Source organism: Myotis myotis, unplaced genomic scaffold (assembly GCF_014108235.1).
Source record: "Myotis myotis isolate mMyoMyo1 unplaced genomic scaffold, mMyoMyo1.p scaffold_m19_p_4, whole genome shotgun sequence".
Taxonomy (NCBI): Eukaryota; Metazoa; Chordata; class Mammalia; order Chiroptera; family Vespertilionidae; genus Myotis; species Myotis myotis.
This window is the reverse complement of record NW_023416346.1, coordinates 39,737,395-39,881,573: the sequence shown is the minus strand read 5'-3', so window position 1 is coordinate 39,881,573 and position 144,179 is coordinate 39,737,395.

Here is a 144,179-nt window from a genome sequence, read left to right as displayed (position 1 = left end):
GAATAAGCTTGGTTGACATACATAAGCCATTCTGGCTCTGCTCCATAATCCAAGTCTTAAGCTTCTGCTCCAAGTTTGCCCATTTTGCTGGTATTCCTCTTAAGGCCTTCTTTTATTGGCATCTTAAGGATTTGTTCTTCCTGTTTTCTCCACTGTCTGATCATACACTCAGTGGGAGGAGGTCCGAATTGTCTCTCTACAGCTCTATTTCCATGCTCTTTTGCATAGCAGATTACATTCAGTTTGAATTTTGCAGAGTAAGACAATCGCTTACCGGTATTTATCTTTTTATTTTTGACATCTTTATGGGCTCAGAACACTCTGGTCCCTGTTGCATCTGCGCAGTCTCCACCTCCACCTCCAATTAAGGCATCAGCTGAAGTCAATAACAATAAGGGTCATGATTGTAGGAAGCCTGTTTGACAAGGTATGGGAAGCTATGCACCTGCATGGCTCCCTCCTTGGCTGACTTCCGTGTATAAGATGCCCCTCAATTTTCAGTCTAAGCATTTTAGAAAAAAATAGCATCTTATACATGGAAAGATATGGTAATACAATAATAAATAATAATACAAGAATAAACTCTGTGTTTTTTATATTCACAACTGTAAACTTACTTTTATCCCAGCCTGTAGGTCACTATGAAACAATGCGTAGTTATCCATTTAACCAAAATGATCATAGAAGATGTTAAAAACAAATACAGAAGGTTACATAGTTGTCAGCAAAGCTTAGCTCTTTTAATATTGATAAGATTGTTTTCTTAGGTAATTGAAAGTCCCAATAAAGTGAATATAGGAAATTATTTTGCTTAAATACAGAATTTTTGTTTCCTGGAGAAATTATTCAAAAGGCAAAGAAAATCTTTTTATGATCTTATCAAGATTAAACTAATAGTTCAAGAAAACTTTATCCTTTTAGCAATGAAAAAATTCTAATTTTTCACCAGCTTACTTTCGATATTAACACTCATGTACTTAATTAAATTTATTCTGATTATTAACCATTCTTTACTACACATAAAATTCCTTTCCAAAGATTTATTTTCCAAAAACCTTTCACAACATTTTTTCCCCTCAACAAAAATGCATCTCCATCTCTCATACCTTCTTTTTCATATGGAGACATTTTCCTTATTATTTATAGTAGTTTCAGTCACATATATTAGAATTGTTAACTCTCAAAAACTTTAATCTATATAATAAAAGCCTAAGCAACTATTACAGTGGAACAACCAGAACGACCAGTCACTATGATGCATACTGACCATCAGGGGGCAGACTTTCAATGCAGTAGCTGCCACAGGGGGAGCACTGCTCAGCCAGAAGCTGGGCTCACAGCTGGTGAGCTCAGCGGTGGTGGTGGAAGCCTCTCCCACCTCTGCGGCAGTGCTAAGGAGCAACGAACCAAGTGGTAAGGAGCAGTGAGCAGGTGGTGGTAAGGAGCGAGGGCTCCCGAACTGGGAGAGGGCACAGGCCAGGCTGAGGGACCCCTCCCCCACCCCCAGTGCATGAATTTTGTGCACTGGGCCTCTAGTTTTATAATAAAAATTAAGTAGTAAACAATTGTGAACAATTGTAAGCAATTGTTACACCAGCATTCTTTAGATCGGCAAACTTATTAATACATTTGAGCCAAAATGATGACAATTACTGGGAAGCAAAATCTCAACAGGTTGAGAAAATGTTCCAGAAAATGGCAATTTTGCACCCTGCATTATACATTACAATCAAAAGAGGAGGTATAAGTGGGTTACCTGAAAGCCATTGGTGATAAGCTAGGGAGGAGGGAGAAAACAAAGCAGCAGGTGGTGGGGGCAGAGGGATCTCTGGTATTGGATAAAAAGTAAAACAATAGACACATACGTCTTTTACATATGTGAGTACAGGATAGTTGATAGTCAACAATTAACATGATAACAATAACAATGAGGGGATTTGTGGTGTCCCCTCTATTGGTGCAGTGCCTGTATGTTTTTGTAGATGCAAAAAGACAATATACAGGCTCAATTAAGAAAAGATTGACTTTTGTCAGGGAATATTCTAGCCTGGGACATGACTACCCACCATAAACTGCTTTTAATTAAAATGTTTTAATTTCAGACCATTCTTTGTGGTAACTTTAGGTCTTTGGTTGCCATGCAGGCCTCCCCTGAGCTGGTCTGGTTTAGTATGTGACCCCTTTTTGTCCATAGACTAAAACAACAGACTCAAGTAAATGGAGACAGTGGATTGGAACTGGGGAAAGGGACTGCCAAACAGTGGGCAATTCTGGATGAAATCCTCTGCTAGCTCCAAGTTGATGCACTAAGTCCTTTGCAGGAAAGCCAGTTATGTTGGAAGCTCCATGCAAAGTGGAACTCAAACCAAGAACTCAGGAATGGCCCTCGGAAATAAAAAGAAAAACAGAGAATTCAAAGGGTTTGAGGACACCATACCTGTGTTCCTCATTGTCCCTGGATGCTGACAATAATTGGCTTCAGATATCATAATTGCCACCAATCTGTTAAAGAATAGTAATTCAGCCAAGTAAATCCAAATATCCAATAGGCTTTATTGAGCAACTTATGTTGTGTTCAGCATCCCATCTAGCAAGTAGACAAGTACTCTTGAGAGGTTTTTATAGGCAGGGAAGGGTGGGTAAAGGGAGTTACCAGCCAAAGAAAAGAAAGGGTTGCTTCAAGCCATTACATCATCTTTTTGGGGGGAATGACAGAGTGTCCTATCATGCAGATTACTAGCGCTCGTCAGGAAATTTCAGATTGACTTTTTAATGGTCACATTCTTGGGAGAGGTTGAAATTGCAGTTAAACCTCTGTTTTGTTTTTGTTAATCAGTTTATTTGGTTCATTAGATTCCATATATGAGTGAGATCATATGAACACAATAGATCCAGAGACAGAGAAGCATGGAACAGACTGCGGAATCTCAGAGGGAAGGCATGGGAGGGTGGGTGGGTGGGAAGAGATCAACCAAAGAACTTGTATACATATATACATAACTCATGGACATAGCCAATAGGGTGGTAAAGGCCTCGGGTGGGGGACTAGGGTGGGCTGGAAAGGATCAATGAGAGGAAAAAGGGGACATATGTAATATTTTTAACAATAAACCTTTAAAAAAAGGTAAAAATAGAAAAAAAAAGTCTCAGTTTCATTATCCCCCTGACAAATGACTCCATTTTGAGTCTGTTATATCTTTTTCAACATAGATTATTTGAAAAGTATGCCTTTGTGCTTTAGTCAAGAAATAGAAAATTCTCTATTTGTAGCCTGAGTTTAGTAATATATTAGTTCTGTAATTGTTGTATGCATAAAATCTCATCTCCCTTACAATATTAGGAGTACCTTATTGTTAAAGGTAATATCTTCTTTTGATTCCCCATGTGTATAACCCAGTGATAGATATATAAGTAGGAGCTCAGTAAACATGTATTCAATAAAAGTAACTGAAATTAAAAGGAAACCTATTTTATATTGATACCATTGTAATAACCTGGTTATTATTTAACAGGAAAGGAGTAAAGGGGAGACCAAATAATATAGGCATACCATTTATACAGCTTTGTCAAAAAGCTGCATTTAAAACTCTCCAAGTCTGTTCCCCATTGGTTGATGGGGGAAGAGACTAGACAAAGGCAGTTTAGACACATGCCCAGCAATGTCTGAGTGACGTAGGAAGGTGCTTGCCTGTCAAGTGTGCAAAACCTGAATATTTAAACTTTAAACAAAGGAGCAGGCTGACCAAGAATAGTTCCCAAAATCCTAATAATAACAATATTATATTTAGTCTATAAATATTAGCTGGAAGAAATAAGGCATTACTCATCAATAACATCCATTGTCATATTAGCAGTCAAATTTTCATCAAGCAAGGTGAATTGTAGTCATATGGAGTAATTCCCAGAGGAAATATTACATAAGACAAAGATATTTTGATATAAAAGAGAGTTATAGAGATGGATTGTTTTCTAGGGTATTTAGTCTCAAACTAGCCACTTCTGTTAAGATGAGATGAGGGGTGAAGGGGAGTATGCTCGGAATGCCAGGTCCAAAGATGACAAAAGGAAATGTGAGCCCGCCCTGTCAAAGACTTATTTTTCCTCCTATACAATCTTCCCTTTATGAATTCTTGAGGAAGCATGACAAATCATCCGTGTAATGGATTTTGCCAAACTCTTTATAGATTTCAGAGCTAGCTTTTAGTCAAAAGATTGTTATCAAAATATACACATATTGATATACACTGAATGAATATTTTGAAGTTATTTTCTTAAGATGGGAGACATTTAGAACTGTAAGGATCCTTAAGAAGTATCAAGGACTCTGTGGCTTTCAAATTATGCACCCTGAAACCTTGTGATTCTGAAAAAACATGTCTTGGATTCACTATAGGGGCAAAGAAAAGGCATAATAGGGATAGCTCTAGATTCCCTTCTCATGGATTATATAGAACAGGTATATTTCAATCTATTTTCTCTGTTATATTTTTAATAAGTTTTTATTTTAAAAAGCTATTCCATTGATTAAAAAAAACGGTTTAAAACCCACAAATTTATTCTAATTCCTATGTGTTACAGATGGAGAGTTTGAGTTAGAGACAAATATTCCTACTTCAGAATCTTGGGGAAAGGCCAGCCTATCTCAAAGTGGAATTTTAAAATACTGTTTAACTTTAAAATATTTCACATGTTATAGGTTTATATAAACTGGTGCTTATAAGCAGAATGAGGTAATTTAATGGGAAAATTAAAATTCACACTAATGATCCTATATAATAAAAGGCTAATATGCAAATTGACCAAACGGCAGAATAACCAGTCACTATGATGTGCACTGACTACCAGGGGGCAGTTGCTCAACGCAAGAGCTGCCCCCTGGTGGTCAGTGTGCTCCCACAGGGGGAGTGCTGCTCAAGAAGTCAGGCTCAAGGCTGGCAAGCACAGTGGAAGTGACAGAAGCCTCTCCTGCTTCTGCGGCAGCACTAAGGATGTCCGACTGAGGGCAAGAGGGAACAGGCCAGGCTGAGGGACTCCCCCCAAGTGTACGGATTTCATGCACCAGGCCTCTAGTTAATCAAAGAATAAGCAACTGTAAATAAAAAAAATCCCATTAGTGTGCAGTAATTAATTATAGGACCCAGTTGAAAGTATGCGGAAGGTATTCTTAATTTATTGAGTTTTGCTTTATGACAGATACTGATTTTAGACTTGAATCATTCTTTTAAAAGATACCTTGAAAATTTATAAAATAAAGCATTATTTGCAAAGTTGTACCCAGTTAGGATTTTAATATGATATTTGAATTATTAAATTTTTTCTAACACTGGCCATAATCATATTTTCACTGTGCCTCGTGAATGCCCTGTGATTTTTCTCATGGCTTCTTTCCCTCTTAAACTTCCATTACACTCCTCTTTATTTCTCTAATATCATTTATTAATATCCCATTGGTTTCATCTTGTTTAGGAAGTCTTCTCTGACCATACCAGCCCTCACTCTTGCCTTCCCTTCAACAACTAACTAAAGCACTTCCTCTCTATGTCTCCCATTTGAAATGTAGTACACGCTAGCTTATTTTCTTATTTTTTCACTTGGTATGTGTTTGTCTGGGTCACCTGTAAGTGTCCTAACCCCATGTTGTACTTCTTAAAGTAGAAGCCATCTTAAATCTATTTTGACCCCATCTCCCTCAGAAGATACCTTGTTTATAAAATATGATCAGTAAATATTTGTTGGTTGACTGTCAACATCAGTGTAAGAAACAATGACAGAAAACTTCCCCTACCTGGTGAAAAAAATGGCATACAAGTCCAATGTATATTAGCTTAATCAATGGACACAGACACTGGTGCGGTGGAGGCTTGCCTGGGGTGGGAATGGTTGGGGGGGTCAATTGGGGAAAAAGGAGACATATGTAAAACTTTAGAATATATATATATATATATATATATCACATGGATAAAAGAAAAAAAATAGATATACAAGTCCAGAGGCAGAGTCCCAAACAAGATGAACCCAAAGGGGCCCATAGCAAGATACACCGTAATTAAAATTACAAAGTTAAAGACAAAGAGAGAATTTTAAAAGCAGCAACAGAAATTACAAGGGAGCTCCCACAAGACTTGTCAGCTGATTTCTCAACAGAACTTTACAGGCCAAAAGGGATTGGCACAAAGTATTCAAAGTAATAAAAGCACGGACCTACAACCAACATTAGTGTTTCCAGAAAAGCTCCCGTTTCAAAGGACAGATAAAGGGATTCTCAGAAAAAAACAAAAGCAAAAAACAAACAACAACAAAAAATGCTAAGTGTTCACCGAGAGACCGGCATTACAACAAATATTAAAGGGTTTTCTTTAAGAAGAAGAAAAAGAAAAAAAGGTAAAAATATTAATAATAAAATGGCAATAACTACATATCTACCAATATTCACTTTAAATGCTAATGGATAAAATGCTCCAATCAAGAGACGTAGGGTAGCTAAATAGATAAGAAAACAAGACCTATATATATTCTGCTTACAAGAGATTTACTTCAGATTGAAGGCACACACAGACCAAAAGTAAAGGGCTGGAAAAGGTATTTCATGAAAATGGCAATGAAAATAAAAAGCTGAGGTGGAAATGCTTATATTAGACAAAATAGACTTTAAAACAAATGCTATAACAAGAGACAAATAAGGACCCAGCAATTCTGGGTATTCAACTGAAAAAAAACAACAACAAAAAACCCAATACACTAAATTAAAAAGTAATACTCACTCATATGTTCATTGCAGAATTATTTACAGTAGCCAAGATATGAAAGCAACCTAAGTGTTCATAAATAGAAGAATGGATTAAGAAGAGGTGGTACTTATATACAATGGAATATGAATCACTCAAAAGAGAGTGAAATCTTACTATTTGTAACAACATGGACCTAGAAAGTATTGTGCTGAATGAAATAAATCAGACAGAGAAAGACAAATGCCAGATGATTTCAATTACATTTAGACTATAAAAAATTGAAAAACAAATGTTCCTCTTTGTTCCCCCCATAGCTCCCCTCCACCTGGTTCCCATCCCACCCCATGCTCTTATCCCCGCCACTGTCCTCATCCATAGGTGTAAGATTTTTGTCCAATCTCTTCCCACACCCCACTCCCCCTTCCCCCCGAGAATTGTCAGTCCACTCCCTTTCTATGCCCCTGCTTCTATTATATTCACCAGTTTATTCTGACTTAATTTTTAGATTCACTTGTTGATAGATATTTATTTGTTGTCACTTTGTTGTTCATAATTTTTATCTTTACCTTTTTCTTCTTCTTCCTCTTATTAAAGAATATCCTTCACCATATCATATAATCCTGGTTTGGTGGTGATAAACTCCTTTAGCTTTTTCTTGTCTGTGAAGATCTTTATCTGACCTTCAATTTTACATGATGGCTTTGCTGGGTAAAGTAATCTTGGTTGTAGGTTCTTGCTATTCATCACTTTGAATATTTCTTGCCACTCCCTTCTGGCCTGCATGGTTTCTGTTGAGAAATCAGCTGACAGTCATATGGGTACTCCCTTGTAGGTAACTAACTGTTTTTCTCTTGCTGCTTTTAAGATTCTCTCTTTGTCTTTAGCCCTTGGCATTTTAATTATGATGTGTCTTGGTGTGGTCCTCTTTGGATTCCTCTTATTTGGGGTTCCCTTAGCTTCCTGGACTTGTAGGTCTATTTCTTTCATCAGGTAGGGGAAGTTTTCTGTCATGATTTCTTCTAATAGGCTTTCAGAGGAACATCTGTAATAATCTGAACAAGAAAGATTTACTTTTTAAAAAAGTAATTATGTTTGGTCTAAAATTCTACTTTATAAAAAAATCAAATAATGAATAAAAAAACCCTGAAAAACAAAATAAATGAACAAGCAGAACAGAAACAGTCATAGATACAGAGAACATTTTTATGGTTGTCTGATCAGAGTAGGTTTAGTGGGATGAGTGAAAATGATGAAGGGATTAAGAAGTAGAAATTGGTAGTTACAGAATAGTTACAGGTGTATAAAGTACAGCATAAGCAATATAGTCAATAAAATTATAATAACTATATACTGATGGTGTCAGATGAGTACTAGACTTATTGGAGGTGATCACTTTGTAAGTTAGATAAATGTCTATTCACTGGATTGTACACCTGAAACCAATATAATATTGTACATCAACTGTAATTGAAAAATAAAAACATTTTATCCTATAGATAATTAAAAATTTCAAAGAAAAACATGTACTTTTATAAAGGAGAAATTTGGAGCTTAGTATCTCAATCAAATGATCAAACTTCCTATCACTAATAGTTGAATAACTAGAAAATTTGTGCCTTAGTTCTTTGATGTAGGCAAAATGGATTATATGAAATCACCTCTGGAATACTCTTAACAAAAAATGTTTAATATTAATCTAATTGAACCTCTAGATCTTAATGTTATAAGGAATATAGGTAAAGTTAAATAATATCACAATTAAACAATCAGACAAATCCAGAATGTGGCATATTCCATAGGACAGTTGGCCTAAACTCTTGAAAACGTCAGTGTCTTAAAAATGATGGAAGAACTAGTTAAAAGATACAAGAGACATAAAAACCAAATGCAGTATTTGAATATTTATTGGATGCAAGCTATTCATAATCACCGTTATAATATATACTTGGGGACAGTTGGATAGCTTAGCTGGTTCCACCATCTCTGAATGAACCCTTAAAGGAATTTTCTGGTCTCAATTTTTATTGACCTTCTCTGATATGTGAAATGCATAGTATACAGCTTTGATTCATAATTGCTAATACCTAGACAATGGAAGAAACCAAATCCACATTTTTCATCTTTTATTGTTATTTTATCAAAAGAGACTTTTGTAGTTTCCAGTATATCCAAAGATATTAAAAGAAGAGCAACTGCCCTGGCTGGCATTGCTCAGTGGACAGAGCCTCAACCTGCACACCGCATGGGAGGGGCATGGATTCAATTCCTGGTCAAGGGCATGTATCTCGATTGCAGGCTGATTGCAGGCTCAATCCCTGGGCCCTAGGTGTATGCAGGAGGCAACCAATCAATGTGTCTCTCTCATATCGATGTTCCTCTCTGTCTCTATCCCTCCCTTCCACGCTCTCTAAAAATCAATCAAAATATATTCTTGGGTAAAGAATAACAAAAAAAGAAGAGCAACAAAGCAGAGTTTTTAAAATCTTATTTTTGCTCCTATTTATCATGTTTCCTGTTTATCACTATTAATGACAATGTTATTTATCATATAGCTACTATGTGCTGAGTGAGCACTGTTTTTCTGCTTGGATAGAGCAGTGAACAAAACATACAAATCACTTTCCTTCTAGAACTCAAATTTTAGAAGGAAAATAAATAAATAATATTGTTGATGGTGAGAAATGTCATGTAGAAGATTAAAACAGAGAAGTGGAATCAGGAGTCTCAGAGAATATGGTTTGCATTTTAATTGAAATGGTTGGATGGGTCTTTGCCAAGAAAATGAATTTGAGCAAAGATCTTTAGTTATCTGGGAGAAGAGTTTTCCTGGCAGAGGTAACATCACTCAGCATGGAGACAGTGTGACTGGAACAGAATAAGCAAGACAAAAGCATAGTAGGAAATGAAGTCAGAGATGTAGTGGAAACTGAGTATGTAGGGTTTTATGAGCCCTTTAAAGATTTTGATTCTTACACTGAATGAGATGGAGACTGCTGGAGACTATTGGGCAAAGAAATGATATAATATAATTTTAGTTTTTATAATATAATTTTAGTTTTTACAAGAGTATTCTAGCTGTTGTAATGAGAATAGACTAATATTGGCAAGGTTGGAAGCAGTGAGATCTGTTAGGAGGCTATTATAATAATTCAGGTGAGAAATAATGGTGACTTGTCTTTAATAATGAGAGATTGGCATTTCATTTCCTGATAGAGCATCCATTTTGTTAATATGAACCTTGTTGAGCAGGGATAAAGGAGAGCAGGATGGGGTGAGAAAATGTGCTTCAGTGAATCAGTTTACACTCTCCTGAGTTGGTGTGGCAGGGATGCATGAATTTTCCAGGGGTGAGTTGTTCACTGCAGAAAGTACTTGATCTGTCTTGCTGATACACATTCAAGAGGGCTACTCTTTAACAGCAACATAAGTTGCTCTACAAGAGGGTAAGATTGGTGGAAGATACTGAACAGGAGGCAGATTTCTCACATTAGGGAGCTGTACAGTACAGGGTCTTTTGTACCAGGTCCCCAAAATCTTATGTATCCAATTTGATGCCTGATAGAGTATCCATGGTGAGTCAGCATTAGCCAGAAAAACAGTAACAATGAGCAAAGAGGAGATTGCAATTGTGGGCAGTTAGGAATGGCATTTGTCTTTCCTTTACTATTTTCCTTCTAGTACCCCAACACTAGGGAAGTTAGTCATTGAATAGAGGGAGGAGAAATCCTATAACTAGACTAGCAATTCCTCCACCCCATAGCACTGGCAAGGAAGGGGAAGTGTAAGTGAAGCCCACTCCTTATTTTCACTTCTCACTTTAGGTTTTGGGAGCAAAAGCCTGGCCAGCTTGGCAGGGCAGGGCGGTGAAGGCAAGTGGTAGGGGCAGTGAAAGGAATGTAATTAAATTGAATGTGATATTAGAATTTTAAATTGGATTGACTTCTAATAGTTGAAAGTGACTAAGTATTTTTGAAATTTGCCTAGGAAGCAGAAAGTGCCTAGTAAATCAATTACACATAGATAACTTATTATATAATGCCCTTTATACGTGAATATCACATTTAATCATCATTGGCAACCTGATTCCACAGAGAGAGAGGGAGGGAGAGAGAGAAGGAAAGAGAGAGAGAGAGAGAGAGAGAGAGAGAGAGAGAGAGAGAGAGAGAGACCTCAAACATGCTCAAAGACTTAGATAATTTAATAACATGTTCTATCTCACATGGGTATCAAATGGCAAAGTAGGGATTCAAACCCATGAGGGATGAATTTAGTACCCAAGCTCTTAATAGTCACATTCAGTAGAGCAGAGGAAAGGGAATTAATGATTCCACTGCCAATAAGCCATGCCATCCTAGTCACTTAACTTGTTTTGTTTCTTAGTTTCCCTGTCTTTGGAATATGGAGACTAAATTTTTCCTTACTCTGTTGGATGCATGTGGTAATAAAAAAGAGATGATAAACGCAAAATAATTTGCAAAATAAGGCATTATCATATTATCATGTATGTATTTGTAGTATCCTGAATAAGACAATGTAGAACAGGTGTTTCCAGAAATGGGAAGATTTAATATCCTTCTTCTCTTAACTTTTCTTCAAACCCCTCAACTCCTACTCTTGGAAGTTCTGAAAGAAGTCCTTTCCTTTTCTTGAGGGTTTAAGCCAGCCAATTAAAGATATTAAATGACATAGAATAGGGAGTGCTGGGATGCTTCATGAACCTAACAATATTCCTATTCCCTTTGAGATTTCCTTAAGAATGGCTATCTCCAAGCTCTCAATTTTGAATAGGTCCCTAGCTTCTCATTCTCCTTGTATGCAGCTAATTGGGTCATACATTGTTCGAACTTATTAACAACTAGTGACCTGGTGCATGGATTTGTGCACATTGAAAGGAAATTAACTAGAAGGTGGCCAGCGGGGTGGGACTGGGTGAGATGGGCCAGACATGCCCTGGAGCCAACCTCCCGCAGTCCCTCCCCAGCCGCCGCACCCTGGGGCAGTACCATGGCTCAAAGCATGTCTGTGGAGTGAGTGGGGTCCTTCAGCAGGTGGTGTCCCATGGCCTGGTGGAATTGCATGGCCCCATGAGGAATCGGGCTCCCTCCTCTCTGGTTCCAGGGTGCATCACCTGAGAACTGCTGCTGCCAAGTCACTTCAGCTCAGCAGCTCCTGCATTGAGCATCTGCCCCCTGGTGGTCAGTGTGCATCATATCTACCAGCCAGTCAGATGGTCCAATGGTTGCTTAACCTTTTATATATATAGACTAGAGGCCCGGTGCACGGATTTGTGCACATTGGAAGTAAATTAACTGTGAGGTGGCCGGCGGGGTGAGACTAGGAGAGACAGGCCTGACATGTCCTGTAGCCAACCTCCCGTGGTCCCAGCCAGCCACACCTGGGGCAGTGCTAGGACTCAAAGGGTGTCTAAAGAGTGAGTGGGGTCCCTTTGGCAGGTGGGGTCCCTCAGCCTGGCCTGTGAGGATCAGGCTGAAATTGGCAGGCCAACATTCCCCGAGGTGTCCCAGAGTAGGAGAGGGCACTCTGCAAAGTTGGTGTTGCTTGGAAGCTCTTGCATTAAGCGTCTTCCCCCTGGTGGTCAGTGTGTGTCATAACTACTGGTCAGCCAGTTGCTTAGCTATATATATATATATATATATATATATATATATATATATATATGTATATATGTATATATTTGTAATCTGTTCTCTACCAATACTGAACTCCTTGGCATTTGCAAGTGATTGTATTATTGAGCCAATTCATCAGCTAAGGATAACGAGATATTCCTTGTATGTGCTTGCTTATCTTTCCCCATCTTTGATGTGCCCCAGGTCCTCTCCATTAGCAGTCTGGCATAGAATACACTCTCTGTGATAAAAGTAATCTGAAACCATAGAGGAGCTGGTGAAATTTCACCCAACTGAACCAATTTTTTTCAGCAAATTCTCAGTTTTTCTTTGTTGCTCAGATTGACAATGCAGCCCTCATTAACACTACTTATATTCCTTATAAATATTCCTTGGATCACTTGTTACCAGGGGCTACTAAATAAAAGGATATATCTAGCTATCTCAGTGCAAACTCATCCTTCCCTGTGAAATAACTCATAGAGCATGTTCTAGTATTGTTAGACCAGGATGTCATTATTGTCTATAGAAGAGCAGCACATTCTGACAAAATTCTCAGTATGGGAGGGGTGAACAATTCTTAATAAGTTGGAGTGAATAAACCATTTATTTTATAATGTCATACCCTAATTTTTATATTATTTATTTCCTCCTCTTTGTAATTAGTTTTCTCCTTTAGTTTAAATCAAACTAAATTCTAGTTTTCTATAGTATTTACTTTGAACAAGTGTTTATATTTGCTATAAATCCATGGTTGCCATATAATCACCATTACATTTTGCCTCCATTCTAGAATCATTGTATTTTTCATAGATTATGTTCTCTCAAATTTTCACTAGTAAATATTTGTTGGTCATGAATTCCCTCACTTTTGTTTGTCTGAAAATCTTTAACTTGCCTGCATGAAGACCCATTTCTGGATATACAATGCTAAGCTAACAATGATTTCATCTCCGCACTTTTAAGATATTATTACACTATTTCCAGATTTTATTATTACTCTTGCAAAGTTATCTATCCATCTACATTTTATTTTTTTGCTTGCACATTCTGTCTTTTCTCTCTGGCAGCTTTTAGGTTTTAACTATTGAATTTGCTATTCTGCAGTTTTACTGTGACAAGTTGTGATATAGACTTCTTTTTCTTGCTTGAAATTTATTGTGCTTAATGTATTTGAGAGTTTATGTAACAATCTGGAATGTTTAGAGCTATAGTTTCTAAATATTATTTCTTCTTCATTCTTTCTCTTGTTTCTTTCTTTAATACAGTAGATGTATATTAGGTGTCTCTACTCAATCTTCATTGTTTCTTCAGCTTTCATATTTTCCAACTTTTGTTTCTGCTACATTTTATGCTATTTTAAACCTATTTTCTAGTTCATAAATTTTATTTTCAGCTATACTTATTCTGTTTGTATACTATTGATTGATTTTTATAATTTTTATTATGTATTGTTATTTCTAGAAGTTCTGTTTAATTCTTTCTGGTCATTTAAAAAGTTTCTTTTAAATTATGAGGGAAAGCAGAGTTTGTACCCCAAAGTAAGCATTTTGAGATAGTAATTATTATTATTTTTGAATAAAAAAGGTTTTATGTTTTTTATTTTTTAAATTAAAGTTTATATCTAATATTACTTTATATTAGTTTCATGTGAACAGTAGTGGACAGTCATACACTCCACAAAGTGCTCCTCCCAAAATTTCCATTGTGTGTCCTATGGTATCAGAAAAGCCTGACATGGACAATAGTTCAGTGAAGGCCTGGGTAGGGGCAGGTGCCAGGTGGAGGGGGCTAGTAGAGGGGGAGGGGACATCTGTAATACTTTCAATAATAAACATAAATTTAAAAAGAAAAGAGAGGGATTCAAGATGGTGGCCGACGGGACATCAGGCTGCAAGATAGTGTGTGAGAGGGTGAAAGGAGAGTGCATGGATGTGCGGGGAGTGTCTGTATTTGTGAGTGAGGGACAGATATATTCCACAGGATTGTTAGGGAATGGCAGACCAGGCTCCCCTGGCCGGGCAGCCTCTACTATTACTGAAATCTCTCCCGGAGTGGCTGGCTTTGCTGCAGAGGCCATGCCATCTTGAAAGGAGAGTGGCTGTGATTGGAAGCCCAGCCTTACCTTCACCCAGGGAGACCTCGGATACCTCCCAGGACCCTACAACTACAACGCCTGGGGACCAGTTGCCTCAGCTGTGAACCCACAAACACTGAGACTCCAGCCTCCCTGGCCGTGGGTGCCTAAAAAGTCTGTCCAGGGGGAGACAAAGTGGCGCCAAATATGCAGATGGGTCCTCCACCTTCTCACAGAGCAGATAGAAGGAACAGCTGAATCAAAGAACATCCACCTGGAATTGGCAAATTAAACACAGCTGATGAGGCATTCTGTGGATGGAAAGTTCAGAAATCACCTAGAGCAGTGGTCGGCAAACTCATTAGTAAACAGAGCCAAATATCAACAGTACAACGATTGAAATTTCTTTTGAGAGCCAAATTTTTTAAACTTAAACTATATAGGTAGGTACATTGTTATTAACTTAATTAGGGTTCTTCTAAGCTGGCCTTTGCTAAAAACGTCCTCAATCTGATTGAGGTACGTTCGCTGAGGTTGACCCCTTCCAACTCTCCCATCCACACTCGTCTTGTATACTTGTTTTGTCTATCTCCTTTCGTTCATCCTCTCTATATGTCCACCCCCCACTTCTTCTAATGCCACTTCTTCAAAATAGACTCGCCCAGGCCGAAAACCGACTTCTGCGCATGGGCCACAACGTTTCAATCGCACTGTACGTGCGCGCGCCTGCACGTGGTATTTTGTGGAAGAGCCACACTCAAGGGGCCAAAGAGCCGCATGTGGCTCGTGAGCCACGGTTTGCCGACCACTCACCTAGAGCAGTGGTTCTCAACCTTGGCTGCACATTAGAATCACCTGGGAATCTTTTTAAAATCCTGATTTCTGGGCCTCATCCTCCGGAAATTCTGTTTCTTTGTTACTAATGTTGTGGCCCCACCCCATAACAAAGAAACAGAATTTTTGGAGGATGAGGCCCAGAAATCAGGATTTTAAAAAGATTCCCAGGTGATTCTAATGTGCAGCCAAGGTTCAGCCACTGGCTAGAGCAGCCATGGGCAAACTATGGCCCGCGAGCCAGATCTGGCCCGTTTGAAATGAACAAAACTAAAAAAAAAAAAAGACCGCACCTTTTTGTGTAATGATGTTTACTTTGAATTTATATTAGTTCACATAAACACTCCATCCATGCTTTTGTTCCGGCCCTCTGGTTCAGTTTAAGAACCCATTGTGGCCCTCGAGTCAAAAAGTTTGCCCACCCCTGGGCTAGAGAGAGCTGAGATCTGGATTCAGGTTGGAGGGAGAAATGTGTGCTGTAAGGACTAGAGTCTCAGAGGGAGACTGCATTCCACCAAACCCGTGGCCTGTGGGGTCAGTGTAGCCCTCAAAAGTTGAAGGAGGTCCACAGGGCTGCTGGCTGAGGGGAACTCAGCCATGGTAGTCTATGCCAGAAAGGCAGCCTGAAGCTCTATATCAGCCATGCACTGCCAGGTGAAAAAGACATGAGTTGGCATGGTTCTTTGTCTTTTTTTTTTTTAACTTCCTTGCTTTTGCTTGCTAAGTCTAGTACATAAGACCTTCCCATTAAAATCACTCACCAAGACTGCAGGGGAAAGTTTTTTTTGTAGAAACTGGGGACCAGAATAAGGAGAGATGAGCAGGAAACCAGCTCTGGGTCAGCCCATCCCACCAATCCAGTATTAAGTGTGGCAGGGAAAGAAGAATCTAAACACTGGGTAGAGGGACTGAAGGCAGGCAGAGAAACAAAGTGAGCGGAGAGATCCCGCCTGCTTGAAAACAAGGTTGTGGCTTATGACACAGAGGAGCAGTGGATTGCAGGGAACTTCACCACTGTGCTGACTTCCTGACAGGAAACAGACATGCCAAGCAGATCAGTAGAGGAAATGAATGACCTTAACTACCTCACTTATTTTTCATCTTTTACTTAAGAACCTAAATTTTTTTCTCACTGGATTTTACCTTTTTATTATTATACTAGAGGCCCAGTGCACAAACATTTGTGCACTTGGGGGATAGGGGGAGTCCCTCAGCCCAGCCTGTGCCCTCTGGCAGTCTGGGACCCCTCGGGAGATAACGACCTGCTGGCTTAGGCCTGCTCCCGGGTGGCAGAGGGCAGGCCCAATCCCTAGGTGCAGCCCCTGGTTGGGCTCAGAGCAGGGCCGATTGGGGTGTTGGGGTGCCACCCCTGTCACGCACAGAGCAGGGCGGATCGGGAGGTTGCGATGCCACCCTCAGTCACGCTCAGGGTAGGGCTGATTGGGGGGTTGGGGCAACGCCCCCTGTCACACTCAAGGCAGGGTCGATGGGGAGGTTGCGGTGCCACCCCCTGTCACTCACAGAGCAGGGCCGATCAGGGGGGTTGGGGCTCCTTACCCTGTCACGCACAGAGCAGGGTCGATTAGGGGGTTGGGGAGCTCCCCCCTGTCACTCACAGAGTAGGGTCGATAGGGGAGTTGGGGCACCGCCCCCTGTCACACACAGAGCAGGGCGGATCAGGGGGTTGGGAGCTGTACCCTGTCACACTCAGGGCAGGGCCGATGGGGAGGTTATGGCTCTACCCCGTCAAACACAGAGCAGGGCCCATGGGGGGCAGTTGGGGCGTCGCCCTCTATCACCCACAGAGCAGGGCCGATCATGGGGTTGGGGCGCTGCCACTGTCACACTCAGGGCAGGGCCAATGGGGAGGTTATGGCTCTACCCCGTCACACACAGAGCAGGGCCTGTGGGGATGGGGGTTGGGGCGCCGCACCCTGTCACACACAGAGCAGGGCCGATCAGGGGTTTGGGGAACCGCACCCTGTCACACACAGAGCCTCAGGGCGATCAGGGGGTTGGGGAGCTGCCCCCTATCAGGCACAGAGCAGGGCTGATCAGGGGGTTGGGGTGCCTTCCCCTGTCACAAACAGAGCAGGGCGGATAGGGAGGTTCCAGCCCCACCCCCTGGCACACACAGAGCCGCAGGGCGATCAGGGGGTTTGCACGCTGCCCCCTGTCATGCTGATCCTGGTACCAGGAGGCCTCATGGCTCCGCTGATCCCGGTGCTGGGAGGCATATTACCCTTTTACTATATAGGATAGAGGCCTGGTGCACGTATGGGGGCCGGCTGGTTTGTCCTGAAGGGTGTCCTGGATCAGGGTGGGGGTTCCCACTGGGGTGCCTGGCCAGCCTGGGTGAGGGGATGATGGCTGTTTGCAGCTGGTCACACCCCCTTCAGGGTGGGGGTCCCCACTGGGGTGCCTGGCCAGTCTGGGTGAGGGGCTGAGGGCTGTTTTCAGGCTGGCGGGTGACTGAAGCTCCCAACGGCTCCTTTTTTTCTTTTTTTTTTATTCTGGGCCAGCTTTAGCTCTGAGGCTCCAGCTCTTAGGCCTCCACTGCTGAAATCAGGTATCTTGTTTGTTTGGGTTCTATAATCGAAACAATGTATAACTCCAGCTCTGAGATCCCGGCTCGCTGAAAGCAGGTTTCTGTGGTTTTGTTTAGCTTCTATATTTTTTACAATGTTTCAAACTGCAGGCTCAGAGGCCGGCAAGGCAGGCGGGGAACGTTGGTTTCCTCCGTCACTGAAGCAAGCAAGCCTCATGTTAGTTTCAAGCTGCCTGGCTGCCGGCCGCCATCTTGGCTTGCAGTTAATTTGCATATCACCCTGATTATCCAATGGGAAGGGTAGCAGTCATACACTAATTACCATGTTTCTCTTTTATTAGGTAGGATTTTTATATTTAATTATTATTATTATTACTATTATTTTATCCTTTTTTTAAGTTTTATTTTATTTTACTTTTTCTTTATTTTATTTTATTTTTGGATTACTGTCCAAGATTCTATTTTTATTTTTATTTTAGCATTATTTTACTCTATCTCAATTTTTCCTTTATGCCAACACTCTCTTCCTTACTTTTCCCCTTTTTCATCCTGTTCTTTTACCCTGCAACTGCTGTAGTTTCTCCTCTATCCTTTCTTTTTATTCCCTGTTAAAAATTCTTCTTACTTATATATCTAATTTCCTCTCCTTTGCTCCAAGTTCATGTACGCTTCCCTCTTCTCTTTCTTCACTAGCCAATTTTTTACTTCCTTTTTTCCCTTTTTCTTTATTTCTGTCTTGTTGTTGATTCTTTATTAGCTCTTTTTTTCTTTTTTTGCTTCTGTTTTTCCTCTCACTTGTTATCTTCTTCTACTAATAGCTTAATTAATTCCAATCACCAAGTCAGGACTATCTACTCTCAATTCTCCTTTTCCAATAGTAGATGAATACATAGATAGATAGATTAGAGAAAGGAGAAATTATATATAATAAATATATATTTGTTCTTTTTCTTCTTTTCTATGTTTTTATTTTTTTGTATTTTGTTTTTTACTTTTCTCCTTATACACTTATTCTCTTTCTATCTCCTCTATACTGAATTGTGACTATTTTCCCATTCATTCAGTTCCTTGACCTTATCTTCTAGAAATAAGCTCTGCCTCCTCTGATTCATCTGGGTGTTTGTTGTTTGCATTTGTTAGATTAGTTATTGTTTGTTGTTTTCATTCATCTCTGGGTGTTTGTTGTTTGCCTTTCTTTAGGTTAATTATTGTTTTTTTTTGGAGTTTTCTCCCCATATGCATATATTTCCCCCCTTCTTTTTTCTTTTCCTTTTTTTCTCTTACATTTTTTCCTTAATATCATTTTTGCACTCTTTTCTCTCCCCTAATTCTCTGTTCTATGGTGGTCACCTTTATTTGGGGTTATTTGTATCGTGGATACATTTGTGTTTGGTGCCCTGTGCATTCTGTCTTGTCGTGTTGTATTTTGTGCCTTTAAGTCAACGCAGGAGAGAGAGAGCTACATAACCAGACACCCTGAGGGGAGCGACCATGGGGAGACAAAGAACAGCCCACATAGTACAGAAAGGAGGAATCAGCACAAAATAAAGTAAATGAAATAGAGGCAAGCAATATGTCAGAGAAAGAAATCAGAGCAATTGTCATAAAGATGCTGAAAAGGATGGAAGACAAATTCAACAATATGTGTAATAACCAAGAGAAAATGAAGAAGAACCAAGAACAAATGAAAAAACAACATCGCTGCAATAAAGAACTCAATGGAAAGCTTCAACAGTAGCTTAGAAGTGGAGGACCACATCAGTGAGCTAGTAGACAAGGTAAGAAAAAATATCCAAGCATAGCAGCAACTAGAAAAAAAACACACACACATACAAAACAGGAAGAGAGCCTAAGGGAACTTCGGGACAACACAAAACGAAAGAACATACACATAACAGGGGTACCAGAAGGAGAGAAAACTGAGCAAGGAATAGAAAACCTGTGAAGAAATCTATATATATATATATATATAAAGCCAGTGACCCGAATGCTGTAATGACCGGAATGACAGGTCGCTATGATGCCCACTGCAGCCATCAACCTGCCTGATTGGGGAGGGGCTAGGGGGTGAGGCTGGCCAGCCAACTCCCCCATGTTCCTTCCCCCAGCCAGCCCAGCCCCCATTCATCCAGCCCCATCACGATCAGCCCACAGACCCTCCCCCCAGCTGGCCCCACCCCTGATTGCCCCCCTACCCCAATAGGGGTGGGGCTGGCTGGCCAACCTCCTGCAGCCCCTCCCCCACCCCACCCCACCCTAGATTGACCCCCCACCTCGATCAGTGACAGGGACGACCAAACTCCTGTGGGCCCTCTCCCTGGCTGGCCCTACTCCTGATGGGCCCCCACCATCCTGATCAGCCCATGGCCCCTCTCCCCAGCCAGCTCCACCCTCGATTGGCCCCCCTACTCTGATCAGTGGCTGGGCCTGTTGGCCAGTCACCTATGGCCCCTCCCCCAAGCTGCTGGCACCCAATCGGCCTCCCCACCCCATTCAAGGTTTGTAATGGCTGGCCCTCTATCCATAGCTCCTCCCCACATCAGGCCCCACCCCTCATCAACCACCACCACCCCAATTGGCCCATGGCCCTTCCCCCCAGCCAGCTCCACTCCCTATTGCTCCCCCACACACCAATCAGAGGTGGGGCTGGCTGGCCAACTTCCCATGGCCCCTTCCCCAGCTGCTGACCCCAAATCAGCCCCCCACCCCATTCGGGGGCAAGGCTGCCCATCCTACCACCCACAGCCCATCCCCACATCCAGCCCTGATCCCAATTGGCCCCCCCAATAGGGGTAGGGCCTGCTGGCCAATTGCCTGCAGCTCCTCCCCCTATCCAAACTGGCCTTCATTGGGCCACGATCTGGATGGGCCAGCCAGCCAACCTCCCACCATCTCCTCCTCCAGACAGGCCCGTCCACAATCTGCCCTGATAGGGGCCAGGCTGGACGGTCCCCACCCATGCACAAATTCATGCACTGGGCCTCTAGTAATGACAGAAAACTTCCCTGATTTTGGGAAGAAGAAAAAATTCACACAAGTCCAAGAAGCTTTTAGAGTCCCAAACAAGATGAACCCAAAAAGACTGACACCAAGACACAGAAAGAATATTAAAGGCTGCCAGAGAGAGACAGAAAGTTACCTACAAGGGATCTCCCATCAGAATATCAACTGATTTCTCAACAGAAAAAAAACATTAGGCCAGAAGGGAATGTAATGTAATATATAAAGTCATGCAAAGCAAGGGTCTGAATTCAAGAATACTGTACCCAGCAAGGCTATCAATCAAAGTTGAGGGTGAAATCAGGACAAAAAAGGACTAAGGGAGTTTATTACCACCAAACCAGCAATGCCAGAAATGCTAAAGGGTCTGCTGTAAAAAGAAGAAATAGGAAGGGAAGAAGGAACACAGGTATGAAGAATAAAAATGGTGACAGACAAGTACCTATAAATAATAACTTTAAATGTAAATGAATTAAATGCCCCAATCAAAAGACATAGGGTAGCTGAGTGGATAAGAAAACATGACGCATATATCTGCTGTCTACAGAAGACCCACCTCAGAACAAAGGACTCACACAGACTGATAGTGAAGGGATGGATAAAAGGTTTTTCAGGTGAATGGAAACGAAAAAAAAAAAAAAAAAACTAGGGTAGCAATACTTATATCTGACAAATTAGACCTTAAAGTGAAGGCCATAACAAGAGCTAGGAAAGACCACTTCGTAATACTAAAGGGAGCAATTCAACAAAAAGATATAACTCTGGTAAACATATATGCGCCCAATACAGGAGCACACAAATACATAAAAATATCTTCTGGAGGATATGAAGGGAGAGATTGACAGAATTACAGTCATAGTAGGGGACTTTAATACCCTACTAACACCACTTAACAAATCCTCTAAACAAAAAACCAGCACAGAAACATCAATCCTAAATAACTCACTAGATCATATGAAATTAATTGACATCTTCAGAACATTTCACCCCAAAGCTACAGAATATACATTCTTCTCAAGTGCACATGGATCATTTTCAAAGAACGAACCTGGAGGTATCATGCTACCTGACTTCAAATTATACTACAGAGCTATAATAGTCAAAACAGCATGATATTGGCAGAGAAATAGACACACAGGTCAATGGAATGAAATTGAGAGGCCAGCTGTAAAACCACATGTATATGGACAGATAATTTTCAACAAAGCCAGAAACACACAATGGAATAAGATAGTCTCTTCAATAAATGGTGCTAGGAAAACTGGAAAACCATATGCAAATGAATGAAACTGAATTGCATTTTGTCCTCATGTACAAAAAGTTATTCAAAACGGATCAAAGACCTAAATATAAGACCCTAAACAATAAATTACCTAGAAAAAATTTAAGTACCACATTTATGGACTTATTTTAGAGAACATTTTATGATCTTGACTCCAAAGGCAAGGTAAGTAAAAGCAAAAATAAATGAATGGGACTATATCAAACTAAAACCTGCACAGCAAAAGAAACTGACAACAAAAGAGGCAGCCAACCATATGGGAGATGATACAGTGGAACCTCGGTTCTCAAACTTAATTCTTTCCAGAAGGCTATTTGAGAAGTGATTTGTTCAAAACCAAATCATTTTTCCCCATTAGAAATAAGTAAATTGAATTAATTCATTTCAGACCCCCAAGTGATTCCCTGTTTTAACCTTTCTTATAGACATTACATGTCTAATGTAATGTTTAATCTATAAATAAAAACTTATTTTCTTAAATTTATCAAACCATCCCCTACTAGCCTTAAAAGAAACACTCAGCACTTGTTCCAGAAGTGTCTTTCAGGTCAACATGCAGCATCTTTGCTTATATCACTGTTCCAAAGTGCTGTCACTGGCTAACTGCTTTACCTTTATCCAAATCAGCAACATTTTTTGTACCTCCTCAATTGTATATGAGCATTGTTTCTTTCACACCCTTAGCAACATTAGCACTCTTGATGCTTTAAAATTGTCCCAATAGTTTATTTCCATAGCAACAAAAGCATTTTCTCCTTTGTTGCCTGAGAGATATTTTTGGTCATGCTGAGGTATCATCTTGAAAGGGTTGTCAGTTACTTCCACAACCAAGACATTTTTTCTGTGAACAACTTGGTAAGAACTGAATTGTTAGAGATGAGAGCCATGGAGTAATTAGGTTTGATTGTATTTGCAAATAGTAACTTCAACAAAGGGTTAATCTCCAAAATATATAAAGAACTCATAAAACTCCACACTAAACAAACAAACCAATCAAAATGTGGGCAGAGGACATGAAAATACACCTCTCCCAAGAAGACATATGGACAGCCAATAGATGTATGAAAAGATGTTCAACCTCACTAGCAGTTAGAAAAATGCAAATCAAAGCTACAATGAAATACACCTCACACCTGTTAGAGTGGCCATTATCAACAAGACAAGCAATAACAAGTGTTGGAGAGGATGTGGAAAAAGGGAACCCTCATTCACTGCTGGTGGGAATGTATACTGATACATTCAACATGGGAAACAGTCTGGCTATTCTTGTAGCATAGAAACCCACACCTGAAGTCTATATGTTAATGTTGACCAATGTCACCCCAATAAATTTAATACATAAATATTAAAATAAAATAAAATAAATTTATTTCAGTTATTAACTAAGGTAGAACACCTTTCCCTCTTGAGACCATCCGTAGCTTTTCTTTCCAAGGGGCTTAGTTTTAAGATTAGTGTGCTACTGGGGATGAAAATCAGCTAATTCTTCCTAATTAAACTTGCATGATAATTCAAATTTTAAGAAAACACAGAAGGAAATGGCTGTTTTAAGTTAAATTTAGTATTATGGTGATAGTTTACTAGTACTTATTTAGTTTTGAGTACCATGTAAGTACCAGGAAATGTTTCTATGAAAGTGCTGAGTAATCATAAGCAGTTTATTGCTTTATAAATTCACAACTGATGGAAATTATTTCTTTAAAAACAAGAAAATCAGAGGATATATAATGGGTTATAAAAAGAGGCTAATAAGAGCTAGGGTACAATTTATTCTTCACAACTGATGGTAATAGTTTTAATTGTAAGAAAATGGCTGACAGGTGGGGCTGATTAAAGCACATTACTTTAAGCAAAGATTTTGCAGAAAAATATCACTTTAATGAGTGACAGTGTACTATGGTGTTAATTTCACATGGAATAGCAAATGGCAGTAAGCTTCCACATGCAGTGCAGTGTTTGGGTTTGAATATCAGGGTCTTAACTGGCTGCTGTTCTTCTATCTGATTCTGTTCACAAGGAGACCTGTGTTCAATACTGGTATCAATCGATTATTCCATGTCATTTAGGCCTTGTGTTCTTAGCCTGTTCTATATTTACCCGTATTGCTTTTACATGTTTAACTTTCTGTAAAATTTCTCTTCATCAAATCTGAAAACTCCTTAAGGGTCAGGAACACATACACTCAGCTTAACTATAGTAATGTTTTGTTATGCTTTCCAAAGTACCTAATACAAAGCTTTCTTAACAGGTAATATTGATGCCAAACAAATGAAAGAATGAGCAGTAAGTTGTAAACTTAGATTTTTTTTGCAGCTTACCAATAACTAAATAGAGATACATATTGGTGAATATGTTAAGGAGTTACTGTTGCAGAATGGAAAAAAAAATATTTTAAAGCTGGTGATTTTAGTTCATCCAGTCACTGTTATCTGATAGCTTTATATCTGAAGCATATGTAATCAACTAGAAGCCCGGTGCATGAAATTCATACATGGGGTGGAGGGGGTCCCCTCAGCCCAGCCTGCACACTCTCCAATCCAGGACCCCTCTGGGGATGTCCAACTGCCAGTTTAGGCCCGATCCTAGGGATTGGGCCTAAACTGGCAGTCAAACATCCCTTTCACAATCCGGGACTGTTGGCTCCTAACTGCCACCCTTGTCAGCCAGGTTGCCCCCAAGTGCCCCCCGTGCTGGCCTGGTTGCCCCCAACTGCCCCCCCACTGGCCTGGTCACCCCTAACTGCCCCCCCCACTGGCCTGGTCACCCCTTACTGCCCCCGGTGCTAGCCTGGTTGCCCTCCCCCACCAGCCTGGTTGCCCCTAACTGACCCCCCCGCCAGCCTTGTCACCCCTTATTTCCCCCCTCTACCCGCCTGGTTACCCCTAACTGCCCCCCTGCCTGCCTGGTTCCCCCCAACTGCCCCTCTGCTGGCCTGATACCCCTTACTGCCCCCCCTGCTGGCCTGGTTACCTCCAACTGCCCCCTCTGCTGGCCTGGTTGCCCCCAACTGCCCCGTCTGCTGGCCTGGTTGCCCCTAACTGCCCCCCCCCCCCGCCAGCCTTGTCACCCCTTACTTCCCCCCTCTACCCGCCTGGTTACCCCTAACTGCCCCCCCCTGCCAGCCTGGTTACCCCCAACTGCCCCTCTGCTGGCCTGATCATCCCTTACTGCCCCCCCCCTGCTGGCCTGGTTACCCCCAACTGCCCCCTCTGCTGACCTGGTTGCCCCCAACTGCCCCGTCTGCTGGCCTGGTTGCCCCTAACTGCCCCCCCTGACAGCCTGGGTCATCTCTGACTGCCCCCCCCCCACTGGCCTGGTCACCCCTTACTGCCCCCACTGCTGGCCTGGTTGCCCTTCCCCACCAGCCTGGTTGCCCCTAACCGCCCCCCCTGCTGGCCTGGTTGCCCCCAACTGACACCCCTGCCAGCCTGGTCGCTCCTCACTGCCACCCCCCCGCTGGTCTTGTTGCCCCTTATTGCCTTCCCTGCCAGCCTGGTCACTCCCAATGCCCCCCCCCCCGCTGGCCTGGTCACCCCTAACTGCACCCCTGCCAGCCTGGTTGCCCCCAACTGCCCCCCTGCTGGATTGGTTGCCCCCAACTGCCCCCCTCTGCCAGCCTGGTCACCCCTAACTACCCCTCCCAACTGGCCTGGTCACCCCCAACCGTCCCTCCTGCCAGCCTGGTCACCCCACACAGCCTGCTGTTCAGTCGTTTGGTTGTCCCTCACACCCCTGTTGGCTTTGTCGCCCCACACAGCCTACTGTTTGGTCATTACTGTTACTGTGACATTGCCCAGGCAATTTGCATATTTCTCTATTATTAATATAGATTACGGTTGATTTAGGTTCAGTGAAAGAAACCAATTTCAAAATGGTTTAGGTAAAAAGAGAATTTTTGCTTTATGTATATGAGAAATCCAACAGTAGAATAGGCTTCAGCATAGTCTGATCTAGAAGTTCAAATGAGGAAATCCAGATTGCCTTCCTGGTTCTCCCTATACTTTCCAAGCTGTCATCCCAATCTAGTGACTGTACCCCTTTCAAATTGCTTCATTATTTAGCTGACATTCTCCATGAGGTTGCTTGTTCTAGCCCTCTAGGCTTATAACCTCAGAGTTATTAGTTACATTGGAAGAGAATTCTCATTGCCAAAAATTCCATAAAATTTCCTGGAATTGAGTCTCATTGGGCCAAATGCACAATTCTGAACCAATATTCTCTAAGACTAGGTGGATGGAATATACCAATTATCTAGGTATGGCATCAAATTAAAAAAGAACCATTGTCAAGAACAATGTAAAAGAATTTATCCCCTATGTTTTCTAGGAGTCTTATGATTTCAGGTCTTATGTTCAAGTCTTGATCCATTTTTATGTTATTTTGTGTATGGTGTAAGAAGGTCCAATTTCATTCTTTTGCAAGTGAATATCCACTTTGCCCAGCAACATTTATTGAAGAGACTATCTTTTCCCCATTGAGCATTTTTGGTGACTTTGTCAAAAATTAATTGGCCATACATGTGTGGATTTATTTCTAGGCTTTTTATTTTGTTGCATTGCTCTATATAGCTGTTTATATGCTAGTACTATTTGTCATTCTAGTGGAGCATGGATATAAGGACTAAAGGAAAAAACATAAAGCCTGGTCTTGGCTCTGAGTAGGTTCTGTTGACTCATCACCATATCTACCAACCTACCAGAATCTGTACTCCTATTATCTGCCTTTCTGCAAGTTAGAATAGTTGAACTCCCAGTGCTATTAATAATACCAATCTTTCCAGTTTCCCACTAGATCCTAAACCTTTTTACCTTGTCAAGAATATCAACAATTCTCTCCTCTGTCTTCCACATTATAATTTTTTCTTTGTACTTGCTCATTCCTCTCAGCATGCAACTATTCTTTTTCTCCCATCTTAAAAGAAACCCTTCTCTTGAATGCACTCCCCTGTTCTCTATCACCTTCCAAACAATTTTTCTGTTCTTCTTTGATGCAAAACTACTTAAAGATATCTACATTTGGTCTCTAAATCATCTTATCCTATATACTTTGAACCCACTCCAGTCAGACCTTTTCCTCCATGACTCCACAGATATACTTTTTGTAAAGGCCACCATGAACTTCATCTTCACAAACATAGGAGTGAATTCTCAATCCTTGTGATACTTGTTTCAGTAGGAGCAGTGTATCCTTCTCTTAAAAAAGGCACAAAATTTTTCTTTTTTAATTTAAATCCTTTACTGTTAAAAGTATTACATATGTCTTCTTTTTCTTCCATTGACTTCTCCCAGCTGATCTCGCCGCCCCCAACACATGTCCCTACACCCCTACTGACTATGTCCTTTGGTTATGCTTATATGCATGCATACAAGTTCTTTGGTTGATCTCTTACCTCACCCCCCATGTTCTCCTGTCTTCCCTCCTAGGCCCAATGGTCTGTTCCATGCTTCTATGCCTCTGGATATATTTTAGTGTATCCTTATTGATATACTTTTGATCACTTGGCTTCCAGGAAATCACACTCTTTTTGCTCCCTTTCCCCACTACCTCATAAATCATCCATCTCTGTATCCCTTGCTTATCTTATCCATCATCTTCTTCATGACATATTCTTGATCTAGGAGTTCCCTGGGTCCTCTTTTTTATTTACACCCCTGGTGATCTAATTTAGCCTCACAGCTTCAACTACCATTTATGGTCCAAGGATACCAACATTTCCTTATTTAGTATAGATCTCTGTTCCAAACTGCAGACTTGTATATTTAACTGCTCACCAAACACTTCTACTTTGATATCTAATAGGCATCTCAAATTTAACCTGTCCAAAACTGATACTTCCCATGTCTTTGCCCTCCCAGATGGCATCTCCATCTATTCAATTATTTGGGTGAATAACTTATAAACATTCCCCACTGTCTCCTTCTTCTTCTTCTTCTTCTTCTTCTTCTTCTTCTTCTTCTTCTTCTTCTTCTTCTTCTTCTTCTTCTTCTTCTTCTTCTTCTTCTTTTTTTTTTAACAGACCACACATTCAATCCTTCAGGAAATCCTTTTGGACTTACCTTAAACATAACTATAATTTAACAACTTATTGCCATCTCCACTACTATCATTTGTTGCCTGAGTCAACATAATTTCTCACCTGGATTATTTCAATAATCTTCCTTCTGGTCTTTCTGCTTCCATTTTTGCCACTCATTAATCTATTATAAATACAGCAGTCAGAGTATCCTTTTAAAATGTAAGTCAGATGGTTTCACTCTTATATTTAAAACCCTCAAATATATTGTCTTCTCCCAGTATAAAAACTAAAGTGTTTACAATGGACCTATAAGGCCCTACTTGTTATGCTCCCATCCAGCTTTCTGAATTAATCTAGCACTCTCCCCTCAGCACTAATTTTTTTTCCATGTACATCAACTGCCCTGCTTTGCCATGAACACTCCAGTCATACTAACTTTTGTATTTGCTGTTTATTTTTCCTGGAATATTCTTTCCCAATATTTCAATGAGGCCTCCCTATCCTGTCCACCTTATTTTATGATTGTAACTCACCCTCTCCCCACACTATTAATTCCCTTTATCTGCATTTTATTTTTTGATGTTACTTTTATCACTTTCTAACACACTGTATAATTTACCTGTATTATGTTTTGTATTGTCTATCGCTCTTGCCTAGAATGTAAGTTCCTATTGGCATGAAATTTTGTTTGTTTTGTTCCATGGTATAACCCCAGCACCTAGAATAGTTCCGCAGCACTCAATAAATATTATATGAATGAATGGGTATGGAAAGGCAAATAAAAATAAACTAAAGTGTTTGAAAGGGTTTTGTAAGTTGTAGGCATACAACAACATATAGTAGTTTGCTTTCCTTTAAAAGCATGCTAGTCAGCATCTCTATAAATAAGCATCAATCCACATAACAATGTGTTGAGAGTAAGTGGAATTAACATAGAGTGCTTGTAGGAAGGTGAGACTTCTTAGAGCAGGTTACAAAAAGCTCAGGGTTCTTGTTCTGAATCTTTTATATCATGTTGACTGGACTTGTTCTATGATCTTTTCCTCCTGTTAATGTTTCAGTTTCCTGATATTTCTTTGGGGTACGGTTAATCCTAGAGGCAAGAGTCTTTGGAGATAGTCCTGCTTTGTGCCTCTTACTAACAGAGCTATGAGCCAAAAATAGAACTGGAAAAGATAAAAGTGTGCTTTTCATCCCCTCATTTTCATCTTAGTGGCTTCTTCACCCCTTTGTTAGTAGTGGGGGCAGGGAAGTGAACCCACAACTTCATTTACATTCCTAATTTCTGTCCATGAATAACAAGGATATTAAAAACTCTCTGATAAATAATAGGGCATAAATTTGGCATTGGGTTATTCTTGGTCAAAGAACCTCCAATTCTAAAAGGACTGTTCTAAAATAATATTCTTTCTCTTGAGATAAAATAGGAGGATTTTTTTTTTAAGTTTCTGGAGGGTCTCTGTGGTTCTGAGCCAAATGAAATCCTCAGCACTGTCAAAATGCCAAGGTTAGCCCTAAAAATATCCCACTGTCATGAGAGTGCTTAGTCTGTGAGTTCAAAGGGATAGCAGGGACTATCAAGTTCACCTCACAAGGACATTTTAAAAGTAATGTCATGGGTGGGTTTTTTTTGCTTTAATTCCTTAATGTGTTACAAAAATGCAAATCAAGGTAGGCCCAAAGTTTTAGTAGTAATTTACTCATATATTTTCCACATATAAAGTAATGGAAGTATTAGGGTGAGTAAGCATCACATCAGATGCTCTTCATTGTGTAGTGTCTAACCTGATGCCCAACTGAGGCAGGAGGGAGAACTACTCCTATGGAATAATGTTGTGCAATGCACTATAGTGAAATTTCCATTCTGTCTTAAAGCCACAACATGGACCATCATACCTAGTAGGATAGATATGTAGAAGGCTTATGGATGGACATAGGGCCCATAACTGCTATACTCCTGTATCACAAAATTCTGCTGTAACAATTGTGTAATGGCAAGTAATATTGGCACTAGATCTCGTGACAATTGGATTTTTTTTTTGCTGTGTTCTGTTTATTGAGATATAAATTAAAGATGTACTTGCTTTGATATCATAGCAAATTGCATTGCTTGCTCTGCTAATTAATCACCTCAGGAAATCCAGTCTTTTTATTTGAATTAAAACATGCAATCCCCCTGGAAGAGCTGGGCAAAAAAAAATGCTGCTGATTTCCCCAGGAAGAATGTAATTTTGTTTATTTTCCGAACTTGAGAACTAGAGTCCATTTTTTTTTTCCAGCTGACTTCATTCCAGGTACCAAGTACATTTATGCTCTGGATGAGCCATGGTTACTTTTCAAATGGAAGTTTTCTAATCCTGTTAAGGATTATGAAACAGATAATTAGGATAAATTTTCTATGTTGTGAACAGTTAAGATAATTTGGGTGGAAAGGAAAATATATACCTATATGTATACAAATGAAAATATATTCCATTATATATAAAAATATATTTTCTTCTTTTATTACTTTATTTTTTGTTGTTGACACTATTACAGATGTCCCCATATCCCCCTTGCCCACCTCCATCTTGCCCCTGCTTCCCCTTCCTGCTGGCCATCACCACACTATTGTCTGTGTCCATGGGCTATGCATATATATTCTTTGGCTAATTTCTTCACCTTCTTTTATCCAGTCCTTCCCCAAACCCCCTCCTCTCTGACATCTGTCAGTCTGTTCCATGTATCTGTGCTTCTGATTTTTTTTAGTCAGTTTATTTTGCTCATTAAATTCTACATATAAGTAAGAGCATATAGTATTTGTCTTTCTCTGACTGGCTTATTTCATTTAGCATAATAATCTCTAGGTCCTTCTATGCTGTTGCAAAAGGTAAGAGTTCCTTCTTTTTTACAGCAACGTGGTATTCCATTGTGTAAACATACCATAACATTTCCATCCACTCATCTACTGATAAGCACTTATGCTATTTCTAGAGCTTGGCTATCATAAATAATACTTCTATGAACATAGGGATGCACATAATATTTCTGATTGGTGTTTTAGGATTCTTAGGATATATTCCAAGAAGTGGGGTTTCTAGGTCAGAAGGCAGTTTTATTTTAATTTTTTGAGGAAACTCCATACTGTTTTCCAAAGTGGCAGCACCAGTCTGCATTCCCACCAGCAACATACTAGGGTTGCCTTTTCTCCACATCCTCACCACCACTTGCTGTTTGTTGACTTATTGATGATAGCCATTGTGGTAGATAGAGGTACTATCTCATTATACTTTAAATTTACATCTCTTTGATGATTATGACAGTAAGCAGTTTTTAAATTTGATCCTTACCTGAGGATATGTGTTTTTATTGATTTTAGAGATAGAGAAAGGGAGAAAGAAAGAGAAATATCAATGTGACAGAGAAACATCAATGGGTTGCTTCCTGAACTCTCCTTGACCACAACCTAGGTATGTGCCCTGATCAGAAATCGAACCTGCAACCTTTTGGTGCACTCCCACCAACTGAGCCACCAGGCCACGGCTGCCCATTTTTTAATTGGATTGTTTGTCTTCCTGGTGTTGAGTTGTATAAGTTTGTTATATATTTTGGAAATCAACCCCATATCAGATGTATCATTGGAAAATATGTTCTCCCATACAGTGTGTTCCCTTTTCATTTTGTTGATGGTTTCTTTTGCTGTGCAGCATCTTTTTCGTTTTATGTAATCCCATTTGTTTATTTTTCCTTTGTTTCCCTTGCCCTAGGGAATATTTCAGTAAACATATTGCTAGGAGAGATGACTGAGATTTTGATGCCTATGGTTTCTGCTAAGATTTTTATGGTTTTACGTCTTACATTTAAGTCTTTTATCCATTTTGAGTTTATTCTTGTGTATGGTTATAAGTATGTGGTCTAGTTTCAGTTTTTTTGCATGTACCTATACAATTTTCCCAACACCATTTATTGAAGAAACTGTTTTTATTCCATTACTAGTGGCCTGGTGCACAGATTCATGCACATTGAGAGGAAAATAATTAAAATAAACATGTTACTATTGCTATTTGCCCTTTCTCTGTAATGGAAGTGTCAGAGCGGCTACTGGTCACAGTCTGTGGGGCAATCCGTGGGGTGATCAGACCCCACCTGGCTCCCTCAACATCTGGGAGTCAGGCTTTGATCCTGTTCCCTGCTGCCACCGCTAGTCTCCATCTGCAGGGTGGTCAGAAGGGCAAATGGGTCCCCACTCGCACCCGTCTTGTCTGGGCACTGCCCACTCACCTGCTCCACCATTGTGCCGCGATCCTGCTCTTGTCGGGGCCCATGGGGCCAGCAGCGCTTTCACTGCCACCTGCTGCCGGTGCTGTGTTGCTGATGCCCAGCATGTTCTGCCCCACCCCCTAGTGGTCAGCACACATCATAGTGAGTGGTCAAACTCTCGGTCGAACTCCAAGTTGAGTTCAACTCCTATTAGTTGCATAATAAGTTTTTATAATATAGGATGTGCACTTGACTTGTCATATATTAATATACAGTAAAGGCTTGGGTTTATTTCTGGTCTCTCTGTTCTGTTCTGTTTATCTGTATACCTGTTCTTATGCCAGTACCAGACTGTATCAATTACAATGAATTTGTAGTATAGCTTGATATTCAGTATTGTGATATGTCGATCTTTGTTCTTCTTTCTGCAGATATAATATTCTCTTCTGTAATGAGTTTGTATTTATTTTGTGATTGCCAGTCATGGTGATAGATTTTTCCAAGTGTGATGAGTATTCTCCAAGGCCTCATGCTGCTTTACTTGGTACTAGGTACCCTGGAGTTATGGAATCTATAAAATATCCAAAGTTTTTTCCTCCTCTAATAGATTTTAGGAGTAATATGTCAGGAAATTATTTTCAGTGAAAGGCATGATAAGGATTATAGAAACAATACAACAACAATAAGGCAATAATTAGTATAGTAGTTGATAAAAGAGAAGCCTTCAATAAGTGATTATTTAATAAATGAATGATGAAGTAATATGATTAAATCGAGCATCTACTGTGTTCCTAGTAGTGATTGTGTTGAGACTTTATTTGCCAGACAGAAACTATACATTGAGGGGTTTTTCCTTGGATTGGGAAAACAAGCATATAGCACAGCTTAAAAATAATTATAAAACAAACGGGGAATAGAACAAATTGTACCATATGGCTAATTCAAGGCCCATATAAGTCAAGCCAAATATTTGGGATCATTCACAAAATGTATCTAGATATCTGTTGGATTTGGATGCTTAGTAGCCCAATATCTTGGCATAATATTTTTATAATATAATTTGTTGAATCTCTCTTCTTAGATCTGACATAGGAAAGAGAATAATGATATTGTAGTTTCCATTCCTAACAACATTGCCCCATAATTATTTTCCTCAATCCCAACACATGTCATTTTATTAGTCATTTTGCCATAGGCCATAGTTATGTAAATTGTTCCTCAACTCTCAGTACTATATTTGAATGCATTTTAGTATTATTTTGTGCTGAAGTGATGGCAGAATGCTTATAGCCTGCCATGATGCATGTTCTGTTCACATCAAATATATTTAGTTATGTTTGACTGGAAATTCCAGTGATGTGAAAATCTATTGATACATGTAGATCCCTACTGGTGGACATTTTATTTAAAAATTTTCTGTTTTATTTTTTTTGTTTTTTTAATCTACTATGCAGCTGTAAAAAAGAAGGATCTCTTACCTTTAGAGACAGCAGGAAGGGACCTGGAGATTATTATGCTAAGCAAAATAAGCCAGTCAGAGAAAGACAAGTATCACATAATCTCACCTATATGTGGAAACTAATGAATAAAATAAATGGATGAACAAAATAGGTCCAGAGACATGGAAACATGGAAGAGACTGATGAATCTCAGAGGGAAGGAAGGCGAGGTCAGGAAGAAATTAACCAAAGAACTTATATGCTTATATGCATATATGCATACTAGGGGCCCAACACACAAATTCGTGCACCTTGAAAGGAACTGTGGGTCTCAAGGCTGAGGTGGGCACAGGGGGGGTCTTGGTCCACCCTCTGTGCCCCTGCCCAGTACCTCCCACCATGGCCCCTGGTCCCCTGTCTGCTGGAAGCCCCACTCCTACTGCCACCGCTGTCACCCGCAGCTGGTGCTGGCCCCGCTTGCACATGCTGACTGCATGGAGCAATTGGGGCCGGCGCCAGCAGTGGGTGCGAGCGGGGCCAGCACCGTCAGTGGGTGTGAGCAGCAGCTGCTGCCCTGATAGCCCCTCAGGAGCAGGGGCAGGTGAAGAAGCCCTCAGGAGGAATCAACACTGGTGCCAGGTGATGGAAGCGGGTGCAAGTACTGGGCAGGACCACAGCATGCAGGAGCAACGAATTTTCAGTAACCAACAGAGGCTCACCCCGATGACAGTGACCAGCACCCCATCTTGGTCTGGTGCCCCTGCTCACCTGCTCCACCATCCTGCTATGGCCAGTGCCCACCATGTTCTGCACTCTGCCCCCTGCTGCCGACACCCGCCATGTTCCAAGCATGACTCTGGTGTTCAGCACACATCATAGTGACCAGTTTTTCGGTTGTTTGGTTGTTCTGCTGTTTGGTCTACTTGCATATTAGGGTTGTATGTATATACTAGAGGCCCAGTGCACAAAAATTTGTGCACTTGGGGGGTCAGCCCGGCCTGTACTCTCTAGCAGTCTGGCACCCCTTGGGGGATGACCACCTGCTGGCTTATGCACGCTCCCTGGGGGATTGGGGCTAAGCTGGAAGTCAGACATCTCTCTGGAAGCCCGGGAGCCCTCGGGGGGTGTCCACTTGCCAGCGGGGAGCAGGCCTAAGCTGCAGTTGGACATCCTTAGCGCTGATGAGGAGGCGGGAGAGGCTCCCACCACCATTACTGTACTGGCAGCCGTCAGACTAGCTTGTGGCTGAGCAGAGCTCCCCCTGTGGGAGCGCACTGACCACCAGGGGGCAGCGCCTGCAATGACATTTTCCCCCTGGTGGTCAGTGTGTGTCATAGTGACCAGTCATTCCCAGTTGTTATGCTGTTAGGGTCAATTTGCATATTACCCTTTTATTATATAGGAGTGCCTGGCCAGCCTGCATGAGGGGCTGATGGCTGTTTGCAGGCTGGCCACAGCCCCTTCAAGGTGAGGGTCCCCCCTGGGGTGCCTGGCCAGCCTGGGTGAGGGGCTGATAGCTGTTTGCAGGCTGGATAGAGTCCCTTCATGGTGGGGGTCCTGCTGGGGTGCCTGGCCAGTCTGGATGAGGGGCTGAGGGCCGTTTTCAGGCTGGCTAAGCCCCCCAGTGGGGACAGTCACCCCATGAGGGTGTGGCAATCCTGCATGAGGGGCTGATGGCTGTTTGCAGGCTGGCTACAGCCCCCAGCCACCGAAGCTCCCAGTGGAGGCTGGCTGGAAGCAGGTACCTGGGATTTATTTGTCTTCTATTATTGAAACTTTGTTGCCATGAGTGGAGGCCACAGCCTGCTCAGGGCAGGCAGGAAGCTTGGCTTCCTCCATCACCTGGTAACTAATCCTCCTGTTTGCTCCAGCTCTGTGGCTGCCAGCCACCATCTTGGTTGGGTTAATTTGCATATAGTCACTCTGATTGGCTGGTGGGCGTGGCTTGGGGTGTAGCAAAGAGTCGGTCAATTAGCATCTTTTTCTTTTGTTAGTGTAGATAGATATGCATAGCCTGTGGGCACAGACAACAGTGTCATGAAGGCCTGGGGGTCACAGGTGTGGGATGGTGGAGGTCAACGAGGAAGAAAAGGGGACAGCTGTAATATTTTCAACAATAAAGATAAATTTAAAAAAATCTACAATGAGCATTTGTATACATGTGCACAAATGAGAGAGTTTCACTATGGCATATACATAGCAATGCAATCGCTGGGTCCTAGTGTATGCATATGTTAAATTTTACTGGTTATTTCTCTATATATGCTATATACATTATATATATATGCTAAATTTTATATGTATTATATGTATGCTGATATCTATCAGCATATATCCTATCTAATAAAAGAGAAACATGGTAATTAGCCGTACCTCCGCTACCCTTCCCATTGGCTAATCAGGGTGATATGCAAATTAACTGTCAGCCAAGATGGCAGCTGGCAGCCAGGCAGCTTGAAGTGAACATGAGGCTTGCTTGCTTCAGTGACGGAGGACTCCAATGTTCCCCGCCAGCCGCTGCCGGCCTCTGAGCTTGCAGTTTGAAACATTGTTACAAATATAGAAGCTAAACAAAACCCCAGAAACCTGTTTTCAGCCAGCCAGGATCTCAGAGCTGGAGTTGAAACAATGTTTTGATTATAGAACCCAAACAAACCAGATACCTGCTTTCAGCAGCGGAGGCCTAAGAGCTGGAGCCAAGCCTTAGAGCTAAAGCTGGCCCAGAATAAAAAAAAAAAAAAAAAAAAAGGGAGTGGATGGGAGCTTCAGTCACCCGCCAGCCTGAAAACAGCCCTCAGCCCCTCACCCAGACTGGCCAGGCACCCCAGTGGGGACCCCCACCCTGAAGGGTGTGTGAAAAGCTGCAAACAGCCATCATCCCCTCATCCAGGCTGGCCAGGCACCCCAGTGGGGACCCCCACCCTGATCCGGGACACCCTTCAGGGCATCCAGCTGGCCCCACCCGTGCACCAGGCCTCTATCCTATATAGTAAAAGGGTAATATGCCTCCCAGCACCGGGATCAGTGGAGCCATGAGGCCTCCTGGCACCAGGATCAGCATGACAGGGGGCAGCACCCAAACCCCCTGATCGCCCTGCGGCTCTGTGTGTGACAGGGGGCGGGGCCACAACCTCCCTATCCACCCTGCTCTGTTCGTGACAGGGGAAGGCACCCCAACCCCCTGATCAGCCCTGCTCTGTGCCTGATAGGGGGGAGCTCCCCAAACCCCTGATCACCCTGCGGCTCTGTGTGTGACAGGGTGCGGTGCCCCAATCCCCCCCACACAGGCCCTGCTCTGTGTGTGACGGGTAGAGCCGTAACCTCCCCATCGGCCCTTCCCTGAGTGTGACAGTGGTGGCGCCCCAACTCACTGATCAGCCCTGCTCTGTGGGTGATAGAGGGCAGCACCCCAACCGCCCCCCATGGGCCCTGCTCTGTGTGTGATTGGGTAGAGCCATAATCTCCCCATCGGCCTTGCCCTGAGTGTGACAGGGTGCAGCGCCCCAACCCCCTGATCCGCCCTGCTCTGTGTGTGACAGGGGGCGGTGCCCCAACTCCCCTATCGGCCCTACTCTGTGCATGATAGGGGTAGCTCCTCAACCCCCTGATCGGCCCTGCTCTGTGCGTGATGGGGGAGCTCCCCAACCCCCTGATGGGCCCTGCTCTGTGTGTGACAGGGTATGGAGCCCCAACCCCCCTGATGGGCCCTGCTCTGCACGTGACGGGGGGCAGCACCCCAACCCCCTGATTGGCCCTGCTCTGTGCGTGACAGTGGGGAGCTCCCCAACCCCCTGATTGATCCTGCTGTGTGCGTGACAGGGGGTGGCGCCGCAACCTCCCCATCGACCCTGCCTTGAGTGTGACAGGGAGCGGTGCCCCAACCCCCCCAGTCAGCCCTACCCTGAGCGTGACTGAGGGTGGCATCGCAACCTCCCGATCTGCCCTGCTCTGTGCATGACAGGGGCAGCGCCCCATCTCCCCAGGCAGCCCTGCTCTGAGCCCGACCAGGGGCTGCACCTAGGGATTGGGCCTGCCCTCTGCCACTCGGGAGCAGGCCTAAGCCAGCATGTCGTTATCTCCCAAGGGGTCCCAGACTGCCAGAGGGCACAGGCTGGGCTGAGGGACCCCCCCCCCCGTACCCCCCGAGTGCACAAATTTTTGTGCACCGGGCCTCTAGTATATATATAAATGCCTAAGTGACCAGTCGACTGGTAGCTATGACATGCACTGACCAGCAGGAGGAAGACCCTCAATGCAGGAACTGACCCCTGGTGGTCAGTGTGTTTCCACAGCAGTAGCGCTGCTCAGCTAACCAATGGGCTGACCAACAGGCACCAGATCCAGGTACATGGCTGGCCAGTGCAGCTAGGGCAATATAAGCCTCTCCTGTGGACACTCCCTCTGCATGCCCCTCCCCCATGAGGACTGGGACAGAGATCAGGGTGGTTGTTTCTCTGGTGCAGTGTGAGCAGCAAGGCTGCAATGAAGAGCAGTGGCTGCGTGGTCATGGGTGCGCTCCAGTATTGCCCTAGGACGGGTGTGTGGAGACTACAGCAAGTGGCAGTGAGCCTACTGATCAGTAGGGACAGGCACAGTGGGGCCAGGATGAGTTGGAATGGCACAGCACCTGGCCTGGATTCGGGCCCTTCCTGGCCTCTTACTACTTCATGCACTACTTCATGATGTGCAGGATTGAGGCGGATAGCAGGCTGGAGCCCAAGGAGCTAGCAGGTAAGGTCGAGCTGCGATGGCATGGAGGTCCACTGATCCCTGCAGTCCAGGCTGAGGGACCCCACTGGTGCATGCATCCGTGCACCTCTAGTAAACATATATGTGCCTCTCTCTCTCTCTCTCTCTCTCTCTCTCTCTCTCTCTCTCTATATATATATATATATATATATATATATATATATATATCAGTTTATTCCAACCTGTAAGCATTTACATTTTCACATCCTTAACAATACGTGCTTTATCTTTTTCTGTGTTATTGAATATAAATTTTTGTTTTTCTTACTCAATAAATCTTTACCTGCCACAATGATATATTTATATCTTATAATTATGTGTTCATGGTTTATGCTAAGGGTCACATTTTACATTTCTATAGGCATAACCAATAGTCTTACTTCAATTTAATATAGCCCATCTTCTTTCAACTAATTTGTAATGCTTACTCTGTTATAAACTATATTCCCATATTTACTTTAATCTACTTCTGATCTCTTTATTTTGTCCCATTAATTTATGAAGCATTTGTAATAAATTATGATATATCATAAATCTAAGTATATGCTTTATGTTTTTCAAAATTTTCTTGGCTATTTCTCACAAATTATAAAGTCAGCTTCTCCAGTTACAGGTGAAATTCTATTAATGATTTAAGTTGGGATAGTATTGATTTTACAGATTAATTTGGGAAGAAGATATAACTTCATGGTATTTAATATTTTTATCAATGAATATAGTATAGCTTTTAATTTATTAAATATTAAAACAACATACTCTCCTCCAAAACAATTCAAGGAGCTCATAACAGTTTAACCCCAATCAATTCCTCCTATTTCCTATATAATAGTTTTTTAGTTTCATTTATTTTTACTATAATTGGTCATTATTGTGTTTATTGCTTGGTTGTAGCTAATTTTATTAAAAACTTCTTTTTCATCAATGTCTTTGTTCATTAATGCTCTTTGTATTCTACTCCTTCCTTTGGGTCATATTTTCTTTTTTATTGAATTGCATTCTGTAGTAAATTTTCCAGGGAATGTCTATGAGTGCCAAAATTAAGGATTCTTTATTTATAAATACCTTTAATATCTAGGTGTGGCTTTATTTTTGTTTCTGATGCTCAGTAATCTTTGTAGAAGTCAAATATGATTTTCTTCAATTTTGGAAAATTCACTAACATAATCTGTTAAATATTGCCTCTTGTTTTGTTTCAAATACCTCTTTCTGTGACTCAGATCAGACTCATATTAACCCCATATTATACCTTGCTTTATCCTTCAAATTTCTTAAACCCTTTTCAAATTATCCATCTTCTCATTTATATGGGTTGTATTTTGGATAATTTTTTTAGGTATAGCTTTCAGTCTACAAATTCTTTATTTGCCTATGTCTGTCTCACTTATTATTCAGTGTGTTCATGGAGTTTTATTTGCAGAATTCTATTTGGTTATTTTTCAAACTAAACCGGTTTGAAAAATAATGTCCTGGTTATCCCTTGTAGTTTCCATCCCTTATTTTATTTCTTAAATAATTAAAAAATACTTAATTTATTATTTATCCCAAGTTGTTTCTTCACAAATTCTTAGATGTACTAATCTTTCTGTGTGATTTTACTGATGTATTTCTCCTGAGATTGTTTTTCCATATCTACTTTGTGATTATTTTATTAAGAGCTAGTTTTGCTTTTACTTAGGTTGAAATCATTGAGGTTTCATATGTCCCTGGTTGTAGGTATTATATTATATTAGATTTATATTAGCTTCTGCCCAATGTCCCAGGAGTTTCTCCATTTTTAAACATTCTTAATGGTAATTTTGTACTTCAGGGATACCCATACTATGTATATATTTTAAATTCAGATTTGACACTGGAGTGGAACATATATGGGGTCTTTGATTTAAGGGTACATTTCACCACCCTGAACCCCAGTTAATTAATATTTCAGTTATCCTCCCTATAGCTGATGAGAGGAGCTTTTCTAGTCCACATTGTTACTCTGCTCTCATCTTCATGCCATGGGCCTAAGGTAATTTCTTAGTAGGCATTACAACCTTCAGTAGGCATTACAACCTTCAGTAGGCATTACAACCCTAAACCCTAGGACCTATAAACATCAACTAGACCCCTGGGCTGCCTAAGCTTCTGCTCAGGTGTTAACTGCTCCTTTTTAAAGTTCTGCCCATTTTCCTTACAGCTACAAATTTTGCTTTCTTTTTTTATACTCAGGCATTTAATTATTTTTAAATTGAGGACCGATCCACGAAATTCATGCAAGAGTAGGCCTTCTTTCCCTTGTCTGCCGGCACTGGCTTCCTTTTGGCACCCAGGACCCAGGCTTCCCTTAAGCTGCCAGCAGGCACCCTGGACCTGGGCTGCCCTCGCAGCCCTGACTTCATCTGGAAGGTCGTCAGGAAGGATGTCTGGTCTAAATAGTATATTACACTTTTATTATTATAGATAGTATTTTAACCAATGGTTCCTTGTGTCTTTAGCAAGAGTGGAATTTCCACATTAGCTCAGTTTTTCCATGATGCTATAACCCTCTCTTTATACTTTTTTCTTATTTTATTGTAATTCATGCTCTCAAGGGTCAACTTTAACTTGTTGTGTACCCATGGTTGTGTTCATGGGATTTATGTATCGGTTTCTAATATGCTTTCTCTACTAGGTCCATATGTCATTATTTTCCTTCCATTTTTGACACAAGGTTGTATACTTTCCTGACTTAATCTTACACTAGTATTTTCAGTGTTTGTTTTTTTTAGTTTGTGTTTGTGGTGGCTATATATGCATGCTTTCCGTGTTGTATTTTGTTCTCAGTCCTTTGGTTTATAAAATGGGGGAGATGTCATATGTATGACTTGTAAAGTCCTTTAAATCTCTCAAATATGGTAAACAGAAGTTGTGCAGTACTGTTCCCCTTTAAGAAAGTGCTGAATTTTAATTTTCATAGGATTAGGTTCATCTTGCCATTTACTGTTCTGATATGTCTTATTGGAGTTGATGGAGTTGCAAATCAAGCTTCTTCTGAGAAATAGAAATGACCTCATTTAATTTAAATAGTTTTTATGTTAATGTGCATTATTTATAAAGGATTCACTTTGAGGAATTCAATTTGCAGCATGGATAGTTCAATTTTCAGGTGTAGTATGATTTGGGACACAGTTTAATTACAGTTAAGAAGTGTCATGGAGTCAATGAAGTATTTAGATAACAAAACCCAGCAAACATTTTAAAACACATATAGAGTTCCCCTCTTGAAAATTCATGTTTTTTTCCTAATGCATAGCCAGTAAAAGGGCATTTAAATACTTTAGCATTAAAAGTTGAAGTGATGGACAGTTTTATGTTTGTTTTATTGATTTTGGAGGTATTATTATCTTAGCAGAAAAAAGTTATCTAAAAGTTAATTTTTTCGTAAAAGTACTATATCTTAATTTAATGATTTTTAATAGGTGCTCGCTTATAAATCATACATTAAAGAGAATGCTATGGATTCCATGATTTGAATCATATAGTGTACCAATCTTTGTTTAGGCCTAAGGTTGCATTTATGATTCCAGATGGCAGTTGTTACAAGAGGCAATTTGCCAAAAGTATACTTAATTAATATTCATTTAATGTGAACAAAAGTCAAAGGAATTCCTCTCATCTTTTTTACTTCCTTTTAATGTTGTGTATTAGGTGCTCCCTATGCATACTTTGTGTTAATTCATTTTTTCTGACATGCACAATTTTCCGTCCGATTTTCTTTATTCAATCATCTACTTACAGCAGTTCCTGGCTTTTAGTAAGGCCCAGAAATGAATCAATCAGGGAAAATCACCAAATTGTTCTCTATGCACAAAAGCTGGGTGCTGATTGCAGTTACCTCAGTTAGGAGATTTAAAAGATTTAAGGCTTTTTATGCAGTATAATGGTTACTTGCCTGTGCACAGGATTGCAATTACTAAATTCTAGCAAAGCTACATTTAAAAAGAGAAAATGCATATGCCGTTGAAGAACTTATGTTCTATATATCTACAAGGTTGCTAGTGGCAAGTGTAACACACACAAACTATTTATATAAAGAAGATAATTTTACAAAGTGGGGTTTACTAATTATTAATGCATTTAAAGACATCAACTAACTTTTCAATACATAAATAACAATTCTGAAGGAAGTTCTTTTCTCACAGTACCACCTCAAGGACAAAGTTTGAGAGGTTGGCCTTGAAAGTATTACTGAGCATATCTGAACTTTTGGGTCCTTTGCTATGGAAGCCATATTAACTCTTTTCTGTAGTGTTTACTTTAGCAAGGATGAAAATAACAAAATGGTTCCCAGAGAGTGACGATAAAATTGCAGGAAACCAGGACATATGCAATCAAACTGTCCTTCCTTTTTATTAATTTACTAGAGTCCCAGTGCATGAAATTCGTGCATGGGTTTGGGCGTCCTTCAGCCCAGCCTGCACCCTCTCACAATCCAGGACCACTGGCTGCTAACCATTGGCCTGCCTGCCTGATCGCCCCTAACCACTTTCCTGCCTGCCTGATTGCCCCTAACTGCCTCTTCCTCAGCCCGTGCCACCATGGCTTCATGTGGAAAGACATCTGGAATGACGTCCAGAAGGTCGTTCGGCTGTCTAGTGTAATTAGCATATTATGCTTTTATTACTATAGATTATGAGTTAACTTAAAATGTCTCTGCTTACTAATAAGGACAGGGTACTCAGATATTCCTGTTGAGATAGGATCTTGATATCAGCAGTAATCTTCCATGTAGTGGAGATATTTTACTGGGGCAGATCTTCTTAGCAAGATGTCCATGAAATCCTCCAGCTTATGAGATAACTGGCCTATAGGTTTCAGGTCACCCCCACCTTCCATCACTCTCCACCTTAAACTGCTTCTCTTTTGGGTTCCATAAATCCATTTTGTTTGCTTCTCTCATAAAACAAATGTACTGCCAAAGTGATTTTCAAGTCCTCTTAAATGCCTAAATCTTACTAACACAAAATCTTTAAATTATTAAATAATAAAATTATCAGGATTCATTATATACTATAGCATAATCTCTGAGTCAGTCAGGACCTCAACAGGAAATAAATGCAACATTCATGGTACAGTAATTTGAGGAGGGTTTATTTACAAAGGGGCTATTCACAAAGTTATGGATAGAATATATGGGAACCACAAGAGAGAGTGCAAAAACCAAGGGAGGTTAACAATGTTACCATCCTTAGTACTTAGAGAAAAAGGTAGATGAGTGGTTACTGGAATCCATATGGACAGAGGTTTACATAAAGCTGGTACTTTAAGAGCAGTGACTTCTCTTGAGAGAGATTACCAGCCAGCGTAAAACCTAATAAGAAGGGAACCAGGGGAATAAATACCCTGCCCTTACTCCTTTTCCCTCTTTTCTTCTTCTAGTGCTGTCGATTGGCTGAACCCAACTGAAAGCCAAAGGGTAGCTGATTTCAACTGTGTAGTCCAATGATGTCCATACACATCAGCCTCCTGGGCAGAAAGCCAGATATAAAAGAGTAGAGAGTGAAGCTAGGTATGCAATTATTTATTTAATGTGTATGATGTGCCAGATCATATATATATATGAAATTTCTTTTAATTATTATAGCTCCATGAGGGAATATTTTTATTAGACCAATTTTACTGCTTAGAAATTGAAGCATAATGAGTTTAATGAATTTGACCTGGATTACACAGATAACAAACTCAAGTCTGGGCCCATTCATATCATTCTATTTTTTTCAGTGCAAAACGTATTATTAAGAAGCATTTATTAAATGATTATTGAATCAAATATTCTTGACTATCCTAAGAGGTAGCTACTATTATTGTCCCAATTCACATATAGGGAAACTGAGGCACAGTTTCATATAACAAGTTAAAGAATCTCTATACACTTGGATAAGTGAAACAACTTACCCAAGATTGTAGATATAATGAGACAACAGCAGTATTTGGATACAGAAAGTCTGGTTCTAGAACTTACGCTGTTACACTATACTATGTCATATGCTTACCTTTCATTTGTTTTCTAAACAATTTGATTTGATTTTGTTTATCCTTTCTTCTACTTTACAAAACAATAATTATAATAGCTTATATGACCCATTTCCTTCTTATTCAACTCCTATGCCAGTCTTTAAAGAAACAAAAACAAAAGCAAAACAACAACAACAACAATAAAAAAACAAACAAACACTTATAAATACATTGCCCCAATTCTTTTTTTTTTAAGGCTAATATTTTTTCTTTATTGATTAAGGTATTACATAGGTGCCCTTCCCCCCCCCCAATTCCCCCACCCTCCTATTCCTGCCCTCACCCCACTGGTTATACTTATATGCATGCATACAAGTCCTTTGGTTGATTGCTCCCTCTTACCCCCACCCTCCTCTACCTTCCCTCTGAGGTGTGAGCATCTGATCAGTGCTTCTCTATCTCTGGATTTGTTTTTATTCATCAGTTTATGTTGTTCATTATAATCCACAAATGAGTGAGATCATGTGATATTTATCTTTCTCTAACTGGCTTATTTCGCTTAGCATAATGCTCTCCACCTCCATCCATGCTGTTGCAAATGGTAAGAATTCCTTCTTGCCGAAACCTGTTTGGCTCAGTGGATAGAGCATCGGCCTGCGGACTGAAAGGTCCCGGGTTCGATTCCAGTCAAGGGCATGTACCTGGGTTGCGGGCATATCCCCAGTAGGAGATGTGCAGGAGGCAGCTGATCGATGTTTCTCTCTCATCGATGTTTCTAACTCTCTGTCTCTCTCCCTTCCTCTCTGTAAAAAATCAATAATATATAATATATATATATATATATATATATATATATATATATATATACAAGACAATTTAAAAAAAAAAGAATTCCTTCTTTTTTACAGCATAGTATTCCATTATGTAGATGCACCACGGGTTTTTTTTTTTTAAGTTTATAATGGTCTTTATTATCCATGAATGAGTGAGGTCATGTGGTATTTTTCCTTCATTGACTGGCTTATTTGACTTAGCATAATGCTCTCCAGTTCCACCCATGCCATTGCAAATGGTAAGAGTTCCTTCTTTTTTACAGCAGCATAGTATTCCATCGTGTAGATGTACCACAGTTTTCTAATCCATTCATCTACTGATAGGCACTTAGGCTGTTTCCAGATCTTAGCTATGGTGAATTGTGCTGCTATGAACATAGGGGTGCATATATCCTTTCTGATTGGTGTTTCTGGTTTCTTGGGATATATTCCTAGAAGAGGGATCACAGGGTCAAATGGGAGTTCCATTTTCAGTTTTTTGAGGAAACTCCATACTGTTCTCCACAGTGGCTGCACCAGTCTGCATTCCCACCAGCAGTGCACAAGTGTTCCTTTTTCTCCACATCCTCTCCAGCACTTGTCGTTTGTTGATTTGTTGATGATAGCCAGTCTGACAGGTGTGAGATCGTACCTCATTGTTATTTTGATTTGCATCTCTCAGATGATTAGTGACTTTGAGCATGTTTTCATATGTCTCTTGGCTTTCTGAATGTCCTCTTTTGAAAGGTGTCTATTTAGGTCCTTTGCCCATTTTTTGATTGGATTGTTTATCCTCCTTTTGTTAAGTTGTATGAGTTCCCTATAAATTTTGGAGATTAAACCCTTATCAGATATGACATTGGCAAATATGTTTTCCCACGCAGTGGGTTTTCTTGTTGCTTTGTTGATGGTTTCTTTTGCTGTGCAGAAGCTTTTTATTTTGATGTAGTCCCATTTGTTCATTTTCTCTCTAGTTTCCAATGCCCTAGGAGCTGTATCAGTGAAGAAATTGCTTCGGCATATGTCTGAGATTTTATTGCCTTTGGATTCTTCTAGAATTTTTATGGTTTCCCGTCGTACATTTAAGTCCTTTATCCATTTTGAGTTTATTTTTGTGTATGGTGTAAGTTGATGGTCTAGTTTCATTTTCTTGCATATATCTGTCCAATTTTCCCAACACCATTTATTAAAGAGACTATCTTGACTCCATTGTATGTTCTTGCCTCCTTTGTCAAATATTAATTGAGCATATTGGTTCGGGCCGATTTCTGGGCTCTCTATTCTATTCCATTGATCTATATGTCTGTTCTTGTGCCAGTACCAGGCAGTTTTGAGAACAGTGGCTTTGTAATACAGCTTGATATCTGGTATTGAGATCCCACCTACTTTGTTCTTTCTCAGGATTGCTGCAGCTGTTCGGGGTCTTTTTTTATTCCAGATGAATTTTTGGAGAGTTCGTTCTAGATCTGTGAAGTATGCCATTGGTATTTTAATGGGAAGTGCGTTGAATTTATAGATTGCTTTGGGTAGTATGGACATTTTAATGATGTTGATTCTACCAATCCATGAACACGGTATGTTCTTCCATCTGTTTATGTCTTCCTCTATCTCTTTTTTCAATGTCCTGTAGTTTTCTGAGTAGAGGTCTTTTACCTCTTTAGTTAAGTTTATTCCTAGGTAGCTTAATTTTTTTGGTGCGATGGTAAATGGGATTGTTATTTTAGTTTCTCTTTCTGAAAGTTCACTATTGGTGTATAGAAATGCCTCAGATTTCTTGGGGTTAATTTTGTATCCTGCTACATTGCCAAATTCGTGTATTAAGTCTAGTAGTTTTTTGATGGAATCTCTAGGGTTTTGTATGTATAATATCATGTCGTCTGCAAATAAAGACAGTTTTACTTCCTCTTTTCCAATTTGGATGCCTTTTATTTCTTCTTCTTGTCTAATTGCAATGGCTAATACTTCCAGTACTATGTTGAACAGGAGTGGTGAGAGTGGGTATCCCTGTCTTGTTCCCGTCCTTAGGGGAAATGGTGTTAGTTTTTATCCATTGAGAATGATTTTGTCTGTGCATTGCCCGAATTCTTCATTCCTTTCCAAAATAAGGAAGCAGTTCTAGCCTTCACCATAGTAATCATAGCCTTTTGTTCCTGTCTGGACCAGAATTTCACCTCTAGGATTCTAGAACTAAGATTGTGATCTGTACAATTAGAATTTCAAGCTGGTCTTATACCTGAGCTGATGTGAAAAATCTCCCACCTAAGCATTTTCAAATTCTGATTCAAAATACATCTCTCTCTCTCTCTCTCTCTCTCTCTCTCTCTCTCTCTCTCTCTCTCTCTCTCCTTTCCCTCCCTCCCTCCCTCTCTTCCTCTTTTCCTCCCTCCCTCACTCAATCCCCCCTTCTCACTTGAACAGAAATAAACTCTAAACCACCATCATCACCACCACAACAAAATATTGGAGTGGGTGCTTCTAAATCTGTTTTAACAAATTAAATGAGTCCTTAATAGTATTAAATCATAGATTCCAGGGTAAATGACTTTATAGTTTATAATTTTTATTATTTTAACTATCTAAGTAACATAGTAATTTTTAGAAAACAGAGATAAATGGCAAGAAGAACATAAAAAGTGATCCATAATCTTACAACCTAGATATAAACACTGTTTACATTTTGATGTAACTTTTCCTGGAATATTATCTTATGTATGCATATATATAAATTTAATTTGATGGAAGTTTAAAATATATACTTCTAAAATAATTTTTAAAAATACAGAAGCAATAATGCTCATTGGAGAAGAAAATTAAATAATGTAGTTAAATAAAAAGAATCAGTGTCAACGTTTTGGTGATTGTCCTTCCAGGTTATTTTCTATGCCTATGCCTGTGAATATGTACACTGAACACATTTTATAAAACTGGCAGCATGCTGTCCATATTTGTGGTCTCTTTTGTGACTGCATAATATCTCCCCATTTGGAGGTACTGCCTTAATTTCTTATTTTTGGTATTTAGATTGCTTTTTTATGTTATATATAGGTCTGATAAACATATTTATAGTTAAATATTTGTGATTATCTATGGGGATTTTCTTAAATCTCAGAAGTAAACTTTATGGGTCAAAGGATAGGGGCATTTTTAAATATTTGATTCATTTTTTCAAATTTTCTCTCAGGAAGAGTTAATAATTTACATTCAGAATGGTAGTTTATGAGAGTGCCCTTTTTTATATGCACTTATCTACACTGAACATTGTTTTATAAAAGAGGGAAATGACTGCTTTAAGATAATACAGCAATATTTCATTTCATATTTTATTACCAATATGTTGATGAGAGAGAGAGAGAGAGAGAGAGAGAGAGAGAGAGAGAGAGAGAGCGCACTTTTTGGAGTAAGTCTGTGTACTAATATAGAGACTAATTATAGAAGAGGGTGGAAAAGAATAGCAAACTGATCTATGTGAGCAAAGGGAAGATACATTAGTATAATATTAAAAAGTATTCATCATAAGTTTAATAGTTGCAGAGGATGTGATTTGTTATAGTGTAAGCATTTATACTTTGAAATAAAATAGTTATAACCCTTTTAAATGTTTTAAATTTTTATTCTTACCATCATTTATTTGAAATATACATGAACAAGTTCAAAATACCTTAACACTTGCAAGGTTTACATCATTCATTTTCTTTTTAAACTTATTTTGTCATTTTATACTTTCTACAGTATTTTATCTTAATTTATATGATTTAGTGCTTAAAAAGCCATGTTGATCATCTGTATTTCTCTTATAAAATATGTATATAAATTTAGTTTTTTCTCTATGTCTATAAAGTTATGTGTTGATTTTTTTTACTGAAATGAGCTATCATTACAAAATGTTAGTGCACAGCTGATCAAAACAACTGAAGTCTATCAACCTTTTGACAGATAATTAAAAAAGTTCTTTCGGAAATGTAGTTCTTAATGAAATTATAGGAGTTGATTTTTCAATTATTTTTTTAAAATTTGTTGGTGAATTTTGCTTTTATAAGCATTATTCAAATTTTCCCTTTTTTAATTTTTCATTCATTTTTATAATATGTAAGCATAGGGAAAATTGTTCTCATAAGCAATTAGATGTGAGTGGAAATACTTTTGTTATATCCATATCTCTTAATCCTTTGAATGCCAAAAATCATATGCAGTCATGCACTGTATAATAATGTTTGCTCAATGATGGTCACTGTATACTACAGTGGTCCTGTAAGATTATAATGGAGCTGAATTTCCTGCAAGACATAGAAAGATATGTGGTTCAGGAGGAATTTGTTTCTCTGATGGGCACAATATTTGTGGAACCTGACCATGGATTTCCTCTCACTCAGAGCACCTCAGTTTTGCATACACAGATTACATTCCAATCAGTCAATTACTTGTTTCAGCACAGAGGAGCCTGTGCCCCTAGCAGTACATATTCAAAGAGCTCTACAGTCCTCCCAGATCTAGCTTGATGGTCTTCAGAGTACATTGCTATACATTTTTTGTTGAGGACTTAAGAGTCTATACAAGGTGGTCCACAGGAGCTATCTTAACAAGTATTAAGTGCCACTACACTTAGTAAAAGCTTTCTGTAGCAGTGTGCAACCAGCCTATCCTTGTACTTTGGAAATATTTTCAGCTTGTGATTATGAAAAGCACAGATAAGTTTTATTTCCTACATCAGTTCAAAGCCAGAGAAAGCCCTTTGTGCTAGATAGGGTCAATAAACCAAAAACAAATTTCCAAAGTCAAAATTTTGAGTCCTCAGTTCTACAATCTCTCCATGTTAAACAACCTATTTTTAAAAATAAATTAATTAAACTTATTGGGGTGACATCTATAATAATAAAAGCATAATGTGCTAATTAGACTGGACAGCCGAACAACTTTCCGGACGTCATTCCAGACGTCCTTCTGAATGAAGCCATGGTGGTGGGGGCTGAGACAGAGGCAGTTAGGAGCGATCAGGCAGGCAGGCAGGCGAGTAGTTTGGGATGGCTTGTGGGTCAGTGGTTATTAAGTGTACAGTAATACCCTAGGCCTTCATTTTCATGCACTACTCACTCACTGATCCACCCAGAGTAACTTTTAGTGCTTCAAGCTTCATTAATGGTAAGTAACCTATACAGGTAAACCATTGTTCAACATTTATACTGTATTTTTCCATGTCTAGATATGTTTAGATACACAGATACTTACCCTTGTGTTGTAATTGCCCATAGTATTCAGTATGGTAATATGCTGCATAGGTTTGTAACCTAGGAGCAAAAGGCACCATTTAGCTTAGGTGTGTAGTTTGCTATACCACCTAGGTTTGTGTGAGTGCACTCTTTGATGTTCATAAACAAAATTGCCTAATGATACATTTCTCATAACCTATCCCTATTGTTAAGTGATGCATGAATGCACTAATTTATCATCAAAAATTATTTTTGATGATCTGCCAGTTGACAATTTAATCAGGTTCTCCTTCAATTTTGTTAAAAGCAAAGAATTAGAAATTACCTAAGTTGCACGAAGATATTACTCAGCCATTAGGCATTCATTTTATTGACTTCATTGACATAATTTCAAATTGTCTCTTTGTTTGACACACCACAGGGTTTTCCATCCTGTGGAAATGCACAATAGTAAAATAATTGATGGTTGAGAGGTATGCTTTCCCTTGTTGAAGTGGGAGAAGGGGGTTGTGAATGGGGAGCTGGAGAAAGAATCTTGATTGTAGGTGTGGTCTCAGGCAGATAACTAGTAGAAAAGAATTCATAAGGAAGTCGAAAGTCTAAAATTTATTATCTAAGACATCTCAATTTTTCTACAAACTCTTTGGTTAGATTTTCATGTATCTCCAGGGGTATATGTGCCATGGTTTATGATCTTTGATATGCAACATGATATGCTATTACATTATCTTCATTAGTCTTCTTTCTCTCAATAAAATGATAAAGTCCTTGATGACATAGATTCTGTGTTAATATCCTCTTTCCATCTTTCCCAATTTGGGGCATACAATAGAAGCTCAGCAAGTATTGCACTAATGTAAATGGAATCTTGAGGGTATTCCTTCTATAAAATGAGAACTGAGCTAAATAAAAGCATAATAGAGGAGAAAGTAGAGGTACTTCCTGGAGACAGCCAAGGGCATTTTCTGGATCAGAATAATTGTCAAACATCTACTCTGACAAGAAAATCAGTGTTAATTTTAGGAACTTTTTTTCTTTTCCATGGACTTGGTGGTTTTTTACAACTTTGTACCTGTCTGAATACCATTCATACTTTAGGAGCCAATGATCATGTTATACTTCTTAATTAAATCTTTCCTAACTTCTTTTTTTTTTCTGAACAACTAGACTACTTATAACCTGTATCACAAAATTTAGGAATCAGTTATATACTATACAGTGTTGTTTGAAGTTGTCCTAAATTCATCTAGTTTCCTGAACTAGATTTAAGGCAGGATTTAAGTTTTATTGCATAGGCTTAGAAATGCTGGTCCTAAACTATAAAGAGCTTGATTAAGAATCAGATAGATTAACACCTTCCCCTTTTTGTTTTGTATTATCTTTAAGTTTTATAGAAATTGTTTATTTTATTACCAGTTTAATGATTACTATTTTATCATTTATGATAAGAGGAATTCACAGTAGCCTTGGTTAAACAGTCATTTAGCAACTATATTATTATCAAACACAGACCTAAGTCTACTGGATATTTTGGTCATTGTAGCTAAAGCTCTATTAGATTGTTGGTACCATTAAATTTTCAATGTTATAAAGACTTCGAATGTAATAGCTAATAACCTTAAAACCATTTCCTTCTATTGTTTCCCCTAAAATAATCATTTTTATTTTATTAGCAAGGAAACATTTTCCCACATTGTATCTTTTTTTGTGTGGCTGACGCATGCCATGGAGTTACAGTGAGGCAAGGAAATGAATGAACTTTGAAGTCATTAAGAGTTTCCAGAACTTTAAGGCTTTGCATAAGCATTTTCTGATAAACATTTTCTCTCTTTAGATCAGTGTTTCTCAGTATATTTGGTTTGAATTTTAAGAGTTTATTGATTTTCTTTGATTTTATGGTAACATTGTATTTACTTGAGGCTAATTAACAATAAAAATAAACACAAAATAAAGACAATGGCTCTAAAAGGAATAAAAGGGGGAATATTTACTTACCCTACCCTTGAAAATTATTGCTCAGGTTTGTAAACTTCCTGAGATAATCTGTCTGCCATAGTTCTAGAATTCTGTGGCACATTATAGGCATTGGACAACTGTTTTTTTTGAATTTTTTTTTTAGTTTATTATTGATTAAGTTATTACATATGTGTCCTTATCCCCACATTACCCCCCACCCCCCCACTCATGCCCTCACACCCGTTGTCTATGTCCATTGGTTAGGCTTATATGCTTGCATACAAGTCCTTTGATTGATCTCTCCCCCTTACCCCCACCCTCCCCTTCCTTCCCTCTGATGTTTGACGGTCTGATTGATGCTTCTCTGTCTCTGGATCTGTTTTTGTTCATCAGTTTATGTTGTTCATTATATTCCACAAATGAGTGAGATCATGTGATATTTATCTTTTAATGCTCTCCAGTTCCATCCATGCTGTTGCAAATGGTAAGAACTCCCTTTTTACCGTCGAGTAGTATTCCATTGTGTAGATGTACCAGTTTTTTAATCCATTCATCTGCTGAAGGGCACTTAGGCTGTTTCCAAATCTTAGCTACGGTGAATTGTGCTGCTATGAACATAGGGATGCATATATTCTTTCTAATTGGTGTTTCTAGTTTCTTGGGATATATTCCTAGAAGTGGGAACACTGGGTAAAATGGGAGTTCCATTTTTAGTTTTTTGAGGAAACTCCATACTGTTCTCCACAGTGGCTGCACCAGTCTGCATTCCCACCAGCAGTGCATGAGGGTTCCTTTTTCTCCACATCCTCTCAGCACTTGTTGTTTGTTGATGATAGCCATTCTGACAGGTGTGAGATGGTACCTCATTTTCATTTTGATTTGCATCTCTCGGATGATTAGTGACTTTGAACATGTTTTCATAGGTCTCTTGGCCTTTCTTCTGTCTTCTTTCAAAAAGTATCTATTTAGTTCCATTGCCCATTTTTTGATTGGGTTGTTTATCTTCCTTTTGTTAAGTTGTATGAGTTCCCTGTAAATGTTGGAGATTAAACCCTTATTGGTGATAACATTTGCAAATACGTTCTCCCATACAGTGGGCTTTCTTGTTGTTTTGTTGATGGTTTCCTTTGCTGTGTAAAAGCTTTTTATTTTGATGTAGTCCCATTTGTTTATTTTCTCTTTAGTTTCCATTGCCCAAGGAACAGTATCAGTGAAGAAATTGCTTTGGCATATGTCTGAGATTTTGTTGCCTGTGGATTCCTCTAGTATTTTTATGGTTTCCTGTCTTATGTTTAAGTCCTTTATCCCTTTTGAGTTTACTTTTGTGTATGGTGTAAGTTGGTGGTCTAGTTTCATTTTTTTGCATTTATCTGTCCAATTTTCCCAACACCATTTATTGAAGAGACTATCTTGACTCCATTGTATGTTCTTGCCTCCTTTGTCAAATATTAATTGAGCATATTGGTTTGGGCCGATTTCTGGGTCTTCTTGTTCCAGTACCAGGCCGTTTTGAGAACAGCGGTTTTGTAATATAGCTTGATATCTGGTATTGAGATCTCACCTACTTTGTTCTTCTTTCTCAGGATTGCTGCAGCTATTCGGGGTCTTTTTTTTAAATTCCAGATGAATTTTTGGAAAGTTTTTTCTAGGTCTGTGAAATATGCCGTTGGTATTTTAATGGGGAGTGCATTGAACAATTGAATTAAAGTGCAATGAGTCGGTACTACTATAATCCATTATAGACTAGCCTATACATTGATAATAGAGAATATTAATAATGGTAACTTTAGAATTCTTTTTTTAATGTCTTGTTTTTATTGATTTCAGAAAGAGGAAATGATATATATATATATATATATATATATATATATATATATATATTGAGAATCATTGATCAACTACCTCTTGCATGCCCCACACTGGGGATTAAGCCCACAACCCAGCTGTGTGCCCGGATCAGGAATCGAACTGTGACCTCCTGGTCCATGGATTGATGCTCACTCAACCACTGAGCAACAATGGCCGGGATCGAATTATTCTTGAAATAATTAAATGTTTATGATATACTATTGAAAGTACTAAGCAGATAAAACATCTTTAAAAAAATCTTTATTGTTGAAAGTATTACATAGGTCCTCCCTTTCCCCCTATTAACCTCTTCCAGCCCACTCCCATCTCCCCCCCCATGCCCTCACCACCGCATTGTCTGTGTCTGCAGGCTATGCATATACACATAAAAGTTCATTATTAGTGAAATTCTGTATTCATATATCTATATGTATGAATACGTATATGTATCTGTGAGTTTATATGCTTCAAATTATCAAGCTTTGTTATACTACTTATATTTTTCTATGACTAAATCCATGTCAAATACCAGAACTGAATGTTGGTGTTTCCTGAATTTCATTAGATACCACTGTTGTATTACTAAAAGAAACTTTGCTCTTTGATAGACAAATAAACTTCATATGTTAAAAGAAGTGTTTCCTTCACAAAATTCCTCAGACTTCCTCAGTCATATGTCCTCATGGTCACTCCTGCCACTAATTTTCTGCTTCCACTAAACTTTCAGTCTTACTCAAATTTTACCTACCATAGATATCCTATATTGTCCATGCTGAGCTCTCCTAAATGTCAAATTTAAGCATTTTTATATGATTTTTACAGACACACACACACACACACACACACACACACACACACACACACACACATTTATACTTACCTGTATTTTTTATATTTACCTATACATTTACCTTTACCAGTGCTCCTAATTCTTTTTTTTTAAATCTTCATTCAAGGATATGCTTGATTTTTTTAAGATAGAAAGGGGTGGAGAGAGAGAATACCAATAGAGAGAGAAATATCTATCAGTTGCCTCCTGTATGTGCCCTGACCTGGGACCTAACACGCAACCTAGGCACATGCCCTGACCAGGAATTGACCCCACAACCTTATGGTATACAGGGCAATGCGTCAACCAACTGAGCCACCTGACCAGAGCCCAATGCTCTTAATTCTTTATATGGAATCAAGTTATTATCTATTGTGTATTTCAGCCTGATGGACTCCTTTTAGTATTTCTGTTTTTAATTTTATTTTTAAATTAGAGTTTACATTTAATATTATTTTGTATTAGTTTCAGATGTACAGCTAGTGGTTAGGCAAGCATATCCTTTAAAAAGTGATCCAACCCATATTTCAAGTACCCACCTGGCATCAGAAGTAGTTATTACAATATTATTTAATTTATTCTCTATGCTGTACTTTACATCCCCATAACTATTTTGTTTCTTTTCCCCCCATGAATATTTTGTATCTACCAATTTCTACTTACTAATCCCTTCACATTTTTCACCAAGCCTCCCAAACCCCCTACTGTCTAGCAACCATCAGTCTGTTCTCTGTATCTATGAGTCTTTATGTTCATTGCACATCCTATACTAGTATAATAGAAGGCTAATATGTAAATTGTCCCCTCAGGCGATCTTTCGACTGGGAGTTCGACCGCTAGCTATGATGTGCACTGACCACCAGGGGGTGGCACGGAACATGGCAGGTGTCGGCAACATGCTGAGACCTCTCACTTGCTACCTTGGGGGGTGCGTGATGGAGACAGAGGTGTGGTGATAATGCAGGGTGTCCGCTGAGTTCACTCTCACTCCCCCTGCTACCCTCCCCTGGGATGCCAGGGCTCTCATGCCGGGGAAACCCCTACACTAAGGTGCCGGGTGCCCATGAGGAGCCTGCCCTGCACCCATGTGGCCTCTTCCAGGTGAGCTGGGCCACAGCTGCAGGGACCACAGGGGCTGGTTGGGGTCCCTTGGGTTTGCACAGGAACTGGTCTGCAAGGCCGGCTGGGAGGGAGTGTGCTACCTGCCCAGCTTCCGTGCGGCACTGCTGGGAAGCCCAGAGGCCCATGCTATGCCCCAGCCCGCGGAGTGGCCACACTCATCACATCTCCACATGGAGACTGGGGCGCTATGACTCAGGCAGAGGGGGACATTTAAGGGGGCCCAGGTTCTGCCCAGGGTCCAGAGGTCAGCTGGGACCTGCCCTTACATGCTAGATGCTCATGCTTCAATCACTGGCCAGGCCTAGGGACCACACCCATGCACATATTTCGTGCACTGGGCCTCTAGTCGTTTATAATAGTCAAGGTATGGAGGCAACCCAATTGCCCATCAATAGATGAGTGGACAAAAAAGTGGTGATGCATATATACAATGGAATATTAGTTGGCCATAAAAAAGAATGGACTCTTGCCATTTGTGATGGCGTGGATGGACCTGGAGGGTATTATGCTAAAGTTAAACAAATCAGTCAGGGACAGACAAATACCATATGATTTCACATAGATGTGGAGTCTAAAGAACAAAATAAATGAACAAAATATTGAAACAGACTCCTTTTAGTATTCCTTGTAGCTAAAGTCTTCTAGTGGCAAATTATTTTAGCTTTTACATAGGAATGTCTTATTTCTTCATTTTTGAAGGATGCTTTTGCTGCATATAGGATTCTGGTGCTATAGCCTTTTACCTTAATACTTTGAAAGTGTCATACCCCTGTATTCTGGTGTGCATTGTTTTTGATGAGAAATTAGCTGTTAATATTATTTTGTATCCCTTGTACATTATGAGTCACTCCTCTCTTGTTACTTTCAAGATTTTCTATTCATCTTTCAACAGTTTGATTATACTATTTCTTTGTAAGTCTTGTTCAATTATTCTTAGTTGGAGTTCACGGAGCTACTTAGATGAGTAAATTTATTTATATCAACAAATTCAGAAAGATTTCACCTATTGTTTCTTCAAACATACTTTCTGCCCCTTTCTTTTCATTCCTGGGATTCTCATTGTACCTACCCTGGTATAATTATTTGTGTCATACAGGTCTCTTAGGCTCTTCAATTTTCTTCATTCCCCCCCTCCCCCGATCCTAAGATTTAGTAATCTCAATCGACATATCTTCAACATCACTTATTGTTTCCTTTGCCTGTCCAATTCTGATGATAAGCCCTATAGTGATATTTCAATTGTTATTGCTCTTCTCAACACCATAATGTCTATTTTGTCTTTCTAAAAAATAATCCCCCCCCCAAATCCTCAAAAAGTTAAAAATGGAACTCCCATTTGACCCAGTGATCCCACTTCTAAAAATATATCCCAAGAAACCAGAAACACCAATCAGAAAGGATATATGCATCCCTATGTTCATAGCAGCACAATTTACCATAGCTAAGATTTGGAAACAGCCTAAGTGCCCATCAGCAGATGAATGGATTAGAAAACTGTGGTACATCTACACAATGGAATTCTATGCTGCTGTAAAAAAGAAGGAATTCTTACCATTTGCAACAGCATGGATGGAACTGGAGAGTATTATGCTAAGTGAAATAAGCCGGTCAATGAAAAATAAATACCACACGATCTCACTGATTGATGGATAATCAAGACCATTAAAAAAATGATGAACAAAAATAGATACAGAGGCAGAGCAGCATTGAACAGACTGTCAAACTACAGCGAGAAGGCTGAGGAGGGTTGGTGGGGGGCGTGTAAGAGATCAACCAAAGGACTTGTATGCATGCATATAAGCATAACCAATGGACACAAGACACTGGGAGGTAAGGGAGGCCGGGGGAATGTCAAGGGGAAAAAAAAGAGGCATATGTAATACTCTGTAATACTTTAAGCAATAAAACAAAATTAAAAAAAATAATAATTTCTATATTTTGTTGATATTCTCAGTAGAGTGAGGCAATATTTTTATATTTTCCATTTATAGTTATTTTCAAAGGGTTTTCAATAGTTCTTTGAATAAATTTAAAATACTGATTTAAAGCCTGTCTTATCTTCTTCAGGGACAGTTTCTATTGCTGTTTTTAAAATTTTGTCTATGGGCCATTTTTTGTTGCTCTTTTGCATGCTTCTTAATTTTTTTGTTGCAAAGTGGAAATTTTGTAGAGTATATTTTAGCAACTCTAGAAGTTAAATTCTTTTCCCTCTCCAGGGTTTGCTGTTATTGCTGTTTGTTGATGTTGCTAGTTTACTGAGTTTTCTGTACTAGTTATGTAATATGTATATTCTTTGTCTTGTGTGGCCACTGGGGTTTATGCTCAGTTAGTTTTGTTGTCAACAAATATTTTATTGGATTCCTGTAACTGATAAGTCAATTTTTTTTTCCTGAGGAGCTCTGTGTTATGACATGTCTTTAAATTCTTAGCCAGGCAGTTTACTTCATTGCCTTAGTTTTTACTTCCTGTTACTGCAGAGCCTCAAGGTTATCTAGTAGTTAGAGTTTACAGATTTTTATGTCTTTATAGAGCATTAGTACAGTTGTACACAGGCACATGGGCTTTTTGATTCCCAAGAACAAAGTGCCTGTTGATATCTCATTTCCCAGTTCTTCCTTTTAAGCTTTTAGGTTAATCTTTTGTTTATACCAATTCTTATCCTCTGTCCCAGGCTGCTGTGATATTAAACCATTGCTATTGATTATTTTTGACAAATACTCCCAGGGAAAAATTGTTCACTCAGGTCAGAGAAAGAAATATATTGTGAATGAGGTATTCTGGGAAAACACCAGACTATTTAAATTTTAGTAAGTCTCTGGAAATAGGGCTTTTTCTCAAATTCTCCACAATTGCTGTCAGACTTTGTTTAATTTTCATAATTCTGAACAAGTTTATTCTGACAATTTTTAGGATGGTTATTTTTTATTTAATTAAATGGGAGACTTTCTGAGGTCCTTACTCTGCTATTCTCACTGATACTCTGTGACAGTGATGGCGAACCTTTTGAGCTCGGCGTGTCAGCATTTAGAAAAACCCTAACTTAACTCTGGTACTGTGTCACAGATAGAAATTTTTTGATCTTTGCAACCATAGTAAAACAAAGATTTATATTTTTGATATTTATTTTATATATTTAAATGCCATTTAACAAAGAAAAATCAACCAAAAAAATGAGTTTACGTGTCACCTCTGACACGCGTGTCATAGGTTCGCCATCACTGCTCTATGATGTTTAAATATAAATAAACTAGAGGCCCGGTGCAAGGATTCATGCACCAATGGGATCCCTGTGGGGATTGGGCCAAAATCAGCTCTCCGACATCCCCCCAAGGGGTCCCAAATTGCGAGAGGGCAGTTCTTGGGTGATGCACCCTGGAATCAGGCTCCCTCCTCTCTGGTTCTGGGTGTGTCACTCGAGAACCATAGCTGCCAAGTCACCACAGCTCAGCAGATCCTGCATTGAACATCTGCCCCCTGGTAGTCACTGCACCTTATAGCTACCGGTGAGAGCATCTGCCCCCTGGTGGTCAGTGCATGTCATAGCTACTGGTTGGACAGTTGGACGGTTGGATGGTTGCTTAGGCTTGTGTTAAACAATTTCATTTTTTTAAAATTTATAGATGGTATAGAAATATATACTACTGGAAAAAAATAAAACATCCTAGATTAGCTTGATGCCATTTTTCTGCTTCTAACCTTTGTGTTAAAAATGAGCTATCTTGTATTTTAATGATCAACCTTTTCTCAGAGTTATATATTACCCTGATAATTATTATAAAATATATAGAAATTGCAATAAAATATGTCCAATTTTGTGACTACTCAATCACTACAATAAAAATAGCAAACATAATAAAAGTAAATGTGGTCTTTTGACATTTTTAATAATGAGAAAATGAAATGTTAAACAATTTTATTTTCTTTTAATTTAACCCCTGAATTTCTTCTATATTTCCTGGGTTCCTGCTGTCATTATTGCTTTGGTGTTTGTATGTTTATTTTGTCCAATGCCTTTCTAAGATAGTTTCAGTTGTATCCTTACTTGTGTATGGTGGCTCTTTAGAAGGATCCTCCTGTATCATTCAGAGGATAGAAGTCAATCACTCTGTCAATATTAAATCTAGCTTGTAAACCAGAAGGCAGTTGAAATTTGTAATAGAGACAAGCAAAGAATATTTGCCTCTGCCTTTGTAAACTAATTACACCCAATCTCAAGTTGGCCCTTTTATGTATAAGACTACTCTGTCTAGGTTCATATATTACTCAAAGTATTCCTTACATTTTTAATATGTACACGAAGCATATGTATACAGAATGTCAATTCAAAATACAACTGGAGATTTTTGGTAGTGTAGCTCAGAGAAGACAAACTTCTGAATGGTTTGCTGAGAGCACTTGACAAGTTCATACAACTCAGTTTCAAGCAAACTTATGTTTAAAGAAAAGAATGAAAAGTAGAGAGTATTGCTTACTCTCTTCTGAAAAGAAGGCAAACATAGAACTATTAATATATTTTATATCTATTCAAACTAGAAGCCACAGAAAACTAGTTTGGCAAAAACAAATAGGTCGAAAGTAGAATTAGCCAAATTACTAGATATTAATTTTGCTTCTCATGTTAGTTGAATTATTCTAGGCCAGTGGTTGGCAAACTCATTAGTCAACAGAGCCAAATATCAAAAGTACAAGGAGTGAAATTTCTTTTGAGAGCCAAATTTTTTAAACTTAAACTATATAGGTAGTACATTGTTATTAACTTAACTAGAGGCCCGGTGCACAAAAATTTGTGCACTTGGGAGGGTCACTCAGCCTGGCCTGTGCCCTATCGCAGTCTGGGACCTCTCAGGGGATGACCACCTGCTGGCATAGGCCCATTCCCCGGGTGATTGGGCCTAAGCTGGCAGTCAGACATCCCTCTGGCAGCCCGGGAGCACTTGGGGGATGTCCACTTGCCAGCGGGGAGCAGGCCTAGCTGCAGTCGGACATCCTTAGCGCTGCTGAGTAGGCAGGAGAGGCTCCCACCACCACCGCTATACTGGCAGCCGGCAGCCTGGCTTGTGGCTGAGCAGAGCTCCCCCTGTGGGAGCACACTGATCACCAGGGGCCAGCTCCTGCATTGAGTGTCTGCCCCCTGGTGGTCAGTGTGTGTCATAGTGACCAGTGATTCCCAGTCACTCTGCTGTTAGGGTCAATTTGCATATCACCCTTCTATTATATAGGATAGAGGCTTGGTGCATGGGTGGGGCCGGCTGGTTTGCCCTGAAGGGTGTCCTGGATCAGGATGGGGGTCTCGCTGGGGTGCCTGGCCAGCCTGGGTGAGGGGCTGATGGCTGTCTGCAGTCTGGCTATGGCCCCTTCAAGGGGGTCACCCCTGGGGTACCTGGCCAGCCTGGGTGAGGGGCTGATGGCTGTTTGCAGGCTGGCCACACCCAATTCAGGGTTGGGGGTTCTGCTGGGGTGCCTGGCCAGGCTGGGTGAGGGGTTGATGGCTGTTTGAAGGCTGGCCAAGGCCCCCAGTGGGGACCCTGACCCCATGAGGGTGAGGCCATCCTAGGTGAGGGGCTGATGGCTGTTTGCAGGCTGGCCACACCCCCTTCATGGTGGGGGTCCCCACTAGGTGCCTGGCTAGCCCGGGTGAGGTGCTGATGGCTGTGTGCAGGCTGGCCACAGCCCCTTCGTGGTGGGGGTCCCCGCGGGGGTGCCTGGCCAGCCTGAGTGAGGGGCTGATGGCTGTTTGCAGACTGGCCACAGCCCCTTCAGGGTAGGGGTCCCTGCGGGGGTGCCTGGCCAGCCTGCGTGAGAGGCTGAGGGCCATTTTCAGGCTGGCCACACCCCCTTCAGGGTGGAGGGTCCTCCTGGGGTGGTTGGCCAGCCTGGGTGAGGGGCTGATGGCTGTTTGCAGGCTGGCCAAGCCCCCAGCAAGGACCCTCACCCCATGAGGGTGTGGCCATCCTGGTTGAGGGGCTGATGGCTGTTTGCAGGCTGGCCACAGCCCCCAGCCACCCAAGCTCTCAGTGGAGGCTGTCTGAAAGCAGGTCTCTGGGATTTATTTAGCTTCTATAATTGAAACTTTGTTGCCTTTTGCAGAGGCCACAGCTGGCCAAGGCAGGTGGGAAGCTTGGCTTCCTCCATTGCTGGGGCAACCAAGCCTCCTATGTGCTCCAGCTCTGTGGCTGCTGGCCGCCATCTTGGTTGGGTTAATTTACATATAATTGCTCTGATTGGCTGATGAGCATGGCTTGGGCATAGAAAAAGTATGGTCAAATAGCGTCTTTGTCTTTTATTATTGTAGATTAGGGTACTCCTAAGGCTTAGGAAGAGCCACACTCAAGGGGCCAAAGAGCCACATGTGGCTCGCGAGCCGCAGTTTGCTGACCACAGTTCTAGGCATTTCCCAATGCTTCATAACACTCTTGAGGGGAAAAAAAGCTATCATGGAAATAAATAAAAAATCAAATGGTCAATAGGCAGAGATGTGAAAGCAGACCTACAAGGTGAGAAGAGAAAAAATTGATTTCTGTAAATTCCTGAAAGGAAGAAAATGTGACATTGCTTTTGAAAACATTTTCTTTTATAAATTCGTGACTATATTTTTTCATAAAAAGTAAAACATAAAAAAATAGAGTAAATAGCTCAAGTCCCATGACCCTTGGCCTCCTCAATTCCCTTTTTCTTCATAGTTTCCCTGAACTGATAATTCATGAATTTGTATTATACAATCATCTGCATATACATACACTTATGGTTATTATTCTGTAACTTGCTTTATTTATCTGATAATATTTCCGTGTTTCTCATAAGATCTGGTTCATTTGTTACAACTATTGCTGAGTATTCACACATCTATTGATACACATCTAGATTTCAAAATTTGCTATTGCGTATGTAATTAGGTATTAGTCAGCTCTCTCTCATATATGTGTGTATTTATATATATGTATATATATACACACACACATTATGAGGTAGATATGACTTTATATATTTTATATACCTATCAACATGTCACATATATCGTGAAGACATCTATAATATACCTAAAATTGTGGTAACATTTATTGATTTATATAAAAGTTAGAAAAAAAGATAGAAAGTTACCTAGTAATTACTCAATAAATATTACTTCTCTCATTATTAGAACATAGATAGTATTTAATAAACATCTGGGATTTTGACAGAACCTTTCTTACTGCAGCATTGACTAATAGGATGTCCTTCAATGAAATCAGTAAGTTCTTATAGATTAAAACCCAACATCACGGAGAAACCAACATGGCGGCATAGGTAAACACCGAAATTGCTGCTTCCTACAACAACTTCACAAATACAACAAAAAGACAAAACGGACATCATCCAGAACTACAGGAAGGCTAGCTGAGTGGAAATTCTACAACTAGAAGGAAAGAGAAAAGCACACTGAGAGTCAGGAGCTGCGGAAGTAAAGTGCAAAGGTACAGAGGCTCGAGCACATGCGGAAAGGGGCTGGTACCTGAGGATGTGGCTGTCTTTTTGAATCGGGAGGGAGTCACAAGCTCCCGGCTGCTCTGAACTCCAGTTCTGGGAAGTCTCTGGGGACCCAGGACTCATACAGGGAGAAACTGGACTGTCTGGCAGCGGGCAGAACTTGGAACTCGAGGGCAGCTTTCCCTCAGAGGTGCTTGCAGCAATTAAATTACCAGGACACTGAGACACACGGCCCCTTAGGGCAGGGCTGAGGATCTGCCATAGCTGCTTGCTCCACCCTGTTGATTCCTTGAGACCCCGCCCCACCCAGGCTGCAGCAGAGGCTTTTGCATATGAATGCCCTGGCCCTTTGCAACCTGAAAATTACCTAACAAATTGCAGCTGGGCCAGAAAGACCCAGAACTTCCAAGAGAAGGCCCAAGGCCCCACAGCAGCTTGCATTGCTTCACAGCTGGGCCTCATCTGGGCACCTCCAAACTCCAAAAAAGGAAAGGGAATCTGCAGTTCTCTTCATAGCTCCTGCCGGGTAACCTCAGGCAGAGGCTAAATTAGCACCTCCTTAGATCCAAGAGCCAGTGTACCCAGTGGTCAGAGTGGAACCATCCAGATTACAACTCCTCAGATCCATAAGGGACACACTCAGGGGGCAGACTCAGTGAGCACCAAAACCCCACTGAAGCAAGTCTTGCCCCAGCAGGGTGTCTTCAACACAGAAGTTCTCCCACTGCAGACACAGCTGATTCTCACTGCCAATTGGCCTGGAGGTCAATTCCTCCCAGTGATATCTACAACAATCAAGGCATAACTACAACAAGACTGTGCACAAAGCCCACAAGGGGGTGCACCAAGAGTGTCCACCTCAGGTAACTAGAGAGGCTGAGCCACTGGGCCCTATAGGACACCTAGCACACAAAACCGCTCTACCAACACAGGGAAGCATAAAAAATGCGGAGACAAAGAAACAGGTCACAAATGACAGAAATGGAGGAAAGCAAATGACTGGATATAGAGTTCAAAACCACGTTTATAAGGTTTTTCAAGAATTTTATGGAAACCGCCGATAAATTTAGTGAGACCCTGGGAGATATGAAAAAAGACCAACTAGAAATTAAGCATACACTGACTCAAATAAAGAATAATATACAGAGATCCAACAGCAGACAAGAGGATCCCAAGAATCAAGTCAAAGATTTGAAATACGAAGAAACAAAAAATACCCAACCGAAGAAGCAAAAAGAAAAAAAGAATCCAAAAATATGAAGATAGTGTAAGGAGCCTCTGGGACAACTTCAAGCGTACCAACATCAGAATTATAGGGGTGCCAGAAGAAGAGAGAGGGCAAGATATTGAAAACCTATTTGAAGAAATAATGACAGAAAACTTCCCCTATCTGGTGAAAGAAATAGACTTACAAGTCCAGGAAGTGCAGAGAACCCCAAGCAAAAGGAATCCAAAGAGGATCACACCAATACACATCATAATTCAAATGCCAAGAGGAAACGACAAAGAGAGAATCTTAAAAGCAGCAAGAGAAAGAAACTCAGTTACCTACAAGGGAGTACCCATATGACTGTCAGCTGATTTCTCAACAGAAACCATGCAGGCCAGAAGAGAGTGGCAAGAAATATTCAAAGTGATGAATAGCAAGAACCTACAACCAAGATTACTTTATCCAGCAAAGCTATCATTCAGAATTGAAGGTCAGATAAAGAGCTTCACAGATAAGAAAAAGCTAAAGGAGTTCATCACCACCAAACCAGCATTATATGAAATGCTGAAAAGTATCCTTTAAGAAGAGGAAGAAGAAAAAGGAACTCTTACCATTTGCCACAGCATGGATGGAACTGGAGAGCATTATGCTAAGTGAAATAAGCCAGTCAGAGAAGGATAAATACCACATGATCTCACTCATTTGTGGAATATAATGAACAACATAAACTGATGAACAAGGACTGATCCAGAGACGGAGAGGCATTGATTGGACCGTCAGGCCTTGGAGGGAAGGTAGGGGAGGGTGGGGGTAAGGGGGAAAGATCAACCAAAACCAAAGGACTTATATGCAAGCATATAGGCCTAACCAATGGACACGGACAACAGGGGGGTGAGGGCATGAGCGGGGGGGGGGGGAGGTAGGGGGTTACGTGGGCATAAGGACACATATGTAATCTTAATCAATAAAAAATATATTTTAAAAAAAAACAAAAAAAACCAACATCACAATATTGTCAAAAAGTTGTCCCTGTTTCTTTTTTTAAAAAATATATTTTATTGATTTTTTACAGAGAGGAAGGGAGAGGGATAGAGAGTTAGAAACATCGATGAGAGAGAAACATCAATCAGCTGCCTCCTGCACACCTCCCACTGGGGATGTGCCCGCAACCAAGATACATGCCCTTGACCGGAATTGAACCAGGGACCTTTCAGTCTGCAAGCTGATGCTCTATCCACTAAGCCAAACCGGCTAGGGCTGTCCCTGTTTCTTTATTCAAGTCCTAAAAATAGCAACTGTGGTGAATAGCATTTTATTCAGTGATTTAGGGAAAACTTTATTATTTTTTTGAAATAATAGAAAACATGGAAATTTTAGAGAAGATTTAAATATTTTCAGTTTGAATTTATTTCTCTCTATACAAGAATATCTATTTTCTAATCCCTTACCTCTCCTTTCTTGTTTTGGATAGCCATTGATAGTAATCAGAAAATGAATACAATCATTTCACATTGAAAATATTACTTAAATAGAAATATTACTGGTTTGATGGTACATGGAAGCATCTAAAATCTGGTTAGTGCAAAATTTCATTTTTTACTTTCTAATATTTTTTTAGTTTACCATTTTTGGTTAGGGCAGGAAAAAAAAAGTAGAAATAGTTTTTATAGTGCATATTGCTTCTAACAAACATTTGGGTTTATGTAATTTACCAGTAACTTTGTTGTAGAAATATTTTACATTTGTCAATACTTTAAAATAAAATTTTCTTATTTTGAATATGATTCAGGAATACATTATACTGTAATCACAGTCACCAGTTTCCTCAAAAAAAAAAAAAAAAAAGGAAAGAAAGGAAAAAACCCTGGATGAATAGAAACAGCTGTCTTATTGTACAAAAGCTGAAACAAAGGCTTTATAAAAAAGATCCACTTGGCATGTTATACCCCTAGTATTAGGATACATAATGTTTGAATTTCTTTCTTTTTGCATATTTTTTGCACTTGAAATGATGCATTTACATGTGAATGGAAAAAGCAAAATCATATTCCAAGGTTCATGAACAGAAATTACTGATTGGCTGTTTAATTGGGCAAACACCATATGAACTACTTTCTCCATTTATTTTCAGCCTCAGCATGAACTGAAACCTTCTTTGTTGCATGAAGTTCTAAGTCTCAATATTTTATCATGATCTGTAGAAGAAGACTATCTTAACACTCAGTCCTATGGTTATCCCTCTTTACAGTATTTACTCTTTTAAAATAAATGTAAAGCCTTTCTTTAGCAATGCTGCTCCTTTCTGCAAGAGGCCCAGTGCCCTCATGCAGTGGTAATAGTTCTCACTTTGGTTTCTATTCACTCTTTTCTTTCTGTATCAGTTACCCATTCTCTTCTCTTACTCCAGCCTTTATAGATAGCATAATTGTCTTGTATCCTCTCACTTTAGGTCACAATCTCAAATAGTTATATTGGCTAGGCAGCTAACATAAAGAAATAAAATGGGTCATATAGGGTCTGTAAACAAAAGGAAAGCCTATGCCTCTTCTACTGGGACAACAGATGATTGCTACATAGGAATATTGACCTTATATCGATAGATTGATTGATCTCTCTTCTAAGTTCCCTTGAAAAGCCAGACATATGGATCCCTAAAAACATGAAATCTGTTGTTTCAATGCTGGTGACCAATTTTTTTTTAAATTGTTCTGGATTACACAATATGAGTCATAGAAAGCTCATCTATGAGCTACATGTAACTTGAAAAACCATTGGTTTGCAACCTCTGTTTTAGAGGTTTGCTTTGTGCTCTTGGTGATAATGGCTTAATAATATAAATTCCTGCCATTGTAACTTGCAATTCATGTATTTATTACTTCTACCTCTCTCCATCCAGTTTTGCATTCATGAAATAGTTACTATGCAAATATGACTTAATAGACTTTGGTTACTGTTCTAGGCACTAGAAATACAGTCTAACTGGTCCCTTTCCCCAAGGATCTAAGAGCCTATATGAGAGTCAGAATATAAACAATCATGTTACAGCATGATGAATATTATGAGAGAATATAATGGTAACACAGAAGAGAGATACCTGACTTTCTCAGTAATACAACCTCTTAAATGTGTGAATTGACCATATCTCCCTTTAGCAGTTCTTAGAAACATGGTGATACAGAATGTTCAGGAAACCTGATAGGTGGTAGGGGAGAGATTTGTGGGAAGATGGGATTTTCAATTCATCCTAAATAGAGCATCTTTGTCATTTGGCAGTTGAAAAAGATGATGCTTTCATAGTACCCTTTGACATCTATTGAGTGTTATGTCTAAAGTGAAATGTTCAGAGAGTCAATAGACTGTTCCCTTTTTTATATTGCCTTGACTAGGTGTCAGCAATTCCAATAATATCAGATCACTTATCACTCTGAGAAAAACCCCATGACAAACTGAGAGATTAATTTGTTGTTGGTGAGCTACTGAAGAGATATTTCTACTTTTTCCCATAACAGAGAGAGATGCTCACAGTTCAGGCCGGGTTTGGTATTATGGCTTTGTATGAAATATAAGCATCTAAGAGAAGGGAATCAAAGTGAAATCTTGACTTGGTTTCAAATCAAAACCAAATCTCCATGCACTGTCAAAATCTTGGGTTTTCTTTATTGCGAGGGCAGTTCATACAGAGAAAAGATAAGAGTTCCCAGCAAACAAGTAGCTTTTGGATAGCAAATAAAACTAAAATTAAAGCACTAGACTGATGGATGGAAACATGTCATTTATCTGTTTTGAGTTGATATTATATATTATGGAAGGTGAAGTAATACTGCAGATTTACTTAAGTGAGAACAGGCAACTTTCCTGAAATTGTCTATTTGGCAATGTGTTTATAGAACTTTAAGGAAAAATTAGTATTAGGTGTTGATTCATTCCTCCGCCACCCCCCCCCCCAAAAAAAAAAAAAACACCACCAGAAGCCTCTAAAAGCAATATTAATTAGAAGCTGGAAATTGGACAGTTATTTTCTTTACAAACCAGCAGGAACTATGGACTGTGCAGAAGGCACAAGTTCTCATAGTGTTATATGAACGAAAGCTCTTACTATTCACAAGGACCTCTGAAGAGCAGGTGACATTAAATTAATCTTTGAGGCTTATGGCACCTCATAGGAAAATTTCTTTAAAAAGTAAGTTAAAGGTACTTCATTTCCCCACTCTCACCTGCCAAGTAAGCTAATTTACACTTAGAGGAAGGTTAATGGTATCTCCTCGTGGGCTGATCCTTAGCAATAGTTTGAAGTTATTTGCGGGCCTCCTTGTTATGAGCATAGGATCTGGAACGTGATACCTGGATTTGAATGTTGTCCCTGTCACTTGATAGTCTTGTGGTCTTGGACTACTTGTTGAATTCCTAGTACCTCAGTTTGCTCATTTATTAGTATCTATCTATCTATCTATCTATCTATCTATCTATCATCTATCTATCTATCTATTTATCTATTTATTGTTGAAAGTATTACAAATGTCCCCCTTCATGCAGAGAATGCTCCTAGTAGGTACAAAAGGAACTTTGCCTGATAAAGTACTGTAGGACTTGGCCTACTGTTTGTAGTTGCTTTTCATTCAAGAGAGTTTTGCAGATATTGTGAGCATAGTTTTCTTCCCCACATTGTCTCCAGTAAGAGTCTTAAACAACATACCTGCTGAGATCTGCATTCTTTAATGGACAAACTATTCATGTGGTCTAGAATTCAGTGGTCGGAAAACTGCAGCTTGTGAGCCACATGCGGCTCTTTGGCCCCTTGAGTGTGGCTCTTCCACAAAATACCGACTTCTGCACATGGGCCATGAAGTTTCAATCGCACTATACATGCGCACCCACACGTGGTATTTTGTGGAAGAGCCACACTCAAGGGGCCAAAGAGCCGCATGTGGCTCGCGAGCCTCAGTTTGCCGACCACTGGTCTAGATCATCAGCTTAGGCTTTCAAAAATATAAAAAGTCCTTCTCTGAGAGAGGGAATGGGGTAGTGTATTTGAAAGTTCATTATTTTAACTCTACCAGGGATAAGATATTGATATGATAAAAATAAAAGGTTTACAATTACCAAAATTTGAATTTAGAAATCATTATTGTGATGGGAAGGAATTATCATAATTTTCTCCGTTTTTGTTTGTTTGTTTTTTTGGTGAATAGAATAAATAAATCTATTTCTGACTTCCTAGGAAATATCATAAAATAGAATTAGGATAAAATTAACACAGTTATTAATCAGTTGACCAAGCACAGAGCATATATTTATCCCTGAATCAGCTCTCAGCTGTAGTATTATATCTAGGATATATAGAAAATATGGCCTCTACTCTTAAAGAACATTTATAGAACATTTTGGAAAGCATAGTGTTATATGTAATAAATGGAACATATTACATAATATACTATTCTGGGTACTTTACATTTCTGAAAATCTTCCTAAGCCTGGCGACTTATGTCAGTTTGACTTTACCAAAATTTCACATAGTAATACAACTCATTCACGCTGAGGTTTAAATTATTGATGGTTGGTTTTGTGTTTTTGTTTTTGTTTTCAGATGTCAGGCAAAACAGGAGAGACAACTTCCTACGCATCAGAAAGGTAAGGGGGCTTAGGAGAATGTGTGTTTGAAGAGAAAATAATACAAAAAGAGCCAATAGTGGGATACTGAAGACAGCTTTGCCTCAGGCTGTCTTTCCCGAAGTCCATGTGACTACATACAGGATAAGTATCAAATAAAAACCTTGAAATCCTAAGTCTTGTATGCATATATGAATAAATCATGGACACAGACAATGAGGGCCTGGTGTGGGGGTCTGAGCGGGCTGGAAGAGGTCTATGGGGGGGGGGAAGGGAAACATGTAATACTTTCAACAATAAAGATAAAAAAATAAAATGAATATCTTGATTTTGGCTATGATTTTTAAAAAGTACTATTTTCTCTGATTTTACTATTTTTCTAATACACTTTGGGGACAAAATTTATGTCTTGTCCACTGTTGTATTCCTGTACCTAGCATGCTAACACATTGTAAGTGTTTGATATGTATTTCATATCTTTTCAAGAATCTACTCTTTTCTCATCTTTCTATTAATCTATTCCCTTCGTGAGTGAATCTTTCTGTCTGGCCCTCAAGTTATATTGTTTCAAAGTTCCATCCACAGACCCTTAGTTTCTTCTCTACACATTTTTGCTATGTCCATTTATTCTTTAATAATCACCTTTTGTTTTCTAATGACCAGGAAGTATAAGCTAGTAACTTAAATTGCAGGCTTGGACTTTGGAATAAAACAAACCTGGGTCAAATTTACTTTTACTACTTACTAGTTATGGGACCTATAGCCTACTAATACATAAACTGTTTGATATTTAGCTTACCCCTCTGATAAAAAGGGTTCAATGATAATACCTGACAGTGTTATAATGAAAATTAGGTGAAATAATAACTGTAAAGCACATAGCACAATGATGGGAAATTTAAAAGTACTTAGTAAATGTTAGCTGCTTTTCCTTTTGTTTGTAAAGCTTTATTGGGTTATTATAATTCATATATTGTATCGTTTACCCATTCCAGTATATAATTCAATATTTTTGGTAAATTGACAGGTTTTACAACCATCACCACAATCTAATTTTACATTTTTATCTTCTCAAAAATAAACCAGGAGCCATTGGTAGTCTCCACATTTTCTACACCCCAGCCTTAGCAAAGCATTAATATTCTTTCTGTGTCTATAGATTTGATTACTCAGGACATTTCATGTAAATAGACTTTTAAAACACAGAATAATATTTTAAGCTTCCTACATGTTATAGCATATATCAGGATTTGTTTTTGCTTTTGAATAATATTCCATTGTATTAATATACCACATGTTATTTATTCATCAGTTGATGAACATTTGGTTGTTTCCACCTTGTGGCTATCATAGATAACTAGAGGCTTGGTGCATGAATTCATGCACGGGTGGGGTCCCTCGGTCTGGCTGGTAATTGGGGCCAATTGAGGCCGTCTTGCCCAGTCCCGATTGGGGCTGATTGGGGCCAGCCATGGGAGGTTGGCTGTGGGAGCACACTGACCACCAAGGGGCAGCTCCTGCATTGAGTATCTGCCCCCTGGTGGTCAGTGTGCATCATAGTGACTGGTCAATGGTCGTTTGGTTGACCAGTCATAACGGTTGCTTAGGCTTTTATATATATAGATGCTGCTATAAATACTTGTGAATAATTTTTTTGTGTGTGATGGCATGTTTTCACTTCTTTTGGGTATATAATATATACTTACTGAGTCTTATGGTAACTCAATGTTTAAGATTTTGAGGAAATGCCAAACTGTTATTTAAACCAGCTTCAGCATTTTATATCCCCACCAGCAATTTACAAAGGTTCCAGTGGTCCTACATCCTTGCTAACACTAGTTATTGTATTTTTTTAAAATTAGCCATTCTAGCGAATGTAAAATGGTTTCTCATTGTGATTTTATTTATATTTCCCAAAAGAATGATGATTTTGATCATTTTTATTTTTATTTTTAAACTATTAGCAAGTTTTTATTGATCCTTTATTCAGTGACTACTGCTATAAAAAGAGTGTGGGGTGCACCTGTGAGCTAAACCATACAGTATTTCTGCACACCTGATGCTTACAGATCAGAGAGAGATAAAAATTGAATAAATCATTTCACTAAAAAAGGGAAAATGAATGAACAATCCAAAAATTAAATTAAGAAAACAATTTAATTCACAACAGCATCAACAGAACAAAATACCCAGGAACAAACCCAACCAAGGAGGCAAAAAACCTTTATATTAGAAAACTACAAAGCATTGCTGAAAGAAAAAGTGGGATACCTGGGAATGAATTTGACCATTGACCAGGGATATAAGGGGCCTGTACTCAGAAAATAATAGGATACTGAAAAAGAAATTGAAGAAGATACAAGTGGGTGGGGGCATATATTGTGTTTATGGATAGGAAGAATTAACATAATTAAATTTCCATACTACCCAAAACAATCTATATATTCAAAGCAATTCCTATCAAGATACCAGTGGAATAGTTCACAGAACTAGAAAAATATTCTAAAAAATTATATGGATCCACAAAAGACCCTGAATATCAGCAGTGATCTTGAGAAAGAAGAACAAATTTGGAGGAATCATGCTACTTGATATCAAACTATACTACAAGGTCATAGTAATCAAAACAGCATGGTATTGGCATAAAGAGACATATAGACCAATGGAACAGAAATAAACCCATACCTTTATAGTCAATTAATATTTGACCAAGAAGACAAAACCATACAATGCAGTAAACATAGTCATCAATAAATGGTGTTGGGAATATTGGACAGAAATATGCAAAAATATAAAACTAGATTATCTTCTTATGCCATACACAAGAATAAACTCAAAATGGATTAAAGACTTAAATATTAGTTTTGAAACCATAAAAATCCTAGAAGAAAACATAGGCAGTAAAATCTTAGACATTTCTCTTAGCAATATTTTTTTTTCTGCTATACCTCCTTGGGCAAAGAAAACAAAAGAAAAAATAAACAAATGCGATTACATCAAACTAAAAAGTTTTTGCACAGTAAAGAAACCATCAACAAATTGATCACTTTTAATTGTGCATAGTGGACAATTGTATATCTTCTTTAGAGAAAAGTCAAATCAAATATTGTGATATAATAAGAAAGATATATTTTCTCTGCCGCTGGTTCCTGACACAGAGCTCCTAAAACACTTCTAATTTCCTGAGTGATGGAGAGGATTGGAGTGTTACACAGACTTCCAAAATCCCTTGAAATTTCCTGGAGGATAAGTGCTTCTTTTGTTCTAATCAGGGCACTCTTGGTTGGCACCTGAATAGCTTCAGTTTGGGAGCTAGTCACCAGAAACAACAATGCATGATGAGAAACGTGGAACTGTCAGCACCACCTCCATCCTGCAGATAGGGAGGGGGAAGGACAGGGGCTGTAGATTGAGTTAATAATTGATGATGCCTATTCGATGAATTCTCCATAAAATTCCCTCAACTATGGGGGGTTCATAGTGCTTTCAGATTAGTGAATGCATCCACATGCTTGGAGGGTGAGTCATTTCCAACTCCAAGGGAACAGAAACTCCTGCACTTGTAACCCTACTTTACCTTGCCCTATGTACTTCTACATCTGCATGTTCTTTATCTTTTATAATATCCTTTATAATAAATACATAAATTTAAGTAAATGTTTCCTTGAGTTTTGTGAGACATTTAAACAAATTGAAATCAGGAAGTGGGAGGTATGGGAATCTCCAACTTTTTGGTTATATTGGACAGAAATGTGTCCCTTCTAGGGACTCATTACTTGTAGCTGACCTCTGAAATGAGGGCAGTCTGTGAGACTGTGCCCTTAAATCTATGGAGTCTGACACTAGCTACCTGGAATAATGCTGAGTTGTGGTATAGGACACCCAGTTGGTGTCTGCAGAGTTGAGAAATCTGGTGTGTGTGGGGAAACCTCCCACAGAAATATTGTGAGTAGAGAAGCTTTCCTTTAATTCTATTGCTCATTATTTAAATTCAGTTGTCTTTTTATTATTGTGTTTAAGTGTTTTTTTTATATATTCTCAGTACAATTCTCTTACCAGATATAATTTGCAAAATTTTCTCCCATTCTGTAGGTTGACTTTTTACTTTCTTGATAGTGTTTTGTGAATCAGAAAAGTTTATTTTTTTATTTTTTATGTAGTCAAATTTATCTATTTTTTTCCTTGCGCTTTTGGTGCAATTTCTAAGAAATCATTGTTCAACCCAATATAATAGATATTTACTCATTTATTTCCTTTTAAGGATTTTATTATTTATTTTGAATTACTTTATGGTATTATGTATGGATCCAATTTCATGCTTTTACAAGTGGATATCCATGTGTCCCATTACCACTTATTGAAAACTAGAGGCCCAGTGCACAAAATTCATGCACTGGGGCGGGGGGTATCCCTCTGCCCAGCCTGCACCTTCTCCAATCTGGGACCCCTTGGGGGATCGGGCCTAAACCGGCAATCGGACATCCCTCTCACAATCCAGGACTGCTGGCTCCCAACTGCTTGCCTGCCTGCCTGACTGATTGGCCCTAACTGTTTCTGCCTGCCAGCCTGATCACCCCCTAACCACTCCCCTGCCAGCCTGATTGATGCCTAACTGCTCCCCTGCCGGCCCGATCACCCCCAACTGCCCTCCCCTCCAGCCCGGTTGCCCTCAACTGCCCTCTCCTGCCGGCCTGGTCACCCTCAACTGCCCTCCCCTGCTGGCCATCTTGTGGCTGTGGGTGCTGCCATCTTTGAGGGTGGGGCAGTCAATTAACGTATGCCCTCCTTATTGGCTGTGGGCGCCAATTAGCTCTTTGCAATGGCATGAGGGTCAAATAGCATATTCCCTCTTTATTAGATAGGATATTATTATTTCTAACTGAATTATCTTAGTATTTTTGTCAAAAAGCAATAGTTCATAAATAGATTGGTTTGTTTCTCTACTCTTATTTCCACATTATTGTTCTACTAGAGGCCCGGTGCACAAAATTCATGTACTGTTGGTGGGGAGGGGATGTCCCACAGCCTAGCCTGCATCCTCTACAATCTGGGACCCCTGTGGGATCAGGCCTAAACCTGCAGTTGGACATCCCTCTCACAATCCAGGACTGCTGGCTCCTAACCACTCACCTGTCTGCCTACCTGATCGCGCCTAAAGGCCTCTGCCTACCTGCCTGATTGACACCTAACTGCTCCCCAGCCAGACCAATTACACCCAACTGCTCTCCCCTGCTGATGTGATTTCACCCCCAACTACCCTCCCCTGCGGACCTGATCACCCCTAACTGCCCTCCCCTGCCGGCCATCTTGTGGCAGCCATCTTATGGTGGCCATCTTGTGATGATGTGGGGGCTGCCATCTTGTGGTGGCCATCTTGTGATGATACAAGGGCGCGAGGGCCACCTAGGCTTTTTTTAGTATAGATATGTCTGTCTTTAGGCCAGTACTATACTTAGCTTATTGTTGTAGTTTTGTAGTAAGTTTTAGATTAGGGAAATAAATCTTCCAAGTCTGTTCATTTTCAAAATAGTTTTGACCCTACTGGGTCTATTTTATTTGCAAATGAAATTTTGCATAAGTTTGTCAATTTCCTAAAAAATGTTAGATGGTATTTTGATAAGGTTTATGTTGAATCTGTAGATCAATTTGAGTAGTATTGCCATTATAATATTAAGTATTCTAATTCATGATCATGTATGTCTTGCCATTTGCTTAGGTCTTCCTTAATTTTTCTAAATGATGTTTGGGAGTTTTCAGTGTATAAATATTGCATTTCCTTTGGTAAATATATACCTGAATATTTTAATTTATTATATTGTAAATAAAATTTACAAAATTTAATTTTTATTTTTCATTGCTAGTATTTAGAAATAGGTCGTTTTTACATATTGTTTTTGTATACTGTAACCTTACTGAACTCATTCATATTTACTATAATAGTTTTTTTAATGGTTTCCTCAGGATTTCCTATGTACAAAATAATGTCTTCTGCAGAGAATTTTATTTCTTCCTTTTCAGTCTAGAGACCTTTATTTTTTTCTTGCATAGCTGCCATAGCTGGAGTATGTAGTACAGTGTTCAATAGAGTGGTTAGAGCAGATATCCTTGTCTTGTTTCTGAACTTAGGTGAAATATTTCAGCCTTATACCATTAATTATTTTTTTAATATATTTTATTGATTTTTTACAGAGAGGAAGGGAGAGAGATAGAGTTAGAAACATCGATGAGAGAGAAACATCGATCAGCTGCCTCCTGCACATCTCCTACTGGGGATATGCCCGCAACCCAGGTAAATGCCCTTGACTGGAATCGAACCTGGGACCTTTCAGTCCGCAGGCCGACGCTCTATCCACTGAGCCAAACCGGTTTCGGCTAATTATTATGTTAGCTGTATTTTCATAGAAAATCCTTTATCAGGCTGAGGAACATCCCTTCTATTCCTAACTGTTGAATGTTTTTATCATGTAAGAGTGCTGTATCTTGTCAAATGCTTTTTTCAGCATCTATTTGTGAAGATGATGTGGGCTTGGTCTTCATTTTTTTAATAAAGTGTATTACATTGACTTTAAAATTTTTTTATTGATTTCAGAGAGAGGAAGAGAGAGGGAGAGAGATAGAAACATCAATTATGAGAGAGAACCATCTATTGGCTGCCTCCTCACACCTCCTACTGGGGATCAAGGTAACCCAGGAATGTGTTCTGACTGGAATCAAACAGTGACCTCCTGGTTCATAGGTCAATGCTCAATGACTGAGCCACACAGGCTGGGCTGCATTGACTTTGTAATATTCAACTAATCTTGCAATCCTGGGATAAATCTCACTTATTCATGATGTATATTCCTTTTTATATGATGGTAGATTGGGTTTTCTAATGTTTTGTTGAGTATTTTGAGTGAATATCCATGAATATTAAAAGTCTATATTTTCTTTCTAATATCCTTGTTTGGCTTTGGTATAAAGGTAACACTGGCCTGATAGAATGAGCTGGGGAGATTTCCTTTTCTTCTTTTTAATTTTTGGAAGAGTTTCTGAAGGATTGGTATTAATTCTTCTTTAAATGATTGGTAGAATTCACCAGTTAAACAATCTGGTCCTGAATGTTTCTTTATTATTACTCATTCAGTCTCTTTACTTTTTATGGGTCTACTCAGATTCATATTCTCTCTCTCTCTCTCTCTCTCTCTCTCTCTCTCTCTCTCTCTCTCTCTCTCTTCTTATTCCATGTCAGCAGCAATTTGTTTCATTTTAAGAATTTGTGCATTTCCTGGGTTGTTTAATTTTCTGACAAATAGTTGCTCATAGTGTTTTCTTTTTATTTTTGTAAGATAATCTTCTCCCTTTTTTCAGCCTAGCCAAAGGTTTGTCAATTTTGTTGATTTTTTAAAAGAATCAACCTTGGGGGTGGGGGTGGGGAGCAGAGGGGGGATAAAACACATATGTATTACCTTAATAAAGAAAAAAAAGAATCAATCTTTGGTTTCATGGACATTTCTCTATTATTTTTCTATTCTCTATTTCATTTTTTCCCTCTCTAGTCTTTCTTTTTTTCCTTCTATCTGTTTGTTTTAGGTTTGTTATTATTCTAGTTTCCTATAATGGAAGGATAGGTTAGTAGGTTATTGATCTGAGCCATGTGTACCATAGCTAGCATCAGTTTAATAGAGCCAATTGTATGCTCCTGTTCCAAAATTTACATTCAGTGGTGTCACTTTCGTAGGTTGAAATCAGTCTAGTTTGGCGAATTTATGTCACAAATATTAGCAAAATGATACACATATTTTTGGAAAGCTGTTTTATAAGCACACCATTAATCATAACCAACTTGTTCTAACCTACCTAATTAAACTACTGGCTTTATAAGATAGAATTAGGACTACCTTTCTAGGTTGCATTGCAACTTTGGATTTTTCTTTTTGGACAAAGATATTCATATACACAGTTTGTATGTTTGTACACATTTATTAAATCATTAGGTATCTCCAGTTACAAGCAAGTTGTTATCTTCAGTTTCAAGGTCAGAATATTTACTTCACTTATTTTGGACCTATGTTCTCATGTTCATTTTTCTTTCATTGGTATCTGCAATGTTTGTGGTGATAAAATTGTAGCTTGATAAACCTTCTGAAAATGGAAGTGAATGTTTTTAGATGAGAGCATTGGCTGAGCTAGCTGTAGCTGTAATTATTTTTCCTACAGTTTGCTTATTTGTTGCAGGTGCAAATACACAGCAGCCATCTTCTGGAAAACATAAAGCAAATACTTAAGTCTGACATCTGGCTGTGAATTACAATCAGGTGCAAAATCTGCTTCTGTTTGTGTGCCTCACTCATACTGAAGTTGGCTAAAAGGAGTTTTTATTTTAAAGTTGCTCTTGAGGCATGACCTTTAATGACAAAGCTCAGCCCAACATAGATTGATTATGGCTGAGTTGCAAAGTGCCCCTACAGCATTTAGAATGGAAATGCTGACCGCATGTGCCTTTGGTAGAGCCAGGCTAGCAGGTGCAGCAGGATTGTAGTTCACAGAAAGGTTGGCAAAGTATTTGAAGCGGAAGGAATTGAGAATCTCTTCATTATTTAGAGATTCATGCAGGGAGAATTCACTTTCTATTTGGAACTACTGTCAAAAAATCAGTGATTTTTTTCTAGTATGATGATGAAATAGAAATTTGCAAATCTATTTAAATCCTGGTTTTTCCATTTACTAACTGTGTGACTTTAGTCAAATTTAAGTTCTTTAAACCTCAGTTTTCTCAACTGCATAATGGAAATAGTATAATGCATAAAATGTACTGTATAATGGAAATCTGCCTTGCTGATTATTATAAGATTTAAATTAAAGCTATATGTATGTGTATATTCATATGCATCTGGCATCATATATGTTCCTTTACCTTGAACTTCTAGTTATCATTTGCTCAGGACATTAATTAAAAAAAAATCACCTTTTCCCTGTGGTTGAAATAAGTCATTTCTTTTAAGTGATCAGAGTAATTCAACTGCCAAAAAAGTATCTGAGACTTTATCATAATGATTTCTATAATTGTCACTTTTCATTTGGAAGTCAAATTATGTTAGAAATTTATATCATTTATTCTACACTTACTCAATTTTTTAACTTTATTTTTAATGTTGACATTATTACAGATGTCTCCATTTTACTCCCACCCTTTGCCTACCTCCACCCAGCCCCTGTACCCCCTTCCCTCTGGCTGTCACCACACTGTTGTCTGTGTCTTATGTGTACACTTATTCTTCATTAGATACTTTTGTAATTATCTTTAAATGTCTTATCTCCTTCAATCTTTATGTTCCAAATGGTAGGTGCTATTATTATTATCCCTATCTCAAAGATGAGAAAACTAAGTTACTTGCCTATATAATTGTTATAGAAACCAGATGAAGTTGCTCATGCTAAGCCCCACATCAGCAAACCAAAACTCACTCAAGTAAGTTTCTTTGCTTGGATTTTCCAGAAAAGGAAGGCTCAGGTCAACCAGTCAGTGCTTACTTACTGCTCAGCACCCACATTACTAACCTGGATCCAAGACTTCCCTTTGTTTCACATAAGGAAACTAACTTTGCTTTAACCAATCAGCAAATGCTCAGTATGAATTCTTTGTTCCAAGTCACTTTGGTCTATAAAATATCTCCCCTTGTACAGCTCTTCAGAGCTCTTTTCTATCTGCTAGATTGGATGCTGCCTGGTTCATGAATCAATAAATAAAAGCTTATTAGATCAGTAAATTGTTGGTGGATAATTTTCCTTTAACATATCCAAATTACATAGACGAGATGGAATTTTAACCAAGCAGTTTGTCTTCAGAGTTTGTACTTTAAATACTTGCTACTCAGTTTGTGGCCCATGGACTATCAGTATTGGCATCAGTTGGAGCTTGTTAGAAATATGTAATCTCTGGCCCCATCCTAGACCTACTGATGCAGAATATGCATTTTAATAAGATTCTCAGTTCTCATATGTACATTAAAATTTGAGAAGTATTTTCTAAAACCACGAATGGATGGTAATATGAAACTAGTTCCTATATAACACATGCATTTCTCAGACAACCATTTAATCAATTCTAATCTATATATATAAAAGCCTGAGCAACCATTTGATTGTTTGACCGGTTGTTATGATGTGCACTGACCACCAGGAGTCAGATGCTCAACACACAGGATCAGGCTCCCTCCTGTCTGGATTGGGCCTGCAGGGATCGGGCCAGAACTGGGTTTCTGACATCCTCCAAGGGGTCCCAGATTGCGAGAGGATGCAGACGAGGCCAAAGGACCCCACCAGTGCACAGATCTGTGCACCAGGCCTCTAGTTCTAATATATAAAAAGCCAGGGGCCATCACGACCTAAATGACCAGACAGATGACCGAACAGCAGGCTGCCAGTGGGAGGGAGCTCCCTCCTGGCCCTGACCGGGGTGCAGTGGCAGCAGGAGGGAGCTATGGGCCCCGGCCGAGGTGCAGCAGAACTCTGGGTCTCGTGTGATCAGGGGCATTGCTGGGCTTCAAACCAGACCCTGACAGGAGGGAGGGGGGGGGAGTCCCATTCCTCACAGAATCAGCCATTGGACAGCTTGCTGTCAGCTGCCTGCCAGACAGGAATCCCATTCCCCTGCACCCTGGACCCTGATCTGACACTGGCCTCTCATTTAAATTAATTCAAAGACAGTTTCCTATGATGCCAGCATTTACGATGACTATTAATAAATCACAAGGACAAACTCTAGACAGAATAGGAATATTCCTACCTGAGCCCATTTTTACACATGGTCAGTTATATGTTGCTTTCTCTCGAGTTTGAAGAGTGTGTGACATTAAAGTTATAAATACTTCATCAGAAGGGAAATTAGTCAAGCACTCTGAAAGTGTTTTCACTCTTAATGTGGTATACAGGGAGATATTAGAATAAGTTTAATCACTTTATCAGTCATTGTATCAGTGTTGTTTTTACAACATGTTTTTGTTGTTTTTATATCATGTCTTTGTTGTTGTTATGTCATGTGATTGTTTATTTATTAATAAATTTATATATTATTTTCATATACATTTTACTAATTTTTTTTTCATCTCTGATACTTCTATTATAGAGAAAGGGCAAATAGCAATATTAAAATATTTCCTCTAATTAATTTCTTTTAATGTGCACAATTTTGTGCACTGGGCCACTAGTAGTAGAATATAACCCCAGAAATAACCCCATACCTAAAAAATGAAAAAAATAAAACTTCTACCTAACTAAAAACTAAAATAAATGTGTGCTAGAAATAGTTTAGAGGAGAATGGATTGAAAACAAGCACTAAGGTCTGTCTGGCAGCTCTTTCTATTGAGATTGAAAATGATTTACTAGAGTAAACCAAAGGACAATTTATAGACTGTCTGTTGTGTTCTCAATGAAATTGGATTCTATCTTTTAAAAAGAGGAAAAAGACATGATAAAATGAACTGGAAAGCCAAATCCCTGTCCTCATATTCCCATGCCTCAATCAGGGAGAAAAATTGAAATGAAAAAGAAGATAAATTGAGCTTGTTTTCAAATTTCTTGAATGTAAAAAGAGAGCTTGGTGTTGTGGTTCTTATAATGTAAGTATGGCTCATGAAATACTTAGAAAAATAATACGTAAGCTTGTTTTAATTTTGCTTATTGTTTGAAAGGAATACATGGTTATACTCAAGTTTGCAGGAAAAAATTATTTGCTTATTTGAGATTAGATTGTCATATTAACTCCAAGAAAAATATCTCAACATGTAAGGTTTATATGCCTATTCAAAAAACTAGTTATCAGCTGTGGATCTCACTGGGGGAGAGGTATATGTGAGATGAGGGTACATGCTTTTACTCTTTGAGAGACTTAGGGTTTGCATAGGAGTCCTACAAAGGAAATGATATATCTATGCAGATGAGAGTCTCTGTTAGCACTTAGCTGATGCCCAACAAACTCCAGTGTGCAGAAAAGCAGGAAGTAATTAAGGGTAATCTTTTCTTGTGAAGAAGGATGAAATTTCTCAAGGGAATAACAGCAAGGGACTATACTTGGGAAGTTGTGAGAAGGGGCTGCTTAGAATGAAATGGTTATTGAATAAACAAATAGAATGGCAAGTTGATGGAGATAGAAGGTTCATATAGGGCATCTTCCAAGTTTGGAAGACCCTTCCATTGTGGGATATAATAGAATGACTAAGCCTAATAAACTTAAAAATTCTGGCATTCCCACACTATGTTACTTTTTAGGGGTATACATGACCCCTAAATAATGGACTTGATATAAAACCATTATAGTCTAGTGTAAGTTTGGTATGGGGAAGGCTGGGGAAGGGGCAGTGACTTTTCCCTAGTTATCTTACATGGATTCCAGTAGAGACAGGGATTTAAAAGTATCAGGCTTCCCTGTGAATTACCAAGTAGGGTCACTGTTTATGGATGCCGGGGCTGACTGGCAGACCCTGAATGATGGATGAATGATTACTCTGACACATGTTTCTGTGAAAGAGAAGCTAAGGGGATAGTTGGCATAAGGAGCCAAAAAATCCTTGATTGCCTGCCTCATTAGCCTTTTATTGTCACAACAGCTTGAACTAAAATTAACCTCTAGATACAATCAGCAGGGTAAGCATCCTTGAGAAAGTATATGCGCCTGTCCTGTCCTTTAAGCAAGGACATGTCTAAGTAAACACCCAGAAGTTCAGACTTGTTTGGAAAAGTCAAGGTAGGGGCTGCTGCCTTTGGCAAGGTCCCCCCAGAGGCCCCCAACCTTTCAGAGAATTCTCCTTACAGACATTCCAACCAAGTCCCATGCTTCCCCACATATGGATAGTAGTGGTAATATCCACTCACCAGAAAAGACCCTGAGTAGCTGTATGACTGAATTCAGTCAGGGGTTTGATCTAATTAGGTTAACTAGAAATTAAAGATTATTGGCATGACTAATATTTTTATTTATATCTTACAATTATTCTATATTAGTATATATAGAGATTTTCACTCTTTTTTCTTTTATTTTAAAATTTGTTTATTCAAATATAACAAATACAGAAAAGTGTACAAGTCCTAAGTATACTACTTCATGAATTTTTACTAAGTGAATACTTTCATGTAACCACCACCCAAGTCAAGATATAGAATATAACCAGCACTATAGAAGCCTTTTTATGCAGCTCTTCCACCTCATCATTATCTTTCCAAAACAGAACCACTATTCTGTAATCCTATATTAATTTTGCCAATTTTTGAAGTTTAATATGAATTGAATCATACAGCATGTACTATGTTTGTGTCTGTCTTTTTTTAATCAAAATTATAATTTTAAGTTCATCTGTGTTGTTGAATATTGCTATTTTTCCATCCCTTTTCATTGCTCTTTCTGTAGTATTTCAATGTATAGCTGTACCACAACATTATACTATTTCCAGTTTTGGTAATCTGAATAGTACTTCTGTGATCCCTCTTGTGTATGTCTCAAGGAGTAAATATGTTTGCATTTCTGGACTGGAGTTGTTTAGTTGAAGGGCAAACACTTGATTGGTTTTATTAGATATTGCAGGTTTGCCTAAGTAGATGCACCAATTTTCACTTTCACCATAAGCATATGAAAATTCTGCTTGCTCTATCTCCTCACTAATACTTGCTATTAACAGACATTGCTGTAAAACAAACTACCACATACCTCAGTGGCTTAAAATAACAATTATTTATTACTAGGGGCCAGTGCATGAATTCGTGCACCTTGAAAGGAACTGTGAGCCACGAGGCTGCAGTGCGCACAGGGGCAGGTCTCGGCCCATCCTCCAAGCCCCTGCCTGGCCCCTCCCACCGTGGCCCCTGGTCCCCTGTCTGCTGGCAACCCCCCTCTCTCTGCCTCCACTCCCACACACTGACTGTGCAGACCCCGCTCGCACCTGCTGACAGTGTGGAGCAACTGGGGACTACACCAGCAGTGGGTGCGAGTGGCAGCTGCTTCCCTGATCTCCCCTTAGGAACAGGGAGAGGTGGGGAAGCCCTGAGGGGAAATCTGGGCGGGCAGCTGCCACTCACACCTGCTGATGGCACAGAGCGATAGGGATGGGTGCCAGATGCTGGCAGCAGGTGAGAGCAAGGCTGTCACTGCCAGCAGGTGCAAGTGGTGGCTGCTGGCCCTGATCACCCCTCAGGAGCAGGTGTAGGTGGAGAAGCCCTGAGGGGTAATCAGGACCGGCAGCTGTGGCTCACACCCACTGATGGCGCCAAGTGATCAGGGCCAGTGCCAGGTGCCTGCAGTGGGTGCAAGTGGCAGTTCTAGCACTGGCAGCAGGTGTGAGCACCGGGTGGGACCACAGTGCCTGGGAGCAAATAATTTTCAGTAACCACCAGAGGCTCACCCCAATAACACCAACCAGCAGCCCGCCTTGGTCTGGTGCCCCCAATCACCTGTTCTACTATCACACCATGGCTGATGCCTGCCATGTTCCATGTGCACTCCCTGGTGGTCAGTGCACATCATAGCGACCAGTTGTTTGGTTGTTCTGCCATTCAGTCTATTTGCATATTAGCCTTTTATCATATAGGATTGCTTATACATCTGCAGTTGGGTCAACTGATATAGGTTAAGTTCTCCCGAGTGGCTCTCCTCTAAACAATGGTTCTGACTGGTGTTGACTCTTTAATGTGGTCTCTTCTATGTGTGTTCATTCATTGGCACAGACCAGAGGGTAAGTGAGCAGCAGTTGCACAGGGAAAGCTCTGCTTAAGTAGATGGCAAAAATACATGCATGGTAGCAGAAACACCCAAGGCCCTAAGGGTTAATCTTAAAAATGTCAAATATTTACTTTTGATTTATTTTAGGGCCAAAGCAAGTCATAAGTATAAATCCAAAGTCAAGGGATAGAGAATATACTCTTCAAATATTATGTGAAGAACTGAAAATTCCCATGGCAGAGAGTAGATACAGTGAAAGATGAAGAATTTTAAATATTCATGCAATCTATCACATCAGGGAGTTTTTTCATTTTCCCTTTTTTGGTCATCTTGTTTGGGGTATAGTGATACCATACTGTATTTTTTATTTTGTATTTCTCTGATTGCAAGGATATTTTTCCATTGATTTTTAGAGAGGGGGAAAGGAAGGGAGAGAGACAAAGAGAAACATTGATGTGAATCTGTGAGAGAGACTCATTGATTGGTTGCCTCAGCATGTGCCTGGACCAGGGCCAGGGATTGAGCCTGCAACCAAGGTATGTGCCCTTGACCAGCATTGAACCCAGGACCTTGCAGTCCATGGGCTGACACTCTATCCACTGAGCAAACTGGCTAGAGCAAGAATTTTTTAAAATATTTTTCATCCATTTATATATCTTTTTTAAAATATATATTTTATTGATATTTTACAGAGAGGAGGGGAGAGGGATAGAGAGTTAGAAACATCAATGAGAAAGAAACATCGATCAGATGCCTCCTGCATACTCCCTACTGGGGATGTGCCTGCAACTAAGGTACATGCCCTTGACCAGAATCAAATCTGGGACCCTTCAGTCCGCAGGCTGATGCTCTATCCACTGAGCCAAACTGCTTAGGGCTTATATATCTTTTGTAGAGAGCTTTTTCCATTTAAAAACTTTAGTTGTATGGCTGGGCCCTGGCTGGGTAGTGTGAGTGGTTACAGCATTTTCCAGATATACCAAGATTGTGGGTTCAATTTCCCATCAGGGCACATATAAGAATCAACCAAAGAATACATAAATAGGTGCAACAACAAATCAATCTTGCTTTTTCCCTCCCTCCCTCCTTCCCTCCCTCTCTCTCCTTCCCTCTTCCTCTCCCTTCCTTCCTTTCTCTCTTTCAAAACAATAAGATAAACTAAAAATTTAAAAAATGAGTCATTTGCTTTTTCTTAGTAATATGTAGGATTTTTAATAAAAGTATATTCTGGATCCGAGTCCTTCCTCAGATATATGTATTGCCATTATCTATTCCCACTCTGTACGTTGTTTTCTCACTGCCTTAATGTAATCTTTGGATAAGCAAAAGTTCTTAAATTTTAATGAAGTGCAGTTTTATCAACCTTTTGTTTCATGTTTTCTAGTTAAGAAATCTTTGTTTATCTAAAGGAAATGATGACATTTTCCTATTATTTTCTGGATGCCTTATTGATTTAATTTCCATATTTGAAATTGTTTTAATATGTGCAAGCTTTATTTTTTCATACAGATATCCAACTATTACAGAATCAGTTATTGGAAAGAAAATAATTTCCCTAATGCGTTACAATGCCACATTTGTGAAAAATCATGAGACCATATTTGTGGGAATCTGTGTGGCAGGCAGAATTTTAAAATGGCTCTCCAAGATGTCACATACAAATTATGGGAATCTATGAATATGATGATATAGTACTTCAGTAATTATGTTTTATTATATGGCATAGTGGATTGTATAGTGGACAGATAAGGAGATTATCTGGGTGGGTCTGATCTAGACAATGAGCCCTTAAAAATAGAATGTTTTCTCTGACTAGTGGCAGAAGGGAAAGCCAGAGATATTTGAAATATAAGGACTTAACATACTGTTGCTTGTTTAATGATAAAAGGGGCCCTGTAAGACAATATGTAGACAGTCTTAAAATGAAGATAACAGCTCTCAGATGACAGACAATAAGGAAATAAGGAATTAAAATCTACATATTAAAGAACCAAGGTTCTGCCTACAATCTGAACAAGCTTGAAAACAAATTCTTACCCTAGCATTCAGATAAGATCCCAGTCCAGATGATTTATTAATTTCAGCATTGTGAGATCCTGAGCAGTGAGCCCAGTTGAACCTATTTGTATTTCTGACCTACAGAGCCATGAGATACTAAATGGGTGTTGTTTTATGTTGCTAAGTTTGAGATAATTTGTTATACAGCAATAAAAAAATAGTATAGTCTGCTTCTTGATTCTATATTCTGTTCCATAGTGGGTTCTTTTTAACACAATAACAATGTGCTACCTTACTTACTATAGGTTTATAGTAAGCTTTGATTTCTGATAATGTATGTCATTTCTCCTTTAGATTATCTTGATTCTTCCTAACTTTGCATTTCCATTTAAATTTTAGAATTACTTTATCAACACCCCCCCTCCCCTGCCTCAAATACAATACAGCCATGATTTTACTTGCAATTACATTTAGGAGCATTGTCTTTAAATTTTGAGTCCCGGAACATGATGTATATGCTCCCATTAAATGAGATCTTTAATATTTCTGAGTAATGTTTTTTAATAGTTTCATTGAAGTATAATTTACATACCATAAAATTAATCCATTTTAACTGTACAATTTGATGTTTAATTTATACAGTTGTGCAATAATTATGACAATCCATGTTTAGAACATACCCATCTCTTCAAACAATTTCTTCACATGCTTCTTTGCATTAAAACTCTACTCCTGCCCCCAGACACAGGCAAACCCTGACATTGTGTCTTGCCGGGAGCCAGTCCATCCTTGCTGTTTCAAGGGACCTGGCATATATGGCATACTGTTCTTAATATGTTTGCTCACCTTCTTGGCACTGTGTGTTTTAACCAAGGTCACCTCTCCAAGAAAGGTTGTTTCCCCAGGTAGGGATATTTCCCTGAAGTTAGGGAGGGGATGAAACTCCTTAACTAAGTGCCAGGCGGGTAATTAATCACTTTAACTACAATCATGCTTAAGCTACATAATCTTTACTCCCTGGAATGGAGATAAGAAACGCCCTAACCTTTGGAATAGAGATTGATAGGATTGGAATCAACTGGTATAAATACAGATGTAACAACACAGAACTTAGAAGACAGAACCTACACAGAACCTAGAGACAGAAGAACTTCGCTGGAGAGAACATGGCAAAAGATCCTGGACTGAACCTGACTACAGAAATTGGCAAGAGAACCTGACTAGAACCTGGTGACTGAACCTGGCTGGAGAACCTAGCGAGGGAACATGGCTACAGAACCTGGCTGGGGAACCTAGCAAGAGAACATGGACACAGAACCTGGCTGGAGATCTGAAGCAGAACCTCTCTGGAGATCCAGACCAGAACTTGGCTGGAGATCCTGGCTAGGCTGCTGATCAACTGAACATTGTCTCTGTGTCCTTCCTTCTTCGCCGACTCCGTCTACGCCTTTGGGGAACCCTGGACCTGCTGGGGTTGGACCCCGGCATCTGGCGCCCGAACAGGGACCCCTAGGTAAGCCCCTCTCGGGATGGATAGGACTCCACCATAGAAAGAGGGTGGATAGTCTTCGCCGACTCCGTCCACACCTTTGGGAAGCCCTGGAACAGGATTCCCCTAGGTAAGCCCCCCCCCCCCCCATTGAGAACCCCACACTCGGGACGGATAGGACTCCACCAGGGTACTGCAGACCCCCCTATAGAGGATAAGTAGGGTAAGAAGGTGGATAGTACAGAACTTAGATTGAGAAGATGTGCCATACTGAGTCCAAAGAAAGAAGACTCTCTATTGATCTTTAGATTAAGATGTGCCATACTGAGTCTAAAGAAATAAGACTCTGTATTGATCTTTTAACACATATGCTTGCTAGCAGAGGAATTAAGGTTACTCCCAGTCAGACAGAACGTTTTATACAAGAAGTATGTCCATGCTTTTCTGAGGAAGGAAAGGTAAATGTAGAGGCATGGGAGAAGGTAGGCCCAAGGAGCCTTATCCTTAACCCCACTGCAGCCTTTCCACCCCGGGAAAGTGCAGGATTGGTAAGCTCTCCCTGGGGTGATAGATCAGGACTCAGGTAATAGCGGAAAGCGCCAATCCTACTCTTAAAATGGATACAAGAGAGCATTTGGGGTTTTTCTTTTTAATGCCTGCTTTTAAAAAATAAAAAAGGGGGAATTTGCCGGGAGCCAGTCCATGCTTGCTGTTTCAAGGGACCTGGCATATATGGCATACTGTTCTTAGTATGTTTGCTCACCTTCTTGGCACTATGTGTTTTAACCAAGGTTTCTGAGAAAGGTTGTTTCCCCAGATAGGGATTTTCCCCTGAAGTTAGGGAGGGAATAAAACCTCTTAACTAAGTGCCAGGAGGGTAATTAATCACTTTAACTACGAACAATCATGCTAAAGCTACATAATCTTTACTCCCTGGAATGGAGATAAGAAACGCCCTAACCTTTGGAATAGAGATTGATAGGATTGAATCAACTGGTATAAATACAGATGTAACAAGACAGGAAGACACAGAACTTAGAAGGCAGAACTTAGAACACAGAACTAACAAGACAGAACTTAGAAGACAGAACCTACACAGAACCTAGAGACAGAAGAACTTCGCTGGAGAGAACATGGCAAAAGATCCTGGACTGAACCTGACTACAGAACATGGCAAGAGAACCTGACTAGAACCTGATGACTGAACCTGGCTGGAGAACCTGGACAGAACCTGGCTGGAGAACCTGGCTGGAGAACCTAGCAAGAGAACATGGACACAGAACCTAGCTGGAGAACCTAGCGAGGGAACATGGCTACAGAACCTGGCTGGAGAACCTGGAGAACCTAGCAAGAGAACATGGACACAGAACCTGGCTGGAGATCCTAACCAGAACTTCACTGGAGATCCTGAACAGAACCTACCTGGAGACCCTGACAAGAGAACCCGGTTATGATGATCACCTAAAGGCTGCCTCCATGTCATTCCTTCTTCGCCGACTCCGTCCACACCTTTGGGGACCCCTGGACCTGCTGGGGTTGGACCCCAGCACCTGGCTCCCGGCAGTGTCTCTATATATAGTTTTGCCTTTCCTACAGATTTAATATAATGGAATCATATAGTATGCAGTCTTTTAGCTTTGTCTTCTTTCACTTAGCATGATATCTTTGATATTAATCCATGTTATTACAAGTTCTCCCCATTTGGCTCCCTATATAAAGGGTCCTTCAGGTTTTTGGTTCTGGAGGCAAGATATGGTGGGGTTAGCAATAGGCCTATGATTCAAATGTTTAGGCCTAGCAGATCATTTCTAGATTTCATATTGAGCACTCTCTTCTAGGCAGCCTAACCTCTAAAATTTTTGATTATATTAGGTTACATGGTTATGGGGAATTAAGGCTAAAAATCAACTGACCTTAACATAGAGAGATTATCATAAAATAATATCCTTTTCGGTCCATAAAAGTAGAAGAGAGCAGCAGAAGATAGAAGTCAGGGGGAAATGTAAGAATGAAAGTGATGCATTGTGTGACTCAATTTACCTTTGCTAGCTTTGAATATGAAGAAAGAGGGCTGTAAGAAATGAATATGTCTTTTAGAAACTAAGAAAGAACAAGGAAGACCTTGGGAGGATTTGTTTCTTCCAAGAAGCTGGATGCTTGTTATCACTGTTCAAATAAATTAATTCCACTAGTGTCCCATCTGTGAAGTAAGCTTCCTTTCTCTAGAAGATCTCAGGAGACGGAAAGGATATAAGATGTTCATAGCACGGCAGTTAATAAATAAATATATATATATATATATATATATAATCTGGGATGCCGTAACAATCACGACCAGGACCAGTCAGGAGGAGGCTGCGTGCACAGGTGATGCCCAGAGCAGACACAGACAGGGGGGCCTGAGGCTGCCCCAGCCGCCGCAGCAGCTGGAGCAGGCTCCGAGGGGACACAGACAGGGGGGCCTGCTCCAGCCCCGGCCCACCCTCAGTCCTGCCTCTGCGCATGAGCTGCAGAGGAAACACTTTTTCTGAATGCTCATTGGCTAACTCCCAGTACACCACTCACAGTGTTCTTGGTAACTTGGGTAATAAGAATCTAAGAAGGTGATCTAGGGTTTTTCTACCTCACTCCTGGAGGAAACAATGAAGGTCTGCTGCTGGAGGGGCTAAGAAATGTCATATCCAGATTCGATTCTGATCAAGGGAATGTACCTAGGTTGCAGGCTCCTCCCTGGATGAGGCTCAGGTCAGGGCTCATGCAGGAGGCAACCAATTGTAGTGTCCTTCTCACCTTGATGTTTCTCTCTGTCTTTCCCTATCTCTTCCACACTCTCTTAAAATAAATGGAAAAATATCTTCAGGTGAGGATAAAAAAAAGAAATAAAGAAATGTCATATCCTATGAAAGACACATCTTGAAAATGCCTAGATCAGCCGTGGGCAAACTACGGCCCGTGGGCCGGATCCGGCCCATTTGAAATGAATAAAACTAAAAAAAAAAAAAAAGACCGTACCCTTTTATGCAATGATGTTTACTTTGAATTTATATTAGTTCACACAAACACTCCATCCATGCTTTTGTTCCGGCCCTCCGGTCCAGTTTAAGAACCCATTGTGGCCCTCGAGTCGAAAAGTTTGCCCACCCCTGATCTACAGGTATGTTACCTATTGGAGAGTGATAAAACACCTGTAATCATATCCTTTGAGTAGTCACCAAGAATCAACAGAAATCTTAAACTGTGATTAGCCAATTGCACGAACTGGACTAGGGTTAGGTGAGTGAGGTATATAGGACACAAAATTTAAGAAGGTGCTCATTCTCAGGGCTTTTCCTCCTTAAATTCTGTGCCCTTGTCACCTCTCTAGCGTCATCCTAATCCTGACCCCACCCAGTAGCCACATATCTATAAAACTTATCATATTGATTTGAATATAAACAAAGTAAACTAAGAATCAGTGTAGGGGTCCATAAATGATACTGTAATGGTGGACCCCTACACTGTTTTGATATACTCCATTAATTTACCTTTTTATAAAATTTTAAAAAGCAAAACGAACCATAAACAGAAATGCCTTGTTGAACCAGTTCTGACTGTAGCCAGGCATACATGTTTTCAAACACTATTGAAATGAGACATGTTCAAACATGAAAATATTTGAACCCAAAGGAAACCTAATTATACTCATACTTTTATTGAACCCCTAATTTCTTTATTATTATTAATCTATTGTATACATGGCAATAAACAAGCAGCTGTATAGATAACTTTACCTGGAATCAATAGATTTCCTCGATATACAATTCTTACCCTTCTGTACCCCAGTATTCAGCAGGTGAGTGCTGAGGGCTGCCCTTGAATGTGTATATTTGAATATATATATATTTCTGACTCTGTGACTATAATCTATCTTGGGGAATATTTTTGGCCTCTGTAATTCTTGGTTTTATCATAAAGAACTAACATTTATACCTTAAGAGTCTTGGGGTTATTAATGAAATAAATATAAAGAAACTAGCACGGTGTCTCATGCTATTTCTCAAAATATTGTAACTATTATAATAAGTGATGCCAATAATTTGTGGTAAAATAGGATGTCACTAAAAGTAAGATTCCTGAAACCAGATTTTTTGTATTTTAGGAAAGCACTGTAGGGGAGAATGAGACAATGGAAAATATTTAGTGGTTTTTTTTACATGTATCCAATTTTACTTTTACATCATTTTCTTTTTTTAAATTTTTTTATTGATTTTGAGAGAGAGGAAGTGAGATGATATATGATAGATATATGATAGATAGATAGATAGATAGATAGATAGATAGATAATAGAGAAATATCAATGTGATAGGGAAACATTCATTGACTGCCTCCTGCATTGCATGCCCCCTACTGGGGATCAAGTCTGCAACCCAGGCATGTGCCCTGACCAAGAATCTAACAGGCAACCTTTAGTTGCACAGAATAACCAACTGATCCACACCAGCCAGGGCTTTGCATCATTTTCAAAAGCCCCTCTGCAAATTGAATCTTCTTTTTCTTCAGGATGCATCCCAAGACTTACTTTTCAGAAGGTGGAGAACCTTTGGAAAGAGGATTCTATGATAAAAGCAGGTTCCAGACAAAGATCTGTCTTTCATCTTTGGGGATAGTTTATTGTAGAGAGACTTTTGTGGTAGGAAAGCACAACCAGTTGTAATTGTATTCTCTGAAATAAACATGAATCATTAACTTTTATTGGTATTAAACAGTAAGTAGAATACATTCTAAACTGCTATTATCAGGTTAAAAGTGGTCATTATTGATTGGTGTTACGTATTCTCCTTGTATAGCATATACTTTTGCTATGAATACCTCTACATAGGGTTTAGACCTCAGTGATTCTATTGATCCCATCCACTGACAGTTTACTGTTCTAATTTTGGTTACCTCTGTGACTCTGTAGAACTTACAACCTTTTATACCCTTTCTGATTGGAATGCAATATGTTTTTGCAACCATGGCAAATTGCTGTGGTGTATGTTATTGATTTTGGTTAATGAAAAACTTGTTACTGTGTTTTTTTCTACTGGGCTAGTGCCAGAATTTTATAACTATAGGCCAAAGTTTCTTTTTGAAGATTCACTGTATTTTGAGGGGTTAAGACAGCATATAACGTTACAGTGAAAATAATTGAAGCAAATTTATCAACATTGTCCCAAGGAATGTGTGCTTGTAAACTAAGCAAAGTTGACAGTAATAATATTGACTAAACAGACTCCATTTAATGAATAAGCAATTCCCTGACAAATACTGTTCTATTATGTGTGTGCTTTTGTTGTTTACACGTATGCGATAAGCGATAAGTAGTGCTTATTTAATTGCATCACAGTATCAATCTTGTTTACCCCAATTAAGTGGAGATAGAGGAAAAATTAGAATGTCACTTTCCTTAGATGAGACCTCTAGATAAGTGATAAATGTGCACCACATTTATCAGAAGAGTGAAGGGGAGTTGGTTTTCCTAATTGATATTTCTATCCAGTGCCAGCTCTAAGGACAATTGTCAAGTCATCCAAAGTGTACATTTGGTACTCTCTAACTACTCCTTTACTTCTTTTGAGTTTTTCATATGTCCATTGCCCATACCCTGCTCCTCAATTGCCCCAAAGTCTTCTCCTTTTTAATGGAATGCTCTTTGTTTTAGATAGATTCTGCAATCCATCCCCTCTACACTGCTCCTGCCCCAAACTTCCATCATAAATTCTTTGATATTCTGTTGTCTCTCTGTAAATTAAGAAACTTGGTTATATCCTTGTATACTGAGAAAACTTGGGCCATGATTTGAGATGGGATAAAAGCATTTCTCTCTCTAAGATATTACTCTGGATCAGCATTGTTGATCTAGCAGTATATGTTATACTGGGAGTTGTTTATGAACGTATTAGAGTATGGATTTATTGTTTAATGATTATTCTTTCTCTGGTGGAGAAATAAGAGGCCTATTATACATACACAGGGAACGTAACAGTAGAGTATTAAGGGTATAAAAAATACTTATCTTACTATTATTCCTCTCAACCTCCACAATAAATTCAAAAGCCCTGCAAAGTTGTTTACAGAGACAATTACGGCCCAGTGATTTTTACAGAATAGGATTAAAAAATGCTTGTAATTGCAAATGGATGTGGGGTTTCTTTTCGGGGGGAACAAAAATTTTTCTAAGATTAGATTGTGGTGATAATTGTACAACCATGTAAATATACTAAACAGCATTGAATTGTATGCTTTAAATGGGTAAATTATATGGAATGTAAACTAAATCTTGATAAAACTATTTTTAAAAGATGAATTGGGTCTGAATAGCAGGGATATTAATGATTACTTTAAAAGAATGTAAATTATAGCATAGATTCGAATTCAGGCTTTGTAGTCAGACTGACCTGGGTTTGAATTTTAGATTCACCACATACTAGCTGCGTGATCCTAGGAAGTTACTTAAATTCTCTGAGCTTACTTATGCTGTAAAATGAGGTTATTTTCTCATGGCCATTTTGAAGACTTCATAGAAGTTGTGCATGTAAAGTGCTAACAGGATATCTGGCATCATCATTATTACATTGATGTATTTTTTCTAATGTATTATTCTCATTATTTTTTTTAAGATAATTGTATGCAGTTATTTCCATTGTCATTGACAGGTAGAAAAATAGCAAGTGAATCACAGAACCAGATAAAATGCACAAAACTTCTTGTATTTCTTAGTTTATTTTCCATCAGTAAAATAACAATAGTAGTTACCACCCGGCCAGTGGGGCTAAGTGGTTGAGCATTGACCTATGAACCAGGAGGTCACAGTTGGATTCCTGGTCTGGGCACATGCTTGGGTTGTGGGCTCAATCCCCAGGGTGGGGCGTGCAGGAGGCAGCCAGTCAGTAATTCTCTCTCATCATTGATGTATCTATCTCTCCCTCCCTTCTTCTCTGAAATCAATTATATATATAAAGCATAATATGCTTTATTAGACTGGACAGCTAAATGACCTTCTGGATGTCACTCCAGACGTCCTTCTGGAAGAATTCGTGGTGGTGGGGGCTGAGGCAGAGGCGGTTAGGGGTGATCAGGCAGGCAGGCGAGTGGTTAGGGGCAATAAGGCAGGGAGGCAGGCAAGCAGTTAGGAGCCAGTGGTCCCAGATTGCGAGAGGGTGCAGGCCGGGCTGAGGGACATCCCCCACACCTGTGCATGAATTTCGTGCACCAGGAATCTAATATACACTGAGTGGCCAGATTATTATGACCACCTGAAGTTTGTAGGCAAATTAGCTATAATTTCGCGCTGAAGTTGCTAGAGGGCTAGACCATTATAAATAGGGAAGCAGGTTGTTTACCATGACAGTAGAAGTGATTTTTTTCTGAAGATATAGGTAAACAACGCGATTTAACAGCCTTTGAACGTGGGGGATATATATATATATATATATATATATATATATATATATATATATATATATATATAGTGGCCAGATTATTATGACCACCCCATCAGTACTTCATTGGGCCACCTTTTGCTTTCAATACTGCGGCAATTCTTCTTGGCATTGACTCCACGAGATGTTGAAAGGTGATGCAAGGAATCTGACACCATGCCTGATGAATAGCACTGTCCAGTTCTGTGAGATTTGATGGTTGTGGAGCCAGCTTCCTGATGGCTCTTTTAAATTCGTCCCACAAATGCTCAATTGGATTGAGATCTAGTGATTGCGGGGGCCACCTAAGCAAGGTAAAGTCTCTCTCATGTTCTTGAAACCATTCCTGCACAATACGAGCACCGTAGCATGGCGCATTGTCTTGTTGGAAGAAGCCATCTCCATTGAGATACACCATCAACATGATAGGATGAACTTGATCAGCAATACTACTTAGGTATGTTGTGCTATTCAGACGTTGTTCCACACAAATTAAAGGGCCCAAATCATGCCAGGAAAACATGCCCCAAACCATAACATTGCCCCCACCAGCTTGAAGGGTTGTACTCATGCATGTGGGGTGCATGCTTTCATGCTGTTTCCGCCAAATTCTCACTCTGCCATCTGCATGATGCAACTGGAAACATGATTCATTGGACCACATGACTTTTTTCCAATGCTTGACTGTCCAATCCTTGTGTTCCTGTGCGAATTGGAGACGTTTTACCTTGGTAACTGCAGACAGCAAAAGTGTTCGAACAGGCCTTCTGCTTCCATATCCCATATGATGCAGTGTATGACTAATTTGCCTACAAACGCCAGGTGATCATAATAATCTGGCCACTCACGTTCAAATATATCCCATGTTCAGAGGCTGTTAAATCGCAGTTTTTACCCATATCTTCAGAAAAAAATCACTTCTACTGTCATGGTAAACAGTCTACTTCCCTATTTATAATGGTCTGGCCCTCTAGCAACTTCAGCATGAAATTATAGCTAATTTGCCTACAAACCTCAGGTGGTCATAATAATCTGGACACTCACTATATATATATATATATATATATATATATATATATATATATATATATATATTTATATTTATATTTATATTTATATTTATATTTATACTTATAGTAGTTACCTAGTGGAGGTGGTGTAAGGATTAGGATAAATTAAATTTCACCAATAAAGAGATTTACACAATGCTTGGCACATAGGTAGTACTCAGTAAATGTCAATTCCATTCTTAGTCATTCCTAAATAACGCTTCATGTTTGGCACATGATATTGGTTTCAGTAATGCTCCCATATGGGAAAATAATGAAGTTATTCACTTAAAATATTGGACATCAGATACACTTGCTGTCATTTATTTGTTAATTCATTTGATAAATACTGATAACAGTGGTAAATAAGGCAGGTTTAACCACCTTTATGCTAAACTTTTAATATCCTGTGATCAATTTCTATGAACCATAGTAATTGCTACTGATTATATAGAAAAACATAGAATGTTCTGGGAGGACACTGGAGAAAAACTCTAATCCAGAGAGAGGGGTGAGGAGATATGGGAATGCTTCCCAGGAAAAAGTAACATATAAGCTGAAACCTATGTTCAGAGAGGGAAAAGGATGTCATGTTTGCCAATGCCATTCCTCAGTAAAGTAGCAGTGATTCTTAGGATTTGAGTGCAACCCTTATTTCTGAACATTTTAGAGGTGTTCCATAGTTCAGCTGTGTTATAAGGATCAGTTGTAACTGACCAAATGTTCCCTAGGACTGCCTTGATAGAGAAATATAAATTGCTTGGAAAATAATAATGATGAAATTACCTCTGGTGTTTGAGATGCCTTAAAATGAATTCTCTCATTGTACAGCTAGAGTGGGCCCAATCAGTGTAATTCTCTCAGAAGCCTAATCAATATCTTCTCTTCATTTCATATTGAGCTTCACAGAAACAAACCTGAATGGGGGAAAATGTTTTAAAATTATTTTACCAGCTCCGTTCATAACAGATAGCCCAGCGGAATTCAGATATTTGTGGCCTGACTCTGTCATGTCTATCTTGTGGGATGAATGGGCAAGCCAGAGAGCCACACCTTCTATCAAGATCATTTATTTAAGAGTAACATATAATTAAGTTGATGTAAACAGGACAAAAATGACTGTGATTAAAATGTAATCAGAACAATGGAATTGGGCATTGTTTATAAAACATACAGGAGGCAACTCAGGTCTTTCTGGTGTCTCCTAGATATCACAGGATCTGTAGGAAGGCTCTGTTATACAATGCAGAGAAATACACTTTGAAAATTACCAGCATGCAAAGTGATATTTTCTTGAGACTGTGCTAGAATTACTAACAGGTATTGTACAAAACAGATGGTTTAAATTATTTATTTCTGTATGGCCTATTTTTCAGAGTTTGTGCCTCTCCAGTATTGTTGACCACTTTTTTTTCTTTTTATTATTATTTATTTAGGGAAGTGGATGTCATAAACAGAACTAAACAACAACAAAAACAAAAAACCCAAATGTTATGACCTTTACAGGGTAGTCACCATGATACATTTGTCCTTACCATTTCTAAAACTCAAAATTATCAGGTGGCAGATTGGTATGTGTGGCTTGAGGTGTAATACCAGGTGTAATTTCAATTTAAAGTGGAGTTATAACCAAGGGCAATTATATGATGGTGATCAGAGTAATGTGATTTTAGAATCCAAAGTGTTTTGCCCTACATTGTGATAGGAATAATTTGGAATATTAAAGAAAAAGATGTTTCTTTCATGAACAGTTATATTTGAGAGTAATTCTTGGTCCTTCAAATAATAATTTTATTTTGGAATTTATCCAGGAGGCAAGAAGAAATATAGGTCATGGATATGTTTGGGCTTTGTATTTGAATTCTTTTTTTGTATCACGTGTGATCAGAATTGCATAATTGGAGTGTAAAAGTACTTATTTTTTTAATATATTTTTATTGATTTTTTACAGAGAGGAAGGGAGAGGGACAGAGAAGCCAGAAACATGGATGAGAGAGAAACATCGACCAGCTGCCTCCTGCACACCTCCTACTGGGGATATGCCCGCAACTAAGGTACATGCCCTTGACCGGAATCGAACCTGGGACCTTTCAGTCTGCAGGCCGATGCTCTATCCACCGAGCCAAACCGGTTTTGGCTAAAAGTACTTATTTTTGAAACTGTTATCATTGGTGATAAAGTCTGAGCTCTAAGTGTTTAAAGTTTTATAGGCCTGCTCTAATTGGACGTATGTTTAACTGAGTTAGATACTTGCCAGGAAATCCAGTGAGTAATTTCAAAATATGATGAAATAGTGAACCTCAACCTGTGTGTGGAAACTCAGTTATCTACATATTGCCTCAAATTCCTAGATATTAAGTCAGTCTGCTTTGAAGAAGAAATGTGCTATTGGTTTAATACTCTATTGATTTTATTTCCCATGTGTGGGTTGTTTTTTTTTTAAACCTATCCCCTTTACAAAATATGTGAACAATTTTTTATTCCTTTACATGGTTTGCCATTTCTCATATAATTTCCTTTCACCACTTTTGTGAACACAGCTCTTTTGCTTGGGTGGTGGCTGTTACATAGCCAAGGCCATTAAGCTATTGGCTATGCATTGGAATAAGCTTTCTGAATGTAAATTATATCACGTAGACCAAGGAATAAATGAAAAATAAATCTCCCGAATGGAAAAAAGTTACTGCAGGTTGACAAAATGTAACTAATTTTGCATATACTTGCAATTTAAAATATCCTCTGCTATTAAATTTGTATATGTGAAAGCCATTTTCCTAAGATAAGATGCTTCATATTCAATTATATAAAACTAGAGGCCCGGTGCACAGAAATTTGTGCACTTGGGGGGAAAGGGGGGTCCCTCAGCCCGGCCTGTGCCCTCTTGCAGTCTGGGACCCCTCTGGAGATAACGACCTGCTGGCTTAGGCCTGCTCCTGGGTGGCAGAGGGCAGGCCCAATCCCTAGGTGCAGCCCCTGGTCAGGCTCAGAGCAGGGCCGATTGGGGAGTTGGGGCGCTGCCCCCTGTCATGCACAGAGCAGGGCTGATCTGGAGGTTGCGATGCCACCCTCAGTCACACTCAGGGTAGGGCTGATTGGGGGGTTGGGGCACCGCCCCCTGTCACACTCAAGGCAGGGTCAATGGGGAGGTTGCGGGACCACCCCTGTCATGCACAGAGCAGGGCCAATCAGGGGGTTGGGGCGCTGCCCCCTGTCACTCACAGAGCAGGGCCCATCAGGGGGGTTGGGGCTCCGTACACTGTCACGTACAGAGCAGGGTCAATCAGGGTGTTGGGGAACTCCCCCCTGTCACGTATAGAGCAGGGCCCATCAGGGGGTTGGGGAGCTCCCCCCTGTCACTCACAGAGCAGGGCTGATCAGGGGGTTGGGGCACCTTCCCCTGTCACAAACAGAGCAGGGCCGATAGGGAGGTTGTGGCCCAACCCCCTGTCACACACAGAGCCGCAGGGCGATCAGGGGGTTTGGGCGCTGCCCCTGTCACGCTGATCCCAGTGCTGGGAGGCCTCCCGGCTCCGCTGATCCCGGTGCTAGGAGGCATATTACTCTTTTACTATATAGGATAGAGGCCTGGTCCATGGGTTGGGGCCGGCTGATTTGCCCTAAAGGGTGTCCTGGATCAGGGTGGGGGTCCCCACTGGGGTGCCTGGCCAGCCTGGGTGAGGGGATGATGGCTGTTTATAGCTGGTCACACACCCTTCAGGGTGGGGGTCCCCACTGGGGTGCCTGACCAGCCTGGGTGAGGGGATGATGGTTGTTTGTAGCTGGTCACACACCCTTCAGGGTGGGGGTCCCCACTGGGGTGCCTGGCAAGTCTGGGTGAGTGGCTGAGGGCTGTTTTCAGGCTGGCGGGTGACAGAAGCTCCCAACCGCTCCTTTTTTCTTTTTTTTTTTTTTATTCTGGGCCAGCTTTAGCTCTGAGGCTCCAGCTCTTAGGCCTCCGCTGCTGAAAGCAGGTATCTGGTTTGTTTGGGTTCTATAATCGAAACAATGTATGACTCCAGCTCTGAGATCCCAGCTCGCTGAAATCAGGTTTCTGGGGTTTTGTTTAGCTTTTATATTTGTTACAATGTTTCAAACTGCAGGCTTAGAGCCCAGCAAGGCAAGCGGGGAATGCTGGTTTCCTCCGTCCCTGAAGCAAGCAAGCCTCATGTTAGTTTCAAGCTGCCTGGCTGCTGGCTGCCATCTTGGCTGGCAGTTAATTTGCATATCGCCCTGATTAGCCAATGGGAAGGGTAGTGGTCGTATGCTAATTACCATGTTTCTCTTTTATTAGATAGGATTTCTCATCTATGACTCTTGATTTCAGATTTCCCTGTTTGTGCATCTATTGAATTTGAGACAATGTGCAACAGAAATGTCGTTTTCAGTTTTTGCTAATTAAGACAGAGAAGGGGAACTATAAACAAACCAACCCAATTATAAATGCTTTAGATTTTTCAGAAAATATTCGTGTTAGAACTGGAAGTTTGGTGTGATTAATTTGACTGTTTTTTTTTTTTTTTTTTTTTTTTGTGTGTGTGTGTGTGTGTGTGTGTGTGTGTGTGTGTGTGTGTGTGTGTTTAAATTTCACTTGCTACTACCAGCCTGAGTAAGATTAAATGTGGGACTATAAAGCAGAGAAATGAGCTATGTTTTAGAGTGTACTTTTAGTGCCATTAATTTCAAGAGGATTGGGCAAGGGAAAATGAAAGAACGATAGGTCTTTATGAGAAATGCAAAGTAGAGAATGTAATTGTAATCTGTTTTATCCATGTATAAGCATAACCACTGCATTCGGAGGGTATTAAAGTTCAGTGCTGATGATGCACAGAGAAAGAATGTCAGGACAAAGCTGCTTTGTCATGTTAGCCAGAACCATGTTGATGGAAGCATCTTGGGCTAATAAAGGTGAATATGTTTCCTTTTAGAAAGTAAATATTGTTTTATTTATGACTTCAGAGAGATTCAACTAGGTCATGTGCATCCCCAGCCTCTCTAAAGCAGAGTGGGTAAGGGATCAGTTTGAAAGTGTCAATGTTGTGAAATTTTTTTTACCTACTCACAGCTGAAGCAAAGAGTTTAATACACTGCTTTAATGTTTATAACAGCAGGGAATCACTAAGTACTCATCAATAGAGGAATGGTTACATATACATTGTGCATTATTGCAACTGTAGAAAAGAATGAGTAAGCGCTCTTTGCACTTATATGAAAAGATCCAATATATACTACTAAATAAAACAAGTAAGGTACAAAACAATATTAATAGTGTGCATATTTGCATATAAAGAAAATAAAAATATATTTGTATTTGATTATATTTGTATAAATAATCTCTGGTAAACACAAGGAAAATTAAAAATAACATATATAAACCAGCCCTAGCCAGTGTTGCTACGTGGTTGGAGTGTTGGCCTCCACACTGAACAGTTTCAGGTTCGATTCCCATTCAAGGGCATGTACCTGGGTTTCAGGTTTGATCCTGGCCCCAGCCAGGGCACATGTACATGCAGGAGGCATCCAATCGATGTGTCTCTCTCACATCGATGTTTCTCTCTCTCTCTCTCTCTCTCTCTCTCTCTCTCTCTCTCTCTCTCTCTCTCTGAATGGAAAAAATATTCTCCAGTGAGCATTGACAAAAAAAAATCCATGAAACAATTGCTTCTTTTATTAATGTTAATCACTATTTATAATGGGTAGCATAGTGCACCCTGTCCTCCAAATTATATGTCCACCTGGAACCTCAGAAAGTGACCTTATTGAGAATAGGAGTCTTTGCAGATGTAATTAAGGTAAGGATCTCAAGATGAGATCATCTTGAACGGGTGTGAGCCATAAGTCCATTGGTGATACTGTATCATCCTTATATGATTCTGAAAAGAATACACAGAGACACAGGAAAAAGCCATGTAAGACAGAGGAAGAGATTGAAGTTATGTTGTCACAAACCAAGGACAGCCTACAGCCACCAGAAGGTGGAAGAGGCAAGGAAGTGTTTTCTCCTAGAGCTTTCAGAGGGATTATAGCCCTACTGATACCTTGATTTTGGACTTCTGGACTTCAGAACTGTGAGAAAATTGTACTATTTTAAGTTTGTAGTTGAACTGAATTAGATATTTGCCCTAGAAATGAATACAATATTATATAAATAGTTCCTACAAATAAAAAAGAATAAAATTATCAACCATCTCAGTAGAAAGATAGCACTGAAAGCAAAGAAGAAGCCCTTGCCCCTCCCAACAATGAAGCCAAAGCAAAGGCTTTGAAGGCAAAGAAAGCAGTGCTGAAAGGAATCCACAGCCACAAAAAATTCATTTAATTTATCTGATGTATTTTGCAAAAGTAATGCACTATAATCCCGTGGGATTTATTTAGAAAAGCAAAGATGGTGCATTGTTAAAAAAAATCTGTTAACCTGTTTCATAATATTAATAGGTTACAAAAAGAAAGCTATATGATTATTTCTTTCTTTTAGAAGGATATAAAGAGTTGCGCTTAATGTTTGTTTTCTATTTTAAAGTGGATTAAGTTCTTTTTCCCCTCTTTTTAAAATTTATTGTTGACACTATTACAGATGCTACACTGTTGTCTGTGTCCATGGGCTATACATATATGTACTTTTGCTAACTTCTTCACTTTCATTCATCCATTCTTTCCCATCCCTTCCCCTCTGACCTCTGTCAGTCTGTTCCTTGTATCCATGCCTCTGGTTATGTTTTGTCTGATTATTTCAATGAACATTAAAACATTTTTGTGTTTAAAAGTCAAAGTACAAATACAAATATTTCTCTAAAATTATAACTATAATTTCCAACAACAACAAAAATGTATGAGCTTAAAGAAAATCAATGTAAAGCAATGGTTCTTCAGAATATTTTCTATGGATTATTTGCGTTTTGAGAAGCACAGTGCCAATAGAGTTCTATAATAGTACTACGTAGTCTCCTTTAGCTATAAACAAACAAAAAATAACAATGAAATCTCTGAAAAGTCCAACACTTAAATTATTTAATGTTACTATTGTTTTTTAATGTAGTTAATTATGATAATATTCCTTGAAATGCATATTGATGTATAGTCCTATCATACTTCTCAGAACATACTGAAAACTGCTCCTCTAGAAATATTTCTAATGTCAGGATAGGGCAGAAAGTATATCATAAATGGTGTTAGAAATAACTAGTTAGACATTTTGAGAGCAATGAAATGTACCTTTACCTCACTTTTTTAACACAAAATAAATCCTAGATAGATTAAATGTAAAGAAAACCAGCAATGACCTAGGCCCCTGGTCAGCAAACTGCAGCTCATGAGCCACATGCGGCTCTTTGGCCCCTTGAGTGTGGCTCGTCCACAAAATACCATGTGCGGGCGCACACGTACAGTGCGATAGAAACTTCGTGGCCCATGTGCAGAAGTCGGTTTTCGGCCTGCGCGAGTCTATTTTGAAGAAGTACTGTTGATATTTGGCTCTGTTGACCAATGAGTTTGCCAACCACTGACCTAGGCAAAAAATTAGGTTACTATTTTAATAATGTTATGATGATGAGGAAGCTTGCAAGTATTGTCCCCAAACTGAAAACTATAAAGGAAAAAAAAAATTGAAAGAATTATCCACATTCAAAAAGGGCACAAGAAGAAAAAACAAGAACAAAAATCCATCTTATTTCAAAAGTCACCATAAACAAAGTTTATTTAAAAGTTGGAAAATATTTGTTAAATACATGGCAGACAAAGAAGTACTATTCTTAATATTAAAAAGTGCTATAGCCCCGGCAGTTTTTCTCAGTGGTTAGAGCCCACAGACTGAAGGGTCGTGGGTTCTATTCCTGGTCAAGAGCACATACCTGTCCCCAGTTGAGGTGTGTGCTGGAGGCAAGCAGTCAAACTGTATTTCTCACATTGATATTTTTTTCTCTCTCCTCTCTTTCTCACTTCCTTTCACTCTCTCTAAAAAATCAATGCGAAAAATATCCTCCGGTGAAGATTAAAAAAAAAAAAAAAAAGTTCTATAAACTGCCTTGCCATTGTGGCTCAATGGTTGAGTGTCCACCCAGGAACCAAAAGATCACTGGTTCCAGTCCCAGTCAGGACATATGTCTGGGTTGCAGGCTTGATTCCCAATAGGTGCTGTGCAGGAGGCAGCCAATACATGATGTTTCTCTCTCATAAATGTTTCTGTTTCTCTATCCCTCTCCCTTCCTCTCTCTCTATAAATCAATAAAAATTTTAAAAAGTGCTATGAACTAATAAGAAAAAGTAAAAAATACCCCAGAGCAATGGGTACAAATAGTCATCTAACCAAAGAAGAAATTTAAAGAGCCAATAAACATGGAAAAAATGTGCTTACTATATCTTATATACAGGTAAATGCAAATTAAAAAAAAAAAAAACAAGATGTAATTTTTCATGCATCATTATGGCAAGAAAATTATTCTGGCAATAACTATGCTGATAAATTATGGAGTAAACAAAGCTGATGGACTTTAATAAGAGTATAAGTTGACAAAACTATTCTGGTGGCCAGTCAAGCAATTGATATAAAAATTAAAATTTTGCTTATACTTGTCATTTGTTATTTTCCAGAATGACTAATTCTTATATTTTTCATCAAGGTTTTTGTCTAATTACTCTAGGGAGTTTATTTTACTATTTCTTCTCTTCTACTTTTCTTAGGTTTGTTTTGATTTTTTTCACATTTCTTAAATTTAATGCTTGCTTCTATTACCTCCATTTTTTCCTATATAATAATAAATTTGGGGGGGAGGAAAAATGGCGGCGGTATAAACGGACGTGTCCTGTGCCTTGTCCTGGAGCAGATAAGGGTGAGCAGCTGAAACGGGTAACATGCAGCCCGAATAGGCAGAGGATTTTCAGCTGAGAGACTGTCTGCAGCTAGGAAAGACCGAGAACCCCCAGGAAAAAAAGGACGGTTGGAGACTGCGGCTGAAGCCTCTCGTGGTGCGCCAGCTAAGCAGTGGAGACTGCGCCATCTTGGGTGGTTGTTGCCGGCATCCAGAGACCAGCTACTACCCTGGAAACAAGGGATCTCAAGCAGCGTCACTGCCTGAACTCAGACGAGCACTGCTTCTTCTCACGGAAAGGTTGGACATCCCCTAAAGGTGCGGTTTGAAGTTCGGGTTGGAGGGAGGACCGAGCTCGCGCGCGCGCGGGGCGGAATCTGTGCCCCACAGAGTCTGCAGCCGTTGGGACCAGCGTGACCCACGAGTGGGGAAGGGGCCCCACAGGGCTGCTGGCAGAAGGGAACGCGAAAAATGAGCCCATAGCTGGACTGGATGTAAGGGAGCAGCCTTGGACTTTGCCAATCTGCTGGCTGCTTGGTGCCAGGGGCGAGTGAGCGCGCGGAGACTGCGCGCGGAGTCTGTGCGCAGACCTGGAAGGTGGAGGCTTGCGAATTCGCACAACTATCAGGCTCTTGTTACAGTTCCCCTTAGATCCGTGCATTTGATTATTAAACCCAGTGCATGGGATTCCCCAGTTGGGGTCATTCACAGAGCCTGTAGGGGAAAGTTCTTTTTGGGGAGCCTGGGAAACAGCGGGCAGTGGCAAGGAACCAGCTCTGGGCAGTGGTCTTTCCTGAATCAGTTCCCAATACCATAGAGGAAAAAAAAAAAAAAAAAAAAAAAAACCCTACTGATAGAGAGGACTTATAGCCTCGGAGGTCAACCCAGACACACTGCCACCCAGAGGCAGAGCCACGAACTGTCTCTTCTACGATCACAAATAAAGGCAGTCTGGTAAACAAATACAAGCTGCCTTAAAATCAGGTATGTGGTTTACCGCACGGAGGGACAGTGTATCGCAGGGAAGTTCAACACTCCCCTGAATGCCTGGCAGGACTGAGGCGTGCCAAAAAGAAGAGTGGAAGATCTGAAGCACCTTCACTTCCGAATATTTTTATATATATATATATATATATATATATTTTTTTTTAATTCTTTTTTCACCATTTCATTAAGAACCTATTTTATTTTTTTTTTATTTTTTTTCATCACTTGATTTTACCTTTTTAATTACTACATTGTTTTAACCAGTATTATTGCTATCCTTTTACCATTTTTTCAAGTGTCATTTTATTTTTTATTATTTTTTTAATTTTTCTTTATTTTATTTTGGGATTAGTGTTATACACACTATTTTCATCGTTCCTTTAGCATCATTTCTCTCTAGCTCACATTTACCCTTAAGCCAAAACTCTCTTCCTCACTTTTCCCCTTTTGTTGTCCTGTTTCTCTTACCCTATTCCTGCTTTGGATTTTACCTATTCCTTCTTTCTAACCACTGTCTAAATTTCACTCTACTTATATATCTAATTTCCAATCCCTCGCTCTCCCCATACAAATAGCCTCTTCCCCACCTCTATTTCATTCTCTAACTTTTTTTTTTTGTATTTTTGTATTTTTGTTTTTTTTCTTCTCTCCCTTTTCCCAATCTCATTTCAGCACTCCTTTTTGTTTTTTATTTTTCTCTTTAATCTTTTTCTCTTTTTTCTTCTATATCCCCTAATTCTCTTCGCTTGGGGGGTCACCTTTATTTGGGGTTATTAATATCGTGAATGCATTTAGTTTGTTGCCTTGTACGTTGTGCCTTGTTGTGTTGTATTTTGTGCCTTTGAATCAGCGCAGCAGAGAGAGAACTACATAACCAAACACCTTGAGAAGAGAAATCATGGTGAAACAAAGAACCAACCCAAATATGAGAGAAAAACAGGCATCATCAGAAAAGGAAGTAAACGAAATGGAGGCAATGGAGGCAAGCAACCTGTCAGAGAAAGAATTCAGAGTAATGGTCATAAGGTGGATGAAAAAAAAGGGAAGACCAATTCAACAATATGTGTAGGAACCAAGAGGAAATGAAGAAGAACCAAGAGGAAATGAAGAGAAACCAAGAAGAAATGAAAAACGACATCACTGCCATAAAGAACTCAATAGAAAGCATCAACAGTAGACTAGAAGAAGCAGAGGACCGCATCAGCGAGCTAGAAGACAAGGTAGAAAAAAATACCCAAACAGAACAGCTTCTAGAAAAAAAAATTAAAAAGCAGGAGGAGAGCCTAAGAGAACTCTGGGACAATGCTAAACGAAACAACATCCGAATAATAGGGGTGCCAGAAGGAGAGGAAACTGAGCAAGGAATAGAAAACCTGTTTGAAAAAATAGTAACAGAAAATTTCCCGGATATAGGGAGAAAAAAACTCACACAAATCCAAGAAGCTCACAGAGTCCCAAACAAAATGAACCCGAAAAGACCGACACCAAGGCACATAATAATTAAATTGGCAAACACCAACGACAAAGCAAGAATCTTAAAAGCAGCCAGAGAGAGACAGAAAGTTACCTACAAAGGATCCCCCATCAGACTAGCGACCAATTTCTCAACAGAAACACACCAGGCAAGAAGGGAATGGAATGAAATATACAAAGTCATGCAAAGGAAGGGTCTGAATCCAAGAATACTATACCCAGCGAGGCTATCAATCAAAATTGAGGGTCAAATCAGGAGCTTCACAGACAAAAACGGTCTACGGGAGTTTATTACAACCAAACCAGCAATGCAAGAAATGCTACAGGGTCTGCTATAAATAGAAAAAACAGGAAACAGAGAAGGAACGCAGCGGTAAAGAACAAAAATGGCGACTAACAAGTTTCTATCAATAATAACTTTAAATGTAAATGGATTAAATTCCCCAGTCAAAAGGCATAGGGTAAATGAGTGGATAAGAAAACATGACCCATATATCTGCTGTCTACAGGAAACCCACCTCACAAAAAAAGACGCACACAGACTGATGGTGAAGGGATGGAAAAAGGTTTTTCAGGCCAATGGAAGTGAAAAAAAAGCCGGGGTAGCAATACTTATATCTGACAAATTAGATCTCAAAGTGAAGGACATAAAAAGAGATCAAGAAGGCCACTTCATAATACTAAAAGGAGCAGTCCAACAAGAAGAAATAACTCTGGTAAATATATATGCACCCAATATAGGAGCACCCAAATACGTAAGAAATCTTCTGGAGAAGATCAAGGGAGAGATTGACAGCAATACAATCATAGTAGGGGATCTTAACACCCCATTATCTCCACTGGACAAATCCTCTAAACAGAAACTCAGCAAAGAAACATCAATCCTAAATGACTCACTAGATCAGATGGAATTAATTGACATCTTCAGAACATTTCACCCCAAAGTCACAGAATATACATTCTCCTCGGGTGCACATTTGTCATCTTCAAAGATAGACCATATATTGGGTCACAGACAAAGTCTCTTCAAATTCAAGAAAATTGAAATCATATCAAGTATCTTCTCAGATCACAAAGGCATAAAACTGGAAATCAACTACAACAAAAACAATCCAAAAAAATCAAACACATGGAGACTAAATAGCATGCTATTAAACAACGACTGGGTCACCAGTGAGATCAAAGAAGAAATATAAAACATCATGGCAACAAATGACAATGAAAACACAACAATCCAAAACCTATGGGACACAGCAAAAGCAGTCTTGAGAGGGAAGTTCATAGCTCTACAAGCCTACTGCAAGAAACAAGAAACAATGAGAATAAATGACCTAACTCTACAACTCGAAGAATTAGAAAGAGAGCAACAAAAAAAGGCCACTGTAAGCAGAAGGAAGGAAATAACAAAGATCAGAGCGGAGATAAACGACATAGAGACCAAAAAAACAATACAAAAGATCAACAAAACCAAGAGCTGGTTCTTTGAAAGGATAAACAAGATTGATACACCTCTAGCCAGGCTCACCAAGAAACAAAGAGAGAGGACCCAAATAAACAAAATCAGAAATGAAAGAGGAGAAATAACAACAGACCCAATAGAAATACAAAGGATTGTTAGAAAATACTATGAACAACTCTACTCCAACACACTAGACAACCTGGAGGAAATGGACATATTTCTAGATAAATACAACCTTCCAAAACTTAACCAGGAAGAATCTAAAAATCTCAATAGGCCAATAACTATGGAGGAAATCGAAGCAGTAATCAAAAAGCTTCCAGCAAACAAAAGCCCGGGGCCAGATGGCTTCACAGGGGAGTTTTACCAAACATTCAAGGAAGACCTAAAACCTATCCTCCTCAGACTATGTCAAAAGATCCAAGAGGAAGGAGCACTTCCCAGCTCATTATATGAAGCCAACATCACCCTAATCCCAAAACCAGATAAAGACAATACAATGAAAGAGAATTATAGGCCAATATCCCTCATGAACATAGATGCCAAAATCCTCAACAAAATCCTAGCAAATCGGATCCAGCAGTACATCAAAAAGATCATACACCATGACCAAGTAGGATTTATCCCAGGGATGCAAGGATGGTACAATATCCGCAAATCAATAAATGTGATACATCACATAAACAAATTGAGAGAGAAAAACCACATAGTCATATCAATTGATGCGGAAAAAGCATTTGACAAAATCCAACACCCTTTCTTGATAAAAACTCTAAGCAAGATAGGAATTGAGGGATCATACCTCAACATAATAAAAGCCATATATGACAAACCCACAGCCAACATCATAATCAATGGGCAAAAACTAAAACCATTCCCCCTAAAAACAGGAACAAGACAGGGATGCCCCCTCTCACCACTCCTGTTCAACATAGTACTGGAAGTACTAGCCATTGCGATCAGACACGAAGAAGAAATAAAGGCATCCAGATTGGAAAAGAAGAAGTAAAACTGTCCTTATTTGCAGATGACATGATACTGTACATACAGAACCCTAAAGACTCCATCAAAAAATTATTAGACTTAATAAATGAATTCGGCAATGTAGCAGGATACAAAATTAATGCTAAGAAATCCATGGCATTTCTTTACACCAATAGTGAACTTACAGAAAGTGAAACTACAGAAGCAATCCCATTTACCATTGCACCAAAAAAATTAAAATACCTAGGAATAAACTTAACTAAGGAGGTAAAAGACTTATATGCTGAAAACTACAGGACACTGAAAAAAGAGATAGAGGAAGACATAAACAGATGGAAGAATATACCGTGTTCATGGATTGGTAGAATCAACATCATCAAAATGTCCATACTACCCAAAGCAATTTATAGATTCAATGCAATCCCCATTAAATTACCAACAGCATATTTCACAGATCTAGAACGAACGTTCCAAAAATTCATCTGGAATAAAAAAAGACCCCGAATAGCTGCAACAATCCTCAGAAAGAACAAAGTAGGTGGGATCTCAATACCAGATATCAAACTGTATTACAAAGCCACTGTTCTTAAAACAGCTTGGTACTGGCACAAGAACAGACATATAGATCAATGGAATAGAATAGAGACCCCAGAAATCAACCCAAACCACTATGCCCAATTAATATTCGACAAAGGAGGCAAGAACATACAATGGAGTCAAGACAGTCTTTTCAATAAATGGTGTTGGGAAAATTGGACAGATACATGCAAAAGGATGAAACTAGATCACCAACTCACACCATACACAAAAATAAACTCAAAATGGATAAAAGACTTAAACGTAAGACAGGAAACCATAAAAATACTAGAGGAATCCACAGGCAGCGAAATCGCAAACATATGCCGAAGAAATTTCTTCTCTGATAATGCTCCTAGGGCAATGGAAACTAAAGAGAAAATAAACAAATGGGACTACATCAAAATAAAAAGCTTTTGCACAGCAAAGGAAACCATCAACAAAACAACAAGAAGACCCACTACATGGGAGAACATATTTGCCAATGATACCACCGATAAGGGTTTAATTTCCTACATTTACAGGGATCTCATGAAACTTAACAAAAGGAAGATAAACAATCCAATAAAAAAATGGGCAACGGACCTAGATAGACACTTCTCGAAAGAGGACATACAGAAGGCCGAAAGACATATGAAAACCTGCTCAAAGTCACTAATTATACGAGAGATGCAAATCAAAACGACGATGCGTTATCATCTCACACCTGTCAGAATGGCTATCATCAACAAATCAACAAACAACAAGTGTTGGAGAGGATGTGGAGAAAAAGAAACCCTTCTGCACTGCTGGTGGGAATGCAGACTGGTGCAGCCACTGTGGAGAACAGTATGGAGCTACCTCAGAAGACTAAAAATGGAACTCCCATTTGACCCAGTGATCCCACTACTAGGAATATATCCCAAGAAACCAGAAACGCCAATCAGAAAGGATATATGCACCCCTATGTTCATAGCAGCACAATTCACCATAGCTAAGATTTGGAAACAGCCTAAGTGCCCATCAGCAGATGAGTGGATTAGAAAACTGTGGTACATATACACAATGGAATACTATGCTGCGGTAAAAAAAAAGGAACTCTTGCCTTTTGCAACAGCATGGATGGAACTGGAGAGCATTATGCTAAGTGAAATGAGCCAGTCAGAGAAAGATAAATACCACATGATCTCACTCATTTGTGGATTATAGAGAACAACATAGACTGATGAAAAGGGACAGACTCAAAGACTGAGAAACAGCAATCAGGCTATCAATCCCCAGAAGGAAAGTAGGGGAGGGCGGGGGTAAGGGGAAGAGATCAACCGAAGGACTTGTATACATGTATATAAGCCATACCAATGGACATGGACAACAGGGGGAGGGGAGCATGAGTGTGTGTGTGGGGGAGGTTGGGGGTTAATGGGGGGGATGAGGACACATTTGTAATACCTTAACTAATAATAAAAAAAAAGGAAAAAAAAAAAAACTTTTGATTCACCGAAAAATAGAGATGTCAAATACAGTAGCATTCTCATTCTCAAAAAAAAATAAATAAATAAATAAATAAATAAAAAAAAATAAAATAAATTTGAGAATGCTAATTATCTGACTTTTTATCTCACTACATCTATGGCCACATACAAAAATTGGATAAATTCTGATTTTTGTTATTTTTTGATCTTTTATAACCCAAGTCATCTTATTCTCCCCCCCCTTTATTGATTAAGATATTGCAAATGTGTCCTTATCCCCCCAGTGTCCCCTCATCCCCCCCAATCCTGCCCTCACCCTCACCCCTGTTGTCCACATCCATCACTTATGCTTAAATGCATGCATACAAGTCCTTTGGTTGCTCTCTCCCTCTCACACCCACCCTCCTTTACCTTCCCTCTGAGTTCTGAGCATCTTATCCATGCTTCTCTGTCTCTACATCTGTTTTTGTTCATCGGTTTATGTTGTTCATTATAATCCACAAATGAGTGAGAGCATGTGATATTTACCTTTCTCTGACTGACTTATTTCACTTAACATAATGCTCTCCAGCTCCATCCATGCTGTTGCAAATGGTACGAGTTCCTTCCTTTTTACAGCACTGTAGTATTCCATTGTGTAGATGTGCCAAAGTTTTTAATCCATTCATCTGCTGATGGGCACTTAGGCTGATTGCAAATCTCAGCTATTGTAAATTGTGCTGCTATGAACACAGGGGTGCATATATCCTTTCTGATTGGTATTTCTGGTTTCTTGGGATATATTCCTAGAAGTGGGATCACTGGGTCAAATGGAAGTACCATTTTTAGTTTTTTGAGGAAACTCCATACTGTTCTCCACAGTGGCTGCACCAGTTTGCATTCCCACCAGCAGTGAACAAGGGTTCCTTTTTCTCCGCATCCTCGCCAGCATTTGTCCTTTGTTGATTTGTTGATGATAGCCATTCTGACAGGTGTGAGATGGTACCTTACTGTCGTTTTGATTTGCATCTGTCGGATGATTAGTGACTTTGAGCATGTTTTCATGTCTCTCAGCCTTATATATGTCCTTTTTCAAAAAGTGTCTATTTAGGTCCATTGCCAATTTTTTTGATTGGGTTGTTTTTCTTCTTTTTGTTAAGGTGTATGAGTTCCCTGTAAATGTTGGAGATTAAACCATTATCAGAGATATCATTGGCAAATATGTTCTCCCATGCAGTGGGTTTTCTTGTTGTTTTGTTGATGGTTTCTTTTGCTGTGCAGAAGCTTTTTATTTTGATATAGTCCCATTTGTTTATTTTCCCTTTATTTCCATTGCCCTAGGAGCCATGTCAGTGAAGAAATTCCTTTGTCATATATCTGAGATTTTGCTACCTGTGGATTCCTCTAATGTTTCTATGGTTTCCCGTCTTACGTTAAAGTCCTTTATCCATTCTGAGTTTATTTTTGTGTATGGTGTAAGTTGTTGGCCTAGTTTCATTTTTTTGCATGTGACTGACCAAATTTCCCAGCACCATTTATTGAAGAGACTGTCTTGACTCCATTGTATGTTCTTGCCTACTTTGTCAAATATTAATTGAGCATAGTGGTTTGGGTTGATTTCTGGGTTCTCTATTTATTCCATTGGTCTATATGTCTGTTCTTGTGCCAGTACCAGGCAGTTTTGAGAACAGTGGCTTTGTAATACATCTTGATATCTGGTATTGAGATCCCTCCTACTTTGTTCTTCTTTCTTTGGATCGCAACAGCTATTCGGGTTTTTATTTTTGTTGTTGTTGTTGTTTTTTTTTTTTGTTTTGTTTTTTTTGTTTTTTTTTTTATCCCAGATGAATTTTTGGAGGGTTCTTTTTAGATCTGTGAAATATGCTGTTGGTATTTTAATGGGGAGTGCATTGAATCTATAGATTGCTTTGGGTAGTATGGACATTTTGATGATATTGATTCTACCAATCCATGAACACGGTATGTTCTTCCATTTGTTTATGTCTTCCTCTATCTCTTTTTTTCAATGTCCTGTAGTTTTCTGGATAGAGGTCCTTTACCTCCTTAGTCAAGTTTACTCCTAAGTATCTTAATTTTTTTTGGTGCAATGGTAAATGGGATTGGTTTTATAATTTCTCTTTCTGTAAGTTCACTATTGGCATATGAAAATGCCATAGATTTCTTGGGGTTAATTTTGTATCCTGCTACATTGCCAAATTCATTTATTAGGTCTAATAATTTTATGATGGAGTCTTTAGGGTTTTCTATGTACAGTATCATGTCATGTGTGAATAATGAAATTTTACTCCTTCTTTTCCAATTTGGATGTCTTTTATTTCTTCTTCTTGTCTGATCACTTTGGCTAGCACTTCCAGTACTATGTCAAACAGGAGTGGTGAAAGTGGGCATCCCTGTCTTCTTCCTGTTCTTAAGGGAAATGGTTTTAGTTTTTGCCCATTGAGTATGATGTTGGCTGTAGGTTTGTCATATAAGGCTTTTATTATGTTGAGGTATGATCCCTCTATTTTCACTGTGTTGAGCGTTTTTATCAGAAAGGGTGTTGGACTTTGTCAAATGCCTTTTCTGCATAAATCAATATGATTATGTGATTTTTGTCTCTCAATTTGTTTATGTGATATATCACGTTTATTGATTTGTGGATATTGTACCAGCCTTGCATTCCTGGAATAAATCCCACTTAGTCATGGTGTATGATCTTTCTAATGTAATGCTGGATCCGGTTTGCTAGAATTTTGTTAAGGATTTTAGCATCTATGTTCATCAGGGATATTGGCCTGCAATTCGCCTTGTTTGTGGTGTCTTTATCTGGTTTTGGGATTAGGGTAATGCTGGCTTCATAGAAAGAGCTTGGAAGTGTGCCTACCTCTTGAATTTTTTGGAATAGTCTGAGAAGTATTGGCTTTAGTTCTTTGAATGTTCGCTAAAACTCCCCTGTGAAGCCATCTGATCCAGGGCTTTTGTTTGCTGGAAGCTTTTTGAATACTGTTTCAATTTCATCAGTAGTTATTGGCCTATTCAGGTTTTCTGATTCATCCTGATTGAGTTTTGGAAGCTTGTATTTTTCTAGGAGTGTGTCCATTTCATCGAGGTTGTCCAGTTTGTTGGAGTAGAGCTGTTTGTAGTATTTTTTGACAATACTTTGTATATCAGTAGGGTCAGTTGTTACTTCACCTCTTTCATTCCTGATTTTGTTTATTTGGGTCCTCTCTCTTTGTTTCTTGGTGAGCCTGGTGAGAGGTTCATCAATCTTGTTAATCCTTTAAAGAAGCAGCTCTTGGTTTCATTGATCATTTGTACGCTTTTTTTTTGTTTGTTTTTTTGGTCTTCATGTTATTTATTTCTGCTCTGATCTTTATTATTTCCTTCCTTCTGGATACTCTGCGATTTTCTTGTTGCTCTCTTTCTAACTCTTTGAGTTGTAGGGTTAGATAATTTATTACCAGTTTTTCTTGTTTTTTGAGGTAGGCCTGTAGAGCTATGAACTTCCCTCTCAGGACTGCTTTCATTGTGTCCCATAGATTTTGGATTGTTGTGTTTTCATTGTCATTTGTTTCCAGGATGCTTTATATTTCTTCTTTGATCTCTCTGGTAACCCAGTCATTGTTTAATATCATGCTATTTAGCCTCCAAGTGTTTGATTTTTTTTCAATGTTTTTATTATAGTTCATTTCTAGATTTATGCCATTGTGATCTGAGAAGATGATTGTTATGATTTCTATTCTCTTGCATTTGAAGAGACTTTGCCTGTGTCCTAATATATGGTCTGTCTTTGAAAATGTCCCATGTTCACTGGAGAAGAATGTATATTCTGTAGCTTTGGGGTGAAATATTCTGAAGATGTCAATTAAGTCCATCTGATCTAGTGAGTCATTTAGGATTGCTGTTTATTGATGATTTTTTGTTTAGAGGATTTATCCAGTGTTGTCAGTGGGATATTAAAGTCCCCTACTATGACTGTATTGCTATCAATCTCTCCCTTGATATATTCCAGAAGTTGTTTTATGTATTTGGGTGCTCCTGTATTGGGTGCATATATGTTTACCAGAGTTATATCTTCTTGTTGAATTGCTCCTTTTAGTATTATGTAGTGGCCTTCCTTATCTCTTGTTATGGCCTTTACTTTGAGGTCTATTTTGTCAGATATAAGTATCGCAACCCCAGCTTTTTTCTCATTTCCATTTGCCTGAATTTTCTTTCCATCCCTTCACTCTCAGTCTGTGTGAATCCTTTGTTCTGAGGTGGGTCTCTTGCAGACAGCAAATATCTGGGTCATATTTTCTTATCCATTCAGCTACCCTGTGTCTTTTGATTGGAGCATTTAATCCATTTACATTTAATGTTATTATTGAAGAGTACCTGTTTGTGGTCATTTTTATTCTTAATATTTGTGTTTCTTCTTGTCTTTCTGTTTCTTCTTTTTACAGCAGTCCCTTTAGCATTTCTTGCATTGCTGGCTTGGTGGTAATAAACTCTCTTAGCCCTTTTTGTCTGTGAAGCTCCTGATTCCAACTTCAATTTTGAATGATAGCCTTGCTAGGTATAGTATTCTTGGATTCATTCCCTTCCTTTGCATCACTTTGTATATTTCATTCCATTCCCTTCTTTCCTGGTGTGTTTCTGTTGAGAAGTCAGCTGGTACTCTGATAGGAGATCCCTTGTAGGTAACTTTCTGTCTCTCTCTGGCAGCCTTTAAGATTCTTACTTTGTCATTGGTGTTTGCCAATTTAATTATGATGTGTCTTGGTGTTGGTCTTTTGGGGTTCATCTTGTTTGGCACTCTATGTGCTTGTTGGACTTGTGTAGTTTTTTTTCTTTCCAGTATCACGGAAGTTTTCTGTCATTATTTCTTCAAACAGGTTTTCTATTCCTTGCTTCTCCTCCTCTCTTTCTGGTACCCCTATTAAGCGAATGTTGTTTCATTTTGCATTGTTCCAAAGATCCCTTAGGTTCTCCTCTTGCTTGTTGAGTTTTTTTCCAATTGCTCCTGTGTTTGTGTGTTTTTTCCTGCCTTGTCTTCTAATTCGCTGATGTGGTCCTCAGCCTCTTCTAGTCTGCTGATTAAGCCTTCCATTGTGTTCTTTATTGCAGGTATGTCGTTCTTCATTTCCTTTTGGTTCCTTTTCATGTTGGTGACATTCTCATTCAGCTCCTTATAATTCTCATTGAGTTGTGTGTATTTGTCGTTCAGCCATTTGAGCATCCTTATAACCATTACTCTGAATTCTTTCTCTGACAAGTTAGTAGCCTCAATTTCATTTAACTCCCTTTCTGGTGATTCTTTTTTTTTTCTTTCCTTTGTGGATTTTTTTTGTCTTCCCATGTTTTGCTGTAATGTTTTAATTGTAGCTCCAGTTGCTTTGCTACCCATTTTCTTTTGAGTATGGCGCTACTGGTGTGACCTCTCAGGCCTCCTGGGTTTGGTAGTCTAGTGTAGCTCCCTACTTGAGCTATTTGGGTTCTCTTGCTGTAGGCATGTGAGCTGGAAAGGCGCAACTGAAGTGTCTAGAAGTCAGCAGCTGTGGAGGGGGTGTCCCGATTTTTGCTGTCTTGCATCCTTGGTTGAAATCACGCGTGCCCAGCAGGGACTCACAGTGGCACCCAGGAACCATCTGTTGGGGTGGTGGGGCTCAGGAGGCCTGCGTTCTGGAAAGGTGTGACTGTGGTGTCCAGAGTTCTGTAATTGTGGGGTGGGCAGACTCAACTTTTGCTGCTACCTCCGTGGTTGTATACACGAGATCCCATCAGGAGTTCACAGGGGGACCTGTGGTGTGTTTGCCAGCAGGGTGTACTGACACACTCTGAAGGGCCCTGGTACTGAAGTCACTGGATTGAAGTATCTGTGGGCAGGTATCCCAGAAGAGGGAATTCAGCATTTCTACAGCCCAGCAGTGCACCCCTGTTTGTTTAAGTGCATGTCCAGCGGGGCTCACAGCGGGGCCCCAGGGCTGCCTGTGGAGTGGTGGTCTTGGGAGACCTGCACACTGGAAAAGCATGCAACTGTAGTGTCCAGAGTTCTGCAGCTCTGGGGTGGGATACTCGGTTTTTGCTGATGTACCTCTGGTGGATAGGTGCGTGTCCCTAGTGATAGCACACAGGAGCACCCCTAGTGAGTTTGCTAGCGCAGGCATACTGAAGCACTCTGAAGGGCCCTGGCACTCTTAATTGAGATGTCTTTGGGTAGGTATCCAGGATGGGTGAATTCAGAATTTCTACTGCCCAAGGGAGTGTGTCCCTATTTGTCCGAGATTGGACCCAGCGGATGCTCACTGCAGCTTCTCAAAGTGCCCTGTGGGTAGATGGGGTCAGGGGGAGTGAGCAACTGTGGCAGTGCGTTTGCTGGGGCGCTGAGCTCTGATGCACTCTGAGGGGCCCTGGCACTGAAGTGGCACAGCTGGGTGTATGTGGGCAGTTATTCAGGCAGAGGGAATTCAGAATTTCTACTGGGGGGCAGTGTGTCTGTGTCTGTACAAAATCACACCCAGCTGGGGCTCACAGTGACTCCCAAGAGAAGTCTATGGAGTGGTGTGCCTCAGAGACCTGTGCGCTGGAGATATGTGAATGCGATGTCGGAGGTCTGCCGCTGGGGAGGGGGAGGGTTGCACCTACTGCTGTGGGTGTGGTGCACCTTTGGAGGTGGAGATCCCAGGGTCTGTGAGTCTGAAGGTGTGTCTGCAGGATTTGGGCCAGAGTGGCTGCCAGGTTGGGAAGAGTAGCACAGGTGCCAGCACTTTCCGCGCTTCCACACCTCTTACCAGTGTCCAAGGCCTGTCTGGGTGGTGGTGCTTATGAGTTCCTAGAAGAGACTGCTCTCCCCTTTAAGATAGCATGGGCTCCATGCCCGAGTCCTGCAGTCTGGGGAGTGTCTTCAGTGGTGGTAGTCTCTCCCTGTCCCAGAGAGCCTGGTCTGCCAGCCTCTGCTGTTCCTGACGTATTTAACTGTCCCTCACTCACTCACACACACAACACACACATCCACACACTCTCCTTTCATCCCCTCACTCACTCCCTTCCTACCCCTTACCTGTGTCCTGCCAGCCGCCATCTTTCCATATGTAATTTTTTGAGCCAAGCCATCTTTATTCTTTTCTCTGAACCTTGTTATCTCAAACTGTTCTGTGCCAGAAGTCTTAGTGATTTTTTCAAAAAAGTAAGTCTTTGAATGGCCTCCAATTGCGCTTAGAATGAAATCCAAACTATCTCCATTAACCAGAATAATCTAACTCCTCCCTAAAATTCCAACCTCAACTTGGCCCATTGTCCTCTGCTCTCCACAATCCAGCCAGATATTCCTTCATGCAATGCCTTGAGCATACCAAATACTTTTTGCACATACCCTCATTCATCTTGCATTGTGGAGTTCTTATCTGTCTTATGGTCTCCCCTTAACTATTAAATCCTCAGACTTTTTTTTTAAAGAAAAGCAAGCAAAACTTTAAATCTTTATTGTTCAGATTGTTGTCCCTCTTAGTTCCCCCCCCCCATAGCTCCCCTCCACCTGGTTCCCACCCCACTCCAGGCCTTCACCTCCCACCCCCACTGACCTTGTCCATAGGTGTAAGCTCTTTGTCCAATCTCTTTCCGCACCGCCCCCCCCCCCACAACCCCTTCCCCTCGAGAATTGTCAGTATGCTCCCTTTCCATGCCCATGATTCTGTTACATTCACCAGTCTGTTCTGTTCATCATGTTTTTTATTCATTTGATTTTTAGGTTCACCCGTTGATAGATATGTATTTGTTGTCACTTTGTTGTTCATAATTTTTTATCTTACCTTTTACTTCTCCTTCCTCTTCTTAGAGAATACCCTTCAGCATTGCATATAATACTGGTTTGGTGGTGATGAACTCCTTTAGCTTTTTCTTGTCTGTGAAACTCTTTATCTGACCTTCAATTCTGAATGATAGCTTTGCTGGGTAGAGTAATCTTGGTTGTAGGCTCTTGCTATTCATAACTTTGTATATTTCTTGCCACTCCCTTATAGCCTGCATAGTTTCTGTTGAGAAATCAGCTAACAGTCCTATGGGTACTCCCTTGTGGTAACTAACTGGTTTTCTCTTGCTGCTTTTAAGATTCTCTCTTTGTCTTTTGCCCCTTTAATTATGACATTTTAATTATGATGTGTCTTGGTGTGGTCCTCTTTGGATTCCTCTTGTTTGGGGTTCTCTGCACTTCCTGAATGTGTAAGTCTATTTCTTTCACCAGGTAAGGGAAGTTTTCTGTCATTATTTCTTCAAATAGTTTTTCAATATCTTGCTCTCTCTCTTCTTCTGGAACCCCCATAATTTGGATGTTGGTACGCTTGAAGTTGTCCCAGAGGCTCCTTACACTATCTTCATATTTTTGGATTCTTTTTTCTTTTTGCTTTTCTGGTTGGGTGTTTTTTGCTCCTTTGTATTTCAAATATTTGGCTTGATTCTTGGGATCCTCTAGTCTGCTGTTGAATCTCTGTATTTCAGTCAGTACATACTTAATTTCTGATTGGTCCTTTTTTATATCCTTGAGGGTTTCACTAAATTTTTTGGAGGTTTCTAGAAGATTCTTGAGTAACCTTATAACCATGGTTTTAAACTCTATATCCAATATTTTGCTTTCATCCATTTCTTTCATTTTTGACTTGTTTCTTTGTCTCTGCATTTTGGCTACTTTCCTGTGTTTGATCCTATGTACTAGGTAGCTGCTAAGTCTACTTAAGTTGATAGAGTGGCCTTGTGTGGTAGGTGTTCTATAGGGCCCAGTGGCTTAGCCTCCCCAATCACCTGAGGTGGACACTCTTGGTGCACCCCTTTGTGGATTGTTTACACAGTCTTGTTTTAGTTAACCCTTGATTGCTGTTGGTGTCACTGGGAGGAAATGACCTCCAGGCCAATTGGTTGTGGGGACCCGCTGTAACTACAGTAAGAGAGCTGCTGTTCAGGAAACACCCTTATGGAGCAGAACTTGCTTCAGTGGGGCTTTGGGACTCACTGAGTCTGCCCCTTGAGTGTGTCTTTTATGGATGTGAAGAGTTGTAATATGGTATGGTCTCACTATGACTACTGGGTACACTGGCTCTTGGATCTCCAAAGAGGTGCAAGGTTAGCCACTGTCTAGGGCCGCTCAGAAGGAGCTACAGAGACATCTGCAGATTCCTCCTCTTTGTATGGGTTTGGAAGTGCCCAGATGAGGCCCAACTGTGAAACAAGGCAGGCTGCTGCTGCCAGGCTTTAAGCCTTCTTTTGGAAGCCCTGGGGCTCTTTGACCCAGCTTCACTTTGTCAGGTTTTAGTCTGAGAAAGGACAGGCCATTCATATACAAAAGTAGATTCCCACAGCTTGGGTGGGATTGTAAATTGGGTGGGGAGGGGCCTCTAGGAATCACCAGGACAAATAGCAATGGCTACCAGTCAGCCCTGCACCAAATAGGTCCACATCCCGCACCCCATGCAGGAACAGTGATCATTGTGAGCACCTCTGAGAGAAAGCTGCCCTCGCATTCCTGTCCTGATGCCAGACAGTCCAGTTTCTCCCTCTATGTGTCCGAGTCCCTCAGAGTCTTGCCAGGAACTGGAGTTCAGAACAAGCAGGAGCTTGTATCTCCCTCCCGATTAATAGAGTAGCACATCCAGGTGCCAGCACTTTCTGCGCTTCCGCACCTCTTACCAGTCTCAGTGCTCTTACTTCACCTCTCTAGTTGTGGAACTTCCACTCAGCCATCTTTCCCACAGTTCTGGGTGGTAGTTGTTCTTCCTTTTAGTTGTAATTTTGATGTGGTTGTGAGAGGCAGCAAGTATAGGTGTTTACCTATGCTGCCATCTTGGTTCTCCCAATCCTCAGACTTTTTTATATCACCACTTTGTTTACTTAAATTTCTTACTAAAATTTATTTTATCTACTCACTTTATCTGTTTTCCTTTCCCCCCCCACAGAAAATTGGAGGTGTTTATTTTTATTTTTTCAAAAACTTACAGTATAAATATAGGAGGAGATAAATTATGGTGTAAAAGTTCATTGTGTTCTTTTTTTTTTCTTTATAGTGACCAGATATAAACCCAATGAGGACAGGGATCATGTCTGTTCCATTTTTTCTTTTGAAATTTAATTATAAAGCAAAGAGAAAGAAAAGAGAAAAATATTAGAGGCATATAGAAGTTTATCCAGAAGTTCCAATGTTTAATAGTTTCAGGATACGAGAATAGAGAAATTGGAATAAAATAAATAATATAATTAATAATATAATAAAATTTTGTTATTAAAGTACAAATATTTGGTATTGCAAGGGAAAATTGTTTAAAGTGTATGCTCATTTAAAAAATATGCTGTTAAATTTTTGGAACTCCAAGGATGAAAAGAAAATTCTAAGAGCCTCCAAGAAAGAAAATTATGACTATCTACAAAAGAAAGAGAAACATATCCAGTAGAACAAAAATTCAAGGACATAAGGACACAAAGATGTTTGCAACATGTAAGGAAACAGAAAGATTTCATCCTACACACCCCCTATGAAAAATTTCCCAAGAATAAATGATAGCAAAATGAAAAATAAATTGATAAAATATGACATAGTTTACATTAAGTCGAAAAAATATCAATGACACTAGTTAAAGAAGTCGTATAATCTAAATATGGGTTAATTCATAAAGTAAAATAAAATTAATAGCCACCTGGAATTAAAATCTCAGATTTTAAAATGTCCTGGTCTCGATATCCAGAATGTTTCATGGCACATAATTGGTGCTCCATATATGTTTATTGAATGAATTAAGAGAAAGAAATAAGAGAAAGTGATCCAATGTTCTTATTTGTTTGTTTTTAGTGGGAGGTTATGGATAATGATTAATTATAGACCAAGGGTAAGCAACTATTTTCTTAAACAAAGATAGTAAAAAATATGTTGGGCTTTGGAGGCCAAAGGCATCTCTACAAAATACAAAGTACCATTATAAAATATAAAATACATTCTTAGAGCATGGGTGATAAAAATATGTTGATTTAAATTTTGATTTGACCCATAGGCCATAGTTTGCTGACTTCTGCTCTAGAAAATGATAGCAATGCTTATTTAAAAATTTGAGAGCAATAGAGAATAGCAATGTGAAAAAAAATCATAAAAACCATTATCCATCTCATACTGGATGGGAAAAGAAGAAAAACACCAGTGTATGATAAAATAGCAGCACAGACTGATAGCTGTCTGAAGGGAAGGGAGTTGGGGGACTAGATGAAAGAAGGTGAAAGGATTAGCTGAAGAATATATATCTGTAACTCATAGACACAGACAACAGTATGGTGATAGCTAGAGGGAAGGAGGGGGCAGGGCTAGATGGAGATGGGCAAAAGCGGGGGGATGAGCACATATGTAATAGTGTCAACAATGAAAATAAAGTTAAAATATTAAAATCTTTACCGACACAACTCCTAGGGCATTGGAACCTAAGGAGAAAATAAAAAAAAAAAATGGGACTATATCAACATAAAAAAAAAACTTCTGCACAGCAAAAGAAAACATCAACAAAACAACAAGAAAGCCCCACAGCATGGGAGAACATATTTTCCAATGTTATCCCAATAAGGGCTTAATCTCCAAAATTTGTAGGGAACTCATACAACTTAACAAAAGGAAAATAATCCAATCAAAAATAGGCAAAGACAATTTTCAAAATAGACAATTTTCGAAAGAGGATGTACGGAAGGCCATGAGACATATGAAAACATTCTCAAAGTCACTAATCATCTGAGAGATGCCAATCAAAACAACAATGAGGTACCATCTCACACCTGTCAGAATGGCTATCATCAACAAATTGACAAACTACAAGTGCTGGAGAGGATGTGGAGAAAAAGGAACCCTTTTGCACTGCTGGTGGGAATGAAGATTGGTACAGCCATTGTGGAGAACAGTATGGTATTTCCTCAAAAAATTAAAAATGGAACTTCCATTAGACCCAGTAATCCCACTTCTAGGAATATATCCCAAGAAAACGGAAACACCAATCAGAAAGGACATATTCACCACAATGTTCATAGCAGCACATTTTACCATAGCAAAGATTTGGAAACAGCCTTAGTGCCCTTCAGCAGATGAGTGGATTAGAAAACTGTGGTACATCTACACAATGGAATACTACTCTGCTGTAAAAAAGAAAGAATTCTTACCATTTGCAACAGCATGGATGGAACTGGAGAGCATTATGCTAAGTGAAATAAGCCAGTCTGGGAAAAAATAAATATCACATGATCTCACTCATTTGTGGAATATAATGAACAACATAAACTGATGAATAAAAATAGAACCAGAGCCATAGAAGCATCGAACAGACTGTCCAACCTATGAGGGAAGGTGGGGGTAAGGGGGTAAGAGATCAAACAAAGGATTTGTATGCATGCATATGAGTATAACCAATGGACACAGACTGGGGGGGTGGGGGGGGTTTGAGGGCATGTGCTGGGGGATGGGGGCGGATGGGGAGATATCAAAGGGGGAAAAAGGAGACTTATGTAAGACTTTAAACAATAAAGAATTTAAATTAAAATATTTAAACTAAAAAGAGAAACCATGGTGACTAGAAAAAATAAATGGCAGGAATAATTTTAAATCCGGTATCAATCATCTATCTATCTATCTATATATATATAAAAGGCTAATATGCTAAGTGTCTGACCATTCAACCAGTCACTGTGATGCTTACTGACCACCAGGGGACGGATGCTTGATGCAGGAGCTGCCGTGATAAGCACTGGCAATTTACAGAGAAATGGCACCGTGGACCTGGTGTTCACAAAGCAACACTTAGCTTCCCCCAAGTGGTACACAGGCTCTGCCACCACCCAGGAGCAATACTCCACTAAATCACAATGGACACTGCCAAGACCCCATGGCTCAAAATGTGGTCCACAGCCCAATCCAGCCCAGAAACGGCGGCTGTGGGTGCCGGGTAATGACGTCACATAGCAATGCCTGGCTTCCTCTCCCTAGCAACTAGCCTCTTTGGAGTTCCTTCAGCCCAGGAACACAATTTGTTCTATAGCCAGGTGCATACATGTTACACTTTAACCAAATGTCTGTGAAGCATTTTCCCGTGCCTCATCTCATTTTCCTCACAGAAGTCCTAGAGTAGGTATATAGGAGACTCAGTGGAATCCTATTTTCTTTTCATTAGCTGGAAAATGGAGATTTAGAAAGCTTATAAACGTGACCCGATTGAAAAGAAGTAAGAAATGGTGGACCTTGAAAATGACCAGATTTTCTCACTGTATCTGGAAACATTATAAACCTGTCTACCATTCTTGTTTCAAGCAATAACAATAAGTTCCTACTTAGTATAATGCATGGTCTCACCATTTTAAGTCCAGAATCTCTGGATGTTGGTCATTTTTTTTCTCTAGACCATTCGCATTTTAAAGAAATTTCTTAAACCTGTGGACTAATACATGATTTAAAAAAAATACCATATTGCTATTATGGTCCTCATTTCTACAACTGGTTAAGAAGTCACTTATTATAGCTGCCTTTTCTCCCTACCCTCTCCGTGTTCTCTTTGCCATGTTCTATTTGAAAAAAATCAGTTGGTTAACATTTTTTACTTGGTATCTTAGCCTGTTCAGACTGCTATAACAAAATACCACAGACTAGATAGCTTATAAACAACAAAAATTTCAACATACCTTCATGACTAAGTGTAATAATTTGGAGCTTTTGATTGAAAGTTAGAGTCTTATGACTCTTCCTTTCACTTGAACATTGAGAGGTCAGTGGAGGGTTATTAATTAGTAAATATTGTTGTATCTCATGGAATAGGGAGCTTTGAGAAAAGAGAGATGGTGAAGCAGTCAGAACATGTAACATTTAACAATTAAATTTGTCATCTTGTATGGACATGGTTCATGGAACCCCAAAGCAATTACAATAAGTAACATCAAAGATCACGTATAACAGATCACCATGACAAATATAATGAAATGTTTGAAATATTGTGAGAATAACAAAAATGTGGGAAACAAATGCTATTGGGAAAATGGTGCTGATAGGCTTGCTTGATGCAGAGTTGCCACAAGTCTTCAATTTGTAAAAAATGTAATATCTGAGAAGTGTAATAAAGTAAAACTCAGTAAAATGAGGTGTGCCTGTGTACATTTTATGGAGACACATTCAGACTATAGCACTAGGGGAGATCAAATTTTTATTCCTGAGATATGTCATTAATGGTCCTACCTATATGGAATTTCTATGATCTTCCATTAACTGTGTTCTGAACATATTTCTCCCTTGCAACACTTTATGACAGAAATTAAATTTATCCTTGATAATTTAAACAATAAATATTTATTGTGTTTTTTTTTTACGTGCCAGACACCATGCTAAGTGATAACATATCAGTAAAAAAGCAGACAAAAAAATTTCTGGGAGAACTGGAGAAAACCAGTATTATGGGGCAAGCAATACAGGCATACCTTGAAAATAGTGCAAGTTCAGTTCAAGACAACCTCTGCAAAAGGAGTATCACAATTAAGTGAGTTATTGTCTTTTTCCTAGTGGAGGGTCTTGCCTTCAATTTTTAAAACAAAACCAAACAAAGAAACCTCATCATCTGTGAAGTGCAGTAAAGCGAGTTATTCCTGTAAATAGTGTTTTCTATGGTGATAAAATACTATGAACAAAAGCAAAGAAAGGAAGAGGAATGACAAGATAAAGGTGCTGGGGATAAAGGTAGGGACTTTGTAATATTCAATAACATTTTCATAGAAGACTAGGCTAGAAAGATACTTTAGACTTCTCCAGATTTCATCAAAACACAAGTTCCTTCCATTTATAAAGTGCCTGACCGTCAGGTTGAACAATTATCTATTGCCATAAATTAGTGTAGATGTTCACCTAAGGTCATCTCTTCCATAGGCAAGGAGTTAAAGAAGTTGACACAAATATTTGAAGGATGTAATGCACCAGACAAGCAGAGATAATTGCAAGTGTGGCTATGGGAGAAACAGTACCATTTATTGGGTACCTTTCAAGGTTCCCAATTGCTTCCATATTGAGTTTCCCATTAGGTATCTACAAAATTTTATTTAGCCAGCTACCTATGTGAAATGGGGTTCAACGTGCAAATAGGAATTTCCCAGAATTTTAGCTTCATGGTTTTATTTCTTTTGATGAATAAAGGTCAAAATTCTTAACATATTATGTTATATAGGGTATTCACTAAGTTCATGGATGGTGTTGGATAGAAGCATAGTATGAAAGGAAGAAAAATCCATATCCAGATAATCTATCCCAGTGATAGAAGGAATACAATATTTTCCATCTGCCAGTACAGATCTTTCTGGTTATTCTAGGTAATAACACTGTACTTGATACTCAGAGTTGGTTTCTACCATTACCACTTCATTACCATGGGAGAATATTTTTTCCAGTGATGCCCAAAATAATGTCTTCCATCCTGTATGATCTTTATTAAAAACTAGAGGCCCGGTGCATGAAATTCGTGCATGGGGGGGTCCCCCTCAGCCCAGCCTGCACACTCTCTAATCCAGGACCCCTCACTTGCAGTCGGACATCCCTCTCACAATCCTGGACTGCTGGCTCCTAACTGCTCACCTGCCTGCCTGTCTGGTCACCCCTAACTGCCCCCCTTGCTGGCCTAGTCGGCCCTCACTGCATCTGCCTGCCCACTTGATTGCCCCTAACCCCCCTGCCAGTCTGGTCGCCCCCTACTGCCCCCTGCTGGCCTGGTCACCCCCAAATGCCTCCCCCGTTGGCCTGGTCACCCCTCACTGCCCTCCATGCCGGCCTGGTCACCCCACACAACCTGATGTTCTGTTGTTTGGTTGTCCCTCACTGCCCCCTCCCCCCCTGCTGGCCTGGTCGCCCCACACAGCCTGCTGTTTGGTCGTTTGCTCGTCCCTCACTGCCCCCCCCGACCTGGTTGCCCCATGAAGCCTGCTATTTGGTCGTTTGGTCATCCCTCACTACCTACCCTGCCAGCCTGGTCGCCTCATGCAGCCTGCTGTTCAGTCGTCCAGTTGTTTTGGTTGTGACGGCCCCTGGCTTTTATATATTAAGATGAATTGCCTCTCTTGCATCAAGAAATTCAGTCTGTGTCCCTTCCCCTTGATCCTGGGTGGATTGCTTTGACTGACTTTACCAATGGATTATGGTAGAATGGATACTATGTGAATTGCAGTACTAGGCCACAAAGAGGGCTTTTTCATGGATTCTCACTTTTGGAACCCAGTAATCATGCTAGGAGGAATCCAAGCAGTTCATGGAGAGGCTCATGTGGATAGGAACTGAAGCCTGCAAACTTTAGCTACAGCCACGTTTCCAGTCAACTCTCAGCTACAATTGCCAGCCATGAATATAGCATATTGAAAGTAGAGTTGCCAGTCCTCATTTGAGCTGCCTCAGCTGATCCTACTTGAAACAGAGAGGTGACTCCTATCTAAATTCATGCCCAAATTGCAAATTTTGAGCTAAATAAACTACTTTTATTTTCAGCCACTATGTTTTGGTATGTATTGTTATGCAGCAACAGATCACTTGCATAGGAACTGAAAAAGAATAGTAGTTAACTCAGCTTGGCAAGGCGAGGCTATAGAGACTCATCATTTCTGCTACTATGACAACTTTATCTATGAACTCATTAAAAAAAAACATTGTGGAGACTAGCAAAAGAGCCTTGTAATTTGCATGACTTGTCATCTTGTTCTCTGGATTATTGACAACACTTTTTTTTCAATAAAGATGGATCTTCTGATAGTTATTCAAAAAGGACACATATATTCAAGCCTTTGCCAATTATAAAATGCCAGTTAAATATTTCTTCTCCAGACTTTTCACTAATCTTCAGTCCCTGATAATATGGCTAAATCCCAGACAATATAACCAAATCATTATCTGCTGCCTATTAATTACTATAGATCTATCTCTCAGATAATTTCTCCTTACAAACAGAGTGGAAAACAATATTGCTACCAATATGGGAAGGAATGTCTTTCCTCACTGTTCTTCTGGGCTACCCTTGAGTGGGACTGAATTATTAAGGCAATACACTTTAAGAAGGTGCCAGCATATTGTGCAGAGTCACACTTAAATGAGACTTGATTTTTTTTCCTTCTTAAGGAATTCCCCATTGAGTCCATACATGTAGGTAGAAATGATGGCAGTGTGTTGGAAGTAGGCACACTGGTATTGTAAACCAGCTGCTGTTGCTCATGCAACTTACATGTGCCTCCAAGCACAATCCCTCAATGCCACTTCCACTTGATAGAGGACTCATCCTTGGCATATATATTTTGTGTGGGCTGAAAGATTCAGAAGGTTTTACACTGTCAGGCATTCAGTCTCTAGCAGGGACAACCAATAAGTCAAAAGTGGTTTCCATAAAGGTGAATATTTACTAGAGGAGACATAATTTTACTTTAAAACTCTAGGAGTCTCTACTGTGAGCCTCTCATGAGATATTGGCATTGATTTTGCACATAATTTTATGTAATCCAATACACTTTCAAAACTGGATCACCTGGGACATAGTAGCCAAGTGGCAAAATTGCTTACAAATCAGTATAGTCTAGAATATTTGGAGATGCTACTTTTTAATTGAATTTGTTGTGCTGACATGGGTTAATAAAATTATATAGGTTTCTGGTGTACAATTCTATAATACATCATCTGTATATTATATTGTGTGTTCATCACCTCAAGTCAAGTCTTCCATCACAATATATCTCCCTTTTACCCTCTTCCATCTCCCCCAACATGAGGATTTGGCTTTGTGAAGAGAGGACTCTGCTTTGGTCAGGCATGCAAGGGAAAAATGCGTTCATCATTGAGCCACACAACTCAGTCTGTTCCAGATTCTGCCTGGAAGCCAATCTCAACAGGGCGTGGCTACCAGGAGTTGAGAGGATTGGTTAAATGGATCTCCCATGATGGGGAGGTGCTGGTTAGGCTTGGGGTAAGGTGGGAGGAGTGGTCCCTGCCTCAGAGCCATACAATTCAGTCTGTCCCAGATTTTACCCAGAGCTTAGCAGGGAGGAGCTATCAGAAGAATGGGATCCTCAGGAGTCCTGATAGTGAGTCTAGGACAGTGGTTCTCAACCTTCCTAATGCCACGACCCTTTAATACAGTTCCTCATGTTGTGGTGACCCCCAACCATAAAATTATTTTCATTGCTACTTCATACCTGTAATTTTGCTACTGTTATGAATCGTAATGTAGATATCTGATATGCAGGATGTATTTTCATTGTTACAAATTGAACATAATTAAAGCATAGTGATTAATCACAAAACAATAGGTAATTATATATGTGTTTTCTGATAGTCTTTGGCGACCCCTGTGAAAGGGTCATTCGACCCCCAAAGGGGTCGTGACCCACAGGTTGAGAACCGCTGGTCTAGGGGATCTCTAGTCTAGTTGTGGCTTCTTTTGTAAATCCTTGGTTATAAGACTTCTCTTTAGCTGGCCTTTAGTAGGTTATTCATGTTGATTGCTGAGGTGGTGAGTATAATTACCTACTCCACTGCTATCCATTTATTTATTTATTTATTTATTTATTTATTTATTTATTTATTTATTTTTAATCCTCAGCCGAAGACATTTTTTCCATTGATTTTTAGATACAGTCAAAGCGGGGGGGGGGGGGAGAGAGAGAGAGAGAGAGAGAGAGAGATGCCCCACTCTAACCACTGAACAATGCCAGCCAGGGCTTTGCTGGTATCTTGGATCAAGAATTATATCCTATATAATAAAAGGCTAATATGCAAATCGACTGAATGGTACAATGACCAGTCACTATGATATGCACTGACCACCAGGGGGCAGACACTCAACACAGGAGCTGCCCCCTGGTGATCAGTGCGCTCCCACAGGGGGAGCACCACTCAACCAGAAGCTGGACTCACGGCTGGCGAGTGCAGCAGCAGTGGTGGGAGCCTCTCCGGTCTCCATGGCAGCACTAAGGATGTCCTGCTAAGGATGTCCAACTGCCGGCAGGTGGACACCCCCTGAAGGGTCCCGGATTGGAAGAGGGCACAGGCCGGGCTGAGGAGTCCCCCCCCCCCCCAGTGCATGAATGTCATGCACCGGGCCTCTAGTATATATATAATTGTAGATATATATATATCTACAACCAATATCTTATAGGTTATTTAATATATGGTTTGGAGACGCATACTCAAATGTGGTTTATGTGAGGAGTTCTGTAAATTATTGTATGTCTTTCTTAAAATTTAGAGGAATAACTTTCAGTGACTCGTCTTTCACTTTAGAAGGATTATCACTTCATTCTCCAGGCCTGTGGACACCCAGTAAACTATATCAATATTGAGGCTTTCAGATTTTCATGTGATTTATACATTCTGATTAGCATGTGGCTGACTGAAGTATCTAAAATAAGTGCCCCTACTTCATGCTTACATGGTCTTGTTACAATACTGTTACCATTAGTAACAACAAGTACAGTGTCCTGGGCATTATATAGTGATCAACATCTCTGTGGACCAAATGAAAGCACAAATATGGAGAGTTAATATATCCCTGATGCAAGATAGTAAATGTTCAGTACCATAGCTACCAGATGAAAGCTAACTTATTTTTTGGGGAAGGGAGAAAAAGTATTTGCCAGTGCCATAGTTATATAGCAGGTGCTGGGGATTATGTTGATTTGTTCCAGAAAATTGACCTGTCTAAGCTGCAGTTGGAGTCACCACCTGATTGAGCTTAATATAATTCAAAATTTGTTGTTCTTTTCCAAGATGACTTTGTCTTGTGCACAGGCCAAACAGGTCATTTAAATGAAGATAGGAAATTATGTTCATATTTCCAATATTTGATAGTGCCATTAGTCACTTTGATTTCCCTAGGCAGTGTTTTTGGTTGGAGTGGGGAGCCCAGAAGTTTTCCCATGACACATTTCTCCCATGAGTCAGGGAGCTAATGTGGATATTCTATTCACTGGTGAGTATATCTGTACCGACTCTCTAACAAGCACTCCAAATCATAGTAACTACTAGATGATTTGGAGATGCACTGAGCTTCAAAACTCCATGTATCAACTGAGCTTATAAATCCTCTCTTTGACCATAAGAGTACAATGGTATTCTGAGTTCTTGGATATTAATTTTATAATAGAGGTAGTGTCCAGTAATACCTGAAATGTATCAGTAATTTTTTTCTCTGAAGCAAAGGCTCATTGATAATAGCATAAATGCATGTAATTTTATCACAGGGTCTTTTCTCAAGGATTCCCTACCACCCTTTCATTCAAAGGTGGTGAGTCTGTTAACTAGCTTTAGGTTTGTAGCCTGATTGAGGGGCAGTGGCTCATTATCTTGATATTTCAAGTTGTAATCTTGTAAGAAGATTTAGAATGGTTTTCAGTTTTACATGTCAAATAAGAGCTTCTCATCTGTTTCAGTACTAGGGAATCAATAATCAGTTTTCTTTTACCCATGATTCTTGAGGTTCAATTCAATATTATTAAAAGTTGGCCTTGCTCATTTCATTTACCCTGCTACATTGCCTCAGGCTGTCAAGTGCTCCTATTTAGTATCTTCCACCTTGAGAAACCGATTATCCTCAATGAAATTAGAAGCCATGGTTAGTGGTAGCCTCTCTTCTCTTCATCCTCAATCTAGGGTAAATACCCTTCATAGGACTTTTCACAGATGCTGTACTACCTTCATCAGTGGATTTCTCAATGTTATGATGAAGAGAGTCTTCTGAACCCTCTTGTAGGACAAATTTAAAGGGTGGGTTAATATGTTGCACATGATAATTCCATTCCAATGCGGTTTTTACAATAATTTTTATTCAATTTCTATTTATTATAGCTAAGGATTTCTTTCACCTTTACTTATTATAGGCCAAAACTATAGTGCGATCAATAAAGTTCACTCAATCAGCCAAGCACATAGACATACTCCTATAATCTAAAGACATGCTTTAGATTAGCATCTGAAAGCTGAATCTCTGGTAAAGGCACGGATATTAGTAAATATCTTGAATAAAATTGTGTTCCTCTATAATCTTTCATCCTTAGAATATTTTCCAAACCTATGCCCCAGAAAATTATGGAGATAATTTAGAATCTTCAGATTATTAAGCCAATATTTGACCTTGAAATTTGTCACCTTGGGCCTTCAGGTTCTAACTCCAGTCACGATTTTAGTGGCTGTGAGGGCTCTTAACAGTGGGACCTACGGAAAATTGACACCCATGTACAAAATCACTGTCTCAGGAGAGATTGTTGCAGTGGTCTTCAAACAAGGTTGATTGAGAGAAGAATTTTTTTCTATTGGCAAGGGAGTCTTGGTAGTACAGGAGGTCAAAGATCATCTCAGTTCTCCTATATGCTATCTCATTTTGTTTGAGGTCTAGAGTTTTCCAAATCATTTGAATCTTCTCATTTGTTCTCATATTAGTCATGCCAATTAATGCTAGGCACTTTAACAGGGGAATTATTCAGTCTCAGTGACTTAATAAAATAGATACATATTTTTTCTAACATTATAGTCATAGATAACTATTCTCCAAGTAATGACACAAGGATTTGAGCTCATTGCATCGTGGAGTTCTGCCATCTCAAAACTTGTTTACATCTACTCACATGGACATTGAGAGAGAGAGAGAGAGAGAGAGAGAGAGAGAAGGTTTCTCAAAGGAGATTTTAGGGATTAGTCCTGGAAATTATATACACCAATTTAGTCCATATTCCATCAGCCAGAAATAGTCATGTGGCTCCACACTGGGCCTCCAGAGAGATAAAATGAGATTGGTGAATATCTAAATCAGTCTCATGCTTTTCTACTCATTAAATATTCATTTCACTTGTCCTCCCACACCTAGAGCACAATTACCCCCATCAGGAGGTATAAACTGTAGTTCCAAACACTGTATCAAATTCAAAATCCAAGATTTTTGGATGATAAACATTATTCTCTAATAGGCACTGATGTCAGTATTTTTTCTTTTTATAACTGAACAATATTACATTATAGGAACATATTACATTTTGTTTATCCATTCTTCAGTAGAAAGCCACTTGAGTTATTTCTACTTTTTGACTGTTATAATTAATGTTGTTACTAATGATCATGATTCAATTTTTGCATTTACAAATGTTTTTATTTGTCATGAGTATACCTAGGAATGAAATTTCTGGGTCATATAATACTCTGTTTAATATTTTAAAGAACTGTAAAATTATTTTTAATTTTACATTCCCAGTAGCAGGTTATGAAAATTTCAGTTGTTCCACATCTTCATCAACACATTATTTTCTATCTTTTTTATTCTAGATATTTTACTTAGTGTAAAGTGGTATCTCATTGTAGTTTTTATTTACATTCCCCTAATAGCTAATGATATTGAGGCTAGTTTCCTGCTTCATGGCCATTTGTATATATTATTTGTAGAAATGTTTATTCAAATCCATAGACCTTACAAATAATAGGTTTATCTGCCCCCTTTTATAATTAAGTTTTAATAGTTATTTCTGTAATATTCTGTATACAAGTTTCTAGTCTTAATCAGATATATTTTTCAAATATATTCTTCCTTTATGGTTTTTCTTTTACTTTCTTAATAATCTCCTTTGATGTACAAAAGTTTTTAATTTTCACAAAATCCAATTTATCTATATTTTCTTTTCCTTGTGTCTAAAAAGATGGTGCCTAACCTATGGTCATGCAGATTTTCACCTATTTTCGCTTCTAAGAGCTTTATAGTTTTGCTGTTATATGTAGATTTAAGATACATTTTGATTTAAGTTTTTTATATGGTTGAAGAAAGGATCTAACTTCATTCTTTTACATGGGGGTATCTAGTTGTCTCAGTAGTTTGTTAAAAAGACTATTCTTTCCCCCACTGAATTGTCATTGCAGCCTTTTCAAAAATCACTTGATCATAAATTTGAGGTTTAATTTATGGATTCTCAATTCTATTCCATTGATCTTTATATTGTTATGACAGTACCTTAGTGGATTATTATTATTATAATTATAATTATTATTATTTTGTTAATCCTCACCTGAGGATATTTTTTTTCCATTGATTTTTTAGAGAACAGAAGAGAGGGGGAGAGACAGAGAAAGAAAGAGAAACATTGATGTGAGAGAGACACATCAACTGGTTGCCTCATGCACATGCCCTGACTGGGGCCGGGGATCAAGCCTGTAACCAAGGTAAGTGTCCTTGACCAGAATGGAACCTGCAACCCTTCAGTCCACAGGCCAACACACTAATCACTGAACCAAACCAGCTAGTGTTTTAATTATTATAGCTATGCCCTGACTTTTGAAATTAGGTTATGTGAGCTACCCAACTTTATTCTTCTTTTTTAAGATTGTCTTTATTATTCTGAGTTCCTTGCAATTCCATATTCTTTTAGAATAATATTCTAAATTTCTACAAATAGCAATCTAGGTTTTCAGTAAGAATTTAGATGGCATCAATTTGGAGTATATTACCATCAATCCATGAGTATGGGAAGTCCTTTTACTTATTTAGGTTGTCTTTAATTTCCTTCAAAATAGTATGTAGTTTCTAATATACTAGTCTTGTACTTTGGTTAAATTTATTCATAGTTATTTAATTCTAATTGATGACATTATAGATGGTATTGTTTTTATAAATTTTATTGGCTGATTGTTCACTGCTAGTGTATAGGGATATAATTGACTTATAAGGATTTATATCTGCAACCCTCTTGAACTCATTTATTAGCTCTAATAGGTTTTTAGTGAATTCCTTCATGTGTTTTTTTTTTTTTTTCTATATGAGACTGTCATCTGCAAATTAAGACTGTTTTGCTCTCCAATCTAGATACTTTGATTTCTCTTTCTTGTCTAAATTTCCTACCTAGAACCTTCAGTGTAGAGTTGAATAGAAATAGTGAGGACAGGCATTCTGTCTCATTTCTAATTCTATAGGGAAAACATTCAGACTTTCATCATTAAGAATCATGTTAACTATGTATTTTCTCATAGATGCCCCTTTTCAGCTTACATAAATTTCCTTCCATTACTAGTTGACTGAATGTTTTTCTTACTCATGAATGGATATTGGATTTTGTTAAATTATCCTTCTTCATCTATTTAAATAATCATGTTGTATTTATTTATTAATAAGATATATTACATTGGTTGTGTTGTACTTGTTAAACCAACCTTGTATTCCTGGGGTTAGCATATATTCAGTCATAGTATATATTCTTTTTTATATTTTACTGGATTCTACTTTCTAATATATTGTAAAGGATAAAATGTGCTATTATCTTTATACTAGAGGCCCAGTGCACAAAAATGTGTGCACTCGGGGGTAGGGGGTCCCTCAGCCCGGCCTGTGCCCTCTCGCAGTCTGGGACCACTCGGGGGTGACCACTTGCTGGCTTAGGCCTGCTCCCCGGGGGATTGGGCCTAAGATGGCAATCAGACATCCCTCTGGCAGCCCGGCAGCCCTTGGGGGATGTCCATTTGCCAGCGGGGAGCAGGCCTAAGCTGCAGTCAGACATCCTTAGCACAGCTGAGGAGGCAGGAGAGGCTCCCACCACCACTGCTGTACTTGCAGCCGTCAGTCTGGCTTGTGGCTGAGCAGAACTCCCCCTGTGAGAGCGCACTGACCACCAGAGGGCAGCTCCTGCATTTAGCATCTGCCTCCTGGTGGTCAGTGTGTGTCATAGTGACCAGTCATTCCCAGTCTCTCTGTTGTTAGGGTCAGTTTGCATATTACCCTTTTACTATATAGGATAGAGGCCTGGTGCACGGGTGGGGGCCGGCTAGTTTGCCTTGAAGGGTGTCCCGGATCAGGGTGGGGGTCCTGCTGTGGTGCCTGGCCAGCCTGGGTGAGGGGTTGAGGGCCGTTTTCAGGCTGGTCACACCCACTTCAGGGTGGGGGTCCCCACTGGGGTGTCTGGCCAGTCTGGGTGAGGGGCTGAGGGCTGTTTTCAGGCTGGCGGGCGACTGAAGCTCCCAGCCTCTTTCTTTTTTCTCTTTTTTTTATTCTGGGATTTATTTACCTTCTATAGCTGTCACTGGAGATGAGAGCTGGCTTCAGCTCTGAGGCCTGGCTCCAGCTCTGAGGCCGTTGCTGGCTGAAAGCAGGTATCTGGGTTTGTTTAGCTTCTATAATTGAAACTTTGTTGCTTTTGGAGCTGTTGCTTTCAGAGCTTAGAGCAGGCCGAGGCAGGCGGGGAACCTTGGCTTCCTCCATCACTGGAGCAAGCAAGCCTCATGTTTGCTTCAGCTGCGTGGCTGCTGGCTGCCATCTTTGTTGGCAGTTAATTTGCATATCCTGCTGATTAGCCAATGGGAAGTGTAGCGGAGGTATGGTCAATTACCATGTTTGTCTATTATTAGATAGGATGTATTAGGAAAAGGATAGAGTTGCTGAATGACTCAACTTTTAATTTAGGATGGTTTATTGACAACTTCAGATAGGTTAATTGAGAAATTTCTAATAAGGTTGCATTTATAAGTTCAATGCTAGTCTAGTATGCCTTTAACACCTAGGTGATTCATGTCCATGAGACAGATGGGACTACTCTTGCCTAAGTCACCAAGTACATTCTTATTACAACCAAAGCTGACTTTGGAATTCTTGTTTCATTCTCTAAAAAAAAAAGAAAAAGAAAATGGCCATGCAATCTTTCTGGAAACACTATGAACCCATTACACCAGAAAATTCTGGATTTATTCCATCTCTCTTTATGTTCCCTGTTATTCTCCTTTGTGGACTATTCTCCCTTGCCATCCCTTGAAATTTAGTATTATTTATGTGTTCATCCTTGGCTACCTTCTCGGATCCTAAACATTTTTGACATGTTGCCCATTCTTGTTGCTTAAATTATTAATATAGTGTAGATTCTTGAATTTATATACAATTCCATATCTCTCCCTTGAATATTTCTTGTGTGAGTGTGTGTGTGTGTGTGTGTGTGTGTGTGTGTGTGTGTGTAATATCACTCAGGCATCTAATATTCAATACATCTAATATTCAATACAATTCTATACTGAATCCATTGTTTTCCATAAATGTCCAACATCTTCCACTTCCTGGGTTCCTTAACACTGAAGTAAACTGTTTCAACATTTACTCAGTTGCTCAAATAAGTTGTCTAATCATAGTTCTTGTTTACACCCTCCATTCCCAAGTATCACTGAGTCTGGTGTCTAAATATCTCTCAAATCTATCCATTTCTCTTCTTCCTTATATTATTTTCTTTAAGGTCACTTTCATATCTTATCATAGTATTATAAACAGTCTCCCTAAGCAATGCAACCTCCATGTAAAACCCAGAAAGATCTTTCTTCAGTATATATCAGATCATAACACTCTCCTCTTTACAACCATTCTTTGAACTGCAATTGCTCTTAGGATAAAACCTAAACTTTCTAATAGGCCTTTTAGAGCCCTGTAATATCTAGCTTACCTTGCTATTTATGCTGTCACCAGTACATTTTACACACTACATACTGCAAAAAATTGTTGAATGAATGAATTGAATTTTAGTTTTAATATAAATAATCAACATTAAATAGGAAAAGTTTCAAAATGAACATTAAGGATCCTTGAATAAGTCACTTATTGTTTTCATTATTAAAATGGACATAAAACTACCTAACTCACTTGTCTTACAGGTTTTGTGTGAGGCACATATTATAAGACATGTATAATTTGAAAAATACAGGCACTTTATAAATGTTAGAGTACATTTTGTTATACTTAATTGTATTAATGTTAATAATATAATAGTAATAATAATATTAGCTAAAGTTTTCTATACTTGAAAGTAATCTGAGTTTAACATTTTAAATTTGAGGCTGAGTTCTAACTCTTCCACTTATGAATATGTGGTCTTGGGGAATGAGTCTTTTTTTTTCCTTCCTTCCTTTTTTCCTTCCACTTTTTATTCACAGATTCAGTGCATTTCCAACCTTTCTGAACTTGTTTTCTTATCTGTAACATGAAGATAACACAAGCTACCCTAAGTAATTTTAGCAACATTGTTGTGAAGATTAAATGAAGTGTTCCATATTAAATTATTTTATAAACTCTAAAATGCTATGGGTTTTTAATTTAATTTAACTTAATTTAATTATGATAATTATAAAACCAGTGTAAAGATGTGTTTCATTGCCAAGTTTTGAAGATGATGTATGCCATCCCTCTTTTCTGTTTTTCTAACCTTTAATAAGATGACCTTCAAGCCAATCCTATATAATACAGAGGTAATATGCAAATTGACTGTCACACCCTTGCACAAGATGGCTGCCCCCATGTTGTCACAAGATGACCACCACAAGATGGCAGGCAGGGGAGAGCAGTTGTGGGCAATCAGGCCAGCAGGGGAGGGCAGTTAGGGGCAACCAGGCCAGCAGGGGAGAGCAGTTGGGGGTGACCAGGCCTGCAGGGGAGGGTAGTTAGGGGTGACCAGGCCTGCAGGGGAGGGGAGTTGGGGGGACCAGGCCTGCAGGGGAGGACAGTTAGGGGTGACCAGGCAGACAGGGGAGGGCAATTGGGTGCAATCATGCTGGCAGGGGAGCAGTTAGGCGTCGATCAGGCTAGCAGGGGAGTGGTTAGGGGTGATCAGACTGGCAGGCAGAAGCAGTTAGGGGCAATCAGGCAGGCAGGCAGGCGAGCAGTTGGGAGCCAGCAGTCCTGGATTGTGAGAGGGATGTCCTGTGGGATCGGGCCTAAACCAGCAGTTGGACATCCCCTGAAGGGTCCCAGATTAGAGAGGGTGCAGACTAGGCTGAGGGACACTGAGCCCCTCCCCCCATGCATGAATTTCATGCACTGGGTCTCTAGTATCATAATAATCAGCATAATTAATTAATTAAATCTATTAAATACCTACTGTGTTGCAGACATTGTGCTATGCTATGCACTGTGGATATCTACTGAATCATTATGGAGTCCATTACAGTCAATTAATTTGTAGATTTGTTCAGACAAGATAGTACATTATTTTCATGAATGTGGGAGATTAGTGAGGAAGGCTAAGGACAAAATCTAAATGAACACAGAATTATCATTTTCTAAAAAGTATCCATTCCAAAATGTTATTATTTTTCATATAGGTACACATCTTTCTGTACAAACAGATCATCACTACCATATATCAATCAGAATGGCTGAGTTTCTGATATTAGTGAAATGGGAAAGAGTTTCAGCTTTGCTGATAGAACACCAACAAGTTTTATTCTTGATACTCTTTTATTTCAAGTATATGACATTTGATTAGCTCTCAGTTTGCTTCAGACCTTTTTTTGGCTGATGTTTTAAAGATTTCTATATTTATATTTATTTTTTTCTCTCTTTATTGATTAAGGTATTACATATGTGTCCTTATCACCCCTTTGCCCCCCCCCCCTACTCATGCCCTCACCCCCCTGGTGTCTTTGTCCATTCGTTAAGCCTATATGCATCCATACAAGTCCTTCAGTTGATCTCTCACCCTTAACCCCACCCTCCCTTACCTTCCCTCTGAGGTTTGACAGCCTGATCGATGCTTCTCTGTCTCTGGATCTGTTTTTTTTTTTTTTCATCAGTTTATGTTGTTCATTATATTCCATAAATGAGTGAGATCATGTGATATTTATCTTTCTCTGACTGGCTGATTTCACTTAGCATAATGCTCTCCAGGCCCATCCATGCTGTTGCAAATGGTAAGAATTCCTTGTGTGTTTTTGTTGTTGTTGTTTTTACTGCAGCATAGTATTCATTGTGTAGATGTACCACAGTTTTTTTGTTTTTGTTTTTGTTTTTTTTTTGTGTGTGTGTGTGTTTTATTTTTTATGGAGAATTTTTTTCTTTTTCTTTTTGGCTAAAGTTTTACATGTGTCTCCTTTTTCCCCAATTGACACCCCCCCCCCAGCCAATCCCACCCCAGGCAAGCCCCCACCACCCCAGTGCCTGTCTCATGGGCTATACTAATATGCATGCATACAAGTCCTTTGGTTGCTCTCTAACCCCCTCTCCCCTACCATTTGTCTCTGGATCTATTCTTGTTCATAAAATTATGTTGATTATTATATCCCACATATGAGTGAGATCATGTGATATTTATCTTTCTCTGACTGGCTTATTTCATTTAGCATAATGCTCTCCAGTTCCATCTATGCTGTTGCAAGTGGTAAAAGTTCCTTCTTTTTTATAGTGGCATAGTATTCCATTGTGTAGATATACCACAGTTTTTTAATCCACTCCTATGCTGATGGGCACTTAGGCTGTTTCCAAATCTTAGCTATTGTAAATTGTGCTGCTATGAACATAGGGGAGCATATATCCTGTCTGATTGGTGTTTCTTAACTATGGAGGTAAAAGACCTATACTCGGAAAACTACAGGACACTGAAAAGAGAGATAGAGGAAGACATAAACAGATGGAAGAACATACCATGCTCAGGGATTGGTAGAATCAACATCATTAAAATGTCCATACTACCCAAAGCAATCTATAGATTCAATGCAGTTCCCATTAAAATACCAACAGCATATTTCACAGACCTAGATCAAACTCTCCAAAAATTCATCTGGAATTTTAAAAAAAGACCCCGAATAGCTGCAGCAATCCTGAGAAAGAAGAACAAAGTAGGAGGGATCTCAATACCAGATATCAAGCTGTATTACAAAGCCACTGTTCTCAAAACTGCCTGGTACTGGCACAAGAACATACATATAGACCAATGGAATAGAATAGAGAACCCAGAAATTGACCCAAACCACTATACTTCAGATCTTTTTGATCAATTGATGTCTATTGAGGATAATGCATGAGAATATTGGGACATATTTGGTCTTGAGATAAGAATATTTTAATCAATAAATGTCCCTACAAGGCCAGTTCTACTTTTGCTGAGGTGAAAAAAAAAATACCTACTATTATTGGTTTAGGAGAAATAAAGCCCCTTTTAGTTGATTGATGTGCTGGAAACCCAGGAATTGTTACAGTCTGATGAACTTCACAAGGCCACTTATAGTTAATATCTTGTTAAGATAGTATCATAGAAAACATTTTTAGCTTATGTATATCAAATGTAAATTTTATCATTGTTAAGTGTAAATCTTTTTCCCTGTGGCCACTATATCCAGAACTTGATTGCTCTTATAATTGATTCTTCATCTCAAATGCTTAGCTTTTCTTGTGTTTCTATTTTTCTCAGAACAGCAGTTGAAATGACTTTCCAGTGGAAAATAATTTTGAATAATGTCTTTCTTCTGTAAATCTTTATTTTTTAAATAAATTAAATTCTATTATTTTTATCACTCTTTGATATTATTTTAATTATGATTAATTTATGATTTATAGGGCTTAAAATAATTTATATTTAATTTGAACGTATGAGGGATAAAAAGATTCAGCTTTATGTCAAATCTTCAGAAAGTTCTTCCTGGAAAACTTTCTATAGTGAGCCCCCTTCCATTATTCTCTATCATAGCTAGCTCTTATACTTTATAAAAATTTTTACAAGTTATAATTTTATTCATAATTTTTCTTTATTTCCATTATTAGAATATTACCTGCATAAATACAGAGTCTGATTTTTTTTTCCTATCCTATTGAGAACACCTAGCTCAGTGGATGGCACATAGTAATCAGTCTGGTGAATGAATTCATAAGTGAATGAATGGAAAGAAGGAAGGGAGGAGGGGAAAGATGGATGGATGAGTACCTGGGTGAATAAATAATTAAAGGGTTTTAATTGACAGTAAACTGAATAAGAGACAGCAGTGTGTTATGGCTAACAAAGCATTTTTAAGAGGGCTGTGATAGAGTAGGGGAATTAAATTTTTCTTGTCTAATTTCAAGCAGGCCTAGATTTAGGACTGACAAGTGAGGTACAAAGAGATAACTCAACAATGATTAACATTGGAAATAACTTTTTTCTCTGCTAATTTATTTTTTTCAGCTTTACTGGGGTATAATTTAAAAAAATGAAATTGTATATATCTAAAGTGTACAATGTGATGATTTGATATGTGTATATATTGTTAAACGATTGCCGCAACTAAGTGTATCAACACATCCATCACTTCACATAGTTACCATGTGTGTAGGTGTATGTGTGTTTATGTGGTGAGAATATTGAGGATTTATTCTCTTAGTAAATTTCAAATATACAATACATTGTTATTAACTATATTCACCATGATATACATTAGATTCTCAGAAATTATTCATCTATAACTGGAACATTGTATTCTTTGACCAACATCCCCCATTTCCTCCATCCCCCACTCCC